At 44.4% G+C, this 122,413-nt stretch overlaps 1 protein-coding gene and 1 long non-coding RNA gene across 6 annotated transcripts; one reads left to right on the top strand and one right to left on the bottom strand.

Annotated features, from left to right (window-relative positions):
• Positions 1-2,682: 2,682 nt before the first annotated feature.
• On the bottom strand, positions 2,683-49,274 carry LOC106732446 (uncharacterized). 2 transcript variants are annotated; one of them, XR_012896529.1, is made up of 4 exons: positions 49,209-49,274; positions 24,682-24,744; positions 23,112-23,190; positions 2,683-6,935 (listed from the first exon to the last, which is right to left on the bottom strand). It is a non-coding gene; the product is annotated as an uncharacterized LOC106732446 (long non-coding RNA). The 2 variants fall into 2 exon arrangements; XR_012896528.1 differs by lacking the exon at positions 2,683-6,935 and adding an exon at positions 6,948-11,913.
• SLC9A8 (solute carrier family 9 member A8) lies at positions 49,165-112,004 on the top strand. Of its 4 annotated transcripts, XM_006129459.4 has the most exons (16): positions 49,165-49,345; positions 50,746-50,924; positions 55,255-55,335; positions 69,522-69,580; positions 77,286-77,369; positions 81,772-81,873; positions 83,352-83,386; positions 85,105-85,248; positions 90,243-90,381; positions 93,245-93,350; positions 95,390-95,506; positions 96,816-96,898; positions 100,276-100,387; positions 100,857-101,077; positions 102,933-103,079; positions 104,777-112,004. In XM_006129459.4, exons 1-16 carry the CDS (start codon positions 49,332-49,334, stop codon positions 104,882-104,884), a joined length of 1,731 nt encoding a protein of 576 aa, XP_006129521.1. In that variant the 5' UTR covers positions 49,165-49,331; the 3' UTR covers positions 104,885-112,004. The 4 variants fall into 4 exon arrangements, with proteins under 4 accessions (XP_006129521.1, XP_075757338.1, XP_075757337.1 ...); XM_075901223.1 differs by lacking the exons at positions 49,165-49,345; positions 50,746-50,924; positions 69,522-69,580 and having other exon boundaries at positions 55,284-55,335; XM_075901222.1 differs by lacking the exons at positions 49,165-49,345; positions 50,746-50,924; positions 55,255-55,335; positions 69,522-69,580 and adding an exon at positions 74,337-75,201.
• Positions 112,005-122,413: the final 10,409 nt, after the last annotated feature.

Genomic DNA, 122,413 nt, shown 5'->3' with positions numbered 1-122,413 from the left:
AAGAGCTGAATGAAGCAAAAATAATATTAGAAACTAAGGTAGAGCAGTAATATTTATTCTAGATTAATTATTACACGTAAATGGGAGGTAATTTTAATATACTGTTGTTTATGAATATTTTGAAGCAGTATACCTCGTGTTTATATTAAATATCATAGTGTTTATTTCAAGTATGTATTTCTATAGTGCTCATCTTCATAGCATCTGAACACTTCACATGATCATAGACCTGCCACTTTGATCTCAGAGACTCACCATTCAGGTTGACTCCTGAACTTGCATGGAGTCCCAATGGGATCAGTTGGATTGTAATGGGTACAGGGTTATACCAATCTGGTTCTTTTTACAAGATTGGGGTCTTGATGTAGAACAGGGTTAGGCAACCAGGAAGGGTGGGTGGGCTGCATGAATGACCCTCGTTCACCTGAGTGGGCTGTGGGGGGGTGTCACCTGCAGCCCTGAGGCCCCCCTGTCTGCCCCTCCTCTCCCAGGCTACGTCCAGACTACGGGGTTTTTCCGGAAAAACTCTGCCGCATCCAGGGAACTCATCTGCTCTTCCGCTTTTTTTTGCGGAAGAGCAGACACACTCTTTCGGAAGCCATGTATTCTTCCTCTATGCGGAAGAAGGGCTCTTCTGAAAGAGGAGGTTTTTCTGAAATTTGGCCCAGTGTAGACAGGCCAAATTTTGGAAAAGCCTCTTCCGACAAAATTATTGGAAAATTATTGGAAAAAGGTACGCAAATTGCACTCCGCAATTTGCATACCTTTTTCCAATAAAACACTGTAGTCTATACATAGCCCCACATGCCTCTCGTACACTGGAGTCCCACAATTACCTGCTCTTCCCCTCCCTCCCAGAACTTCAGAGCATGTGAGTCAGATAAAGGAGTCCGGGGTCAAGGAGGCTGAGGCTGCATGCGGTGAAGGGAGAAAGGCAGGGTCTGGGCAGAAGGGGTTGCATTAGGGCAGGGCAGGGCTGGGGCGGCTTGCCTCCACCAGCCCTACCTTCACCCACCACCCATGTGGGCTTCTTCCATTTTCTCATTCCACAATGCTTCATTTACATAGAAGATAGGTGTTTAACTGCGATAGTCCCTCCTGTGAGTACACATAATTCCTTACATATTGTTACTACATACATATCACAATTACATCAATAACCAATTTTTCATTAGCTTTCAGAAGAAAATTCACTCTTACACTCTTATAACATTGCATATAATCAGTTGATTTGGTTGCTCATCACTTGAGTTTCAACTCTGCTAATTTGATAGACCAGTGAAGCTTTGAAAAGGATTTTTCTCATGGCTACCCCTCAAAGTAAACTTTATTCAAGAGGAGCAGAAAGCAACATGAAATGTGGTAAAGAAGGAAATTCCATGCACTTTTTCCCTATAGTTGTGTTTGCTGAAATGTAAATTGTTCTGTGTCTTGCCATCTCCTCTTCTTGCTGTCTTGATTGTTCTGTCTATTGCTTATGTATTAACAAGGACCTTAATTGTCTCTGTCTGAATATTGGACTAGTCAGAATATCAAATACACATTCCTTTGAAACATCTGTTTAACAGCTTCCCTGACACAGTTTAGTCAACATTTCACCACATATTCATAATTCTTAATACACATAATGTACACACAGCACACAAGAACATAAATGATCAGTGAGTTATTAATTTCCAATTGATACTTCATGGACATATTTTTAAAAAAAGATTAGTACAATAGTGTGTAGGGTATGAATACAAGGGTGCTTAATGGCATGTTGCCATATAAAAGCATCTACACTAATCAGTAAGAACTATTCCAGAATAAATTCCTATGTAGACAAGCACTCCATGGCACTCAGGGAACATCCAGATTTTTTGGGAGGAGGAGGGAAGACACTATGGCTATGTCTAGACTGCAGAGTTTTTCCGGGATACCAACTCTGCCATGTCTAAGGAATGCATCCACTTTTCAGAACAGTTTCTGAAAAAGCAGGCATGTTCTTTTGGCATCCCTGTATTCCTAATTTTATGAGGAATAAGGGCGCTTCTGAAAAAGGAGGGTTTTTTTCCGACATTTGGCCCCGTGTAGACAGGTCAAATGTCGGAAAAGCCTCTTCTGAAAAAACAAGCGGAAAAAGGGACACACATTGCATTTCAAAATTTGCATATCTTTTTCCAACCCACCTCCCCCACAGTGTAGTCATAGCCTGAATGAGAAAAAAGATCCCTTCTACACTACAGATATGACTGGGCTAAAGGTATATCTACACTAGCCCCCTAGTTCGAACAAGGAGGCTAATGTAGGCATTTGAAGTTGCAAATCAAGCCCGGGATTTAAATATCCCACGCTTGATTTGCATCTTCCCAGCCGGGCGCCATTTTTAAAATTTACAAGTCCGGACTAACTGCCCGTGTCTACATGCGGCAGGGACCCAGTATTTCGAATTAAAGCCCCTAAATCAAACTACCTGTTAAACCTCCTTGCAGGAGGAATAACAGGTAGTTCGATTTAGGGCTTTAATTTGAAATACCGAGTCCCTGCTGCGTGTAGACGTGGGCAGTTAGTCCGGACTTGTAAATTTCAAAAATGGCGCCTGGATGGGAAGATGCAAATCAAGCGTGGGATATTTAAATCCCGGGCTTGATTTGCAACTTCGAATGCCTACATTAGCTTCCCTAGTTTAAACTAGGGGGCTAGTGTAGACATACCCTAAGGGACTAGGTTACAACACAGACACAAGTTGAAGTGTGGATTTGATATAAACCATAAATCTGTTCTGGTTGCACATGGATTCCTAAATTAGTTTATGAGTGTGTACTCTGCAATTCAGAGTTAACTGAGAAAAATGGGGATATAGAGAGAAGCATTCTCAGTTCAGAAAGTGAATGGAAAGACAGGTCACATCTTTGGTTTGTATGGACACTTTTTTCTCCCAAGCTGTGTAAACAGGCCAGCAGCACATCTGAAAAAGGAACAGATTAGGCTACCCAAAACAAACATAGAATAAATAGGCAATTGATATTAGTCCTCTGGAAAAATGCACTGGCTGTATCCAGGGGGTAATGTCTATTAGGCGGTTTACTAAATTATCCTTTTATTCTAATAGAACCAATGAAGATTCTCTGCTGGCAGCATGGTAAGAGATCCATTGTATAGAAAGTGTTGGTGCTTTTATTAATTCACTATTAATGCGCAAAGAACGTGTATTCCGGCCACAGTGCAGCCGCACAGGAGCTAATCCAAAAACGTAGATTGTGGTCACAGTAGGTTACATGTCACTGTTGACTTAGGCAGATGCTATAATAAAGCTAATAATTATTTATGACAGGCGCTCCTGAGAATCCCACTTAGGGATCACAGTCCCGTTATGTTAGATGCTGTACAGACAAATATCAGAGAAAACAGTCCCTAACCCAAAATGCTAACAATCTAGGTGTCAGTCAGGATGTGACAGGTGGATGAAAAAGACAAATAGGCGAGGTAGTGTGGGAGGGTAAGGTAAAAATAGTTACATAGAAAAATTGAAGTTTCTAATAAAAATGCAGTGGAAAATTGAACTGATTTTCCTAGTGTAGACAAGATCTCAGAGGAGCCTGCAAGTCAAGTTTGGGGCACATGTGTAAATCACTGTAAGGAAGATGGCATTACTACTGCGCATGCTGTGCTTGTTGTGAAGGTAAACAAGAGCCTTCAGTCTCCAGGGCTATCAATCAAACAATACATTCATATAAATACATCATCCTATATGCCTACACCCTACCCTGTTTAGAAGTCTGAAACAGAAGGTCGTTAGACAAGTCACTCCAGCTGAGCTTAGGAAAAAACTATATAAACTTCCCATCTACTCAGCACTTTCAAAGCAGAATTTGTCTAATTCCCAGAGCAGAACAGATTGAGCCCCAGCCAATCAGGTGAAGCGTGTGCCAGAACTTGAGCACAAAACTGGGACATCTTTCCAGTTACTGTATTTCCTTACTTTCTTACCTGGGAAAAGTCAAAAGAGATACATTGTTGCAACCAATTTTCTAGCCTGCCTATATGTTTAATTAGAAGAGAAACAGCAAGCAGGAGCAAAAACAACAGCTGTAGTGGGCGCCATCTGACACTGATGTTGTCACCAAAGTCCAGCTGCTTACTACAGATTTCACACTGGACATTCTTTCCCTCCTGCTGATTGGCCTTCTGCTTTTGAATTACTAGCTATGCTGGTAAAAACACAGTCTCTCTCTATATTTTAGAGTGCCTCTGTCTGCTGTCTGTCTGCAAGTCTGTTTGTTCAAGAACTCCTCCTAAATGGTAAAAACTAGGACCACCAAATTTGGTAGGCAGCTTCCTCGTCTCCCAGCTTAAAGCAAGGGCAGGGCTTGGTTGTGCCAGGACAACCGGAAGTCTGGGAAAAGAACATTTTTCCATAACATGCAAAGGGAGGAGCTTCTGTTTGGAGGAATGCAATATGAGAGTGTCCACTGGGGGCAGTGAGCTCACAGGGGAGCACTATCCTGCAGAGTGTCCACTGGGGGCAGCCATACCACCAAGGGCATGGCCACTGGGGCTTGGGCTTGGGCTCTGCCATCTTGCCTGCCTGCAGACCGGGTAAGTAGGGCCCCCCTCCCTGGGAGACAGCCCCTGATGCCCCCAGGAGGGGCCAGGGAGAGGAAGAAAGCCCCTGCTGACTCCTCTGCCCCAGGAGGGGCTGGGGGGAGGGAGAAAGCCCCCAACCTAGGCTGGGGGGAGGAAGAGAGACCCCCCCACCCTATGAGAAATCAGGGGGAGGAAGAGAGTCCTCGCTGGCCTCTTGGGATGCACAGTCCTGGGTCTTCCCTGGGGAGAAGCCAGAAGTCATCACATCACCGCCCCCTGCCCTGACTCCTGCACCTTCCCATGCCTCCAGCCTCCTGCCATGAGCCCCCCATATCCCTAAGGCTCTGCCCTAACTCCTGCACCACCCCACAACACCAGCCCCCTGCCCTAAAAGACCCGGCCAATGCCACATAACTCTTCTAGTGTAGATATGTTTATACCTGTATAAAAATGCCTTATACAGGTATCGTTTTTCTCATTTAGGTTCTGCCTAGCCTACAAGCTTCTGCTGGCATAGCATAAGGTGCAAAGAGGTGTGACTGACATATAGCTGTATATGCAGAAACTCCTAGTGTAGATATAGCTAAAACAGCATAGCTGTGCTTTTATGCCTGGTATAACTTGTTTTGCTCATGGGGGTAGTTTAATTACATGCTTGCACAGGTTTAGGTAGCAATCCTTTGTCAGCATAGTATCCTGGTATTCCTTTCCTAGTCATTTGTTTGTAATGCAGATATGACCTTCCTAAACCAGAATAAAGTACAAGCACTTTTACACCATATGACAGCATGGGGATGGAATCCAGCACTTTAACTATATGGCTGTGTCTAGACTGGCAAGTTTTTCCGCAAAAGCAGCTGCTTTTGTGGAAAAACTTGCCAGCTGTCTACACTGGCCGCTTGAATTTCCGCAAGAATACTGACGATCTCATGTAAGAAATCAATGCTTCCTGCGGAAATACTATGCTGCTCCCATTCGGGCAAAAGTCCTTTTGCACAAAAGCTTTTGCGCAAAAGGGCCAGTGTAGACAGCTCAGATTTGTTTTCCGCAAAAAAGCCCCGATTGCGAAAATTGTGATCGGGGCTTTTTGCACAAAAGTGCGCCTAGATTGGCCACGGATGCTTTTGCGCAAAAGTGCTTTTGTGGAAAAGTGTCTGTGCCAATCTAGACGCTCTTTTCCACAAATGCTTTTAACAGAAAACTTTTAAAAGCATTTGCGGAAAATCATGCCAGTCTAGACGTAGCCTATCAGTATTGTAAGAGTAGCAAAATGTTTAAGGGTAGATAAGCTTCTATTCAGCACCAGTCTCAGGTGGAGTTCCTAGGGATGACAGGAATACAAATAAAAAATAACTAAAAATAATTATGGTTAGTCTGGAGACATCCTCACTAAGAATAATTTATGAGTCTCAAACTAATCTGTAAATTGCCAATAATAATCCTTACCTTTGGAAAACCTGGTTGGAAAGTATCATACCAATTCAAACTATTTATTTATTGTAATTACATCTCTTTTCCCCTCTCAGTAGTTCTGACTCAGCGCTTCTAAGATTCCCCTCAATGATACAGGCCTATCTACAGTGCTGCTGTTCCTCCACTTTCCTCCGTCTTTCTCTGCTCTTACATTGCACAAGCTAGGAGAAGCAGTGGTGCAAGGCTATTCAGAGAGTGCCTATGAAGGGCAGCCACCAGCAGCATACTCAATACTCTAAGGAGAGGGGGTAGCACTCTGTGGAGAGGGGGGAAAGCATATTACATTGTACAGTGCTCTTAATCTGTTCCTTTGGTTTTGTTGTTTGATGGATGGAAAAGGGAGGCAGAAAGCAGAAGTGCTCTGGTTGTCAGAGAAGTGAGAAGGCAAGGTGAAGGACAAGTACAGGGAGAGGTAACAGAACAGGGAATGTGGAGGAATGGAGAAGGAGGGAGGAAGAGAGAGGAGGGAGTTTCATATAGATAAAGCAGCGAGGACAAGAATATTAATGTCCAGTGAGCCAGACATCCTCCCGACAACCCAGTTTTCCTCTCCTATGCTCTGCTGCTCTCACTCAATTCCACTTGCACTGTGATTTCCCCTTCTTCAGCTCTGCATGATTTGGGCCATCAGTAGGACATTTCCTGCCATCTAGCAGAGCTGGGAGAACTGTCAGCTAGAACTGGAGGTAAATGCTAGAGGAAACGGAGAAAGGCTATGACTTCGGGGTTGAAAGAGAAGGGCCATGTGTTTCTTTGCTCTTCCTCGGATACCTCTAGAAAGCTGCTGGTCTTGTCTCACATATTGCATCTGGGTCTGTTCCAGGCCAATCTAGCAATCTTATGTCTGCCAGGTAGATGCAGATTCTGTTGGTGACCCAGGATAGCTGCAGTGCCTGCCAAAACAGACACTGTCTGTCCTTATCAAAATAAATAGCATCCCTGCTGAATAGGCTTGTTTATTTGTGTTCACCTAGCCCAGAGTAGATATGTACCAGCTAGTTTGGTAGTAATAGCCCTGAACATATAGTTAATGTATTCTATTGCGTCAGTAAACACACAGGTTTAATTAAAAAAAGTCAAAAGTGGTGAATGCAGAGTACAAATCCAGAACACACTGACATTTTGGAGCATGATGAAGCAGCCTGCAGCACAGAACTATAAGAAGTGAAGTGGACACAGTATTCCCACATGCTGCCTTGTGTAAATGCATAAGACAGTGCAATCATTTAGAATAAAGGAAACAATGCAATGAAAATGATAACATATTTGTCTTTTGACTCCTTCAGTCAATATCACAACCTGCATACAAATATATTAACTTGTTAAAGTCCAAATTTAAGCATGTATAATTATAGTTGAAGACTGCATGTAAAGGGTAAGAAAAACTAATGAAGGACAAAAATAAAGTTTGTAGACAACATCAGCAAGAGTTAGAGTTCTGATTTTCAGAAATGCACATTCAGTTATTCATGAAAAAGTGTGAGTGTTATCAGACATGCAATGTCTGCAAGTTGTTTACTCTCAACACAGGCAAATGACAGTTTACATTTCTCACTAGCTCATTGCCAGCACAGTAACCATAACTATATGCACACAATTTCACCCATTGCCAATGTAAATTAGTCTTGCAACAATGCAAGAACATTTTTGTATGGATAATTTTTACAATTTGGAGCTAAAAGTTTGAAAGCCAAATTGTGATACCATAATTCTAACTTGACCTGATAACTTGACCTTGACTGTAATGAAAACTACAAACTGCCTTTGCTTCACTAAAATTTCACTTCAAATAAGTTACCTCAAATTAGCAACATCACATTAAGAACACACACCTTTTTTCCTAATAAAGACTAGGCCACTGAGGAGAATCTGACGGAATGTGAAGTTCTATGAAAGTCAATTGGGACTATTTGCAAAGTGAGGTGCTGCCAGACATGAGTAAGGTAGCACAGTGTGGCCATAAAGGAGAAGAACATAGCTGTAATTCCCAGTGCACTCTAAAAAATTCACAGTACTTTTTGGAAGTACTCATTAGATGACAGTCCAGTCTCTCACCAGCTGGAAATTTATCAAAGTTTGCCCATCACAGTTTCTACTGACCCCTAGCATGGTGTGGGGACCCAGTTTAGAGCGTGGATATTTGTTCTGGCAGCTTCTACAAAATATAGAATGTTGTCAGGACATCAGGAGTGTGTCTAGACTACATGGCTCGGTCGACGGAGCCATGTAGATGAGTGTACTCGGCAAAGGGAATGAACGGTTCTGGGGTCAGCTGATCCCCATCTAGACTACCATGCTGTGCCAACAATCAGCTGATTGGCACAGCACGGCAGCCATTTTGATGTAAATGAAGCGGCAATTATTTAAATCGCCACTTCATTTCCCTTTGCCGAGTACACTCATCTACATGGCTCCGTTGACGGAGCCATGTAGTCTAGACACACCCTAAAAGTCCAGCTAGCATTGTACTACTTTTATCACTATCTTTGTAGAGCAGTTGGCACTTTCAGTTCAAGTGTCAAAGATGAGAGTGAGCCAATCCTCTGTGCGTAGAGCACCTCCCCTATAAGAGTGGGGATGGTCAGCATTTCTTGGCATCAACACCTTTTAATTCAGTACAGGAGGAATCTCTCAAGTATGGTACACTCTGGTCTGGCAATATCCATGGTCTGGTGAGATTTTAGTTAGCCGGACATCCACTTAGCATGGGTGTGTCCCATAATCCCATAAAGTTTGTTTAACCCTGGCTCTCAGTGTTCTATGCTGTTATTTAGCTCTAATTTACCTGAAAATGTCTTCTATGAGCCCAGGAAGCAGTGGAAGTGTTGGTAATGCTGCTAGACAATAGTGGCCTCCCATGGGCCAGCAAACTCTGGTTTGGCACTGGTCAGGTCCTGAGGGTGCCGGACTAGAGAGGTTTAACCTGTACTAATTAGTTTGCACTTCCATTTACCCTGCAGCCCTTGCTATGATCACTATCAAATATTTTATTTAAGAGATATGGTAGATAATAGTAGCTGTGCCACGCAGGGTGTGACTGAGATTTAGAGCTGATATGGTCTTGGCCATTTCTTTATTTTGCAATCCCAGTCAAAACACATAATGATACTTTTCCATTTTTCAAGTACTCAGTTTTGTAACTTTTAGGTCTGATCATGCTCCCTTTAAAGTCAGTGAGACTGTTGTAACTGGCTTCAGCGGGAGCAAGATTAGACCCTAAGGATATGTGTGTGTTAGCAATGTACACGTTTTATACTAACACACCGACATATGCACACAATGCACAACATAAATACACAACATATGGCTTTTCATGCAGGAGTATTGAAAAATAATTATTGATGTAGCCACAAATCTAACTTTACAAGTTTTATAAAAGACACAACAGGGTGTGTGCTTAATTTCAAAATAAGAGCACACTGTAGGCTGCACTGAGACTAGAGGCTGGGTATAAACTAGCATTTGGGTGTATTGCAAAATGTTTTGAAAGAGTCAGGCTTTCACCTTAAAAGTAATTAGCTGTGGAATTTATAGGTCAAAATATGAAGAGTTTGTCTCTGTCCTTTACAAAAGGTTGAGGTACTTTCTCTGAGTATGTCCGCACGGCAAAAAACAAAAACAAACATATGGCAGCAAGTATACAGACTCGGGCTCACACCATGGCACTAAAAAAGCTGTGCAGACATTCAGGCATGGGTTGAAGCTTGGGCTTTGAAATCCAACTACCTCCTCAGGTCCAGAGCCTGAGGCTAGGTCTAGATTGCAGGTTTCTTTCGGAAGAAGCTTTTCCGGAAGAGATCTTTCTAAAAAACTTCTTCTGAGAGCGTTCACACTGCCAAAGCGCATCGAAAAAGTGATCTGCTTTTTCAAAAGTTAGCATCCACACGCTTAAAGGAATCCCCCTGGACAGCCGTTTCTCTGCTTCTGCTGTGTGCTTGCCTACCTCTTTGGAGGTACCTCTTGCAGTGCCTGCTTTGGTTGCCCAGCTTTTTTGGATGCCACAGCTTTTGTCGTTGTGCCATGGAGCCAGAGCTGCCCCTGGACATGCGATGGCCCCACATGGCCATGCTGCAGTTTCTGCAACAGTTTGTGCAGGCTGCCTTCCTGGCCCTGCATGAGCTCAACTCCGAGCTCATTCTTGAGACTCTCTCTGTGTGCAGGATCAAGACCTGTGCAACCGCACACCACAGTGGAGAGGTGTTTCTGGAGGCAGGACACCGGTTCTGACTCGTGGGACTAGCTGGTTATGGAGCAGTGGGATGACAAGCAATGGTCCAAAACTTCTGCATGTGGAAGGCCACCTTTTTGGAGCTGTGTGCCTGGCTCGCCCCTGCCCTCCGATGACGTGACACCCACCTGCGGCCTGTCACCCCCCTGGAGAAGCTCCCCACCCCAGACAGTTACCAGTTGGTGGGCAACCAGTTCGGCATGGGGGAGTCCACTGTTGTGGCCCTCCTCATGGGTTTTGGTCTCCCTTCTGCAGGTTGTGAGGGCCATCAACTCCATCCTGCTGTGCAGGGTTAGCCGCCTGGGAGACGTGGACCCAATCGTGGCTGGATTTGCTGCCCTGGGGTTACTGAACTGCAGTGGAGACATAGTTGGGACCCACATCCCGATCTGTGCACCAAATTGAGCGGCCCAGTATATCAACCACAAGGGCTATTCTTCTATGGTGCTGCAGGCCCTGATCAATCACCGTGGACATTTTACTGATATTTTTGTAGGGTGGCCAGGCAGGGCACATGATTCCTGCGTCTTTCGTAACTTGAGCCTCTACGGCAAGCTGGAGGTGGGCACATTCTCCCCCACTGTGACTTTGCGGTTGGGGACATGCAGATGCCACTGTGCATCGTGGGGGACACGGCCAATCCCTGATGCTCTGCCTAATGAAGCTGTACACTGGCCACCTGGCCCCCAGCAGGGACCAACTTAATTCCCACCTCAGCTGGGTGAGGATTCAGGTGGAGTGTGCCTTCGGCTACCTCAAGGCACGTTTCAGGTGCCTCCTGACCCACCTCGATGGTTGTCTCAGCATGTTGTGTCCTCCACAATATTGTGGAGAAGAAGGGGAGGCCTTCCTCCTGGGGTAAAAGGCAGAAGCCAGCCACAGGAAGAGACCCTTTGAGCAGCCGCAGACAGCTGCCATCCGCCATGCCAATCAGTCTGGGTTGTGCATCCGGGAGGCCCTGAGGAAGAATTTCTCTCAAAGACCCCAGTAACTTTCCCCAGGGCCTCCCCACAAGTGGCTTGCTCCAATATTCCTTTCCCACCACAACCCCTCCCTTCTTTCCTTCCCTGACCTCAGAATAAACACACCTGTTTGGATTTCAACACAACTTCTTATTTGTCTTTCAAAAAAAAAAAACTGGGGAGGGAGAGAGGGGCTCATAACTTGGAGGGAGGCTTAGGGCTGGCAGTGGCATGGGGGGCAGCTGGATGTGCCACGTTGGGTGTGAGGACCTCGTCGAACTTGGGGTTGGGTGGGTCCTGGGACCACAGGGGGGTAGGCAGGAGGGGAGGATGGAGAGGGGTCAGGGATGGCAGGTGGGGGCAGGAGGAGCGGGCATGGGCATCACTTGGGGAGGGGGCATGGGCATTGCTTGGGGGGCAGGAGGGTGGTAGGCAGGAGCAGCGACAGCAGCCTGGTGTGCCATTATTTCCCACATGATGGCACACATGTTATCACCCTGCCACATGAGATAGTCCCACATGCGGGTTGGCCAGTCTGCGTCCTCCTGGACCTTCTGCTGTATGTCATGTAGGATGCCCACATGCTGCCTGGTCAGCTCATCCTGGAGCAATTTCGGGTCTCCGGGGGTCAGGCGGCTGGCTTGGGTGGTGTGGCTCACCCCTCAGTTCCAGCTGGTCCGGCTGGGGAGAACACAAAGAGGGAGAGGTGGTCAGTCATCCATGCAGAACCTGTCCCTGAGATCTCATAAAAATGCCTCAGAGGAGCAAAATCTCTTGTCTGTGGAATGCACTGGATCAACCAGATGGGAGATATTTTCAATCATTTGCCTGGGGAAAACACTCCAGGCTCTCCTAGATAGCAGATAAAGGCAATCCAGTGATTATCATTTATTTGGATTTTCAGAAAGCATTTAATAAAGTCCCTTACGAGAAGCTGTTAAATAACAAAGTAGGTCATGGCATGAGAAGTAATCCGGCGAGAGCTGGAGAGTGGCATTGCCACTGATACTGGCGAGTGATCCGAGGGTGGGTGAATGATGGGCCTGAAAGGACTTACCTTTTTAGATGTCAGATAAAGCTTGAATTTGGCAACTGGCCCCGCCCTGGAAAGGGGGCACTATGTACAATGCGAAGGGGCTACTGGGGAGGCCAGAGTTGGGGAATTGAGCAGCTTGGATTATTTATATGCTCAGAGGGAGAACCTTTTGAGTCTGCTCCCTAGGTTATTGGCCCTAACATTCAGCTAAACATGTAATCATTGTTTTATGCAGCTATGGTCCATTCCCGGACAGCGTTAAGTAGTCACCATGGTTTTGGTGTGCAGTGTGGCAAAGAGTCCAGAGCTGAGACACCTTCCCTGGGGGATGGGAAGATCTATCCGCCTGCGTGAGGGATAGCTTGGACGCCGGTCAGCCCCAAACCTCAGTGAGACTCGGGGGAGAGGGACACCCCTCCTGAGGTCAGACAATATCTTATCCCTCGAGCTGCTGTACAGGACCTTTCCACTGCCATAGAAATCCTGGAGCAGCGCGGACTCGTTGAACCTGTAGTTTCCTGTGCCAATGCCCCAGTATGGCCCATATGTAAACCTAGTGGCTCCAGGAAGTTAACCATTGACTACTGGGAACTAAACTGTATCACTTTCCTCCTTGCTGATTTGGTAGCCTGCCTCCCTGAAATGATTGCCTGAATCTAGCCAGGAGACGGATGGCTCTTGGTGCTGGATGTTTCTAACGGCTTTTGGTCTATTTCTTTGGCCCCAGGAAGCCGATGGAACACTGCTTTTACTTGGCAGGGATCACAGTTTCAGTGGTGTGTTTTGCCTCAAGGCTACAGTAATGCCCTTACCCTATTCCACTGGGAACTTAAATGAGTTCTGGATGCACTGGGTCCTGTCAGTCAGCAATGCATTCAGTATGTGGATAATATCCTCATCGGGGGAGGGAGAGGGAGGAGGTAGCTGCTGCTACTGGGAAAGCTGTTCAATGTCTTGCACATGCAGGACTGAAATTAAATGGGAGGAAAGCTAGGCTAGTTCCGACTTCTGTAACTTTCCTGGGAGTAACCACTAAGCCAGGAAGGAGACCCATTGATTCTAATTGGCCTGGAGTAATTGCTCAATTATCTCACTCCACTGATGCTAAGGCTCTAGTTTCTTTTATTGGGATAACTAGTTTTGCAGAGAATTCATTCCCCGATGCAGCATTCTTGTACGACCCTTGCAAGCTTTGCTCTGGGCTCCCAAGTGGGAATGGACATCAGAGCTGGGGTGACTGGGCAGCCAGAGGGCACAGCTCATGTCCAGTGAGCCCAGTCACAGGGTGTCTCCCTACCGTGGTTTCTCCCACATTACTCCGCTTTGTCCACAGTGGGACATTGAACCTGCATCATTCCTGACCATGGTGTCCTTCACAGGGCACCATCCTCCAGCAATGTTCACTACAGTTATCTCTCATTCCCCTTCCAGGGGTATATCAGCAGTCATGTGGTTCACCCGCCCCGGTGGCCAGCTGTGGCCTCCAAGCCCTGCCCCTTCATCTCTGGGGCAAGCCACAGTTTGTTTGGGCCACACCTTAGTGGCAAGACCCTCCGGTGGCAGCCTTGTCCTGCCCTTCTCTACTCCCCTTCACTGCCTTCTGTTCCCTGTGCCTCTTTGCACCCTCCTGACCCTAGTGGCAAGGCCAGTGGCCTGGCAGGTATCAGGCAGGAGCCTCCCTCTTCTAGCACCCCTGAGCCTGCCCAGTACTGCCCTCGCAAAGGTGCTTTGTCCTTCACCTTCCCTGGTCAGGGCCTAACTGCCTGTCTTTGCTGGGCAGCTCCTTATATGCAGGACTACCCCAGCAAGCACCCTAACTAATTCTTTACAAGCTTCTCCTGACTGACTAGGGCTCTGCGTAGGCTCCTTCCAGCCTGCCTTAGCCCCTTCTGGCCAGTGTGAGGCAGTTGCCCCACCACAGGGAGAAGCCAGTGGCCAAGCAATTGAAGGTGTACTTGGCCTTTAGCGCCACCTGGCACACAACCTTGGGAGAACGCACACTAACCAACGTATCCTCACCATCTAGTGTGTCGCTACAGTCTGGGTTTGGGGGTGGGTGCCAATGGAAATGATCCCAAGAACCAGTATGGCAAGTCCAGGTTGGAAATAACAATGCTTGGTTTTTAGTAGGGTCAGAAGGATACTGTCCGCACATGGGGTTAATACGGGCAGAACTTGGGAATACCTGGGAGGGATGCCACAAGAACCACTGTTCCTACAGTGCACAGAGATGGTATTCCCTCACCACTGGGTGGAACAGGGAAATATAATTTGTTGGGATGGATCAGCAATGCTCAATGGTCAGGCTCTGGAGGGTAGAAAACACACGAAGAGGTGGGGATCTGGTTTGGGTAATTTTTCCCTGTAATTTGGACATTCCACCTACCGGATTTGTATAGCAGCTGTGCACCAACTTAATTTGACCAGACACTTGATGGTGCCAACTAATTGGACTAAAACAATACCTGACCTGATCCTCCCTGGATAAATTGGGACACTTTGAAACACCTGTTAAAGCAGCTCCAAGTTGACCAACATCAAGCTCAAGTCCTGGAACCTCAGGCCATCCAAGGGACTAATGCATTCCAATTAGCAACTGAACTGCCTGCAAACTGTGCTTGGACTGATATAGCCTGTGCCTTTGGATAGGCCTAATGAACACTCATTCGCTTCTCAGTCAAATTGTTTATACTGTTGGAACTTTGCTCCTACTAATCGTATTATTCATTTTATTGATGGCAGGTTTAAGGCTATGCACTGCCCTGGCTGCTCCTTGGAAATCATAGCTGTAGGCTAGTAACCAACCCCGTGTGTGACCTGCCTTTCCCATCTCCCCATAGCATGACTGGTGGAACAAGGTACTAGGCAGTTAGAGCCAGGGTCTCTAGCCTGGCTATCCCACCGGCCAGTGTGCAGGAAGGAGGGGTGCCTGGGCCCTTCTTTGAAAGAGAGTGGGGGAGTGTTGGGGGGTGTAAAATTAATAGGGGTCTGGAATGGCCTTGTTGCATTAGTGGTTCAGGGTTCAACCACAGCATTACGCTTAAACATGCTTTTTCCCTTCGTTTTGCAGCCTAGGAAAATAGATAAGCATGCAGCTGCTCTAGTTTGTTGTGTCTTTTGCTGATCCTCATTGGAGCTGTATAAATCTTTTCAGGGTTAAAATCCTTGTAATCTCTATAACCTTTTAGTTTGTTGCATAGGACTGTGCTGATTTAATTAGAAATTCTGTAAATAGTAATTAGGACTGGGTATAAATGTATTCATTATTTGCTTATTGATATTCATTTTATGGAAGTTAACATTACTACATAAGGCTTTCGGAACAGTAGAGATAGACATATGAATTAACATACTAAAATGGATAAAAGGGTGTGATTAACACCAGCTTGTTGCCACTCGGACAGTGTATGAATGTCTGAGGTAAACGTGAGTAGGCAATAAAGCTGTCCCTTTTATCCCATCTGCTCCTGGGTCGCCTGATTCTTCTCTGATTTTGGTCACCAAATGAAATGAATAGATAGCAGGTTTAAAATAAACCAAATGAAGTATTTCTTACAACAGTCAACTTCTTCAAATGGAAAGAATTATTAAAATGCAACTTCCTCTTATTTTGAACACCATGCTACTTTTACTGAATTGGGATGGTTAACCTGGACCCTGTGAGTTTTAGTTTCATTTCTAGTTACTTTCATTTTGTGGTTCTCAAGTTCTTAGTGCAACAGGAGGACAGTTGCTGAACTGGAAAAACACAGCAAGGAAATGTATGTTCTGTGGGCATAGTCGTTAACCAAACTTGCGAATAATGCTTGCCTGAGAATTTCTCCCCCGCTATTTATTTTTACTTTTTTATGATCTATTGACATGATAAAGTTGAGCAAGAAATTATTTTTATGAAACTAAATAGTAGCTGATTATAAATGTCCACAGAAAAAGTTCACTTCTGGCTTCCTGAAATACAAAGCCAGTTGAGGCTCGTGCTGAACAGTTCTAGGGTCTCTCTTAGCCAAATAAACTATGGAATGTCAATGGGAAAAATAAATACATTCATGATGCCAATTTGCATCCAAGTGTCTTACAGAAGGAGAGAGGGGAGTAGCTAACAGAGGGGAATAGCTAACAGTGCTGTAGCCTGGTTCACACTGGAGCTTTACAGCACTATCGCTGCGTTTGAGATGTGTGTGTGTTTTTTACATCCCTGTGCCAGAAACTTACAGCACTATAAAGTGCAGTGTAGACTTAGCCTGAATAAAAATAATTCTAGATATAAAATAACCGGTGTGCAATTCACATTTGGGATCAAGTGTAATTATAGTGTTGGCTTAGAGGTTGGAATGGAAGTTGTGGGAATATACTTTCATTTTTATGTCGTAACCCCCTCCCCCCCCGGCTAAAATTACAAAGGGTATGTCTACACTACCCCGCTAGTGCGAACTAGCGGGGTAATGTATGCATACCGAACGTGCAAATGAAGCCCGGGATTTGAATTTCCCGGGCTTTATTTGCATAAGCCGGCCGGCGCCATTTTTAAATGCCGGCTTGTTCGAACCCCATGCCGCGCGGCTACACACGGCACGGGCTAGATAGTTCGGACTAGCAAGCTATTCCGAACTATCTGTACACCTCGTTCCAAAGGGAGTTCAGTTCTGCCTTTTAATGTATGTATGTTGTGGGTACAAATGATAGATTTTAGATCTGCAATAGTTCTCAACCATGACTTCCCCTCGTGGGTACACAAAAAGGCTGTCTCAAGGGTACATCAGCTCATGTAGATATTCCCCGTGTTTTACAAGCTACATAAAAAGCAGTAGCAAAGTCAGTAGAAACTAAAATTTCATACAATGACCTGTTTATACTATATGTTAAGGTCTGGCCAAACTTACCCTCTGAGCTGCATGTGTTAGTCTTTAGAAGCTCAAGAGCTGGATGCGCCTGCCAGGACTTGGGACTCCACAGAATGTACCAAACGGGGCTCATGGCTCTAGCCATGTAGGGTGGAGGAGTTTAGGATTGGGGCTCCAGCCCTGTGCAAGCAGCAGCCAGGAGCCCTGGGCCCTTGGGAATCTCTGGACCTTGTGGCAGTTGCCCCCTTTGCCTCTCCCTCCCATTGGCAGGCCTGCACACTTTATTGTGCTCACACAACTGATTGTGATGCAAAAGTCTGAATTCATGAACTGTGGATCCCACAGGCCATACATTGCCCACTCAGCTTCCACTGACACCAAGGGCAATTCCACAATGGAGCAAGAGCTGCCAGGACCCTACACTTGCTTGTTATGTTATCAGCCTCTTTTCCAGACATTTGCTTCCACTCACACCCACATATCTGGGCTTTTGTCAAGTGCTGTCATGGTACCTGCATGTTTACTTCAAAATCTGCCCCTTGCTATCGAGCTGTACTGCTAAACTTTGAACTCAGTCCTTAGGCATTACTCACTTCTACTACTGTAATACTCTCCTCGGTCTCTTCTGCTGCTTCGAGTCACATTCTAAGGGCAGGGATGCAATGCAGACTGACACGCTCATTACTACTAGAGCGCTCTAGGAACTAGATAGGCCTTCACAGGACTGGGAGGACACCTGCAAGCACTAATGCAGGCAGACAGGCATGCATGAAAGAAAGCATGGAGTTGGGTGTGGGAAGAAGGAGCAGTCATGAGAAAGTACTGGGTGGAGTTAGGCAGTGGAAAAGCATGTAAGAAGATACTTAGCACTTGTGTAGTGCTTCCCACCATCAAAGGAGTTTACAGACATAAACAACTGAATCCTCTCTTCACCCTGCAATATAGCTAATATTATTCCATTGTACAGAGAAGCAATGGAACAGGAGGCACAGAGGGTCTGTCTACACTTGCAGCCTCATTCGAACTAAGGCTGCAAATGTAGGCATTCAGAATTGCAAATCAAGCCCGGGATTTAAATATCCTGCGCTTGATTTGCATGTTCCCGGCTGGTTGCCATTTTTTTTTTTTGAAACTTACAAGCCCGAACTAACTGCCCGCATCTACACGCGGCAGGGAAACAGGCGTTCGAAATAAAGCCTTATTCCGAACTACCCGTTATTCCTCCTGCAATGAGGTTTAACAGATAGTTCGGAATAAGGCTTTATTTCGAACACCCATTTCCCTGCCACGTGTAGACGCAGGCAGTTAGTTCAGGCTTGTAAGTTTCAAAACAAAACAAAAAAAATGGCCCCATTTTATGTAGAAAACCAAATTTAAAATGAAATTTGATAAACTAACATAAGAAAGATGTTAGTTTAAAACACTTAATCTGTATCATAATTTAAATTAAACCACTCTCCCTAGCTGCAGCTGGTTCAGAAAATAAACTTACTATACGGAGCCTCCCATGCCTCCCGTCCCCCCACCTTTTGCCAGCAGACAGATCTGTGAATAAGTTAAATCTTGATACGCCACTTCTGAAAGGTTGCTGACCCCTGCACTAAAAGGTAAGATCTGCATCTTTATTTATTAATGAAGCTGCTGTAAGTTGGACTATTATTGACTTTAAAAAGTATCACCGGCACTCGGACCCGTACATAGAGGTGAATAAGTCAAATCTCAGCACTCCACCTCTGAAAGGTTGCAGATCCGTGTTTCAGACTGAGCATTGAGTCCCATTAGATAGATAGAAAGATTAACCTAAATAATCTATACAGAAGCCTCTGGAACCCCATAAGATTGGGTCACTAACAATGTTCCCTCTAAGTCAGTTAGCTCCATTTATGGAGCCCTAAGCCCCTGACTGGATGGGGCTGATAAATCACCTGTGAAGCTGTGCTGCCACACGTTTTAGAGGAAACATTGGTCCCTAATCCATGAACTGTTGGAACTAATTAACAAAACTTTCCTTAAACATTACATGAATACATTGTCTCATACTATAGAATTAGCATGTATAATCCCAATTCCATCATGAGATATCTTTGAGCTATAACGTATCTTACCTCAAAAAGCATTTTATCAAAATATCTGATTTAAATAAAAAGATCCGATTTTTTTAAATAAAAAAAAACATTGATTTTTATCCACTGTGGGCACAAGCCAAGGTTCATTGCTGTGTAGATATATCCGTTGACTTTAGTGGAATTTAAACACATGCTTAGAGATTAAGAATACTGATTATTGGAGCCCTGCAAATCTACAGATATCCACAGGTATCCACATCTGTGGATATGGATATGGATATGGATAGTCACAACTCATTTTTCCATGTTTTGTATCTAGAAACTTGCAAATCTGCAGATATTCACTTTATATCTGTGATTATTTGCATCCACAGATGTAGACATCTTTGGCTCATTTTTGCAGTTACTGATTATCCCCCAGGGTGGACATCTGCAAATCTGGGATCTGGTCTACTCTAAAATATAGATGAAAGATCCACACCCCTGAGTGACAGGTTTAAACTGACCCAAACCCCAGTGTAATCAGTACCAGGACAATGGAAGAATTCTGTCAACCTAGTTACTGCATATTGCTTATTTCCCTCTTTTGCTTGGTATTGTTCATATTAGTGGAGGCAGAGAAGGGCAGGTTCTTGTTGTTCTATAAATATCCAATCCCAAAGTTTTTGCAGGAGAAAGCATGATTGAGAGTGAAAAAGGTGATGTTGAGCTACAGAGGCCTTTGTCCTGCTCTGAACACAGCTGTTATGGTTGCTTCTATTCCACATGATTTATTCCTCCTCTGGAGAACAACGGTTCAAAGCCCAGAGTTATTGTCTCTAATGTTTTACTTGGCTGCACTCAGGTTTTAGTGATGTATTGTGTAATATTTTTTGCGTGAAAGTGTCACTACAAAGTAAGATAATTGCTTTTAATGTGGATGATGAGAATGTTTTCCAAACGCTATTTGCATACATTTTCTAGAACATAAAATGTGTAACTCCATCCAAGGCTGCGTGCTCAGGCAGACTGAGTTTGTTTGAAAAGATTAGTCGCCTTCACAGTATCCATCTGAAAAATTAAAAATTAGAAATTTCCTAGCATGAAACATCACTAAAGACAGACCCATTTAGTTTAGATGTAGGGTTACATATAACAAATACAATAATAATACTTACTCAGACTACAAAGCCATAAACAATATATATGATATTGTAACAAACCATGAGCTACTAGGGCTTCATAGCGCTCACTCTGCTATGCAGTAAGGACATTCCGAATTTAGAGCAATGGGAATAGAACCCAAGTTCTCTTATTTCAAAAGCACAGGCTTCATCCACTTGAGTCAGAGAAACTTTATTAGCTAGTATATCAATATAGGGCCTGTGACACACAGATGAACAGTTCTGATTCCTTCCAGCAGAGAGAGAGACAGAGAGGAGCCTCTCCCAGAGCCTTACTGGCTCACACTCCAGTTCATTGCAATATTTATAGATCCCATCTTTCTTGATGTTTATTGTTGAATATACTCCCCATGTTTATTATTTTGCAGATTTTATTACAAAGATTTTGGTCCTGTGCTTATCTGATCCATGCAAATAACTCCTTTTCCTTTAATAGAACTTTTATATGTGGCTCAAGGCCAGCGTAACTCTTCAGTTGTCTTGGATATTTACGTAGCACCAGCCACTATTTTCTGACAATACAACTTTCCACTGAAACACTAAGAACTCCCGGCTAAACTGATAAGTTTTACAAAACAGAAAACCTAACACTTAGAAGCATCAGGTATTGACCGAGATAGGCATCTGAATCATATGAACATATTGTATGGTCTAAATGGTAATGATAATGATCTTACATTTATATAACTTTCTGTGCAAGGAACATAAGACACTTTAGACCTGATCTGCTACTGAAAAGCAGTTAGCTCATCTGGAACTTGCCAGATGCACAGCACTTCCTGTGAGAGGTTAAGCACCCTTAATTCCAAATGAAGCCAATCTGGGTTGTGGATATTCAGCCCATCTATTCACCTATTCATCCTATGCATTATGTTGCTCTTGTCACCACTGTATTTGACACCTTGTACTCAGAAGAACACACAGCAATGGGAGAGGATATATGTAATATCATTGCCAACAGAAGTTCATTGGGAATTTTAGGGAGGCAGAGTGTGATCATCTATGTTGGCATTTGATACCATAACTAGGGCTGTCAAGCGATTAAAAAAAATAATCACAATTAATCATGCTGTTAAACAATAATAAGACTCCAGCTGACCTGGGCTCCATGTTGTGCTGCCCCTTGAAATGCTGCTGCAGTATTTCAAAGGAGCAGTGCAATGGGAGCCTGGGATCAGGTGTGCGGTGCTGCCCCTTTGAAACGCCACTGCGACATTTTAAAGGGGCAGAGCAATGTGGAGCCTGGGGTAAGCTGGAGTCTACAGTTGACCCAGGCTTCGTGCAGCACTTTCGCCATGGTGTTTCAAAAGGCAACATCGTGGGAACCCGTGATTAACTGGAGTCCCCAACTGACCCCAAGCTCAATGCAGCACTTCCCCTTTGAAACCTCACCACTGCATTTCAAAGGGGCAGTGCCGTGGGAGCCCAGGATCAGCTGGAATCCCCAGCTGATCCCAGGCTCTGCTCTCGTTGCCCCTTTGAAACACAGCAATGGTGTTTCAAAGGGGCAGTGCTGCACGGAGCCTGGGATGAGCTGGAGTCCCCAGCTGACCCCGGCTCCATGCAGCACTGCCCCTTTGAAATGTCGCCTGAGATGTGAGGGTGCAGAAGCAAGAGAGGGTGTCAGAGCAAGCTGGGAGTGTGGGATCTTGGGAGTGTGAGGGGATTGAGCGAGAGGGATTGGCGTGCTCGGATCTGAGCATAAGAGGGGGCACTTACCTGGCTTCATACCCCTTTTCAACATGAAAAGTTTCTGGACAGAGCGCTGCCATTCCTCCAGTGTGGTGGGGAGGGAGAAGGAGCTCAATCACCCCCCGCCCCACACACACACACAGTGGGGCACCCATGCACCAATTCTGGCTTCCTGCTTGGAAGTGGGGGGAGAGGGAGAAAGTTTTGACCCCGCCAGAGCAGCTCACAGAGAGTGAGTGACTCTATGTGCTGCTGTTCCTTCAGCAGAGTGGGGAGAGGTGGGGGGAGAGAGAGCAGCAGTGCACTGAGCGCACCTGTTGAGCCTGAGTGCACCCCCAAGGGGTGATAGCAGCCCCTGCCAGGGCAGAGGCAGCAGCTCAAAAACACCAAGGTCTGGGAGTGGCTCCTTGGCGCCTTTTGCCATGGAGTTGGCTGGTGCCCCCGGCAGCAGCGGTGGCGACCACTTTAACAAAGGAGGAGGTAGTGTGGCCAGACCAGGTCTCTCACAACAGGAGCAGTCCCATGAGGGGAGGGAGAGGGCTGCGTGGCACATGGTGGTGGTGCAGTGGAGAGTGGGGGCTCGCCGGGTGATGCGCTGGAATGCGGGGAACTTAGGAAGCCACCCCAGCTGCCTGAAGGCAAAGCGCTGAGGCAGGGAGCCGCCTTCGTGCTCTGCAGTGGTTGGGAGGAGAGGTGAGGAAGAGTGTATCTACTGCGCTGTGCTAGGGGGTGAGTCTCTGCAAGCTCTGCCAGCTGGGGGAAAGGAAATAAATGGTGATTCAGCAAGCCATTTGCAGCTTGCTGCTTCTCCAACAGGGCTTTTTGGGAAATTTTGCTATTTGATGGGGACACCAGGACAGAGCATTTAAATTCAGGGCTGTCCTGGATTTTCTGGGATGTATGGTTGGCATAGCCATACATGACAGGTTAGTGTGTGGCCTGCATAGTGAAGCTATATGGACGCGTCTATTAACAGAAGCCCAGTTCATCCCCCGGAAGGCTGTTGATATTGTGGTCTCCATGGAACTGGCCACATGGGAGGTGTAACCCCTAGGATGCATAAAGTGTCCCAAGAACTTACCCATCAAATAGTGGGGAGCCAGGCATGTTACTGCAGTGGTAAGCCAGATCATCATGCATCAGAATGCTGGTGTAAGGACCTATTGTGTCAACAGTGTGGAAAAAAAGGACACATTGAGCATGCCTGCAAACAAAAGAGAAAAGGCCTGTGGTGGTATGAACCAAAAAGGAAAATCTGCATCCCATCGAGCAGACTCATGATGATCAAGGTGACACCTATCTGAAAAAGAAGGTGCCCTGCTATGGTTTGTCTTGGCAGGGGGCTCCCATGAGTAACCCCACTGTTAGATGGCAAACCTGTACACATGTAAGTAGACACCGGTGCAGCAGTTTTGTTGGTCTTTTTATACTGTGTATAAGGAAAAGCTATAGCATCTTCCACTTACGGCAACAAAGATTGTTCTGAAGACATATATGGGAGAAGCGATACCTCTGTTGGGCACTATTGATATTAAGATGGAGCTCAATGGACAGACTGTTGAATTGCCACTGTTTGTGGTGAAAGGCCATTACCTAGCCTGAATGGGTAGATCGTGGTTTAGGAAGATCCAGCTAAACTGGGCAAAAGTGCACCAGATGACTAAAGAAGAAACAGGTCTGAATGATATATTAAAGAAACATGTTGCTGTTTTTGGAAAGGATCTGGGAAGTATGAGGGGAATCACCGTGAAACTGAACATTAAACCTGGCAGCCAACCAAAATATCTGAAGGCCAAAACTGTGCCATATACCATCAGGCCAAAAGTTGAAGTGGACCTGGAGCACCTAGTCAAAAATGGAGTCCTAATACCAGTTGCCTGTAGCCCATGGGCAACTTCAATTGTTCCAATATTGAAGAAAGATGGTTCCATTCAGATTTGCAAAGATTTTAAGGTCACTGTTAACCCAGTGTTGTATGCAGACCAATACACTCTTCCCCGCATGAATGACCTCTTTGTGGGCCTGGCTGGGGGACAAAAGTTCAGCAAGATTGATCTGAGTCAAGCATATTTACAGATGCACATTGATGATAAGTCCCAAGAGCTGTTGACTATTGATAAAGGCCTTTATCATTACTGTCACTTACCCTTGGGAATAACTTCTGCCCCAGCTTTGTCCCAGAGGGATATGGACCAGATCTTTTGTGGCTTGCCAGGAGTCCAGTGCTATCTTGATGACGTCCCAGTCACGGATAGAAATGAGAATCACCTTAAGAACTTAGAGGCTATCCTACAAAGACTGGAAGAGTATGGCCTACGAGTCCACAAAGACAAGTGTTCATTCTTTCAGCCCTCTATTGAATATTTGGGAGACATCGTTGATGCTACCAGCCTTCGTAAGCCCCTTCAAAAGTTAAGGCTATTGTGGAGGCTCTACCCATCAAAATGTTAGTCAACTTCACTCATTTCTAGGACTACTGAACTATTACTGAAAGTTTATTTCACAGTTAGCCACACTGTTAAAACCACTTCATGAGCTCCTTGGCCAGAACAAGACCTGGAAGTGGACTGAAGCCTGTGATGTTGCATTTAACAAGGCTGAATGTGATTTGCTAAATTCGGAGGTCCTGACACATTTTGATCCATCCTTACCTTTACAGTTGGCCTGTGATGCCTCCCCATATGGAGTGGGAGCAGTCTTATCACACGTTATACCTTCGGGAGAAGAGAAACCAATTGCTTTTGTTTCATGCACCTTAAGCAAGGCAGAAATGAACTATGAGCAAATCAAGCATGAAGCACTGGGAATCATTTTCGGGCTTCGGAAATTTCACCAGTACCTGTTTGGACAGTAGTTTACACTTCTCATTGACCATCAACCTCTGTTGGCAATTTTTGGTCCACACATAGGCATTCCATCATTGGCTGCTAGTCGTAAGCAACAACAGGCATTGTGGCTTTCGGGACACACATATGAGATCAGATATCAGAAATCCACTATGCATGGAAATGCAGATGGTCTTTCTAGGCTGCCTTTGCCAGTCAAATATCAAGATAGTGTCCAGAAGGAAATCGTCTACTTTGAACAGGTAGAGAACCCATCACTGCTCTGCAAGTTAAGAGAGCATTTCATGTTGACCCAGTACTATCCCAAGTTATGGACCTAGTGTTGCATGGAACATCTCTACGGGACTCTCAGGTCTCACCCAACCTTGTTCCCTACAAGTCCAGGAGGACGGGGTTATTGATCCATTCTGGGTGCTTGTTGTGGAGAATGCGTGTCATTATTCCAGAGATACTGAGACAACACATGTTAGAACAGCTACATTCAGGTCACTGTGGAATGGTGCGCATGAAAGAAATTGCACGAAGCTATTTTTGGTGGCCTGGCTTGGACGATGCCATTGAAAAGAAGGCAAGAGCTTGTATTTCATGCCAGGGTGTGAGGAATGCCCCTCACTTGGCACCTCTACACCCATGGGACTGGTCTGAAAAACTGTGGCAACTTATTCACATTGATTTTGCTGGCCCATTTGAAGGTAGCATGTTCTTGGTGGTGGTAGATGCCCATTCCAAATCGCCAGAACTCTCTATAAATGCCGCCCACTACTGCTGAGAGTACTATCCAAAAACTACAGGGAATTTTTTGTCATTTTGGTCTTCTAGAACAACTTATGAGTGACAACTGTCTGCAATTTGTTTTTCAGGAGTTTGGAAATTTTATGAAAGCAAATGGAACTCATCATATCACTTCAGCACCATATCACCCATCCACCAATGAACTGGCTGAAAGGTTCATTGAAACAATGAAACAAGCTTGGACAATGAAACAAGCTTGGAAATTGGCTAGAGGACACTCACTCATGCAAAAGCATCTGGACACCTTCTTACTATCCTATGGAAATACACCTCATGCTACAACCAAAATGTTCCCAGCTTTTCTAATGATGGGACATCAGCTGCGCACTTGCTTTGATCTGCTGAAACCTTCTGAACCACGACAAATTATACAACATCAACAGCAAGGTCAAGTCATCAGGCGTGCATCCAGAGCAAAAGACCAAACCTTTAGTCGTGGAGAGCCGGTTTTGGTTTGGAACTATGCTTCTGGAGCTAAATGGGTCCCTGCCACTGTCATCGCTCAAACAGAACCTGTTTCCTATACTGTCCAGACTGCAGAGGATCTCATCTGGTGGCAGCATGTAGGTCAGTTATTGCTAGGTTATGCCTGCCCCCAAGAAACATCTCCAGTTGAGTTGCCTTACCTTGCCACTGCTGGTGAGCTACTGCACCTGTTCAAGAATTACCTGTTCCTGACTCTCCTCCTCCCTCATTGCCTACAGTGAACATAAACCCCTTCCTTGAGCAGGCTGATTCGACAGCCTCACCTGTTCACACTTCAAGTTCCCAGCCCACTTTCAGGCCCGCATCCATAACAACTTTGGGTGCAAGAACACCAGACGTCCGCTATAATCCACCTAGAAAAAGGAGGGCTCCTCAATGGCTGGATCTTTAATTAAGGTTAAACCACAATTATGGGGTAAAATAATCCCCAGGGTTAGCTGGGAACTTGAGGCACTCTACCCTCATTCCCTCGTTTAGTGTTTGTTTTATTAAAGGGATGTTCTTATTAAGTGGGGGAGGAATATTTTGTGTATTGGGTTGTTGTAGATATAGATCTTGTTGTTGTTGATATTATAGTAACTGAATTAGGTTACTAGGGGTCAGCCCAGCCAGTTTGGATTGGTTCTAGTTAGTTCTGTGTTATGGAATAAATGGACACTTGCAATTGCTCAAGCTCTCTGGCTACATCTACACTGGCATGATTTTCCGGAAATGCTTTTAACGGAAAAGTTTTCCGTTAAAAGCATTTTCGGAAAAGCGCATCTAGATTGGCAGGATGCTTTTCTGGAAAAGCACTTTTTGCGGACAAGCGTCCGTGGCCAATCTAGACGCGCTTTTCCGCAAAAAAGCCCCGATCGTCATTTTCGCGATCGGGGCTTTTTTGCGGAAAACACTACTGTGCTGTCTACACTGGCTCTTTTCCGGAACAGTTTTCTGGAAAAAGACTTTTGCCCGAACGGGAGCAGCATAGTTTTTCCGGAAAAGCACTGATGATTTTACATTAGATCGTCAGTGCTTTTCCGGAAATTCAAGTGGCCAGTGTAGACAGCTGGCAAGTTTTTCTGGAAAAACGGCTGATTTTCTGGAATAACTTGCCAGTGTAGACACAGCCTCTGTGTTTCCAGTGATTTCTTTCTAAATTGTGAAACTCCAGACAATATAACATTAGTAAGGACATCTGGAAAAGAAAAAAACAAATTCAAATTAAATACACTATATGCACCCATTGTTAAAAGTTATGGTGACTAACCATGGGTACAAACTACCAAGGGAAGTGGTAGATTCTCCATCTCTTGATGGCTTCAGATCAAGACCATATGCCTTTTTGGAAGAGACACTTTAACCAATCACAAATTATACTTTAGTCACATTCCAAGTATTGGGCTCAATAACAAGATAACTAGATGAGAGTTAATGTGACATATAGGAGGTTACATTAAATGATATAGTTACTATACATTCAGGTATTCCCAGATATCTATTTTTTGTCCTCCTCGCTCGGTCTGAGCAGGTCCATAAAAGGCTATTAGCCAGGGGATAGAAATGGTGTACCTGGCCTTTGTTTGTCAGAGGCTGGAGATGGATGGCACGAGACAAATAGCTTGATCATTGTCTTTGGTCCACCCCCTCTGGGGCACCTGGTGCTGGCCACTGTCAGCAGACAGGCTACTGGGCTAGATGGACCTTTGGTCTGACCCAGTACGGTCATTCTTATGTTCTTATTGTTGAGATAAGAGGAAATGTCTGGGATTTTTCTGTTCCAGACATTACAGCTCAGAATCACCTCTGCTTCCTGACTGGACCCTTCCATGCACCCCAGAGCTGCTGAACTCTACGGGTACGTTTAGACTACATGCCTCTGCCGACAGAGGCATGTAAAATAGGCTACCCGACATAGACAATGAAGTGGGGATTTAAATATTCCCGGCTTCATTACAATAAAAATGGCCACCGTGCTGCGCCGGCTCAGCTGATAGTCGGCACAGCGCGCGAGTCAAGACATGGATTGGTTGACAAGGGAAGCTTTTGTTGACCACTCCTGTAAACCTCATTTCACGAGGCATAAGGGAGCGGTCGACAAAGGCTTCCCTTGTCGACTGATCCGTGTCTTGACTCACGCGCTGTGCTGACGACCAGCTGAGCCGGCGCAGCGCGGCAGCCATTGTTATTTTAATGAAGCCGGGGATATTTAAATCCCCCCTTCATTGACTATGTCGGATAGCCTATTTTACATGCCTCTGTCGGCAGAGGCATGTAGTCTGGACATACCCCACCTGTGCTGACCCCACCTGGCCTTCCAGATAAGAGGAGTCATCAAGCACCTCTTGATTGTCTGCCCTGCCATAGGACCTCAGAATCTGGCCTGGAGGAGGGGTAATGGGTCCAGGATAACAGGGCCAGGACCTGGCTTCCTGCCCTGGGGAAGAGGAGAAGCCCACAGGGAACACTGACTGACTGGCTGATACTGCATCCTGGGACTGCACCAGCCAACCTACCACTGTGACAGGGTGTGTGATACTGCCCCCCACCTCAAGTGTGAGGCCACAGGTATGCCATCTAGCATCCCCTAAATGTTTCCTGCCAGTATATATATCCCTCCAACACCCCCCAAATGCCTCCTAGTAGTATGAATACCCCTCCAGCACCCCATATGCCCCCTCTTAGTACAGGCACCCCTCCAGCACTCCTAAATGCCCCCCATCCACATACATCCCACCACACACAAATACCTCCTCCAACATCCCTAAATACTCCCTTACAATACTCAAACATCCCTCCAGTACCCTCCAAATACCCTATGAGTATGCACACCTCTCCAGTACCTCCCAAATGCCCCCTCCATGACTCCCCATACTCTCTTCTAGTACACACATCTCTCCATTATCCCCTACTGTACCTCCTCCCAGTACATGCACACTCCAACTGCTTCTACCGTACCTCCCCTCCAACTTCCCCTCCCTCTACCAGTATCCTCTACTGAAATATGATAGCCCTAATACACTGATCCCTTCTGGTCTTAACATCGATGAATGGTCACCAGCCTCCTAAGGTCATGGTGAACCATTGGTTCTGTAACAATTCACAAGGAAGAGCACTGGTCTGCAGTTCTGAGGTGCATGGATTTTTGTGTTCTTACGTATCACTAGTTTGTTCTTTATAACGGCTGAATGTTGCTAAAAGCTAGAGTTCACTAAATATAGTGCCTTATTACAATGCAAACTAGATTTTGCTTTTCAATGTGCAATTACAGGAATAAACTCAGAATGTTACTTTTATAGTACATAATCTGTGCTTAAACTATCAGGTTTGCAAGGACATTTTAAGCTAACCAAACACATTTCATTCTATGTTTGTTGACACTGCAGATTTCTTAGATTTGCAGTAACTTAAAGTCAGTAGTGATCCCTTGAAAGAGAGGGGAATGAAACTTCTAACACCAGACCAAACCCTGACACTCTGGCTAAGATTTTACTCAGTCCTTCCTTTGGCAAACTCCCATTGAAGTAATTGGAAAGCTTCCCAAATAAAGACCAAAGGTCTGATTTTGCAATCACTTACATTAGCTTCACATAGGCAGAATTCCTCTGACTCCTAGCTAGTTACAGCAGAGATGAGGGGATGAGGTCAGAGTTAGATACTAAGGCAGGACCTCAGAATCTGGCACAGAGAAGAATACTGGTTGTTGGAACATCCCAATGGAGGGCTCATTTTTCACACTACAGAAGTGAAAACAAAGGAGGCTAGTTGACATCACTTCTCCGTCAAAAGAGAGGAATCCAAGGAGGATCCATCTGGCCAAGGAAGGAAATAGTCTTATTAACTGGATGACCTGAAACCTTCCTCTTTTTTTTTTTTTTAAAGTCCCTGTGAATGTCACACCCCAGCACAACATCTCTGCTTTGGAATGTTCAGCTGTGTACTTTCTAATCCATTTTAATTCCTCATATTTGTTTCCTTAAATCAGCTCTGACCAATAATCAGGGATGCTGTAGTCCAGCTATAGGCAGTTAGGCAGCTGCCTAGGGTGAAATATTCTGCATAGCATGGCTGGGGCAGCCAGGCCAAAACTAAGTGCTGCTGCAATCCCATACGCCAGGTCAGAATGCCACCCACTCCGATTTTGCCTAGCTGCCCCCTGTCATGACAGAGGGGCAGCAGGGCCAACTGTGAAGGTACAGCTACACTGTGGGTTTTTTATTGGAAGAGGTATGCAAATAGCACTCATTTGCATACCTCCTTCCATTTTTTCCCCCAGAAGATGCTTTTCCACCATTTGGCCCCATGTAGATGGGTCCAAATGTTGGAAAAAAATCCCTCTTTTGAAAGCCCCTGTAAACCTCATTTTACGAGGAAGAAGGGGGCTTTCAAAAAAGGTTTTTTTCTAACCTTTGGCCCCATGTAAACAGGGCCAAATGGTGGAAAAGCCTCTTCCAGGAAAAAAAATGGAAGAAGATATGCAAATGTGAGCACTATTTGCATACCTCTTTCAAAACCCCCCACACAGTGTAGCCATGCCCAAAGTGGGTGATGCTACAATCTGCAACTTATCTCCCCATTTCCATACTCCTGACACTTCTACTATAACTGTTAATCATCAGAAGGCTTACTGCATCCCTCCTGCCCAAGCCCCTGGTAAATCCAACCTCTGCAAATCTCTGTTCTAGAGAGTGGAGGGGGTAGCACTCTGAAGTTTTGCCTGGGACAGAAGATCGTCTTGAGTGTCTTCTGCCTATCATGTAGTCATGGCTGATTGCTGTTGGGGTGTGTAAGGGTTAAATAAGAGGTCCTGGTAGTTGCGACCATGGTAATAGGGCACGGCCCAGGCAGACCCTGCGGAATTGATTTACAGACTTGTTTTGATTCCTCCTTCCCTACTTGCTCAGGATAGATGACCATGCAGCTGTACCCAAGACGTAATCTTTTAATTAATGGCCTATGTGTTAATAATGCTATCTTCCTTACTCCCTTATCTGCTCTGAAGTATACATTCAGGGTCACATATCCTGTACCCCTGGTAAGCTGCTGATTCAAGGAGTTTTGTGATTTGAAAACTGCCTACATCAACCAAAAAGCTGTAAACAGTACACAGGGGCTGGTTACGATTACGCATTATAACCATGTTCACATTACTAAATTAGGACTTAAAGGGTGATGTAATTGGTAAGTGTATTTACATACTAAGATAAAAAGATGTACTTGGGGTTCATTTGTGGTTTACTCACATCCCAGGTAAGAGTGATCCAAGACTAATGAGTATCAGCAATAAAAGTGCCCTTCTACCCCATTTGTCTCTGGGTAGCCTGTTCTTTTCTAACAATTGCTAGTGCTAAGCCTCTCTCATACTGGATTTCTTCCTGTGTATCCCTTAAATTTGCCCATCTCCCCTATCTCAGCTTGAAAGAGCAAGGACCCCATTCCAGTCCTTTATTTAGGACAAGAAAAGCCATGCGGTGTTGGAAAGTGATGTATCTAGATGTAAAAAATGGCCTGTGTGCAGTGTACTAGAAGTGATTTGTGCGCTGTGTGTTAATGAGAGCTGTGCTTCATCAGCAAAGCCATTGCTGTATCAGGAGGAATAACAGAGATAGCCTAAGGAGCAGGACATTCTACTGGTGAAAGCTGCAGAAATGTGTCCTTAAAAAAATCCTCTAATAAAAAATGGGCTGAGAGCATGAAGTTTGGTAGTTAGAGCAAGAGGCAACACACTGAGGTTCTTATTCCTAACTCTGCCACTGATTTGCTGAGTCACCTTGAGTAAGTGACTTGACCTCATTTTATTCATTAGTAACAATGCTCCAGAGGTAACGTGGTCTAGCGGATGGCTCATTGGCCTGAGATGTAGAAAACTTGGTTCTGTACACTGGCCGTAGACTAGTATATGGCACAATGGAGCTCTCATTGAATGGGGCTCCTAGGTTATACTGAAGTATGTAAATACATTCTCATTAATTGTTGGTATTTACAATGGAGACAGAAGCAATAAGCCTCAGTGGGTCAATGAGACCTGCCCTCCAAGTGAAGATGGGAAAAGGCTGGTGGAGATGTGGTTTATGCAGCATTCCATCAGCCACCTGCCAATAAACCCTTCCCTCTACTGTCCCCCTTTTAATAAACATACCTCAACTGTGACCAGTATTAAAGGGAATTTATGCCCCAGGGGCCACTGTTCTTGGCCATTCTGCTGAGCCTGCCAACCCAGGAGTGATATGATAGCACCCCTGAACAATGTCCCCTACCTGTTCCCTTTGGATTCCTATTGAGCTGGGTATGTATCAGTTTTATTTTTTCTTATTTTATGACTGATAAATATTGACTCTGCTGGTACATCTTGCCCAACACTGCCCACAGCCCATAAGGTGTGAATTATTTACATCTACAGCTGTCCTGTGTAAACTCAACATTTATCACTTTAAAATACACACATTAAATGAAAAGCAAGAAAGCAAGCAACTGGACTCCAAAGTACCTAACAACTTCAAACTAACTAATAAAAAGGTGCCGAAGAAGTGCTATCTGATCTGTTCAGGGAACATTTTAAAATAATTTTCAGTATTTTATCAGTCAGTCTGAGAGAATCTTCCCCATCTTCCTGAAAGCAATAAAGCAGGTACATTCCATGGCTGTCTCTTCCCCTCCCTTCTTTCAGTGGCATGCACAGTCTTCCTCTCTATAAAATGCATCCTGAATTCAATAGTGAAGATCATACATCATCAATTCACTCAACATATATTGAGTTCGCTCCTTCTCAAGCCCTCTCTCAAGTGTGTGTGTGGAGGCGGGGGGAGAGAATAAAATAGGAAGCTACAGTCAGATGATCTACTGACAAATAGGCTATTTCACAACAGCTCACTGGCATCTATCGTGTCTGGCATGGGTCTGACAGCATTTGAGGAGCTGCTGTGAGTCTGATCCTGAGGGATGCTGAAAACATATCGGGGCACTGAGCACCTCTGAGAAGAAAGCATTATATCAATACAAGGATGGATGCTAGAGCACTTTTGGTATAATTCCTCTATAAACTCACAGGTGTGCAAGCAAGGGATGTGGACCATCTGAGGCCCATTTAGGTTCTGATGTTACATGTTATCTTTAGAACACACAACAGATTTTGCCTGCCAAGTGGGCCAGCATCCCATTTTGCACTTGCAGCTCCAACAACCAGTCACTGTCCTGCATGTGCAAAAGTGGGCACCCTTAATCAGATGCTGACTTGAGGTCAGCTGAAAATGTAATCTGTGTACTATCTTCACTCAAAGTACATGTTGAACCTCCCTAGTCCAGCACTCTCTAGTCTGGCAACATTTATTTTATTTATTTAAATATTTTTACCCCACCTTTCTATTTAAAATATTCAAGGCGGCTTACAAGTACAAACAAAAAAAAAATACAAATATATATAAAAATTTAAAATATGAGACCTCAGAGGGACATAACCAGCTAAAAATCATGTAGAGTGGGGGAACACACACATACGGACTCAAACATTAATAAAAGCATGAGTAAAAAGGGTGGCATTAGCCTGACGCTGAAACAACGTGAATATCCCGAGGAAGAGAATTCCACATCCTGGGAGCAAAAGCTGAGAATGCCCTGTTCCTTGTAGATGTTAATCTTATCTCCACAAGTGGGGGAACACGAAGCAAAGCCTCCCCAGCTGACGTCAATCCCCGGGCAGGTTCATATGGGAGAAGACGGTCCTTCAGATACCCTGGACCCAACTCATTTAAGGCTTTATAGGTCATAACTAAAACCTTAAATTGAGCCCGGAAACATACTGGAAGCCAGTGCAGTTGCCGAAGCACTGGCATAATGTGCTCCGTATAACTAATGTTAGTTAAAACTCGAGCAGCCGCATTCTGGACCAGTTGAAGTTTCTGAAGGCTCCTTAGAGGCAGCCCTACATAAAGTCGGGATGTAACAAGAGCATGCATGGATCACTGTGGCCAAGTCATGTTTGTTCAGTAAGGGTCGCAGCTGGCGGATCAAATGAAGTTGCACAAAGGCACTCCTGACCACCGAAGAAATCTAATTTTCAAATGTTAAAAAAGGGTCCAGGAGGAGAGTAACCCCGTCCAGGAGGAGAGTAACCCCATCCAGAACAGGTGCCATGCCACATTCACGAACAGATGCCTCCTGATCCACAGGACCTCAGTCTTATCTGGGTTCAACTTCAGCTTATTTGACTTTGTCCAAACCATCACTGCCTCCAGACACGGATTTAGATCAGTCACCGCCACACCTGGTTCTAATGTCACAGGGAAATAGAGTTGGGTGTCATCTGCATATTGATGGCACCGTCCTCCAAAACTCCTTATGACCTCTCCCAGCAGCTTCATGTAGATATTAAACAGCACAGAGGACAAGATGGAACCTTGTGGGACCCCATAGCATAATCGCCACGGGGTCGAATAGCAGTCCCCTAGCTCCACCTTCTGAAAGCGTCCTGACAGGTAGGACCAGAACCATTGCAGAACAGTGCCTCCAATACCCAATTCCGCCAGGTGTCCCAGAAGGATATCATGGTCAATGGTATCAAAAGCCGCTGAGAGGTCTAGGAGAATCAACAGGGATGCACTCCCCTTGTCTATCTTCTGGCGTAAATCGTCTACCAGGGCGACCAAGGCTATTTCAGTTCCAAAACCAGGCCTAAAGCCAGACTGAAATGGATCTAAGTAGTCTGTTTCTTCCAAGAAAGCTTGGAGTTGCAGCGTCACTGCCCGCTTGAGTACCTTGCCCAAGAAGGGAATATTAGCAATTGGGCGATAGTTATTTAAGTCATGTGGGTCCAGGGAGGTCTTCTTGAGTAACGGTTTTATCACTGCCTCTTTCAAGGCATCAGGAACCATACCAGATCTAAAAGACGCATTAATAATCCCCTGGACACAGCCAGTTATCCCTTCCTGGCTAGATTTAATAAGCCATGAAGGGCAGGGGTCAAGTGAGCACGTGGTTGGTCGCACTCCTCCAAGTACCTTGTCCACATTCTCAGTCTGCAATAGCTGAAACTGATCCAGAGAAAAAAGACTGAGTGGTGCATTCAACACAGTCTGTACCCCACTTGCACAGCAACCAGAGTCTAAATCCAACCGGATGAGGGCGATCTTATTTGCAAAATGCTTTGCAAACAGATTGCAGTGGGGGGCCAAAGGCTCCTCCATTTCATCATGAGTGCCAGACTGCAACAGGCCCCGCACTATTTTAAACAATTCCACTGGATGGCATTGTGCAGACACGATACGGGTGGAGAAGCAGCTTTTCTTCGCTGTCAGCACCACCACAGAGTAAGTTCGCAGTTCAGCTCTAACCCGCAGTCGATCAGACTCAGCTCTAGTTCTCCTCCAGCGGCGTTCTAGCTGTCACACAGACTGTTTTGCTGCCTTCAGCTCCCCAGAAAACCAGGGAGCAAACTTGGCTTGACTGGTCTGAAGAGGGCACTTAGGAGCAATCATATCAACTGCTCCGGCTACCTCGGTGTTCCATGTATCAACTAGGGTATCTACAGGACCATTTGCCATAATGGCTGAACAATCCCTCAGGGACCTCAGAAAACCCTCCGGATCCATCAGCCTCCAAGGGCAGATCATCTTAATTTGTCCTCTGTGGAGGGGAAGGTCAGCAGATAGTCTAAACTTGACCAAGTAGTGATCAGTCCATGACAAAGGGAGTGTAGCCACATCCCTTATCCCAAGAACTCTATCACCCTTAGTCCAAAAACCAAATCGAGTGTATGACCTGCAACATGTGTTGGGTCAGTTATTTCTTGGGATAATCCTAGGGTGGTCATGGTATCCATAAAATCTTGGGCCGGACCAGACAGAACAGCCTCGGTGTGGATATTAAAGTCCCCCAAGACCAAAAGCCTCGGCACCCCACCTCCCCGACCATTAAGCTGTGGCTGATGCTGTACTGAGAACCCAGCCGGGCACAATTGGGAAAGGTCGACGCCTCCCTCCACTCTCAGCCAGGTCTCAGTGATACAAGCCAGGTCATCTCCTTCATTCAGAATTAAATCGTGGATGACAGCTGTCTTCTGGGATACTGACCTGGCATTCAGCAACAGCACCCTTAGGGCCGATCACCAGGTATTAATGTTCCCAAAATTTTTAAGGCTGGGAATAGGACCGGAACAGCACATAACTGTCTAAACATCATTTCCCTTGGCTGGATCATACTTCTAGATCTTCCCTTACCTGTCACAACCACCACGATGCCATCTGAGCCCTCCTCCTTAGGCACCCAATCTGTGCCAAACCACATATTGGCGGTTGGGGTGGGGGGAGCAGAACAAACACACACCTTCAATTTGGGTAGCTAAAGGGAACTTCCTCTCACCAAGAACCCTCGCCTACCCTCCTTGCTCTCACCAGGGACTGAATAGGCCACCACACAACCAAGTGTGCCGCTCACACTAGCACACACAAAATGCACACTCAATTATAATCTACCATCACAGCACACACCCTTGCCCTTGGTCTCCCACAAAAGGGCAGCGCCCCTTTGGGGCAGTCCGCCGGCAGTGGCCCACTACCAGGGCCCAGCCTCCTAGCTTTAAGGCTGCCCCGGTAATGGCTGCAGGCAACACCTGCAGCTCAAAGGTCTGAGTCCTGATGGGCAGGCCTCTCACTCAGGAGCTAGGTGGTAACAGCTGTGCAGCAACAGCTCTGCCTTCTGAGGTCTAGCATCCGTGGTCCAGCACTGGTTAGGTCCTCAGGGTGCTGGACTAGAGAGGTTTAATCTGTAATTCATTTGACTTATTTTTTCCCTTTGCAGAGCCCAGATAACATGGTTAAAAAAATCTGATCATAGAATCATAGAATAATAGGACTGGAAGGGACCTCAAGAGGTCATCGAGTCCAGCCCCCCGCCCTCAAGGCAGGACCAAGCTCCACCTACACCATCCCTGACAGATGTCTATCTAACCTGTTCTTAAATATCTCCAGAGAGGGAGATTCCACCACCTCCCTTGGCAATTTATTCCAATATTTGACCACCCTGACAGTTAGGAATTTTTCCTAATGTCCAATCTAAACCTCCCCTGCTGCACTTTAAGCCCATTACTCCTTGTCCTGTCCTCAGAAACCAAAAGGAACAAATTTTCTCCTTCCTCCTTGTGACACCCTTTTAGATATTTGAAAACCGCTATCATGTCCCCCCTTAATCTTCTTTTTTCCAAACTAAACAAGCCCAGTTCATGAAGCCTGGCTTCATAGGTCATGTTCTCTAAACCTTTAATCATTCTTGTCGCTCTTCTCTGTACCCTTTCCAATTTCTCCACATCTTTCTTGAAATGTGGCGCCCAGAACTAGACACAGTACTCCAGCTGAGGCCTAACTAGTGCAGAGTAGAGCGGCAGAATGACTTCCCGAGTTTTGCTTACAACACACCTGTTGATACAACCTAGAATCATATTTGCTTTTTTTGCAACAGCATCACACTGTTGACTCATATTCAACTTGTGGTCCACTATGACCCCTAGATCCCTTTCTGCCATGCTCCTTCCTAGACAGTCGCTTCTCATCTTGTATGTATGGAACTGATTGTTCCTTCCTAAGTGGAGCACTTTGCATTTCTCTTTATTAAACCTCATCCTGTTTACCTCTGACCATTTCTCTAACTTGCTAAGGTCATTTTGAATTATGTCCCTATCCTCCAAAGAAGTCGCAACCCCACCCAGTTTGGTATCATCTGCAAACTTAATAAGCGTACTCTCTATCCCAATATCTACATCATTGATGAAGATATTGAACAGTACGGGTCCCAAAACAGACCCTTGAGGAACTCCACTTGTTATCCCTTTCCAGCAGGATTTAGAACCGTTAACAACAACTCTCTGACTACGGTTATCCAGCCAATTATGCACCCACCTTATCGTGGCCCTATCTAAGTTATATTTGCCTAGTTTATCAATAAGAATATCATGCGAGACCGTATCAAATGCCTTACTAAAGTCTAGGTATATGACATCCACCGCTTCTCCCTTATCCACAAGGCTCGTTATCTTATCAAAGAAAGCTATCAGATTAGTTTGGCATGACTTGTTCTTCACAAACCCATGCTGGCTATTCCCTATCACTTTATTACCTTCCAAGTGTTTGCATATGATTTCCTTAATTACCTGCTCCATTATCTTCCCTGGGACAGACGTTAAACTGACCGGTCTATAGTTTCCTGGGTTGTTCTTATTCCCCTTTTTATAGATGGGCACAATATTTGCCCTTTTCCAGTCTTCTGGAATCTCCCCTGTCTGCCATGATTTTTCAAAGATCATAGCTAAAGGCTCAGATACCTCCTCTATCAGCTCCTTGAGTATCCTGGGATGCATTTCATCAGGACCTGGTGACTTGCTGACATCTAACTTTCCTAAGTGATTTTTAACTTGTTCTTTGTGTATCCTATCTTCTAAACTTACCCTCTCTCTGCTTGTATTCACTACGTTAGGCACACCTCCAGACTTCTCGGTGAAGACCGAAACAAAGAAGTCATTGAGCATCTCCGCCATTTCCAAGTTTCCTGTTACTGCTTCTCCCTCCTCACTAAGCAGTGGGCCTACATGATATAGAAAGGGTCAACTTCAGCTATTAACTTCACTGATGTATATATCGCAGGTTTTTCTATGTCCTCCAATTACCACAAACTTTAATGCATTTATCTACACAACACCTCATGAGGTAGAATTATCTCCATTTTACAGTGGAGAACTGAGCCACTGAAAGGCCAAGTGACATGGCCCAGACCACACAGGAAGTTTGTAACACAGCAGAAACTTTACTTTCAGCTTACTAAGCCCAGTGCTACTACCTTAACCACTGGACTATCCTCTCTTTCTTCCAGAGTAAATCTACAGAAACTCTGCAGACTGCAGCTAGTTATCTCCACATTTACACTGGTACAACTGAGGGAAAAAATTATTCTATATCTTCAGATTACTTATTTCTCCCAAGCTTCAAGTGCACAGTTATGTATGGTAAGTTACTCATGTATGGCTGCTCTTAATATGCCACATAGTTATATATTTAGGCTACTCACATTATTCAAGAACTAAAATTAAATACAACAATACCAACAGCCACATCATTTTGGATGAGTTTTAAACAATTATGAAATTTCTGAGGTCTTTTAAAGGAAACATTTCAACACACACATTTGTCTGCAGATGCTCATTAGACACACATCAAAAAGCCATAAAAGAAAAGTCTGCAGAAATTCCTCCTGCAAAAAATGATCAGTTTGTGTTTTGCCAGTTCTCTCAGAGCATGAAGAGCCCATCTGTGCAATTATGCCAGGCTAGCATTTGGTTCAGTTACTGTCAGTGTCACTAGCAGTTTGTTTTTGTCCTTCAGTGATGTCTCCAGATCAAAATAGAAAGCAATGTGTACATTCCACTTATGAATCAAGGACAGGAAATAAAGACTGACTTTCTGCCATGGAGCATTTTGCAGTTAGGAACCCTCTGTGGTTTGGTTCCTGGCTATCTGAGCAATGACCAATGAGGTCATCTGAGTTAACTCTGCTAGCAATGTATACCTTTAAAGGCTGAGACTTGACTTCAACTGAGCTATAATAATTTACACCAGTTCAAGTTCTGGCCTGGAAACTATAAACCAATGGGGGGCAACCTGCATGCAATTTGTCAGACTATTTACCTTGTATCTGCAGGTACGGCCACCCACAGCTCCCACAGGCCATAGTTTGCCATTCCTGGCCAATCGAACCTGCAGGAAGCTTTCATTGCCCACCTCTGCTATAAACTCTGTATTTCCCTATCTCCAGTGTCCCTCTATTTCCCATACACAAACACCCTATATGCCTCCCCTGGTGCCTTATTCCTCTTCCAGGTCCCTCTCCTCTGCCCATATTCCTTGACCTGATTTCCTATGATCCTGGGTTTCCTGCCCACATTGCAAACCTCCTTCCATTCCACATCAGCACATGCTTCTGCTTCCTTCAGAGCCTACCTATACTAAAGCTGGGTGCATGCCTACATGACACCTTTCTACGTGTCTCTGATTTTCTATTCTCTGTTCAGGTCCCCCCACTCCTCTGTTCTCCACCCTTTTATTCCTTTTCCCATTTCCCATCCTTTTATTTCCATTCCCGAATTCTTGTCCCACCATGTTTCCTGTGGTCTTCTGCCCCCATAGGCAGTGAGATAAGGACCTGGAGGAGCCCCAAGGCAGCCCCAGCAGAGCCAACCCAACCTGCTCTGGGGAAATGTCACAGAGTCTCTTGATTCAGACACTTTTGCTATGCCCCATGCAGGTTCCAGGGCAGCTGAGGCAGCCAAGTAATAAATATTGTTGCCTCAGCTACCCTGGAACCTGCATGAGGCATATCAAAAACATCTTTGAATCAAGAAACACTTTTCCAAGCCCTTTTAAATCAACCGTGTCCCTGGGCAATTGCCCTCTTTACCTCCCCACCATCAGCAGGCATGGCTGGTTGGGAGAGGAGAGCCCTTCACCTAGAGCTCGCTGATGCCAGTGAAGAGAAGGCTGGGAAGTGTCCTCCTCTGGCCCCTGATCTGAGGCAGCCTGCCTGCACCCCAAACTCCTCATCCCTAGCCCCATTCCAAAGCCCACATCCCAATCCTCTGCCCTAGCCCTGAGCCCCTCATTCCCAGCCCCACCCCACAGTCCTCACCCTGCACTTAGCTTATACAGAAGGGGGAGATTTGAACCCATTCTGGGCATCACCAAAAATTATACAAACCTGCTACTCCCACCCACTTCTACCTCAGCTGAGTTAAACAGCTATTGCTAAACTGACTTCCTGCTATGTTAGTGGTAGGAAATCTGTGGCCCACAGGCCACATGCAGTCCACTGGGACTCCACATGTGGCCCACAAACGCCCCTGCCTGGCCCTCTCCTCCACGAGCCTCTTGCACACTGGGGCACCAGAGTTCCGCACTTCCTACACCTCCCCACTTCTTCCCAGCACTTTTGGAGGAGCCACAAGTCATCTGATTTGCGCCCCATTCCCGCTCTTCTCCCTCCCTCCCAGAACTAGATTCACAAAAGTGCTGGGAGGGAGGAGAAGGAGGAACAGATAAGTGTGGAGCTACAGTCCCCAGTGCACAGGAGGTGGGTGAGGAGAGGGACAGATGGGGGGCCACAGGGTCACTGGTGAAACCCCAGTGGGCTGCAGGTTGCGGTGGCCCATTGACATGAAGGAGGGCCACTCATGTGACCCACCCACTATTTGTGGTTACCTGTCCCTGTTCTAGTACTGATCTTGCACTTTAGACACATTTAAATCCCTTTTTATTAAAGGCTCATTTCCTCAGCAAAGCTAAAAAACAATGTGGATCTTCTGGGTCAGTGCTTACAACCAGGGATATGTATAACCCTAGGAGCATGCAGAAATCTTCCAGGAGGAACATCAACTCATCTAGACACTTACGTGGTTTGACAATAGGCTACCTAAAAAGCACTACCAAAAACTAAAATTTCATACTGACAATGACTTGATTATATTGCTCTATATACTATATACTGAAATACAAGTACAATATTTACATTCTAATTGATGTATTTTATAACTGTATGGTACAAATGAGAAAGTAAGCATTTTTTCAGTATGAGTGAGTGGTGGCACTTTCGTATTTTTATGCCTGCTATCGTAAGCAAGTCATTTTTAATGAGGTGAAACTTGCCAGACAAATGAGCCTCCTGAAAGGGATACAGTACTCTGGAAAGTTTGAGAGCCACTGGACTTGTTCACACCAGTCAAGAAATATGATAACCCTAAAAAAACCCACTAGAAAATAATAAACTATAGCTAAATTTTCAGACTACCATGGCATGGTCCTAGAGCCTGTGGCAGGCACAACTCAGGTGACAGGGAGGGGAAAGCAGCAAAAGTGGCTATAACATATCTTTGTTTCACACCAGTCCTAGGGCCACTGGATGACTGAAGGATGCTTTTCACTGGGTCAGCTGCCTATGGCTCCCAAGAACCATTCCAGCAGCCAAGGATCACCAGAGCACACCCTAGCTATGTCCAGCAGCACTAGCCATGTCCCCTTTTCTCAGGGTGTGCTTACAGCACAAGGTTTTGGGGTGGGTAACATATGAATCCTAATGATGATTCTAAGGCTTTGCCTTACTACACAGCTTATATGTTGCTAAAAATTGGGCAAAGCAGCCACTATTATTTCCACCCCCACTGAGCGGCATTAGCTTTGTACTTCTCACACCAGCACTTGTTGTCAGCAAACCATTTTTTGGGGGTGGGGGAGGGGGAGTATCATTTTAACTCCTCTGAACAACAAAAGTAATGTTCAGTTGCCAGGGTAGATATATGCTATTCCAAGGGTGGGCAATAATTTTTGCCCAGGGGCCACTTCAAAAAATGTTTGAAGTAGTCTTGGGCAACCCGGAAGGGGTAGGGCCTAAACAGGAAGGGGTGGAGCTACCCCCACCCCCAGACCATGGATGGTCTGGGGTGGGGTAGCCCCTTTGCCCCCCTTCTCACTAGGCACCCATGTCCTGGAAGAAGCTTGGCACGCTCCCCTACCCCTAGACCAATCAGGGTCTGGGGGCTGAAGAGCATGGGAAGCCTCCTCCCACTCTGTGAGGAGCACGTGGCACTTCTAAATGCCACGGGCTACTCGCAGATCTGGGGAGGGCGAAGGAAGCTTCACGCAACTCCCCCGCCCCCAGACTCTGATTGGCCTGGGGGCGGGGGAACGCGTGAGGCCTCCTCATCTCTCCTCCCTGTCCCTGTGAGCAGCATGCAGCGCTCCACATGCTCCGTCAGGGTGGGAGGAGGCTTCGCGCACTCCCCCACCTCCAGGCCCTAATTGGCCTGGGGGCAGGGGAGCAGCAGGGCCTCCGCGGGCCGGATCCACCTGTTTGGAGGGCCAGATCCACCCGCTTGGCGGGCCACATCTGGCCTGCTGAGGCCCTTTTGCCCACACCTGATGTAGACCTTATAAATCAAGATTTTAGTATTCATCATAAGCTTCTCGTTCTTTCATGCTCATTTTTGTGAGATACCAAAGTTGGTGGCTGCCTTCCCAATAGGTATGTCCAACTCCTCATCCAATGACAAATTCTTGTTGTTAGTAGCTCCCAGGTAACAAAATGAGTCCATAGTTTGGAGACTGATATCACTGAGTGTAATGGAAGGCTGGCATTCTGTGCTTTGCCATTTAGTTATTGTCCTTTTCACACTAACAGTAAGTGAAAAAGTTTGATATGCATCTTGGAAGCTATTTAGGAGTTCTTGTAGGTGAATTTCATTATCAGAGACAAGAGCAGCAGCAGCAACAGTAGAGGAATTCTCTCAGGTCAACTCTTCACACCTTAGTCTTTATTTTCAGTCTGGCATGCTTGAACAGCTTGCTGTGAGATCTCATATGAAGGTAAGTATGATCTTCTATATTTTAAAATGCTAGCTCAAAAATTACCAAGAAGAATATTCCATGCAGCGTAGGTGTCGAGAAACATCCTTGTGTTACTCCACTTTTTATCTAAAAACTTTTAGAGAAGTTTATTTTAAATTGCACTGTGCTTTGCATATTGACATGGAAAGATTGCCACTCACATGTCCTGAGGAACTTGTCCCTTTCCAACACTGAAAGAGGAAACTATATATAGAAAAAGAGTTGGTTTTCTGTATTTCTGCTGGAATGTAGTCTTTTCCAGTTGTTTTCCCAATAACAAGCCTTATCCAGCTCTTCAATGCTTGGTTCTTGAACAAGCACAATCAGTATATCAAACTTCAAGGTATCTTTAAGTGTGTTATCAGCAATGTCATTAGTAGGATAGTATAGCTCTAAATAATTTTCTGCTCAACCCGCCATCTGCTGTGATTTGTCTGTCAAGATGTCACCATCTTTAGATCTGATAGGAGCTACTTTGGATATTGTTGGTCCAAGAGCTCTTTTAATGCCATCATACATGGTTCACAGATTTCTAGCATCTGCTGCAGATTGTATACTGTGGCATAGGTTTATCTAGGACTTATTAGCACATTTCCTTGAAACTTTCTGCAATTACCCTTTTGCTTTTCACAGGTTTTTTAAGGATAAAGGCATAGGCTTCTGTGACAGAGAGATTGTACCCTGCACTGAAGAAGGGGGAGGGGGTTAAGACTCTGTGGGCAGAGGAAGTGCTGGAACAGTATAAGAGACAGCGGAGAAAACCAGTCAGGGGGGACTGCCAGAGGGGAAGGAGCTCAGGTCGGAGCTCCTGAGCTGCCCGTGCAGCAGCAGCAGCCGCTGCCGCCGCCCCAGAACCAGCGACCCTGGCAGAAGCTGCCACAGCCACCCCAGGAGCAGCGACCCCCAGCAGCAGCCGCTTCAGCCGCAGCCCCAGAGACAGCCCCGACCAGAGAGTCATCCACCATCCACGAGGGTCAGATCCACTGAGCAACACCGTGAGAGCTAAGCGGTTCACTGGGGACAGTAGGAAGTGGCCCAGGGTGGAGGATTGTCCTCTGGGAGCTCAGCGCACTTCAGATAGCATCCCCGATGAACAGGTAGTGAAATCCTCCACTGCCAACAAAGCCCTGGGCTGGGACCTGGTGGAACAGGAGAGCCTGGGTCCCCCTACCACCTCACCCCCCGGTACCCTGCTCCCTAACAGCCTGAGGAGATTTACCTGTGGATTATACTTCTAGGATAGAGTAACTCCAAGGGTATGTCTACACTGCCACCCTAGTTTGAACTAGGATGGCTAATGTAGGCATTCGAACTTGCAAATGAAGCCCGGTATTTAAATATCCCGGGCTTCATTTGCTTGTTCCCAGGCGCTACAATTTTTAAATGCCCCATAGTTGGAACTACTTGCCCACTGTTATACGCGGCACGGACTAGGTAGTTTGTATTAAAGCTCCTAATTCGAACTACCATTAAACTTCCTTGCAGGAGGAATAATGGTTGTTCGAATTAGGAGCTTTAATTCGAACTACCTAGTCCGTGCTGCGTGTAGCCGCGGGCAGGTAGTTCGAACTATGGGGCATTTAAAAATGGCAGCGCCCGGGAACATGCAAATGAAGCCCGGGATATTTAAATCCCGGGCTTCATTTGTAAGTTCGAATGCCTACATTAGCCATCCTAGTTCAAACTAGGGTGGCAGTGTAGACATACCCCAAGACAGAGGAGTGTGTTTGGGGACTAAGCCTGCAGGACTGCATTTGCCCTGCGGAGAAGGGACATTGCCCCCAACCTTGGGGCATTTTGACTGTCAAGGGATCCAGCCCCTTGACAGCATCTCAATACGTTTTGCATAAGCTTCTTTCTTTGCTTGAAAGAATGGTTGCAACTCCTGCTCATAACATTCAAACCAGTCTTGTTTTCTGGGTTTTTTTGGACCAAATGTATTAAGCCAGATTTCAGAAATCCTTTTCTGCTGAGATTTCCACATTTTCACTGAATCACCTTCAGCATTTTTAGGTAAGCACTGGCAAGGGACTTGTTAAATTTTGCACACAATTTAGGCTCACATTTTCAGAATATTTATTTGAATATGACCTTTGTTCTTAGCGTTATATATCAATGTAGGGCATATTATTACTCTGATTATAATTAGTGAGTGGTTTGTATCACTATCTGTGCTATGACAGGAATGAGTGTTAGTACATTGAAGATTGCATCTTCAAGTCAGCACCATGTCAAATTGGTGTCTGTGGCCAGATCTTGGATGCCACCAGTATATTTTGTGCTGAGGTTTGTCACAAAAATAGGTTATTATAGTCCAAAGTTTATATACAGCACACAATTCTAGAAGCTGCTGACTATTTTCATTCATTTTTCCTATTACATGGTGTCTTATACAAGAAAGCCAGGCTTCATGGTTAGAACCAACTTTGGCATTAAAATAATTGAGCAGAAACAGCTTACCTTGTCTTGGGATCAAGTTACAATCAGGTTCATTGTTTAAAGTTGGTGCAAAAATATTACTTATACTAACTGATCCACACAAAGTATGGAGTTGCAGTATAGTAATCTTCTCTCAGACTTAGCAATTGTTTGTATCATTCTCAGAAGGGTGTTCTTCCTTCTGAATCCTACCTCATGTTTTCCTTTCCAAAAGAATGTAATTTTTTCCCCTGATGTAACCTACATCAGCCAGTCTAGTCACCTGTAACCCTGCAATTAACAACATTTAAGTAGTGTTCAGTTCCTGTTTGATTAGAGCTATCTTTCTAATACAATCTGTCTTTTCCAGGTCATATGTCATACATGAGGAGAGAGTCTTGATGTTCCAACTTCCAAGTCTAAAAATATGGATTGCTTTTTTACTTTGTCTGGTACTGAATTTGCAGTTTGCATTTGGATTTTATCCTAGTCTCATGTACCCGAAAAGGCAAAGCAGACTGTGGCAGGTCAGAATCCTACAAGCTACTCAGCTTTAGGTGAGTGATATCTGACCAATGCAGTACAATGACTTCTCCCAATGATGAAAATTACCCCTAGCACTGAGTTCTACACCAGCTGAGCTGGCTTATAATTGGTAAATTGCAGCTTCCCATGTTTTCCTGTAGGAGCAAGCAACAAAATGTGCCCTCTCCATTTGTGACAAAGACGTAGTACTCTCTGCATATGCCTATATATGATGGGGCTGCAGAGCCCGCTGGCGCAGGCCCCACCATGGGCCCCGAGCCCCACACTGCAGCTGATCCGGCAGCGGCTCTGTGGGGGGAGGCGGCGGTGGCGCGCCAAACATGCGCTGCCTGCTCCAGGGCTGCTCCACAGAATCCTCCCGAGGCGAGTGATGACATCACGGCCCATGCCGCGGGCCGGCCGGGCATGACGTCAGAAGACGGCACGGCATTTAAAGGAGGGCCTGGGAAGCCCCGGGGGGAGAAGGAGGTAAGCGAGGAGATAAGAGAGGAGGAAGAAGGGAAAGAAGAAGCAGAGGAACAGGGAGCAGAAGAGGGGAAGGCCATAAGAGAGGAACAGGGAGTAAAAGGAGCCAGGGAGGGAGAAGCCCAGGTCGATGCGGGGCGACCGCGGGGCGGACGCTGAGACCGGATGGCACGGAGGAGAGGAAGTGACCCAGGACTGAGCGGTGGAGCCAGGAAGCTGCTTGAGGGTTGGTGAGTTACGGCACACCCCACCAAACAGGCAGGGAAGCGTGTCCCTGTCCTTAGGGTCCTGGGTTGGGACCTGGAGCGAGGGTGGGCCCAGGTCCCTCTCTCCTCCGTTCGTGATAGAGACTAACCAAGTGGGACCGGGGCTAGCGCCCGGGGATCCAGCACTTAAGGAGTACTGGGGACTCAAGACAGTAGGCATTGGGTGGATGCCCAAAAAGGGGCCGGACGCACCCCTGATGATGACCCTGGGGTGCTGAGGGGAAGCGTGACCTGTGACACTATGCAAGAAAAATGTGGAAAGCATGATTTGCCTGGGGCCACACCGCCCCTCAACTGTGCAAGTAAACTCCAGGGAAAAGTCAAGGCTGCTCCATCTAGGGCCAGGGGAGTTGCATGAGTTGCCAGAAGAGAGTTTATTAAACCTCACTGTTGTCTGCCTTCGGGGCTCTATTAGAGATTTTCTGTCTGGATTTGTTCCCTTAGACTTATGCACTCCCGTGCTAACCCACAAGACACTGGGGACAGAAGCAGGTAGTATCATTTACTGTCATCTGATAGGAATCAGAGCTTAACATGCAAAGTTTGATCTGACCTGAATAATAATCATAATTATACTGGGGTTCCAACTACAAAAAGATCTAAAAAATGCACCCAAAATGCACATATGCCTGCATGAACAAACCCAGCCATTTTCTTGAGGCACACATATTGGAAAGTGATATGTCCTTAGATTCCCAACAGGAGTTAAGAGCCTTACAATGGAATATCATGGAAGTGGAACAGTACTTAATATGGACCCCTGTCACCATAGTATCTCACTTCCTTACAATCTTTAATGTATTTATCCTCACAACACCAAAGTGCTATCATCCCTATTTTATAGATGTGTAACTGTGGCACAAGTTAAATGACACTGGTCACACAGGAAGTGTGAGGCAAGGCAGAGGACTGAAACTGAATTTCCCATGTCCCAGGCTTATGTTCTAACCATTCAGTTGTCATTTCCCTTTCTTTGGGCACAATTTGGTGACATTTGGATGAATTAATGAAATTTTCATCCATGTTTTGATATTGATTTTGAGAAAGTTTTCTGATTGAGCTTGGCAGTAGTTTGATACAATTATATTGATAGACCACTGCGCTTTGGTTTAGCATCAGGATGGCCGAACCATTCTGACCTAGCAGGGAGATATTTTGCAGTGATGAAGTACCCCACTTGAGCATTTAAACATCAGCGGTACTTCCCGATGCAATCACGGCAGCAAAACACCATGTTTTGACATCGAAAATGACATGGCGCCATGCTTCCAGTCACAAGAGTGTCCGTGTCACTGAATGGAAGTCCCGCATGAGGAGGCCTGGCAAGGCAGAGATGTTTTTTACGCAGCAGCATTACATGTAGATGCGGTGTGAGAGCACAGCGCTGGCAGGGCTACACACAACCACGCCATCAGCTGACGCAGCCTTGCTTGCCAGCACTTTCAATTGTAGGGAGAAAGTCTGAGGCGATGCTGTTTTCTTACAGCCCCAGCTCTTCCAGGCATGTGATTACACCCCAAGCTCGACTGTCATTGAAGAGTTGTGTCCTCCCCCTCTCCCCCCATCCTCACACTCCTCTTGGCGGCGGTGGAGCACGCTCTGTAAACCGTGCCGTGTACTAACGCCTTGGATGGCAATAACAGGAACCCCCACGGCTGTTATGAAATCTCGGGATACCGACGGGAGGGGAACTGATGACGACAAGATGACACAGCACGATGCCATGGCAACCGCATGAGGAAACGGCTCGATGCTGTGGCAACCGCACCAGGGCACAACGCACTGGCATGACGCCGCGTCAGCCTCCCCTCCCCCCGCGGGGCGATAGCGCTCACTGTTACGGGAAGTACAGTTCCCACGCGTCATATGAAACCACCCCGGGTCACGTGAGCTGTTCTCGTACCTTTTCTGTGTCCGTTACACCCAAGCCTCCCCTCTTACGCATGCTCCCGCTTCCCGCCCTTTCTCTCACCATAGAGTTGTCGCGAGCACGGCCGCTGCCGCCGCTAGAACCCGGAAGTCGGAGGTGCGCTGCCCCCAGCCCCGCCCCGAGCCTGAGGAGGACTCAGGTGGGAGGGGCGGGGCGAGCGGCACGATGGCGGAAGTGGAGTGAGTTGACTCTTTCTAGGGACGCGGGGAGGGAGGGGACCACTCCCCACCAGGGCGCCCCTCAGTCGGGACGAGAGGCCGAGCCCTTCATTTCTGGCCCCCTCGCTGTGGGGGAGAGGCAGTGTTGATAACCACCCCACCCTTCCCAGCTCCAGTGCCCGGCCTTATCCGGCGAGTGTACGGCTGAGACCTGCCCCCTCCAGACCAGCGGGCCCTGACGTCGCTGTGGGGGCCCTGGCACCCGCTGCAGATATCGCCAGACTCCCCCTCCCCCGCGAAATGGGCCAGTCCACTGCTGTCACCTTAGCGCAGTCCCTGTGAGCCCATTCCCCCCCCCCTTGAAACAGCGTGGTCTGGTCCCCCTAGATCAGTGTTTCTTCAACGTTTTAAGACCAAGGAACACCAAACAATCTTTGTTTTTTAATGAGGAACACCGAGGATTTTTTGCTGAACCAAAAAAAATAAGGGTGGCCATTTTGAACCCTGTTGTTCTCTGCAGCACGCCTCCGACTGCCTTGCGGCACACGGGTGTTCCCCAGAACACAGTGTAAGAACCACTGCCCTAGAGCCAACCCTCACTTTTGTACAGGCGTAATGAGCCCTTCCCAGCACAAATTTAATCAAGAGGCAACTCTTGGAGGCTCCTTTGAGCAGGTTGGGGCCGGCCCCTTCCCATTCCTTGAGGTGTGAGTGAGCCAGCCTGCTCTGCCAGGTGTGTTTTGTTTTACAGTTGAGGTTTGGCATGATCACAGCCCAATATTTGGCTAGGACATGCACAGTCAAATGATTGCCAGGCAGTGCTGGTGCAGAGGGGTTTATCTTTAAAGGTATCATTAGGGAAATAGTAAGATACTATTGAGGGCATGTAAGGAGCATCCCAGTTTTAACATGGTAACAAGGCAAAGAATGTTCATCAAATATCCTGATGCAGTATTTGATGTATATGGGGAGGTTCCATCATAATATTGCCACTTTGCCTAGTATAGTAGTATGCAAATGCAACATCTTGGCACTTCCATGGAGATGTCTTATTTATATTACAGTAGATTTGTTCCACTGGACAAACTAAATAGAATGAGTCCTTGTCTACACTGCATAGCTTCCATTCATCTGTGTACAAAATCCTAGCTCCAGTGCAGATTATGCTTTGCAGGCAGTGGGGGGGAGGGAGGGAGGGAGTCAGCAATACATTATTCAATGAGTCTGAAATCCTAGTACTTGTATATGGGCCCATGATTAGGAACTACTTCTATAAGACAACTTTTTGTAATACTTTCTAATTCTGTTGCCAAGGTTACTTGCTGATGATGAGTTTTGTTTTTAATGTTTCAGTAGTTTTGTGCTTCCCCACAATGTCCAGCTTTTGCTAAGTCTAATAGTTTTCTCTATTGCCATGACAGGTTTTCAAATGTCACCCATGAAGTCTTCAATGTCACCCTCCACACCACACTGTCTGTTACTACTAAGCTGGTGGTTCCTACACCTGCCAAACCTATCCTTCCAGTACAAACTGGAGTCGAAGCTCAGCAAGAGGAGCAATCTAGTGGCATGAGTATATTCTTTAGTCTCCTTGTATTAGGTGAATATTGAACTGAAAAATCTCTTATTGTTCACCATTGTGTTTGAGTTACATCTGAAACATTTGTAAGATGCTTGAGTCCTGGGGATACAGAGCTTTTTTTAGTGTGGTGCTGCATTTCTCCTGCAAACCTCTAACCATAAAAGCTTATCAAATAGGTCCAGTTTTTTAGAAAAATTGGGTGTGCTATTACATTTTCAGAAAGATAAGCTTCTCGAACTGGGTATTTGTGGAATACACTTGAAAAGGAACAAGAAACCTTCACAGACCTCACCACATTCTGCTCCAAGTGCAAGGCATGTTTCTTTGACCTTGTCTTCTCTAACATAAACACTTAGCAATGTGTGTATATGTTTGTCTGTGTGCTACTAAAACAAATATTGTATTGTGCACAGTTTTTGCATTTGTGAGAGGATAAGGGATGAGAGTACACATGGCAGTTATTAGTCACATCTCTTAAAGCACTTTTGGAAGGTGTTGAGCTATGGTGAAAAGTACTGTGGAAGTACCTGTATTGAACTTTCATATGCAGTTACCACAAATATACATTAATCAGGTAACTGTAGTGCAAATTGGTACAATTATCCATAGGCATTGTACACTTCCTCAACTTGAGCACTAATTTTGCACATGGAGTTGCAAATCCAACTTTTCTGAATGTGTCATCAGTAAGGCTGTCTGTTTAAAACTTTTTGATAAATAGTGTTAATCGGTGTTTGTCTAGTGTAAACTATATGGCAGTCAAAGCTGTAACAACACCATTTTGGTAGAGTGTTTAAGGGTTTTGTCCTACTTCTTGCTTTAGTAAATACAAGCAAAGAGGGAGACCTGTAAACAAATCACAGTAAGAGATCCTTTCTGAAAAAGTATGTAATGTTGGTTCTTCAGTATATTTAGTTGCCTACTGTTGCAATGTTGATATGTGGCTTGTGTCATAAACTGAGTAGGAAAGCATGTGTGTTTGTGTCATAACAGTAAATATTATTGTTCCACTTGGAAAAAATCCTAAATGTGTCGTCATCTTGAAAGTAATTTGTAATAAATGCAGCACAAAGAAAACCCAGTTCTTTTGATATATGCACAGTTCTCTCTGATATTCTCGCTGTGACCACTACCAAATTGATGAGAGTAGGTATTACACTTTGTTTTGATTTTTAATAGATGAGAAAAAGCCTTGAAGTTTCAAAGAAAAATGTTGAATGTTGTGTGTGTTAAATGGAATTTAACAGGCTTATTCATGGTAAAGTTTCTGCACGTTTTCCTATGGCCAACAGTAGGGCCACAACTCTTGGCTTAATTTCTGGCCCTAGATTTCTGCAGCCTGCGTTACCTATTAAGACCAAATCCCAGTTTAACTTCAGTACTTTGTTTGGCCAATAGGGCCTATCTTTATAATACTACTTTAAATTGTATGCAGCAGTTCAGTTGATAAACATAGTCCTCTCCTCTAATCTGTGGTATGTGCCCTTAATCTGTTTTGCCTTTCTTGTGTGACACTCAAACCCTTCACAAAAAGTTACAGATTTTCTTGTCAGTCTCTTGACTGCTTCATGTCATGGCTCCTAAGACTGTGCAGCCAGAAACTTGTCAATTACCGGCTAGACATTGTTGCCAAAGAACAGGAACCAAATAGCTATGGACTTAGTTACCAATATATCAATTATTATAATATCTGTACTGGAAAAGGTCCATTCTCTGAACCTACAGTTACACCACAGGATTTATTTGTCAAAAGAATAAAAGTAATAAGATGCTGGTATTTGGCTCTGCTAAATGGACATTGTATGATTTAATAAGGCAGTGGTAAGAGCTTTACATTTCCAGAGCATTATATAAACATTAATTGTCCATATTTTATCATGAGGTAGATATTATACCCATTTTATAGTTATGAAAACTGAGATATAGACCGTAAGTGATTTGCCCAGAGCCAACACTTGCCATCAACTAGCTAATTTTACTGTATACTTCAGGAACTTCTGCTTCTACTTCAGGAACTTCAGGGACTATCACCTGTAAATTTACTAAATGCAAAGCATGCTGCATGTGCAGTGCCTAGCAATATGAGTGTAACAGTGTGCAGAATACTGAACGCAGTGATTTGACTTCCATTTCTGAACATTATAAGTAAACTTCCGATAATCCTGGCACCTTTAGGACCCAGTGGGTGCCGGATTATCAGATAGGCTGGACTATCGGAAGGGGGGGACTGAGGGGTGGTGCTATGGGACCAACCCAGCACCCCAGCTGCTCTGCCCCGGGCGTCCCCAAGTCAGCCGCTGCTGAAACTGACCAGCAGCTGACTTGGGGAAGCCCGGGGCAGAGCAGCTACAATTGTCCGGCTGCCTGGAGCACTTCCGGGTTCGACGGTAGTTCCGGACTAGCAGGAGTGCCAGACCACTGGATGCTGGACAACTGGAGTTTTACGGTATAGGGAAAGTCCTTTTCTGTGATACAAAGGACAATAAATGACAAGTACAGCTCATGCTGTTTATACTTGAAAATCATTATTTTCAGTGAGGCTATACTCCAAAAGAATACTACATAAAATAAATTATCTGATTGAAAGTTATACTCAGCTCTTAGTCAGAAACACATAAGCATAGCAGATTGGCCACTTGAATAAAAACTGTTCCATAGTAGCAAAGATGAGTTGCTAAAGCTGAACATTAGTAAGAGTAGCTCAGAGAAGCTTTTTTTGGTTCTGGTGTCAGAAACTGATTTTGTTGCAGGAGCCTTGTGGAGGCTGGAAATTGAATTGGCATAAGACCTTCCCTTCTCCCTCCTCTCCCTTCCTCCTCCTCGTCCCCAAGTGATTATTTGACACAATAAGGTAGGGGAATGAAGACAGACTTAGTGATTACTTTTCTGCTTTATCACAATTAGCTTGATCAAGTACAGGCAGTCCCCGGGGTTATGTACAAGATAGGGACTGTAGGTTTGTTCTTAAGTTGAATCTGTATGTAAGTCGGAACTGGAGTCAGCTGCTGCTGAAACTGATCAGTTTCAACCGCGGCTGAATCTGGACACCAGTTCTGACTTACATACAGATTCAACTTAAGAAACCCAGGCGTCCCCAAGTCAGCTGCTGCTGAAACTGATCAGCGGCTGATTCCAGGAAGCCTGGGGCAGAGCAACCCAGCAGCACCCCAGCTGCTCTGCCTCAGGCGTCCTGATTCAGCCGCTGCTGAAACTGACCTGCTGGGTTGGTCCGGAGCAGCGCTGAGGGACCAACCCAGCAGCCCCCAGCTGCTCTACCCCAGGGGTAGGCAAGAAAAGCCTGGTCTGCTGGGGGGGGGCACTAGCTGCACCCACCCCACCCCACCCCGAGCAGACCAGGGAGACGGGGGTGGAGACGCCCAAGTCCTCCACGGCTTTGCTCCGTCTCCCTGGTCTGCTGACCTGGGAGACACGGAGCAAAGCCGCAGAGCATGCGGGCAGCGGGAGAGTCCAGGCGCGCCGCGCCCGGGCATGCTTGAGCTGTCCCCCTGCGGGCGTGCTCCGCGGCTTTGCTACCCGTCTCCCTCGTCTGCAGGGAGACGGGGAGCAAAGCCTTGGAGCACGCCCGCAGCGGGACAGCCCGGGCGCACTTGAGCTGTCCCCCTGCAGGCGTGCTCCGTGGCTTTGCTCCCGTCTCCCTCGTCTGCAGGGAGACGTGGAGCAAAGCCTTGGAGCACGCCTGCAGCGGGACAGCCCAGGCGCGTCTGCGCTGTCCCGACGCCGGCTTCCCCTGAGGCTTTGCAAAGCCGCGGGGGGGCTGGGGCTGCAGGGCAAAGCCGCGGGGGAAGCCGGCGGCGGGACAGCCCAGGCACGCCTGGGCTGCCCTGCAGCCCCAGCCCCTCCGCGGCTTTGCTCCGCGTCTTCCTGGTCTGCAGACCAGGGAGACGCAGAGCAGCTTTTCTTGCCTCGGAGTACACGGGTGGCGGGACCGTGAGGTCCCGCAGTCCGTGTCCTCCGGGGCGAGAAAAGCCGTGTTCGTAACTGCGGATCCGACGTAAGTCGGATCAGCGTAAGTCGGGGACTGCCTGTATCAAAGTCTAAAGGCATACTGTTGGGATTAACAGCTCCATAATTTGATCCAACCCCTGTTAATTTGTGTTGGTTTTATGTGTATGTTCCTTTTCTCCCCTGACCAATTCATGTTTTAATTATTTAACCCCTTTCTAGCAATCATTGAAATATTTGAACAGTCTAATCTGATTACATTCAGATGTATTTTAATTTACTAAGAAAGTTTACAATTTGTATTTGTGAAACGTTGTTTAGAAGAATGTCTTTTTTCTGTTTTACCATTTACATATTTTAATACTATTTTATTTCTTCCCCACAGCTATCTGCATCATATTGGTGCACTTACTGATAAAATACAGACTGCATTTCTTGCCAGAGAGTGTAGCTGTTGTTTCTTTAGGTGAGTATTTCTATGACTGCACTCTTAACATTTTTGGAGAAAGCTTGATTATGTTTTTATGGTATAATATTTTTAGGTCAAAATATGAGTTAAAAACACTGGTGTCCTCTTTGACTGGTATGACAGTGCCTGAAGCTAGGGATGTCAGTGTGTAGTTGACTATACGATCAATGGATAAACCTAGGCTCATCGGTTTATCTTGTTGACTATACACATTCCTGCCCTCCTTGCTGCTGGAGCAGGTGCTGAGGGGAAACTGGCTTAAAAGCTGGTTCCCCCGAGCACTTGCTCTGTGCTGTCACATTCCCCCACCCGCTCTATCAGAGGCAGCAGTGGGGGAGGGGCAGAGGAGGCTGCTGCGAAGCAGCCTCTGTCCACAGTGGGCCCAAGCTCCCCGTGGACAGAGGCTGCTCTGCCTTCCATGGGGCAGTCTCTGTTTGTGGCGATCCTGGGCATGCCGTGGACAGGCTGGTCCCTGGCAGCTGCCTCAGTCCACAGGGGGTCTGACCTCTCCACACACAGGCTGCTCCATCTCCCATGGACCAGCCTCTGTCTGTGGCCAGCTCAGGCCACCACAGAGAGTGACTGCTTCGTAGCAGTCTGTCCCAGCCCCTCCCACCTCCCTGCAGCAGCCTCTGTCTGTGAGGAGTTTGTACTGCCAGTGGGAAGGGACTGCTGCCACCCCATATTGCTGCCTCTGGTTTTTAAACTGGATTCCCTCGTGGACTGTCTCCCACCTGGCACTCTGCGCTGCTGCCTCTGATACAGAAGGAGTGAGGCTGGAGTACACTGGCTGCTGACACTGCCCCTGGGGACTACTGAATAGTTGTGTAACTGATAAGAATTCATGTGGTTACATAACTATTAAATTACCTGACAGCTACCTGAAATACTATCTTCATTTCTGGGCTGTTACTAGAAAGATGTAGGTGCACTGGATATAATTCAGAGAAGAGCAACAGGATTTCTAGGGCTGAAGGGACTAATTTATGAAAGAGTTAAAGACCTAAGTTGTTGTGACCCTGCAAAGTGATACATGTGGGAAGACCTTTATTGCTGTATGGAATCTCAATGAAATCATTTTGAGTCTGAGAGCACATTTACGTGGACCACTCTGAAGGACTGGGGCACTGTGCTTGATATATGTTTAGTGGGGAACAATGAGAACACTCTATCTATTTGAAAGGTAAAATCGCTAAATTGGGCAAAGAAATATCTTTCATGATAAAGAGCAGGGGTGGACAATAATTTTTGATGGCATTAAACTAATAAAAGGAAATTGATATGCTAAATATCACATGAATCTTTCGGACAGTGATATTCATTACTTCTACTTCCTGTAAGATGAAGTAGAAACCCCATCTTTGGAATAATTTGAAAATTAAACAGGGCCAAGCATAATATGTTAGTGCAGGGAACAATCTTACAACACTTGGGGGGTGAACAGTATGACTAGAGCCCTGCAAGTTCACAGGTAACTGCTTTATATCCTCTGGTATCCACTTAAATGATTAACCAATAAGCCTGGGCTTATTGGTTATTCCAAAGCACTGCGTGGACTCCCCTCTCTGTTGCTTCCACCGTATCAGAGGCATCCCCATGCTGGTGCTAACATTATAGGATCTTAGGGTCAGATTTTTAAATGTGCTGAGCACTGTTTTTAGAGTTTAAATGGAATTGTTGGATGCTGAACACTTCTGAAAATGTAGCCCTGGGATTCTGTAGCTTAACACTTGTGTTTGGTGATGGTTCCATTTTCCTTTTTTTATTCCTGACTTACCAATCAGTTGATTGGAAACATGAAGATTGCTAGTCTGCCTTTCAGAAGTTAAAATCAGAAGAGGGGAAGAAATCTCAAGGCTCAGTGACTAAGTCAAGATTTAAAAAGATAAACTGCCCAATAGGGTCAAATAGCAGTGTGTTACTAATATGCCATATTTCCTTAGAGTGCTTTATCTTACTGTGCAAATGTTGAGGTCCTCATTTAGAAGGGTCCTTAAGGACATGCTTAAGTCTGCCCCTGGATAGGAGAATATTTTGCCAGCTTCCTCTCACCCGTGCAATGGGACCTGGTATCACAAATCTTTTCTCACTTTATGAGGTCAGTTTATTTTAATTGCAGAAGAACTTTGGTACATATCACGTCACCTACTCTGAGAATGTAAGTTTTATTGGTAGCCTTAAAACCTGTGTGGACTGCTAGATGCTTAACTGTCCCTATTGTACTCCCACTAGGGATCTTTCTTTCTGTGACTTGAGGTAAGAGCATGATATCCTTAATTCAAGTAAAACTTTTAACCACTTTTTAGTAAATTTGAAATTTTTATGACCTAATTCTGCTCTCACAGGATAGGTGTATACTGCAGAGAAGATCAAAGCTGCTGCTGTCAGTCTTCCAGGGTTTTAATTAGTGGGTCTAGTGAAGACCTACTAATTTGAACTGAGAGGCGCACTCTGGTCGATGCCAGTAGTCCTGCTTCCATGAAGAGTTAGGGAAGTTGAAGGGAGAGTGTTCTGTCTTCCACTTCCTGCAGTGAGTGTGAATAGCATCAAAAGTCGAGTGAAGGTACTTCGACTTTAGCTATGCAATTAACGTAAATGAAATTGCGTATCTCAATTCGACCTTATGCCGTAGACATACCCACAGTGGTTGTACACTGTATAACTGCTGATTTCTGTGCAATTATGATTCTCCAATCTATAATTGAGAAGAGAATCCGGACCCAAGTAGACAGATTTTTCTAGAGGTCTCTGTCACTGAAATACAGGTTTTTTTACTAGCAGAAGTAACTTCAGGCAACAGCGTTTTGGCTGTCACTATAACTGCTTACCATAATCTTTGTGCAGTGGTGATATTTTTGCTTCAGTCACTAGTGGCACTCACACTGTCAGTCTAAAAATACACCATAAAGGGAAAGACGCTTAGCTATAATACTAAACTAGGAGTGTAGTAGTGTCATACATAATGAGCAAGTAATTCTCTTTCTTCTGGACTTCTGCCTCTTCTAGTTTTCTGGTAGATTTTCTTCACACATAGATTAACGGAAGTACTTAGGAGTTGTGCCAACTTCACATCAGGACTGAATTTGGCCTTTATTTAGAGTCATATCTTTTGAGTTTACTGTCTGTACCACATTTTTGCTCTTGTCAATTCTAGAGGAGATACAGCTTCTGCTTTATCAACAAAATTTACATCTAATAGTCATTATAAAGAATCTTTATTACTGGTGATGATACATGCGCCTGAAAGAGCACAGCTACATCTTCAAATATCCAGTTCTGCCTTTGGTGCTGAAGTTAGATATAAGCAAATGTGCTGTGGCAGTCACTGAGGGAGAATTCATAGCACAGTAGAACAGTTGTTTTTATAATAGCTTTTCTGCCCATGTTCAACTTCTTAATTGTTAGTTCCTTTTGCTCTAAGCAATTTCCAGCCACACTTTTTCTTATAGAGGGCAGGAGATGAGTGTGTTCTCTGGATCAGATTCTGATCTCCCTTACACACAAGTAGAAGTAATTTGCCAAGTAATTCCATTGAAGTTAATGAAGTTACTCTGATACAACAACAATGGAAGATCAGAATTGGGCCCTTGGTTTATCATTGAATGGTTATTCATTTCTTGAGACAATAAAGATTATTTACAACAAGGATCTGGATGTAAAGTTACCAAAGGAATGACTTTTGGCCTTTCTGGCTATTAACTTTCTGGTTTGCGCTTTGAAGAGTAACATAATATTAAATCTGCTCTGATAAAATTGAAGTCATTAAACTAACTAGTAAGGAAGAACAGTTTTAGCATTTGCTACAAAACCAGGTGTGTTATCGCTATGATCGAAATGAACATGAAGGTTTTTTTCATTCCTCAGCCCTCCAAGCTAATATGCTATGAATTCTGTATGGACATCTGTCCTTTCTTTTTTTTTATGGTAATCATAGTGGTGTCTTGCATGTTACATAGCTTGAACTAACTTGTATTCATTAAAGTCATAAGCTTTGTATAGTTTGTGCTTCCTCCTCCATTTGGGAAGGCTAGTCCTCTGCCCTGCCCCTTTTGCCCAAGACCCTGCCCCAACCCCATCCCTTCTGCCTCCCATTATTACTCTCACCAGCTGGCACACTGATGCTATCCTGAACCCTGGCCATCCTCTTAGTAGGGATGTGAATGGTTAGCCATTAAGCATCACCCTTACCAGCTGATGCTTACCGGTTACAGTTAACCATTGGCCCAACCAGACTGGAGCAGTCCCCCGCCCGTTGCGGGCATTGGGCTGTTCCAATCTGTTCAGGCCCTCAACATGGCATGTTGGGCTCAGCTAGGCTAGAGCAGCCCCTGCTTGGGAGGGGCTAGGCTTACCACATCATGCTCCGTTTAAGCACTTGACCAGTTAAGCAAAATGTTTAACTGGTTAACTGATTAAATGGGATTTTACATCCATACCAGTAAGTGCAGTTTGGAAAAGCCTTGAGACTGGGCTCCCCAGAGAAGCTCTGAGCCCAGCCTGGATTTCGGGGAAGCTTAGCCATCAGCAGCCTCCATTACCCCCCCACTCTTCTTCCTCCCTTTACTTCTCCTGTTCTACACTCCTACTCTGCTGCTACTATATGAATTTATTGTTCAGTAGGCTTAGGGCATCAGAGGAAACTCCGATCTACCTCAGGGAGAAACTGCGACATTAAATGTTGTTACCTTTTCCTTTCTTCCTTCTCATTGCCTTCTGTTAATTTTTGTGTGGGTAAGCAGGCTGTAAGTGATGTGCAAGCCCTGTGCTGTTTCTTTACTTGGAACAAGTTTCACCACCAACCAAGATACACAGCACACATTTTGAGGACCTTCTGTAATAGATAAGACAACATGATGGTTCTGTCCTATTGAGTGACCTGTGTCATATTTTAGGGCAGTTGCACCCTGTGTTCCCCCTCTGTGGTCTAACCAGAGCACCCACTTGCGACATCTCAGCCATCACTTCTCTTTGGCAGAGACCTGCTCTCTCTCCCTCCTGACTGCAGTTTTTCCAGGCTACATAGTTCCCTGCATACACTGTGTTATTTGCAGCAAGCCAGAGTGCCTCGATGGACTAGGGTCTGCACTTTGATTTCTCCTCAGAGGCTATTAATAGTTTTAATTGCCCACAATTACAAGTTACCACACAGCTCTTTATAAGCAAGCACATCTATTCTTAAAGTGAAGGCAATAAAAACCAATAAAAATTTCTGTTCACATGCTAAAAGCTTACTAGAAGTCACCCATCAGTCTTATGTGGCCTCAGCAAGCCAAAGTCCTTCCCACCATTCCTAGAAAAGATTGGGGCCTTCCTTGGACAAAATGTCTGGTATGTTTGCTGGATCAGAAAGCAGGCCCTGAATCAGTTTTATACTCAAGACGTTTATCCAAAATCTTTTCTCTGCATGTTGGTGTCTGGAGAATTGAGTTTGAGCTAGGATATGTGAGCCTCTATAACCAATGATAGATCTCTGGAGATGTTCCAGCCCGAGTGTATTTGCCTAATCATAGATGCCAACTGAGTGCTCCAGAAAAATCAGTGGAGGCAGAGCACCAAGCTCCCTCCTCTGCCCACCTCCTCCTGTGCTTTTCACTCCACAGCAGCCCCACTCATTCCTCCTCTACCCTCTGAGCTTCCAGAATGCTATGAACAGCTGATTTGTGGCATTCAGGCTTCAGGAGGGAGGGGCAGGAGCAGAGTGTGGGGTTCGCTTGGGCTTGGAGGTGGAGCAGAAGCAGGAAGAGACCAGGGTTTGAGGAAAGGGTGGATTGGGGGCAGGGCATGAAGCCTAAACACCCTACATTGTTCTTAAATCTTGGAGGAAGTGTAGTCATGCTCCCCCATGGAATTACAGGCAGTCCCCGGGTTACGTACAAGATAGGGACTGTAGGTTTGTTCTTAAGTTGAATCTGTATGTAAGTCGGAACTGGCGTCAGCCGCTGCTGAAACTGATCAGTTTCAACCGCGGCTGAATCTGGACACCAGTTCTGACTTACATACAGATTCAACTTAAGAACCCCAAGCGTCCCCAAGTCAGCTGCTGCTGAAACTGATCAGTGGCTGATTCCATGAAGCCTGGGGCAGAGCAACTCTGCCTCAGGCTTCCTGTAGTCAGCCGCTGGTCAGTTTCAGCAGCGGCTGACTTGGGGACGCCTGAGGCAGAGCAGCTGGGGTGCTGCTGGGTTGCTCCAGTAGCGTGGCTCCTCGGCGCTACTGGAGCAACCCAGCAGCACCCCAGCTGCTCTGCCCCAGGCGTCCTGATTCAGCCGCTGCTGAAACTGACCAGCAGCGGCTGAATCGGGATGCCTGGGGCAGAGCAGCTGGGGTGCTGCTGGGTTGGTCCGGAGCAGCGCTGCAGGACCAACCTGGCAGCCCCCAGCTGTTCTACTCCAGGGGTAGGCAAGAAAAGCCTGGTCTGCTGGGGGGAGGGGGGGAGTGGGGCATTAGCTGCTTCCCTTCCCTCCCCCCCCCCCCCCCCCCCCTGCAGCAGACCAGGGAGACGGGGGTGGCGGGACCGCCCAAGTCCTCCACAGCTTTGCTCCGTCTCCCTGGTCTGCTGACCTGGGAGACGCGGAGCAAAGCCGCAGAGCACGCGGGCAGCGGGACAGTCCAGGCGCACCGTGGCTGTCCCACTGCTGGCGTGCTCCAAGGCTTTGCTCCCCGTCTCCCTGCAGACTAGGGAGACGGGGAGCAGGTTTTCTCGCCCCGGAAGACGGGGGCACCGGACCACGGTGCATCTGGGTGTCCCGCCGCTCCCGTCCTCCGGGGTGAGAAAAGCCCCGTTTGTAACTGCGGATCCGACATAAGTCGGATCCGCGTAATACGGGGACTGCCTGTATACACAATGATTCATAAATTTAATATAGTAAGATCTCCTAATGACGTTGCAGGAAATTGCCATATCTGTCACAATGTCCCTTGAAGTAATGACATCTGGAAATCCTTATGTCGGTTGTAATTCAAGTTCATTTGATCATATCTGTTATCTGAAATATATATTAAAAATGCAAACTACAGTGTTAGATTTAGAGAAGAGTTACAAACATCTGCTTGCCGCGGGAAAGAGGTTTTTTTTTTTCTGGACAAGGAGTATGTGGGTAGATTTAGATTTATTTAGATTGTAGCTCTCCAAGTAGGGACTGTTACTCTGTTTTTGTGTAGTGCATGGTGCATTGGGGGCATCACTGCCTTCATTTTTGTCATTACTATAGTAAACATTATTATTAATCATTTTTGCATAAACTGGTAAATTTTCATAACAGTTTTGCAAAACTGACTTGATCACATACTTCACAAAATATTGAGAGTGCATTCTAAGGATATTAAGTATTGAGTAAATGACTAATATGTATTCGATACAATTTGTATTGAATACACAATTAGTAGATAAAGGGCTGCTGTGGCTCTGCATTTTAAATATAGTAGGAGCCAGGTGTGCAGAAGACAGACTCTTTTAACTGCCCCCCCCCCCCAGCACCCGCTCCTGCTCCCCCCCCCCCCCCCCCGCTGCCTCTCCTATAGAAGCAGCGAACAGTGGGAAATGTGAATAGTCAACTCAACTCGACTACCCAATAAGCCTAGGCTTATCAGGCAGTCAACTATTCAACTACTCTTTTACATCTCTAGTGCATTCTCCATTCACTGTACACTTGTATGTCTGTTTTTAATTACATTGTCTTAACTACTTGAGGGATTCCTAAAAGCAGTTCGTAATAATAGTCTTTGCGACATTATAGAAGACTAAAGATTATATTTATTATGTTGATAACAATCCATTTTTAATGCAATTGCATCTAAAACAAATAAAAGGAAGTATTTCTTCATACAACACACAGCCAATCTGTGGAACTCCTTGCCAGAGGGTGTTGTGAAGGCCAAGATTATAACAGAGTTCAAAAGAGAGCTATTCAGGGGGAATAGGTGTCTGTTAGCCAGGATGTATAGGGATGATGTTCCTAGCCTCTGTTGCCAGAAGCTGGATATGAGGGACAGGGCATGGGTCCCTTGGCATGGGTCGCTGTTCTGTTCATTCCCTCTGGGGCAACTGGCATTGGCCACTGTTGGAAGACAGTCTACTGGGTTAAAATGATCTTTGGTCTGACCCAGTGTGGCCATTCTGTTCTAAGGCTAGAGAGATTATAACTAACCTTTGGAAAATAAGTCACCAAAGAAATCTCTGCAAGCATTAACAAAAATTGATTAGAAAATGTACTGATTGATTGCTAATGTGTCTACAGCTTTGAAAGGTAGTTGAAGTGTTTGATTAGAATGTAACAGATTGATCAGAGAATGCAATCGCTACACAGGGCGGTCGGGAGTAAGAAATAAACCGGGAATGAAGCCAGTAATTTAAAATAGATGCAGGAGATATATTGACTGCAGAGGTTTCAAGTAATAAGCTAAGTGGCTGCCATTTTCCACAGTGAAACAAAGCTAAAGTAGAAAGTTCTCTGAACATATTTCAGGCACTGGTACAACAGGCTGATTTTTTTTTTCTTATGCATAATATTTTTAAGAGGGAACAGAAGGCACGGTGAAAGGCCTTTCCGTGTTCATGCAATATTGTGTGGTGCCTCCTGTGATTTAGCTCATCCACCTTCCCAAAAAATAAAATTCTTCCCAATGCAGCAAACCTATGAATGCATCCTGACCACAGAACTAAATATTTGTGGTTGTAGAAACCCTAAGATTAGTAGACGTCCTCACTTCCTTTGAGTTTCTGAATATCTGATGGCTGCTGAGTAACTCCACCCTTCTTGACATTAATGAAAGTGCCCAGCAAGCATCTTGAAGGTTTGAACACATGCCAGGCTGTCTGTGCCCATTCTGCAGTGCTCCTTTGCTCTGTTACTCATGTGTATGCTACTATGATGTGGTAGGGAGCAGATAAGAATTGATCAAACTGTTAACCACATCTTAGTCAATGACAGATCAGTGTGTAAACCCAGGCTATAGCTAAACGCTTTTGTTTGGAGCAATTTGGAAGTGCCATGATGTCGTATTTTCCATGTTTGATGATAAATATTATATAACATCTTTCATACCTATCTATCACACATTTCCCAGTATTAATAATGTTATTACAAAAGTATATGTTGTAATATCTAAAATAGTTATATAGTTGCAGAGGGAGAAGGAATCCCTCCCAAAGCCATATTTGTACATTTATTTCCTTTTCTTTTCTAGTTTCCACTGCTTCTCCCTCTTGAATGTTCCATTTGTTGCCATGTTCCTCTCATCTCTTCATGCCTTTGATTGCTTGTTCCACTCCTATAATTCCCTCCTAATAATTGATCATAATGTCATTTCCTTCTTTTCACTGAAGTCCCTCCCCCCTCAAAACACAGAAAATAACATTGAAAAATTCTCTTCTTGACGTTTCAGCCTCTGATTTTTGCCTCTTATCTGTGGGCTATACTGTCTTTCTCACTTGGTTTTTAAATTCTCTAGGGTATAGTCCAGGGGTTGGCAAGAGGTGCCTGGTAGCCCGGATCCAGTCCATCAAACCACTGGATCTAGCCTGCGGCCACTTCACTTGCACTCCTTATTACAGAGCAGCTCCTGCTGTTTTAAACAGCTGGCTGCTAATTGCTCTGCAAGTTGAGGAGAGAAGGGAAATTTGTGCTCTGTCCTCGCCCCCGGCAAAATCCCTCTGCTCCCATTGGCCAGTTTCTGGCCAATAGGAGCTGAGAAATTTTGCTGGAGGCAGGGGCAGAACAAGCCTCCCTTCTCCCTCCCTGTGCTACAGCAAAGCCATGTGGAGCAGCCCACCCAGCAGACAGGCATGGAGCCTATCTCAGGTTCCTGCAGAGCTGCTGGCTGGGAGCTGCCTAGGTAAGTGTCTCTGTCACTGCCTCTGGCACCCCACCTCTTCTCTTCCCCCCTCCCTCAACTACTTGCCCCAGGCCACCACCCAAACCCTCTGTATCCCCTCTCCCCACCTCCTTCAGGTCACAACTCCTTCCCAGACCCTGTACCCCCTCTGGCTTCCCTCCCCCAGAACAGAATCCTCTCCTGCACCCATTCCCCATCCTGGACACTGCACCCCAAGTCCCTGACCCAAATCATAAACCGCTCCTTCACTCAGACTCCTTCTCAGACTCCATACCCCTTCCTGTTTCCCAGTCCTCTATCCCAAGCTCCCTTCTGCACCTCACCTGCCGTCCCAGAGCCCATGTTCCTTTCACAGAAGTGCGGCCCTTGCCCACTTACCAAATCCCCATTAAAAATTATTGCCCTCCCCGGTATAGTCTGTCATAAATACTGTTTCTAACAAAATCAAACCCATTGTTAGTGCTCAGCAAATTATAATCAGTGTCCAAATCATTAGCTTCCAACTAAGGATGTAAGCGACTAGTCGATTTTATAGGCTTATCAGGTAGTCGAGTTGACTAGGTGCTTCCCCCCCACTCCCTTGCTGCCTCTGTATCAGAGACAGCAAGGGGAGGGAAGCAGGAGCTGACACTGGGGGAAGCTGGCTTAATAGCTGTTTCTCCCCAGCACCATCTCCACGGGGAGAGGTGGCAGGGGAGGCAGAGGCGCAGCAGGAAACAGTGCAAGAGAGAACTCAAGCAGTCCCTGCTCGTTCTGGTCTGACTGGTGTGCTTCTGCCTTTGAAATGCCTACATTTCAAAGGCCGAGGTGGCACAGCAGGAACCCTGGGTAATCCAGGACTCAAGAAGTCTCTGTTTGCCCCGGGGTCCTCACTGTGTCTTCTCCTTTTAAATGTAGTATGAGCCACAGGCGGCTCATACTATGTGTAAAAGGCAGAGGCGCAGCTGGGTTAGTCCTGCCCCACCCGTTATTGACTAATCAACTAGTCAATGGAAATTCCATCGACTACTCGATTAGCAGATTAATCGAAATTTAACATCCCTGCTTTCAACATAGCTCCTCTCCCAGAGTGGAAGGGCTGCATGTTGGTAATAGGACCTATGCTGTATCGCTTACTGAGAGACCATCCTTCATCAAAGAAAAGCAGGTCTTTGATGTTCCTGTGTGAACATATTGTTCTTTGTCTCTTCATAAACTATGTCTTTGAGCAGTTATTTGTATCAGTGGACAAGACGCTTGAAATATTTATTTTTGTATGAAAGAAGTCTTAGTCCTCATGGAACATCATGTGTATGACACATTCATCAGGAGTGGTGCATGTGATGGTGTCTGTGAAAATCTTTTAAGAACTATCATGTGATAGAGTAAAAATTGCATCAGTTTTCTGGAAAACATACTTTAAAACTTAGCTACTTAGTCACCTTGCACTTTTCATGCAGTGTATTTTTCCTTCCCCAAGTGCTGTCATTTGATTATTACACCCACACTTTGTAAGCAAACACAGAAATACAAAGTGGAGTCTGACTAACAAGAATAAGTCTCATCCATTTCTGTAGTTCGATGGTTTCTAGCTTTTTTTAAGCACAAAATTGCTTTTTGAATTTAAGTGCAATCTAGGATCTACCTCAAACCCAAATACTCTTGTCCTGTCTTTTCTCCAAGGCCCCAAAATGCACAAACTAGTCAAAAACTTTAAAATAACACACTTTGAAAGAAGCAAAAGAAGTAACACCATCACCACTACCAGAATGTGTAGGGTTGAGAGGTGAGTGTGAAAGACAGTGTGTGTTTGACGGTGAGACAAATACATACAAAACAGGTTTATCTGCACTGGCAGGATACTGTGCTGTAACTTTCTCACGTAAGGATGTGAAAAAACACTTCTGGAGGTGGTTTACCTACAGCACTCAGGCTACGTCTAGACTGCAAGCCTCTTTTGAAAAAGAGTGTCCAGACTACAACCAGTACTTTCAAAAAACCAAACTGCTTTTTCGAAAGAGAACACCCAGGCAGTCTGGATGCACTCTTTCGAAAAAGCAGTTTGCATTACATAGCGCCTTTTTTCGAAAGAGCACTTTCAAAAAAAGGCATTCTTCCTTGTAAAACGAGATTTTCTGCTGTCAAAAAAACTGCCGCGTTCTTTCAATTTACTTTCAAAAGAACACAGCACCAGTCTAGATGCAGGGGAAGCTTTTTAGAAAAAAGGCCACTTTTTTCGAAAAAACCCTGTAGTCTAGACACACCTTCAGAGAGCTCTCTCCCAATGCTCTTGCTGTGATCATGGCTGCGGTTTAAACTTTCACACACTGGTTTTGTCCACACATTGGAGTGACAGAGATTCGCATTGTCCTTTAAGTACCTTTGGGTATGTCTACACTACCACCCTAGTTCGAACTAGGGTGGTAATGTAGGCATACCGCACTTGCAAATGAAGCCCGGGATTTGAATTTCCCGGGCTTCATTTGCATAAGCCAGCCGGCGCCATTTTTAAATGCTGGCTTGTTCGAACCCCGTGCCGCGCGGCTACACGCGGCACGGGCTAGATAGTTCGAACTAGCAAGCCATTCCGAACTATCTGTACGCCTCGTGGAACGGGGCGAACAAGCCGGCATTTAAAAATGGCGCCGGCCGGCTTATGCAAATGAAGCCCGGGAAATTCAAATCCCGGGCTTCATTTGCAAGTGCGGTATGCCTACATTACCCCGCTAGTTCGAACTAGCGGGGTAGTGTAGACATACCCATATATACTTGATCATAAGCCTGTTCATTCATACACCAACTTCCACCCCCCCCCCCCCAGTTAAAAAAAATTGTAAAAAATCGCAATGGCCCATTCATAAGCCAACTCTATATCCGTGGTTTGCAAGCTTCCAGTCCCAGCTCATCAGCGTAAGCTGTTGACACATTGGGACATTTTGTTTACCCGGAGCATCTACAGGCAGATCCCAGTGTTTGTGATTCACCATTTCTGGCCAACAGGAGTGGTGGGAAATGGCAGCCAGCATGTCCCTTGGCCTTCACCACTTCCCACAGCTCCCATTGGCTGGGAACAGCGAGCAGCAGACAATGGGAGCTGGAGGGGCTCCGTGGCTGCAGACACTCCAGATACGTAAAACGTCCCAGCGCACCAGCAGTTTGCCCTGCTGGGCTGGGAACTGAAGTTTACCAATCTTCCCCCCCACTGCCAAATTCAAAAAAATGGTAAAACACAATGACCTAGTCATAAGATGACCCCCCTCTTTATTGCATTGTTTTTTACCCCCCAAAAATCAGCTTATGATCGAGTATATATGGTATGCTGAGCACATTCATACATAGGAGCAGCTGCCAGCAAATTACCTTCATCCTGAGCCCTGTTTAGTCCCCTCTTTCTGTGGAGATGTGGTACGGGACTGGAAAAAGGGGTACACCCTTACATCAGTGCCCCTTCCTCTACCTCCCCCACCCCGCACAGCAAGCAGGCGACTCCTGGGGGCAGCTTCAAGGCAGAGGGCAGGGGAAGTGCAGCAGAGAGGGGAGGGACAGCTGAACTGCCAGCACTTGATAGCCACCTACCAAACTAGTCAGGAGCACGTGATCCAGATCTACTCAGTAGTGACCACTAACTATTCAGGTTGGGGCAGGCTGCGAATTATGCCCCTGATTTACACTAATAGTTGTCCACGTAGTCTAACAGTCTTGTTGCTTATAGCTTCTTGCTCACAGGGAGAAACTCACCTCTGTGCATATTGTCTGTTCATTCTCAATTTCCACTCATGCCCTGTTCTGATTGTTTAATAGCCTTAAGTGCTGTGCAGACCTAGTGCTGACATAAGGTTGGATTTCACTCACTGGTCTTTATTTGAATAATTGACTCAGTAAGAAGAGAAGTAGAGCTACTCATTTGCATACAGGTGAAGACTTTTTGAATAACTAAACCTGCTGTTCACACATAATTATGAAATAAATGAAAAATAAACAAAAAAATTGCCTAGTTACAAGAGTATTCCCCAAAATCTATTTTGTTATAGGTTGTGAACAAAGCCCTCTCAAAACCTATGTACATCATTTAAATATCCTATCTGGTAATCTTTAGTGGAGTATGAGCATGTTTTATTTTGAAATATATGACAAACTTTAGTAAGACAGAAATAGTCCTGTAATATGCTGTTCTAGGAATGAGAAAATGTGTTGCTTTATTTTGTCCTTGTCTTTTGCTTTTAATAACGTTTTTTAGTATGCAGAAAATAGGTTAGTAGATTTGCAATTAACTATTTAAGATCCTCTTGACAGAGTGTTAGTTATAGTAATCTGAAGAGTTATTTGTCTCAGTAAGACCATTCTCTCTCTCTCTTTCTTTCACCCTCCAGGTATCCTCATGGGAGCATTTATAAAAATTATAGAGTCTCAAAAACTGGCCAACTGGAAGGTAGATTTGAAACATTTCATTTTTAATTATATATTCTCTGGGATTTTTAAAATGTTGATTATTGTTGTTTGCAATATTAATTCTTATAGGTTTCGTTTTGAAGTTTGGGGCTTGGGTGTTTTTTGTTTGTGTGTTTATTGATTTGTCCCATGGTTATTTTCAAATAACCTCAACCAGATACTTGTGTTTCCTTGTTAAGGGTCTGGTTCTGCTGGATATTAGATGCCTTCTCCAGTATGCCTCTGGAGACGGTATTAGGTTATTAGGTGCCTCTTCTATTCCCATTGAATTAAATGGCAGTAGTGGATGTTCAGTATCTTGCAGAATTGGGACAATTTAAGTAAGGAACAAAGTTCAATTCTTATTTCTAAAGAACTCCCCTCCAGGTCGAGTCAATATGCTTGGTACTGTCACTGTAGTCAGTCAGTTTGGGGCTCTTCTTATAAAATACTGTTTTTATATGAATGCAGTTTTTCTATCTGACTGTCAAGCCAGCCTTGGTAGAAAAGAGCAGATGCCCTTATATGAAAAAGTTGAAAAAAAAGCTGCATTTAATATCAAAGTTTATATTTTTTTTTAAACGGACTTCGTTTTGAACATTTAGCATTTGACTGTGATTAGCACCAATGAGTCATAAATCAAACCCTTCCTTAAAACGCTCACATTTTGCACTGCATGTTTCTTGAGAACCTCTATAATTGTTTGCTGCTAAATGCTATAGAAGCATGAAGGATCTGCTGACAAAGTGTTCTGGGGTTGGCAGATCCCTGTCTAGACTGCCGTCTTGTGCCGACAAACAGCTGATCGGCACAGCGCTGCAGCCATTTTGATTTAAATGAAGTGACGATTATTTAAATCGCCACTTCATTTCCCTTTGTCCAGTAAACTAATCTACATGGCTCAGTTGACGGAGCCATGTAGTCTATACACACCCCATGAGATGAATCCTACAGTTAGAGGAGGATTTTATTCTCTGCAGGCTAGTCTGCAAATAGGAAGCATTTTGCTCTTGATTATTTGATGTTTTACTGCTGATTTTTTTTTTTAAGATAATTTAATCTTCAAGCATTTGTTCTTCTCAACAGTCTCTGTGCTGTTGAAGAGAATGAATGTGTTGGGAAAGGAGAACATCAAACTGGAGTAGCGGGAAATGAACCCACCTGCCTTCCAGGAGACGTCATCATATCCTCTTGCACTGAGGATGCTCCTCCAGGGAGAGAACTTTAGTTATTAAGAGGAGATGAGTAATAGTAATGGGGTCATTAGCAATATAGATTGTTGGGCTTGTGATGTCTGAGAGAATTGCATGGTGAATCGCCTACTGGGTACAAAGGCTGCAAAACTCTGAAGACATCTAGACAGACATATGTGCAGTGTGGGGAAGAGCTGGTGATCACGGTACATGCATGTATGACATTAAAAAGTTAGGGAAAAAGACCTAGAAGCCAAATTTAGGCTGCTAAATAAGAGATTAAAATCCAGGCGCTCCCTGATAGCATTTTCTGAAGTACTTCTGGTTCCACGTGGAACACCTATTGGACAGACTGAACTTCAGAGTTTGTGTGAGGATGAAATGATGGTGTAGGGAGGTGGGACTTAGCTTTATTAGGAACTAGGGAAACTTTAGTGAAAAGAGGAGCCTGTGTAGAAAGGATGGTCTCCACCTAATCCAAAACAGAGCCAGATTTCAGGCATGTAAAATTAAAAAGGTTGTAGCAGAATTTTAAACTGAGGACTTAGGAAAGCTGACAGGTCACATGGCTCAGACAGAGATATCCCTTAGGGGAAAATCTATTAACAGGGATTCTCTATATAAGTGGTGGGCACCTGTGGCTCATTAGGTCCCATGTCTGCCCCTCTAACCATACACCTCTCACACACTGGGACCCCACACTTCCTATTCTGCCCCCTGCCTCCCAGCCCTCTTGGAGTACCATGAATCCGCTAATTTGTGCTACATCCCTGCATCTTCCCCTTCCTCCCAGAGCTGGATTGCTCTTCAGCAATCATGGGGAAAATGTGAATATCCTCCCCTGGATTAGTAACTGCCTAAAATACTACTGCCTTTTGTAGTAGCTCCCACAAAAGGTAGGAATAATTGGTCAGTTTTCAGAATGGAGAGAGTAAAATAGTGGTATTACCCAGGAATCTGAACTGGGAACTGCGCTGTCTAACATATTCAGAAAGATTTGGAAAAAAAGGGTTAACTGACCTGTCAAAGTTGAAAGATGATACAAAATTATTCAAGATAGTTAAATCCAAAACAGACTATGAAGAGTTACAAAGGGATCTCACAAAACTGGTTGACTGGGCAATAAAATGGCAGATGAAATTCGCATTGATAAATGATGGAATCTAAATAAGCTGTTACCACTCAAGAAAGAGATCCTGGAGTCATTGTGCATAGGTCACTGAAAACATCTGCTCAGTGGAGTCAAAAAGCTAACAGAATATTAGGAAAGGGCTAAATCAGGGGTCGGCAACCTCCGGCATGTGTGCCACAAATGGCATTTGAGCAAATTTCCTGTGTGTCACAGGGCAGGAGCTCAGCCCTGTGCCTCCCTCTGTGCATCCAGGAGCTTGTGCTGCAGCTCCAGCCTCAGCTATGCAGCTGCAGGCTGGAGCACTTGCTCCGGCTTCCTGCTAGGGATGGCGGCGGCGGCGGGGGGGGGAGAGGGCGGGCGAGAGGCACATGCATCCTTGGAGCTGCCCTTGCCCAGCCTCGGCATGCAGCTCCCGTGAGCTAAGGGGTTAACCCTTCCCCTTCCTGGTTATTTGCTTTTTGCTTCGGGAGGGGGCAGAACTGGGTGGCTGGTCACATGTGGTGTGCTGGGGCACTGCTGCTCTCTGCAGACTGTGTGCAGGGGCAGGAGCCCCTTCCCAGTGCCCTGCTGTGTCTGGGCAGGCTAGAGCCAGCCTTGGGCTGGCTCTGCCTGCCCCTGTCCCGGAGCTGCAGGCAAAGGGCTGGCCCGGGCAGGAAAGAGACTCTGCCCCTCCTCCCCCCCACACACTTCTCCTTGCCCCAGCTGCCTTGCTGGTAAGTGCACTGGGGGCAGAAGGATGGGTGAAGGTGAGTGCGGGGGCAGATTGGTTGGGTCAGGGGTCACCCTGAGGGCATGGGATGATTGCAGGGGTTCAGGGGATCATGGGGCTGAGGGGAGTGAGGCTGGAGCAGAGGGAAGATCTGAGGGGGATACAGTTTTACTTTGCAGAAGTTGCACTTTCCTTTACTCCCCACTTCTTTGCCTCCCTCTCCAACTAGCTATTTGGCTGCATTCTCACCCTCACCTTTTCTGCGTTACTTCCCTAAACCCCTCCTGCTCCCACACTCCCTCTCGTACCCCCACCCCATAACCTCTCCTCCCACTTAATCCCCTTCCAGACCCTGCCCTCTTCACACCGTCCTACATCCCACCCACATCCCCTATCCCACTCGCTGGCAGCCCTGTCCCACACATTGAACTGCTCATTTTTTTTCTCTCCCCAGAGCCTAAGGGAGTCCACAAAATCCATTAACTCTGGAACCTGAGAAAAGTAAATCTGGCCTATCAAAAAACCTGAACTTCAGTCCTCCCTGTCCCTTCCCCTCATCCTATGGGGGCTGTAGTGCCAGAAGAGTGAGGTATCTCAGTTGGGGACCACATCAGCGAGGGTTGGGGGGTTTTGGAGGAGTTTTTTTGCTTCTCACTTGTGTGGTCCCCAACTGATTTTTCTGAGAATCAGTGATCCCTAACCCAAAAAAGGTTCCCCACCCCTGCCATAAATAAAGAAAAAATTGATTATTTTGTGTTGGACATAATATTTTACTTTATTTAAAATGAAGTTTGATAAACTAATATGAGGAAGTTAAACGCTTAATCTGTTTCATAATTTAAATTAAACCGTTCTCCCTAGCTATTACATCCCTAGAGTAATTATGTAATGGTGCATTTCCATTAGCAGCTGGTAGTCAGCAGAAAGGTTTGCATTGATCCAGATGGTCCATGGAGCACACGGTGGAGAGAGCCCCTTCTTCCCTCCCAGGAGAACTGCACGGCTCAGGACAGAAGGGTTAAATCTTGGCACGCCACTTCAGAAAGGTTGCTGACCCCTAGATTAGATAATAAGATAGATCAATATACTGACATTGTATTTGCTATGGTATGCCCACACCTTGAATACTATATACAGTTCTGTTGTCCCACCTCAAAAAAGATGTATTAGAAAGGGGGGAAAGTCAACAAAAATTATTAGGGGTTTGAAACCGTTTCCATAAGAAGAGATTAAAATACAGAGGCTATTCATCTTACAAAAGAGTTGATTAAGGGGAGATATGATAAAAATCTATAAAACAATGAATGGTGTGGAGAAAAGTGAATAAGGAAATGTTGCCTATTCACATAATAGAAGAACCAAGGGCCAACCATGTTTAAAACTAATGAAAGGAAGTACTTTTGCACACAATGCACAGTCAATTTGTTGAACTTATTGCTGGGGATATTGTGAAGGCCACAAATAAAACTGGATACAAAAAAGAATTAGCTAAATTCAGGGAGGATAGGTCCACTAATGGCTCTAACCAACATAGTCAGGTATGTAAACTCATGCTTTGGGCATCTCTAAGCTTCTGACTGTCAGTGGCTGGAACTGGACTCAGGGATGAATCACTCAATGATTGCCTTGTTCTGGTCATTCTCTCAGAAGAATCTGGCTTTCGCCATAGTTGGAAGACCCATCTATGTGCTAGATGGACCACTGGTCAGGTCCAGTGTTCTTATGCTTTTAATTTGTTTAAAAGGGTGTAACAAGCCATTAAAATTAGCAGTATTTCTAGTGTGGAACAGCGACATGTTGAGTTCTTCAACAGCAATGAATCTGGCAACTTTTATTATTTATTGAGCTTTGACTGTATTCAGTGTAGACATAAGGAGACACATTCTTGCTCGGAGACTTTTATACCCTGTATTTCTTGCAGCCAAGTCTGAGTTAGAGATTAGTGAAGCTTATGCTTACTTTCGTATGGTTCGTGGTGGTTAAAACAGTCACCATAATCACTTGCTTGGCTCGTGCTTAAATTCTTTCTCCTCTTTTCCTGTGTGAAGGAACAGAAGTTTGACATCATGTAGATTCAAGCACAACGCTTTTATTACTCACAGCTAGCAGTGTGTCACTTTGCTTATTAGGCTCATTGAGACTGACAAACAGCTGCTTACAATTGATTATATTAGGTGCTGATGGGTGCAGAGAAGTGAAGGGGTGGGAGTTCTCAAGCCCCTGGATAGGTTCTATTAGCGAGACATAATGAGCATAATAAGCCAATAGTCTAAAAGATTATATGAGTGTTCCGCCCATGGCTCAGATTTACATGATTGTTAATACACAGTTGTTATCCCTCGGGTTTTCTCTTGAAGAAGGTAGGTTAAATCCCGATTCCAAGTCTTTAGGAATGACATGTGGCACCTCTCAATAGGTTTGCCTGTAGGTACATTCCTATATGGTCTCGAGACAAAGAGAACAATAAGCAGTACACAGCATTGGCAACAGTATACAATTATCAAGTTCTCCACCCCGACTGAAAGTGGCATCTATGAGGGTGGACATCATCACTCATGCTGATATGTCAGACCTCTCCCTGAACCTAGGTTGGTATTTGGGGAGGATTCACCATAATCTCTTCCTGAACTGGGAAGCGGACTTCAATGAGTCATGGGTTTACAACTCAAGATAAATCCCAATTATTGTTCTGCACCTGGACTTGTTACCAATTAGTTTCAGACCCTGTACATGTCAAGGTCTGTAAGCAGGGGCCTGCCTTTGCTTACAGCTTAGCTTCGTTAGCCATGTTTCGTTCATTGTTAGCTAGGCCTCATGTTAAAGATTCTATACAAAGGTTGTGGTCAGAATCATGCATAGTATTATTGAGATCTTGGCCCTTTGCCGTGTTCTCACTTTTACCAAGATTTAAAAAATTGTAATAATAAAGAATGTGTTTAGTGGATAGCATAGTGTACAGTTATTGAATCAGAATGAAAACCAAGTATTAGACATATTACTAAACTGAATTTTATATAAAGGAAAAATCTGATAAATGGTATTTCCATGAAATAAACTGCAGTGTAAGAGATGAGTTTCATATGCTGATGAATCCACATAGATCCTCAGTGTTAAGAAGGTCAGTTCATTACATGTACAGATTTGAATGAGGTTTTGAATAGACAAGTGTTTCTGTTTTGCAGGGTGATGCTATGGACACAGTTGAAGTCTTTCCTTGCATGGATTCAGTGTAGGAGTAACAATATTAGAATTTAATGTTCAACCTGTGTTAAAGAATCCTTGTTACTGTTTATAAAGGTATCAGGTTTCTTAGTTGATTCCCCTGAAATCTTGAGGGAACCAGGAGATGTAAAGAAAACCACACTTGTCCAAAGATTGTGCACAAATGATTCAGCTTCTTTGATCAGTGTGCTAGCAAAAAAGAGCCATTTTTGATAGTGGTTTTGTGCAAGGCAGTGTGGCTCAAGAGCTTAAAGTAGAGGACAAGAAGTCAGGAGACTTAAGAATCTGTTTCTCATTTACATTAACAATATGTCTACATAACAAGCGAAGGATCTGATTCTCTTGCTCATGTACACATACTTGTGTTAACTCTCACCAAGCTAGTGTGAGTATAAATAGCTGTGGAGCTGCAGTAATACTGTCAGTGGCAGTAGAGGCATTGATGAGCTGTGCCGAGTACATTCCTGTGATGGGTAACTACTTGATATGGCTCAGCCATACCTGTGCTGCCGCTATTAATGCTACTGTGGATACACTGCTATTTATAGCCATGGTCATTGCAATGATAGTATATGTACAGAAGCAGAGGCATCATACCCTTAACTTGCAGTGTAGAAATAGCCTAAGGCTCATTTACATCACTGTAATGGTATAAAGGAGCATAACCCTGGACATAAATTACATTTACAAATGAGACTCAAACCCGTTAATTTTTTTCATTGGCGTTCTGTGAGCCTGGTTTAAAACCTGTTGAAATAAATATTTTCATTGCCTGCAGTGGACTTAGGATCATGCCCTACGTGATCTTGACCTCTTTCTTCATTGTTTTCTCTGTTGAGAATAGGATAGTAAAGTTTACCCACCATTTGTAAAGCAATGTGAGGTCTTCACTTTAGAAATGCAAAGTATTACTGAATGCATGTCTGCCCGCAAGGAACTGTACTGAGACTGTGAACTGATTTCACATGCTCACATGATCAGCTATCTAATAGCAACAGTATTTGACGATTACTGTCCTGGATTAGATTCAGGTCAGTGACGTAAAGGTGAAAGGTGTGTCTAGTTAGCATTTTCCACCAATTGCCTTTTAGGCTTTGAAAGCCTGCAATAAAAATTATAATGCTTCTATAATACAGAAACATTTTGCCTTTTTTCAAGCAGTCTGTTTTCCATAGTACATTTGAGAACAATGTTTCATGGTAAATAACACGTCCTGTCTCAATCATCAAGTAAAAAAGTAATTTAAAAGGCAATCCTAAAGTTGTTTACCATCTTGTAATCCCCTTTTATTTAGTGGCAGGAAATGAGACAGGTTAAATATTATTTGTATTTCCAAGTATATATGCTTCTTAAAAATGCTTCGATTTAGGTAGACACTTGAAGGGACTAGATTTATTTTTTTATATATAGTATTTGGTCTTTGAAAGTCCTTTGCATTTTTGTTTTGCAGGAGGAAGAAATGTTTCGTCCAAATATGTTTTTTCTTCTCTTGCTTCCACCTATTATATTTGAATCTGGATATTCATTACACAAGGTAAAATACCTGCCAGATAGTCATTTTACAACTTAATCTCTTCTTTGGATCAAATTCTGCCTCAGTTACTGTGATGCAGTTTGGCTACGTCTACACTTCAGCATTAATTCGAGTTAACTTAATTCGAAATAGTTAATTCGAATTAAGCTAATTTGAATTAACGCATCTACACACAAAACCTATTTTGAAATAGCATGTCCACACTGAGTGGACCCTGAACCGAAGTTAAGGCTGGCCGGAACCATGCCGGGAGGGCATCAGATTAGGCCTTTAGTGTGTGGGGCTGCTGCCTGAGGCTAACTGAGCTCCTTGCTTAAAGGGACCCTACCCCCACCCCTGACAGACAGTTCTTAGGGTTCCCTGCTTGCTTCTCTACCTCGATGAGGGACAGCAAAGCAGTCCTGTCTTGGAGTGCCCTGAGTGCCTGCACTTGGGAAACCATAGCACTTGGCCACATGGAGCCAGAGCTGCCCCTGAGCACGCCTGCCCCTGAGCGTCTCGTGGGGTCGTTGCCATCAGCCCAGCTGCACTTGCTGAAGGCTGCCATCCGGGGGGTCCATTGCGGGGCTGTCAGGATTCAGGAGGCCCTGAGGGAGAGCGTCCACCCCTCAGAGCCCTCAAAGCCACACTGGTCCTCCCCACCGGGGACTTGTGCCCCATTCCTCCCTCATGCCCTTCCACTTACCCCCCTCCCTAACCCTCCTTCCTGATGTCAAACAAAAAACACATATGTTCAAAAATAGAAACTGGGTTTATTGAACAAAACTGGTGGGGGGGGGGGAGATGAACCTCTGGGGAGACTGGGAAAAGGAGGAGGGAGGGGGGAAGAGAGAGCGTGGGAGAGGGGAGGGTGAAACCTGGGAGGAGGGAGCTGGAAGGGGAAAGCAAGGGGAAGAAGGGGGAGAGGAAGCTTAGGGCTCAAGGTTGGGGGTCTTGCCGGACCAACTTGATTTTCATGGAAACCTGCTCCTGGGTTCGCATGTGACCTTTGGTGGCCAGGCTGGCAGCTATCCTGCCATAGATGGCCGCATAATACAGTAAACACTGTATTAAAATATATTATTTGTTATAAAAAAGTGGGGTTTTTTTGGTTACACAATATTGGGAGGTACTTTTAGCTGCTCAGCTTTTTAATAACGGCTTAAATCTGAGTGAACTTTTAATTCCATGATTAATAGCAGCCAGGGCTTCTGTATCACTGTGTGGAGATTCTTAACCATACTGAGCTAAATGAGAATTAGATCCTGCATAAAGAAGACCAGAAAACAGATTAGTGTAATCTATTTTAATTATTAGGAGTAAAGTAAGCTATTTGCAATTAAGTAAAATTTCACTGCAGTCGTACTCATAAAGTACAAATATTGAAATATATTAGTTTTTAAAAGTACAGTGCGTAAAAGATTTCCACATTATTGTAGGAGAATATGCATTTTATTTGAAGGATGCAGAATAAGCAAAAAGATTCTAGTTAAGGGTGAAATACTGTTCTTAAAGGTCAAGATGGAGGAAAATAAGCTAAGGCCTCCCAACTGTTCTTTGGTACATGTGTATGCGCACTGTCAAAGCATGTCTTGTGGATATCTTTCCCCTGCCTGCCTAGTATAGTTACGGGAATGTCGTTATATAGAGCCCAATCCAACCAAATGCATAGATAACCTAACAATTGGAAGACAAATGTATAGAAATCTGCTTTTACCTCATCTTTTTTTGGATGTTTTTAGTTTGGCAGCTCTTCTTCAAGTGATGTCCCCGTGGGTGCTCCACTGTTGGTGTTGGACTTGTCGTGACGCCGTAGATCGGAGACTAACAATATCTGGTCAGGTCACACGTGCACTTCAGGGGCTCATGCTGTTAGTGCCTTTTTAGTTGGCGTATGTGGCCTGACTCCTCTCAGTTCCTTCATACAGCCCTCAGTCGCAGACGGAGCTTGACCCCTCTCCTCTGCTTTGTGTTCCTGTGATCGACAAGAGAGCTTATTTTAGTTGCTTAGGCAGTAGTAATTCCTGTTGTTTATAGTTGTTCTTACGCTTAGTTGTTTAAAAAAAAAAAAAAGAGAGAGAGAGAGAGGAAAAAAAGGTCTCATTTCATCATATAAATAATTTTGCCCTCAACCCGCTGACGTATTTCGCATCTAATGGGACCTAACAACAACCCTTCACAGAAACAAAAAGAAGATGTGAAATTAAGTATAAATTTCCTAAAGCCATATGGCAAAGAGAGGCCCCACACAAACAAGGTAACTCCGAGACCAAAAAACAAAACAAAACTGCTTCAAAAAAATGCCTGGTTCACCCAGCTTTAAGAAACGTGACAAGTGTTATGACCCAATGTCCACTTTGGGTGACCATGGGTCTTGCATTAAGTGGTTGGGTGAGGTGCACGTCCCTCAGAAATGCATACACTGTTGCAGCGTCACAGCCAGGACACAAAAGGATAGGGAGCTCAGATTGAGAGTGCTCCTTTTCAATAAGGCTCTGGAGCCTCAGGCACCCGGTGAAGGGAGTACTCGGCAAGAGGCCCCTAGAAAGTAAAGGAAACCGGCAGGCTCCCCTTCACCTAAACTGCACATGAAAAAGAAGATCTCTCCAGCTTGTTCCCTACCTCCCAGAGCTAGCAAAGGAGATAAGCTTGGCACATCTGGTACCAGCCATCCCTGTGCCGCATCGGTCATGGAACCGAAATCGTAAACCTTGCAAACTCCAGCACCAATGGCAATGGCACTGAGGCCACTAGAGGCCCATGAACCAGATAAAACTCTGTCACTGATGGCACCACAGGAGCTGAGCAGGACCCTGGCGTTGTTGAAAGCAACGGTGAAACCCCCCAGACCCTTACCTCAATTGCCAAGCCAATGGCACCAATGCCTCCTCCATCAGCACTGAAGGAGCCTGCTGATTCCTAGCACTGCTCAACACACAGGCGCCGTGCCGAAGAAATGGTGCCAACCGCAGCGCCATGTGCTAGGTGACTGCGGGATGAATCCCATACACAACCATCATCCGCCATGTTCTATATCAATTGTCAGGGTGGTGTCTGCTCTCCTTCCCTACGTGTGGAGGCTGTATGCCTGTGGAACTGGTGTATCAACAACAACACCTATCTAATTGCATCATATCTCCCAGGGATCAACAATACAACTGTGGATGCTCTCAGCCGCCATTTCGGAACAGACCATAAGTGGGAGATGAATGAAAGCATCATACAAACCATATTCCATGGGGTTCCCAATGGTAGATCTTTTCACAACTTACTGGAATACCAGGTGCCCCCAGTACTGCTCTCATTCCTAGGGTCATCAGGAAGATCGAGTTGAACAACACCAAAGTCATCTTCTTAGCACCAGTGTGGGCCAGATAGGGAAACCAAGTCTATCTTTATTGAATGTCTCGTCAGCCTCCTTACCCCTTTCCGATTTGTCCATGCCTCCTTTCTCAGAATGCAGGTGCTCTTCTCCATCCCTGACTGGAAACACTACACCTCACTGCATTTTTCTGCCTAAATTCTGCTCAGAATTTCACATTAATGAGCCCATTGTTCTACCTACGTTCTACCTGAAGTTCCATGCTTCCCATGAGGAGGTGATGTTCCACACCTTGGATGTCCAGAGAGCATTATCATTTTATATTGACCGTACAAAGCCTTTCTGCAAGTCACAGACTGTTTTTATCACTTAGGGAATGTTCCCAGGGAACCACTACTATCATCACAGCGTATTTCCAAACTAGTAACATCGTGCATCTTCCAATGCTACTTCCTCCGAGGCAGAACACTTTCTTTGCTCCCCCGAGCATACACTACATGGCCAGTGGCCACCTCGATAGCCTTTTTGAAGAGAGTCTCTCTCGAGGACATATGCACAGCAGCTATGTGGTTATCCACCCAAACCTTCATGCGACTTCAAGTAGACTCAAGCTCTACAGTATCTCGAGCAGTTGTTTCATCTGCGCATAACACCTAATCTGAAACCCACCTTCCACTTTGTGGGTACCACTGTATGGTCACCAACAGTGGAGCACCCAAAGTAACATCTCTCTTGAAGAAAAGGAAATTACTCACCTTATGCAGTAATGCCAGTTCTTCAGGGTGTGTGTACCTGTGGGTGCTCCACTATCTACCCTTCCTCCCCTCTTCTTCGGATCTATTCCACACAATAAGGTTTGCATGAAGAAACTGAGGGAAGTTGGGCCGTGCGCACAAACTCCAAAGGCGTGAATGGCACATGCCCATGCCGCACATGTGCAGCCTGACCAGATACTACTTGAAAGTGTCTCCGATCTGCAGTGCCAGGACAAGCCTAGCAAGATCAGTGGAGCACCTCCAGGGACACACATCTCGAAGAACCATCATTACTGCACACTACCTTTTTCACTACCTCACCGTGTCTTGCTTTTGTGTTTTTCAGGGTAACTTCTTTCAGAACATAGGTTCCATCACTCTCTTTTCTGTATTCGGCACAGCAATTTCAGCTTTCATTGTAGGTGGAGGAATTTATTTTCTGGGTCAGGTAAGAGAAATGTCTGAAACTCCTGCATACAATAGAATGGTCCTTCAAAAGGCCATTCTTTCAAAGAATGGTCAATAGTCAATTGAAAAGATTATATAAAATAGGAACTGAGATTAGCTTTGTATTTCCATGCATCCCACATATTACATTAGAAAAAGCAGGGAAGGTCTATCAGATTATGTAATTTCCTAGTTAGCTCATGAAATTAGGCAACTGAGGTGTGCAAAAAGGTGGATCCAGGTAAAAAATGCATTAAACAAGAGAATCAGACTTACTTGCTTTTTTGAGAAATGTAGCACAGGCTAAACTAAAGAAGTGATTGTAGGTTTGGAATAAGGTCTGGAATGTTAAAGACTAGTCGACTATCCGATAAGCAAATGTTTATTAGATTGACTAGTCAACTGACTATTCCCCTCTCCTTCCCTTCCCCTCCCCCCCTCCCGCCTCTATCAGATAAAGGCAGCAAAGGGGGGCGGGGGAGAGAAGGTATTTCAAAGGGCAGCACCACACAACTGAGGCCGGCTCAGCTGTGCCTGCACTGCCCCTTTGAAACACCAAGGCAGCGTTTCAAAGCAGTAGCGCTGCCTGGAGCCTGGGGTCAGCTGGGAGTCCCCAGGTGATCCTGGGCTCTGCACAGCATTTCCATGGAACCCAGGATCAGCTGGGAAGTCTCCAGCTGACCCTGGGTTCTGGGGAAGTGCCACATGGAACCTGAGGTCATCTGGGGAGTCCCCAGCTGATCCTGGGTTCCGCTGAAATGCCGCACGGAGCCCAAGATCAACTTAGGAGTCCCCAGCTGTCCCCAGGCTACCCATGGCATTTCAAATCGGCAGTGCAACATGGAGCCTGGGTCAGCGGGGGACTCTGAGTCCCCTGCTGACCCCAACTCTATGTGTGCGCTTCTGCTTTGAAATGCACAAGAGTCCCCGCTGGCCCCGGGCTGCACACAGTGTTCCTCATTCCTCCTTTGGAATGTACAAGAGCCCCAGCGGGGAAGAAATGTGGAAGTGCCTATCCACTAGTCAAGTAGTCGATGGAAATTCCAACAACTACTCAACTAGTAAATTAACTGCAATTTAACATCCTTAGTCTGGAAGTTAGGCACATGTATGAGTTCTGGTCTCAGCTCTGACACTGACTCACTGTGTAGCTTAGGCAAATTCATTTAATCTTTCTCCTATCTCTTATGTCCTCATTTTATATAGTAGGGCTAACAATAGTTCCCTACCTCACTGGTGTCCTGTGAGTACTAGTCATAATTTACAGTCTGTTAAGCTCTTCTTGGGTATTAATTATTAAATTATGACAATTTTCATCATAATTTTGTTGTATGATGCACACCTGCACATCAGGATTAAAGTGCAGTTTGAAGTAAAAACTTCTTATGAACCTATACTAAATGTTTGTCTAGTAAAAATTATAAAATTAAATCTTGGCACAGCTGATTGTAACTTTTCTTTCTTGGCCTATCCTTTTAGGCTGAGGTAATTTATAAACTGAACATGACAGACAGGTGAGTTCTTGGTAAAATTGCCAATTTCTTGCAAGAGGCATTCTCCATAATTCTGCAATAGATGTGACAAACAGTACTTGCCCAGGTGTTTTGATTGTGTTCTGGAATGCTTAGTTTTAATGTCATTTGTAAAATTATTAATTAGAATTAATATTTTTAATTCTTGTAATGCCTTTTTCATAATGAAGTATATTAAGACTACTAATCCATAGCAGTCTCTGATCAAAATGACTGGAGCAGTGGCAACACAATAATGAACAGCTTGGCACAAAAATATTTTCACTTTTTTTTTTTTCTTGCAAATTATTTTCTTCCAGACTTCAAAATGAATTGTGATCAACATTTGATTACCTTACCTGACATAATTAAAACATATTATGCATGTATGGCCTCCTTACCCAGAACTTCTCCTTAAACAAGGAGTGAACTTGTGAGAATCAATGCCACAGACTTTTCAGAGCACTTGACTAGCAAAGGCACGACTTAGTTTTCTAGAAACCCCCGTAACTACACAAGAATTAAGATTTCTGCTTTTGGTTGCATTATAAATCCAGTGTTACTGGGTGGACAACTTAGATTTACTTTTTTGGTTTTTTGTTTGTTTGTCTTTTACTGTGAACACAGAGGTTTGTATTAAAGTCCATAAATCTGTTGGCTTAGTCAGAATCAAGAAATGTGACAAGAAAAAGTATGCATGAACAGCAGATGTCTTCCTTACCTGACTCTAACATCTGTCTTTGCAGAGCTGAGAGCTCCTGATTTTGTGGTCTCAACCTTTTAGTTTTAAGATCTAAAGAAGCTTTAGCATCTGTTTTTAAATGTCTGTTTGGGCTACATAGTTGAAGTACTATATGCTGCAACTGATAGCATGGCTAAACAACCTCCTTGTTTTGGTCTGATTCAGTATTTTCTATTAGTCGCCTAGTCTTCGAATATGTATTTCAGAGACAGTTTGTAGATCACGGTTTTCATATAAAACCCAAAATACTGATGATGTAAGGAAACCTCCAGTATTTAAAAAAAAAAAAAAGAGAGAGAGAGAGAGTCCGAAAGTGTATGTGAAGTCTGAAATATAAAATATTCTAACTGTGAAAGAAGACTAGGAGTAGGCATCACCTCTGTGATAAAGCCTCTTTCAATTTCAGTAACTTTAACGGCATGAGAGTAGATATAATTATTTTTTAAGTAACTGTCTAGGGTGGGTTTTATATTTTTAATGGAATTCTATACAGTCTTTTCACTCTATATCATCATACATAGCTGATTTAGTGGTTTGGATTGAGATCTATTTAACACCTGTTTCCAGAAAGGTATACAATTTCCCTTTGTAGCTTTTAGTGGAACATATTGACTTATTTTGGAAGGTTTGGGGAGGCATATTGCTCCTACTTCTTTGTGACTTGGACATCCATAAGTCAGCCTGAGTTATCACAGTTCAGAGTACACAAGATTCTCATGAGTGTATGGTCTGTTAGCAGGTTTGGCTGTATTTAACAGCTGATCCTTTTTTTCCAAAAATACAAAAATTCTCTTACTTTCTATTTTAAATATTGCTAGTCACGTGCTTTAATGGGAAGATACAACTACAAAATATACCTAGTAGTTTTCCTAGAAAAGCCACTGGTATGTTCCATGCTTTTTCATTGGTCAGTATTGTCAAATATATTTGATGTTTATACTGGCATGTTTTCTTTTTTGAATTTTATGTATTCTCATAGTTTTGCCTTTGGCTCCTTAATATCTGCTGTGGACCCAGTGGCTACAATTGCCATCTTCAATGCCCTTAACGTGGATCCTGTGCTTAACATGTTGGTTTTTGGAGAAAGTATTCTCAATGATGCAGTCTCTATTGTCCTAACAAAGTAAGTGCATATGAATTTGTGCTATACTGTAGCACCCTCCTGTTCATGACCATAAAGCGCTAATGAATTTTGTTAGACTTACAGCTCCCCTGATTCTTAATAAAAGCTGCATAGGTAGAAAATAAATATTTTCAATCTCATATCATTGTGTTGCTTGTCTGAACCCACAAGTTATAACTAGGAACATCAGACTCATCATTCTGCTTCTATTCTAATGTTATAATAGTGATCACATTAGCTTGACTATCTCTTATCCCTAACATGCAGTTCTACTCTGAAAAATTACCTTATAAAATGTCTTTATTGAGTTCCTTTCAGTTGCATCTCATTGGTTCGAGATCAGATTTCCTCTGTTTACATATTACGAGGGGGCTGCACCCTCTGCTCTCTATGCTTGCCCAAAAAACCCTCTGTCAGCCACAACCAAATCGTGGTCTCTCCTCCTACCCATGCTGCAGCGGAATAGGAAAGGGCCACCACCACCTCCGTTTGCAGCCAAATGGGGGATGGACTGCGGGGCCTGCCCCAAGATCGGGGCTAGGGACAGGACGCTGTGGCCAGATGGGGGCTGGGTCTTGTTGGCCAGGCTCCATTTTAAATAAAGTAAAATATTATGTCCAGTACAAAAATATTTCAAAATTGTCTTAATGGCAGGGGCAGGGAACCTTTTTTGAGTGAGGGACCACTAACCCCCAGAAAAATCAGTTGGGGACCACACAAGTGAGAAGGGGAAAAAAGCCCCTCCCAAAACTCTCAAACTCACTGATACTACCCACAAGTGAAACATCTCACTTTCCTGCTGCTCCATTTCCATGGTGGGGGGAGGACTAAGGTTCAAGGTCTCAGGCCAGATTAACTCTTCTGGGGTTCCAGGGTTAGTGTATTTTGTCAGCCCCCTAAGCTCTGGGGTGGGACCGAAAATGAAGGGTTCAGTGTGTGGGATGGAACTGCCAGTGAGTGGAATAGGGATGGGGGTGCAGGATCTGGGCAGGAGGTGGGGTGCTTGAGGGGCTGAGGGTGCAAGGTCTGGGTGGGAGGTGGGGTGGAGGAACAGGCTGGGGGCAGGGTGTCTGGCTGTGGGAGGGAGCAGGAACAAGCTGGGGACAGGGTGTCTGGGAAGGGGGAAGGAGCGAACTGGGGGTAGGGTGTCTGGCCTGGGGGGAGGGAACAGCAGTGGGCTGTGGGGGCGGGAGGGACAGGGTCTTGGCAGGAGAATGAGTGATGGAGTTGGGTTGTGGGATCTCAGTGGTGGGTGAGTGAGGGGGATAATGGTGTGGGGCAGGAGTAGGGTGGAGGTAGGTGTCTGGCCAGGGGGAGGGGGCAGGAGCAGGCTGGGGATGCGGGATCTGAGTGGAGGGTGAGTGAGGTGACTGGGAGTGCAGGGGCTGGGCATGAGAGGGTGGAGGGCACTTGTCTTTGGGTCTCATGCTGCTCCCAGGTTTGGCCTCCCGCTGCTCCCATTAGCTGGAATCTGGCCAATGGGAGCACAGGGAAAGCCTTCAGCTGGTGTGCTGCTGTTTCCCCAGCCCGGGAGGGGAAGCACTTCTTCCCTGTGCAGCAAGGCTTGGGGCTTTCTCTCCACCCATCCCAACTCCATAGCGGGAAAACAGCATTGGAGCTACAGTCATGTTGGGGAGGGCAAGGCTGCAGCGCCAGGCAAAGGGGGCCCAGGCTGCTCAGGTCAGTGCTGCCGGGCGCCTCCTTATCTGCCTTGCAGAAGCACTGTTTGCTGCTAGGCTTGCCAGATGGTTGAACAAAAAATACCAAACACCTCCCGCTGCCCCCTCCCCTCCCCCCCCCCGGCCAAAAAAAAGCACCAGGAAAAAATTCTGTCACGGGGGAGCGGGAGGGGGGCGGAAGGGGAGGAGACCAAAGTTGTTAAGCAAAAGTTGCACCGCTCCCTCCATTTTGGGACCACATACTAACCACCAATGTACCCACACCTCCTCCTGAGCAAGGCCCCCCAGTCTACCCATCCCAATGCACTCACCCCTGCCTCAGACCCAGGCCTCCTAATGCCCCCCATCCCAATGCACTCACAATTGCCTCAGAGCCAGGCCCACCTAACATCTCCCCATCCCAGTGCACTCCACCCTCCCTCTGAGGCAGGCATCCCCAGCATTGGGAGCCCCCTGCTCCAATCAAATCTCCCCCTCTCCCACCCGCAGAACCAGGCACGGAGGAACAATCTGACTTTTAAAGTGGCTGCTCCTGGTACCCGGCCCGGCTGCCTCGGCTCGCATTGTAGAGAGAGGGAGGCATCATGTGGCCAGCTCCCGGTCTCTGCTGGTCACATGGGCCAGAGCAGCATGTGCACTGCTCCCACCCCAGCCTGGCACCCCCCTAGTGTGGTGCCCAGCAACTGTCCCCTACTGCCCCCCCTTCACTGGTCTTTGCTGCACTCCTCACTTCCCGCCTCTGCCAGATGCAGCAGGGGAAAATTGTCCCCACTGGGTTTCCGTCCCAGGGAAACAAGAAATACTGGACATTGCATGTGTCCGGTATTTCCTGTTTGCTTTTTTTAACCAGACGGAGCCTGCGAATACCAGACTGTCAGGGTGAAAACCGGACACATGGCAACCCTATTTGCTGCTGCAGTCCCACATGTGCCTGGGCAGGAGGGAGTCAGTCTGGGTTTGGGACATGGGATGGGCTTGAGTCTCACTGGGGCGGCTCAGTGCTGAGCTCAGGATGCGGCCACTTGGGGCATGGCGGAGGATGGGGCAGCCGGGGATCTGGTGCTTCTCTTGAGCCTGGTGGACCAGCAGCCCGTGAGCGCCCAGAACAACCATGGCTCAAGCAAGTGGCTCTGGAGCAAGTCATGGCACCCTGGGACATGGGAGCCTGCCTGTGTTCCCAGTGCAAGTAGGCCGGGTTCCAGGCCTCGCACTACCTGAGCAGGCAGGACCCTTAGGAGATAGAATCTGCCTAGGTTGGGCTACCAAGTGGCTTAGCTGGTCCCTCAACTGTGTCCAGGGAAGGGGCCCCATGCAAGGGTGCAGCCTGTGGATGAGATGACGTATGACATCATTCTGATGTCCCTCAGGAAAATTTTGGTGTTATATAGGGAGAGGGGATATTTTTCCCCTCCTCCAAGTCCTGTGCTCTGAAAACCAAGGTGTGTTCTTTTTGGCTTATGTAGAAAGATTTTTCTAGCCAAATACAGGCAGTCCCCGGGTTACGTACAAGATAGGGACTGTAGGTTTGTTCTTAAGTTGAATCTGTATGTAAGTCGGAACTGGCGTCCAGATTCAGCCGCTGCTGAAACTGACCGCCAGTTCTGACTTACATACAGATTCAACTTAAGAACCCCAAGCGTCCCCAAGTCAGCTGCTGCTGAAACTGATCAGCGCTGATTCCAGGAAGCCTGGGGCAGAGCAACTCTGCCTCGGGCTTCCTGTAGTCAGCGCTGGTCAGTTTCAGCAGCGGCTGACTTGGGGACGCCTGGGGCAGAGCAGCTGGGGTGCTGCTGGGTTGCTCCAGTAGCACCGCTCCTTGGCGCTACTGGAGCAACCCAGCAGCACCCCAGCTGCTCTGCCCCAGGTGTCCTGATTCAGCCACTGCTGAAACTGACCAGCAGCAGCTGAATCAGGACCTGGGGCAGAGCAGCTGGGGTGCTGCCGGGTTGGTCCAGTAGTGCCCAGAGCGGGCGCTGCAGGACCAATCCGCAGCGCCCCAGCTGCTCTGCTCCAGAGTCCAAAACAAAAGCCTGGTCTGCTGGGGGGGGGGGAGCACACTAGCCGCGCCTCTCCCCCCCCCCCCCAGCAGACCAGGGACAAGGGGAGCAGAGCCGCAGCGGCAGCGGGGCTTTGCTCTGGCAAAGCCTCAGAGGCGCGGGACCCCCCCGCGGCTGCGGCTTCAGTCCCGGTGCCTGTGGTCTGCTGGGGACGGTCCCCAGCAGACCAGGGGCACCGGAGCAGCTTACGAACGGGGCTTTCTCGCCCCGGAGCTCGCAGGTAGCAATCCGCTACCTCGACCTCCGGGGCGAGAAAGCTCCGTTCGTAAGTGCGGATCCGACGTAAGTCGTGGACTGCCTGTAAATCTGTAATTGCTCCTCATTGACTCCCTGATCATTGCCTTATGAAATCCTGACTGCAAATCGGTGGGGTTGCACTGGTGGCCGTGCAAATGGAAATAAGAATACTATTGACAGTACATGAGCCAGAAGAGAATCCATTTTGCTCTTTTTTTTTTTTTTTATGTGTTTTGGTTCTGCAGGACTGACTGGAGTAAAAAATTCCCCAATTTTTACTGTTTTCACTGGAGTCAGTAGATGTCACTAAGAATACATAGGGCCAGCAGATCTCCTGAGTAAAAAAGTGCTGTATTTACATAGCCATTTTCAGGGAAGAACGTTACTTTAAGCACTACCTATCATAGATACTTTCAGTAAGATCATAAGGTCTAAGTATTTTCTTTATGCTCTAACAAAATTGGGTTCTTTTTTTTTCATATTGCCTCATGCTATAGCAGCTTCATATTTCATGGGTTCCAAAGAGCATTCTCCCTTGCATCACTTCTTTTGCTCTTCTCCAGTGACCCTGTAGAGTCTCTCGTCCACATGGGGATGGGGCTTTTAGTTTGTTTATGCTGCCTCAAAAGGATCATGTGATCAGTCTTATTTTTTTTCCTTCTCCAATCTTGAGTTTTTTACAATTAAAAATGTATTTTATTTTCCCTATTGTAAGTATGGAACCTGTTTCACTGTACTAGGCATTATTGTAGCCTATTTATGGCATTGTGAGATGATTTCACAAGAGCAATGTTAGATTTCCAGGTTTTTAGTAGATTAGCTTTCCCTTTGGGATTATACCAATACTTGATTTAATATCTTCTGACATTGCATTTGTTCTATATCAGTAAAAGCTTTTAGGAACAGTAGCGACAGAGAAATGTAGGCTGCTTGATTTTTTTTTTCTAAAGACATTTGGCTTTCTCTGATAAAGGCTTATAAATGCTTCTAATTTTTTTTTCTTTCTTAAAATGATTCCCAGCACAGCAGAAGGTTTGACAAGAGAAAGTATGTCGGATGTAAGTGGATGGCAAACCTTTTTACAGGCATTGGGTTACTTTCTTAAGATGTTCTTTGGCTCTGCGGCACTAGGCACTCTTACCGGCCTTATTTCTGCATTAATATCCTTTTTTGGGGGTAATGTAATGCACATGCATAAATTGGTGAACTTTACTGTTCTAACAGTGATTTTCATCTAGTCATTCTTTAATGTTTCTTAGGGCAATGATTTTTATGAGAGTTCTTTTTGTGGGCATATTATCTCTTGCTCGTTTTGTTTTAATATTAATGCTAATAGGCCTATTTTTTAAAAAATGACAAAAGTTTTATATGCATAGATAAATATAATTAAGGTCTAAATTACTGTATACAATTTTAGACTCTATGCAAATAGAGTTGCTAAATTCACAGTATTAATTGTGTTTTCAATGTCTTTTTCAATGAAAAATGCATTTTCTTTTCCCTGTTAAAAGTATGGAACTTGTTTTTCTGAACTGGGCAATTTTAGTTATTTTAGTAACATATGTCCCAATTTTCACGTGTAAAAATGGTAAATTAATTTTAAAAAAATAAGAGATAAAATCCTCAAGAAATTTTAGGGTCAGACCATATCAAATCTTCCATCCTTACATGTCATATTCAGCTGATTGAATATGGACACAGCTCAGTTTGGGTTTGGATGTTGAATTTTATCTGTGGCCTTTGCACCAGCTTAAATTGGTTGCTAAACAACCTAAGAGCTTCTCCCTTAGGATAAGAAAGGATGTTTGTTTAAACCAGACACCTTTGTTGCTTTTGGAAGCTAGCTTCGGTGTTTAAAATAGAAACCTGTATCTCGGTTTTTGTGCTAGCATTATGCTATAGTTATTCCTTTAACCTGGCCATATTGTCAAGCACTTTGTTTTGTAAACGCGAGGACTAGAGTATTTGCTTAAACATGGGTACATTTGCTGTTGTTGTTCATTAGAATTATTCCATGCACTTTTGATTCATTCAAAACCTGTCAGCAAAAGAGAGAAACCGCCATTTTCCTGATGCGGCTATTTTTCATTCAATATCTACTTGAAAGAGACTAAACAGAAAAGCAGTTTAATTGCCCTAATAGTTTATTGCCATTTGAGCTTCAAAATATTAGCCAGAACAAAATAGTTCTATGAAGCAAAAGAAATTTATAATAGTTGCCAGCAAATAGATATGATTTGAAACTTGCCTATTCGTTAACCTAGAGCAGTGGTCCCCAACCTTTTGGAGCTGCCGGGGGCGGGGCTGCGCATGCGCTGTGTGCCTGGGGCCGGTGCCCCCCATGTGCTGCGCGCCCGGGGGCGGGGCTGCTGCTCCCCATGCACCGCGCGCCCAGGCGCGGAGACGCCCATTCGTCACACGCCCAGGGCTGGCGCTGCCCATGTGCTGCACGCCCGGGGGCAGGGCCACCCATGCATCCGGGGCTGGCTCCGCACGTGCGCTGCACGTCCGGGACCAGCACTGCGCATGCACCATGTGCCCAGGGCGGGGCTGGTCCCGAGCACTTGGTGGGTGCATGTAAATGCCCCAGCAGGTGCCATGGCGCCTGCGGGCACGGCGTTGGGGACCACTGACCTAGAGGAATATGAGCTTCCATGTCACAGTTGTCTTAATTTTAACAAGTGTGGATGTGGAATATTTTGAAAGCAGGACAAAAGCGTGATTCTTTGTGCATGAACATTTTGATATAGATGTTATCACTGATCAGTCCTTTCCATTTGGAACTCAAAAGTCTAGCTGCATATACAACTGATGGCATATAGAACTTGTTTGCCCTACTAAATATATAAGGTGAAATCTTGCTTCCCTCCTCTACAGCCAAGTTGCATTTCCACTGCTTGAACTGGAGAGGAGAAAGACTTGGGACCCTATACAAGGTTCCGTGCTTATAGCAGGTAGTAGAGGTCTGCTACAGTGAATCTGAACTGGTAGATTATACTGATTCACAGGTGATATATGTTGAGCCACTGATTTATCTCCTCCTGAATTGGGAATGCTGTTGCCTTGAGTGCTGCTGCAGCCTTGAGATTGTAACATTAGTTACGGAACAGCTGTGCTGCGCATTCTTCCCAAGAGAAGCTCAGCTCATAGACTGGCCAGCTGGGATGTGGGGGTGTGGTCCAGGTTTGGTTCTAATTTAATTAAACTCTTTGCATTTTCACAGTAAAGAATCATTTTGATTTAATTCATTCCAAAGTTTTTTCCAGTCTTTGATTTTAAGTGGAAAATTACTGTATTCCGGTTGCTTCAAAAGAAATCTTAGGCCTAGGTGAAATCCTGGCTTCGTGGAAGTCAGTGGAAGTTATGTCATTAATTTGAATGGAGCCAGGATTTTATCCCTAGTAAATATTTCTAGCACAAATACAGAAGCAATATGAGGTTAGCTCATATTTTCATAAATGTCTAAGCAAGGACAAAAGAGAATTTTATTTCTTTTAAAAGTAGAAATGAGAGAAAACGTGGGCCATTTCAGTTCTGGATCATGGCTTCTATCCCATCCCATATTGATAGAAAGCCATTATTGTTCGAAGACTATTCTGTGACTTTTGCAATAAATTTGGTGGTCTCAGTTCAGTTCTGAGGAAACAGGAATCCACATTATGATTGGAAATGTCTGGTAGTCTGCATGGAGGAGTCAGCAAGTGAATGTGCATAGAAAAGTGGTTCTTCCAGATCCAGATTTAAACATACTGGCATGCTTTTAAACATATTTTATGTACTTCTGTCAATAAGAGTGGCCTTCAGTATCTAGGACTGTTATTCTGTCAGCTTTCACCAACTTTCATTTCACTTAAAGCCCTCTGTCTAAGAAATGATTAATCTATGCACCAGATGTTTTACAGTCTTAATATTAGCTATTCACTAAATAAATATATGAAATATGGTGTGTGGTGAACTTGTTTGGTATAGATTTGAATTTTTCAATGGATTACTTTTCTTTTTCCTTAATGGTTTGAGATATACGTACTAAAGCACATTGATTTAAGGAAAACACCCTCTTTGGAATTTGGAATGATGATTATATTTGCTTATCTTCCTTATGGACTTGCAGAAGGTATTTCACTCTCAGGTATGAAGCAAAATGAATAATGTGCAAAATTAGTTATCGAATTTTTAAAAGTTAGCAATCTGAAAGTACCAGATTTTCAGCTTCTCTTACTCTGTTCTCTTCCTGCAATGTGTGTGAGACACTCATTGATACTAATATTAATAGTGTGGTTTCAAATGACGTGTTATGCATATTTGTATGCACAATTACTCTGTGCATTTAGTCATCATATTTAGGCATACAAATGAGAATATAAGCTGAAACCTGACCTGGTGGTTTAATATGTTAAAGTACAGGTTGAAATTCTCTAGTCTAGCACTCTTTGGTGTGGCAACATTCATAGTTCAGCATGATTTTAGTTAGCTGGATGTCCACTTATCATGGGTGTGGCCAAGTTTCCCATGGTCCCATAAAGTTTGTTTGCAGCTCCCAGTCCTGCCTCTCGATGTTTCTATGCTGTAATTTAGCTCTAATTTACCTCTAAATGTCTTCTAAGAGTACAATAAGGAGCAGAAGTATTGGTAATGCTGCTAGACAATATTGACCTTCCATGGTTCTGTAAATTCTCTGGTTCAGCACCAGTTACATCTTGAGGGTTCTGGACTAGAGAGGTTATACCTGTATTTGGATGTTACTGTGAAATTTTGCCTTGTGAACAAGCTATATTAAAATACTGGTGGATGACTGGGGAGAGATCACATGAGGATTCCCTGTTCTGTTCCCTCCCTCTGGGGCATTTGGCATCGGCCACTGTTGGCAGACAGGATACTGGGCTAGATGGACCTTTCGTCTGACCCAGTCTGGCCGTTCTGATATACATGTTCTGATATACATAAACATTTCAAAATATGGAACCTTTTTATTCTTGGTATGCATTGCATAGTAATGTAAAAATTATAGAAAATACTATAAATTAGTCATTGTATATGACACAGAATGTCTACAAGTATGACTTAATTGCTAGCATTATAAAGTACATTACCTTTTTTTAATTACATAACACATATGACAAACTCCTTAATTTGTTCAAACTACTTCAAAAATGATTTATCAGAAGAGTTGAAACTGCCAATAATCTTGGTCATGCTCTATACCTACAAAGGTCATCTCTGCATTCCAGACAAAGAGTACTTTTCAGCATGCCCCAGATATGTGTTCTTGTTCTACCATTCCAGTTCATCAGGGCCACTCTTGTTTAGGCATGTAACTGTAGTCAAATCCTGTTAGCTAATCAAACTTCCTTTGTTTTTGACTAAACAGGGCATTGTGTTATAACCCTCTGTGAAGTTTATTATTATTCCCAAATGTCATTTTGTCCTTTTCATAATCTTCACTGCAATTGATTTCCTCTTGTGGGACATGCTGTGCCTTGTGCTTACTCATTCCACAAATTCCTTACAGGCAACAGCATAGTAACTTCACAAGTGGGTAATGTAATATGTTTCCACAGAACTGCAAAAATCACAGTAAGGTAAACCTTTCCAAACATGAAGCAGGGATGAAGGGCTACAGCACGCTACCTCACTTTCTAAGCTCAGGGAGTGGAATATCAACTGATAACTCACCCTGCCACTTGAATTTGGTGTTAGAGCCTCTGGATCTTTATAATTGTAACCCCAATATCTCCCCCCTTAGCATTCTGCCACTGCTACCATCCATGCTAACCTGAAATGACTGGCTTAGAGTCCCCTTCTGCATTGTACTGGGAGTGAATAGGCTCACTTGCACAGCAAGTTTGCCCTGCCTCCATCATGGATTTTGTGTGTTGTGCCATCTCTCCCTACCAATGGAAAATCCCCCTTATCTCAGATTGATAGTGAGATACAGAGTGTATTTTGTTTTTGATGTTTCCATCTCTGTGTGTGTGATATTGTTGGGCTTAGTAGGAGGGTAGATTGAAAACTCTGATCCCCTTAACTACTTCTTCAGCTTTCCAACCTATAAAATGGGATAATGTAACCTCATGACAATGCTGAGAGGATTAAATAGGCAATGTTTGTAAAGTTCCATGTCAGTGCTAAGTATTATTCTTTGGTTTGATAGTTGCACTGTATCCACAGGTATCATGGCAATCCTGTTCTCTGGCATTGTGATGTCTCACTATACACACCATAATCTTTCACCGGTTACACAGCTCCTAATGCAACAGACACTGAGAACCGTTGCTTTCATGTGTGGTAGGTGCTACCTTTAGCTTGAACCATCCATTAGACTAATATTTGTTGTGTATGAAAGGAAGATGCTATTAGGTCAGGAGGGAAAGCTGACTGATATTCTAACCAGTCTTGTCAGTGCTACATGTCTCTACCAACACACTTACCACTATGAAGGCTGCAAGTAGTCTAAAGTCACCTTTACTGACATATTGGGTAAGCTATACAGTAAATCTTCTTCCTCCCACGTTCTCCAGTCCAAGATCTAGCTAAGATTTGCCACAGAATTGAGAACCAAATAGATCATCTTGCCACCTTTTCCCCTCTGGCCTAGTTTGTTGAAGGAGATTGAACATGTCCCTATTTTAAAATGGATTTGGATATAAAGAAGCTATTTAAAAAAGTAATAGTGTTTCAAACATTGGCAAAGATTGATAGATATCTCCATTAAAACCGACCAGAGCAATGCGAGGAGAGGATTCTGCGTCACAAATATACCCCTATGTTTAGGGGCACCTGCATGTTAGTATTCCATACCTTGTTCAAGAGGAATAGCACTTAAAGCCCATTTTGCTAGGACTAGATCAGCTGCAAATGCTGTAATTATATATATGCAGAGTATAATTATTTTAAAACACATTGAATGTTCTAAATAGCATCTTGACTTTGTGCTTCAGAAATAAAGTGACATGCTGAATATGCCTTAGTAATTGTTAATGGCACTGTTGGAGACCTTTTTTAAAATAATTTCCAGGTGCAGTTAGAACAGTATATTTGCTTGTACAACAATGCGGTATTTTAATTTATCGTGCAAAGCATTGAAAAGTGCAGTAAAATTTAAATATTTTGTAATAAAATGTTTAACTCAGAATGCTTGAAAGTTAGGAGAGAGATTCATTTTCTATATGGGGCCTAATAGGAAAAAAGTCCACTAGGTTCAATCGGAGTCTTTTCATTAATTTCAGTGGACTTTGAAACAGGTCCAGATTCTTCAAGCAGGCAACCATACCAGTGAAGACTTTCTTCAGTAATTTAAGGCAAAAGTCTGCTAGTTTTCATTACGCCAATTAATATTTACTCCTGAAATCAGACTACTCATGGAGTAAAATGCTGCTTAGTAAGAGTAAGAGTGGCAAAATCTGGCCCTTGCATTATGGTCGATATGTCTGTTTTGAATCTGGCCTGAGTCAGAAAGCGGAGAGTGTGCGCGCTTATATATATAATGTATGTAATAGCCTATTATAGGAATAGAAAATGTTTTAAAAGATACTAGCTGTTATTGACTGGCATAGTTTTATTTACATAACTAAGTTTGGTTTCTCTTTTTTTTCAGAAACCTGTGTTTTTGCATTCCTTGGTCTGTCGATTTTTAGTTTTCCTCATAAGTTTGAAATGTCCTTTGTCATTTGGTGCATAGTAAGTATTTACTTTCTTCTGAAAATTTTCATAACCTTTTACAATATTTGTAAAAAAAAAATTACTTTTCATGGCCTGTTGGGCTCGAGTTATGTTTTTACAAAACCTCCTATGTTTATTTTGTAAACCGGTATTGTACCATTTGACTGGAGAATTGCTAATATAGTTCCTATTTTTAAGAAAAGGAAAAAAAGTGACCCGGGTAACTACAGGCCTGTTAGTTTGACATCTGTAGTATGCAAGGTCTTGGAAAAAATTTTGAAGGAGAAAGTAGTTAGGGACATTGAGGTTAATGGCAATTGGGACAAATTACAACATGATTTTATAAAAGGTAGATCGTGCCAAACCAACCTGATCTCCTTCTTTGAGAAAGTAACAGATTTTTTTAGATAAAGGAAATGCAGTGGATCTAATCTACCTCGATTTCAGTAAGGCATTTGATACAGTACCACATGGAGAATTATTGGTTAAATTGGAAAAGATGGGGTTCAATATGAAAATTGAGAGGTAGATAAGGAACTGGTTAAAGGGGAGACTGGTTAAAGGGGAGCAAGTCATACTGAAAGGTGAACTGTCAGACTGGATAGAGGTTACTAGCGGAGTTCCTCAGAGATCAGTTCTGGGACCATTATTATTTAATCTTTTTATTACTGACCTCGGCACTAAAAGTGGGAGTGTGCTAATAAAGTTTGCAGATGACACAAAGTTGGGAGGTATTGCCAATTCAGAAAAGGATCAGGATATCATACAGGAAGATCTGGATGATCTTGTAAATTGGAGTAATAGTAATAGGATGAAATTTAATAGTGAGAAGTGTAAGGTTATGCATTTAGGGATTAATAACAAGAATTTTAGTTATAAGCTGTGGACACATCAGTTGGAAGTAACAGATGAGGAGAAGGACCTCAGAGTCCTGGTTGATCATAGGATGGACTATGAGCTGCATTGTGACATGGCTGTGAAAAAGGCTAATACGGTCTTGGGATGCATTAAGCGAGGTATTTCCAGTAGGGATAAGGAGGTGTTAGTGCCGTTATACAAGACATTGGTGAGACCTCATTTGGAATACTGTGTGCAGTTCTGGTCTCCCATGTTTAAAAAGGATGAATTCAAACTGGAACAGGTACAAAGAAGGGCCACTAGGATGATCCGAGGAATGGAAAACCTGTCTTATGAAAGGAGACTCAAGGAACTTGCCTTGTTTACCTTAACCAAAAGAAGGCTGAGGGGAGATATGATTGCTCTCTTTAAATATATTAGAGGAATAAATGCCAGGGAGGGAGAGGAATTATTTAAGCTTAATACCAATGCGGACACAAGAGCAAATGGATATAAGCTGGCTATTAGGAAGTTTACACTTGAAATTAGGTGAAGGTTTCTAACCATTAGAGGAGTGAAGTTCTGGAACAGCCTTCCAAGGGAAGTAGTGGGGGCAAAAGATCTATCTGGCTTCAAGATAAAGCTAGATGGGTTTATGAAGGGGATGGTTTGATGAGGTAACTTGATCTTGGCAATTAATTGACCTTTCACTATCAGTGGTAAATAGGCCAATGGTGGGAAGATAGGAGTTGCTATAGAGAACTTTATTCTGGATGTCTGGCTGGTGAATCTTGCCCACATGCTCAGGGTTCAGCTGATCGCCATGTTTGGGGTTGGGAAGGAATTTTTCTCCAGGGTAGATTGGCAGAGGCCCTGGAGGTTTTTCGTTTTCCTCTTTAGCATGGGGCACGGGGCACTAGCGGGAGGATTCTTTGCATCTTGGGATCTTTGAACCATCGTTTCAAGGACTTCAATATCTGAGATATAGGTGAGAGGATTATTCTAGCAGTGGGTGGGTGAGATTCTGTGGCCTGCATTGTGCAGGGGGTCAGACTAGATGATCAAAATGGTCCCTTCTGACCTTAAAGTTTGTGAGTCTATTAGTCTATTTTTTTCATAAAATACACTTAAGTTCTTTATATGTTGTACATGATTAATCCCAAATCCCCAGCAGTGAAATGAAATTAACTATTTCTTCTGAGTATCTACACAACTTTGGTAGAAATAGCTACAAGCATATTTTAAGGAACTCTATTGTACTGTCTCCTTTGCAGCATGGGTATATGAGATTATTTGAAAAGGCCTGAAGAATCCCTATTTGAGTCTGACTTTCAATCAGATGAATTAAAATAGCACCTTTTGGGAAGTCCCAGAGAATGTAAAGATTATGAGGGAAGCACTTCTCCACATAACATTTTTGGTTCCGGATTTTTTACAGATTTTAATTACAAAGAAAAAGAAAGGTGTGGTATAAATGATACTTTAAATTATGCCTCACATGAGGATAATGTGCCTGTTACCATTGCCATAATACCAGTTTATAAAGGCAAAAAAATGTTTCCCTTTCACAAATGGAAACGAACAAAATATTAATCCCTGGTGGGGCTGGCCTGGAGGGCAGCATCTTATGCTGCCATGTTTGAGTCTATACTTCAGAAGCACCCTTGTTCTGCCATGAGAGGTGTTAGTCTGAGCTGTGGGAGGTGAAAGACTGCTCTCCATGCATTATATTTAACTACCTCTCCTCCCAAGCAGAGTGGCATTTCATTCTCATTGGTGATGGCCTTCACAGCCCAAAGGCAATAATTATGGCTGGCAAAAGGGCACAGCCCTAGAAACTCCCATATGTTCTAGTTCCAGGATATTTATCTTGTCAAAGCAGCGTTCTTTCATAAGCAACCAATATCAGAAACTCCACCAGATTCTGCTGAATTTTTCTTTATATTTGTTGACATTGACTTCATGGAAGGAAATGATCCTCAGTTCTCAGCATGCTACTTGTATGTATTAGGTATGTTCTTTTACAGTGATACCTGAGGAAGTGCTGAGGGACTGAATTAAAACCAGCTGTTTGGCTTTCTGCACTTTTCTCTAAGGTACCGGCCTATGGGGAAGCAACAGAAATTTCAGCTTCCCTTTCAGCTGCTCTGCAAATAATTAAAGGAGCTGGACTGTTTTTGGGAAGCTATCAAAGGTGTTCAACCTGCACTCAAATGAACCCCTGGGTTTTGTTTCTTTTTTAATGTCCTCTCGGCTTTCAGTTCACTTGTCACTTGTAAAACAGTATCTGGTAATATTTTCAAGTATTTCCGTAGTCTTTGTGTAACAAGTTGTAGTTCCAGTGATTCACTGTTTACAAATGTAAGCTTTAAATTGACCTATGCTGAGCAATTAAAGTTTGATTACCAGTATAGCTAGTTATGAGGCATGTATGGTGAGAATACTATATTCCCCCTACTATTCACAAATCAGTAACAATTTATACTGCTCTGTAGGGGTTTGATATAATGCATTAAATGTCCTCTAATTCTAGTGATCTAACTTGTTGCTTTTAACAGGTGCTTGTTCTGTTTGGCAGAGCAGTGAATATTTTTCCACTTTCTTACCTGCTCAATTTCTTTCGTGATCATAAAATCACCCCCAAAATGATGTTCATCATGTGGTTTAGTGGTAAGTCTAAGCTTGGAGTTTACAGAGTAGTGTATCGTAGTAGGTGCTCTGCATGGTACTATGCCTCTGTCTATGGAGCAAACCCTAAGTGGGCATTTGTGGCTTCTTCAAATCCACATGCAGCAGCAATGTTATATTTTCCATACGCAGGTGAGTCTCAGAGTAAAGAGCCCATCCTGGGAAAGTGTACAAAGACTGCCTTTAAAATAACCTGATTTTAGTAACCTAATAGCTTGAGAGACTTGCATTCAAAGGCTATAGAGATCTGATTTATTTAGAAATTCAGATAGACAATCAAATGCAAGGGTGATGGGCGCAGCATAAGAACTAGATAATCTTAAAACATAAATAGGCTTAGAAGAAGAGGCTTCCAATAAGTTGGACACCATGTTGATTTATAAGGGTGTGGAGGGCAAATCTTGCTGTTGATGTAGTCACTTATTCTTAGTTTATAATCCTCTCTGATCAGGTTTACGTGGGGCAATTCCATATGCCCTGAGCCTCCATTTGGGCTTGGAGCCAATAGAAAAGCGGCAGCTCATTGGGACCACAACTATCATTATTGTGTTGTTCACAATTTTGTTGTTGGGTGGAGGAACCATGCCCCTTATCAGACTGATTGATATTGAGGATTCTAAAGCACGAAGAAGGAACAAGAAGGATATTAACCTCAGCAAGACTGAAAAAATGGTTTGTTCCTTTTATTCTGATTTTTTTTTAAATGAATGATCATTGATATTTTTCTTTAATTTTATAAGAAGATCAATTCATAGTAACTGTACATTGGTACTTTCCGTTGGAAAATGAGATGAAAGCAATGAAAGGTTTTTTTAAAATTCAGAGGTAAGACAGCACAGAGCAGCATGCAGTTCAGACAGAGGCGGTATCTACACTAAGCAATTTTTAGTGTCACAGCTGTGTCACTACAGCTTGTCACTACACTGCCATTCAGTGTAGCTGCTGTTTGTTGGCTCTTTTGCCAACAAAAAATTTCCAGTCTCAATGAGCTTTGTCAGAAGGAGAGTGCTCCTGCCAACAAAGTGCTATTCACTCTGGCACTTGTTGTCAGCAAAACTTTTGTCTTTCAGGGAGTGTGTGTCATTTTGACATCTGTGAAAGACAAAAGTTGTGTCATTCAGTTGCCAGCATAGACATAGCCAGAGACATCCCATGGAGAGGATTTATTTAGGAGATACTCTTTATCAGTGGTTTTCAACCTGTGGTCAAGCTAGTCCAAAACTGACTGCAAAAAGTTAGAAAGGATTCTCACAAAATTGGAGATTGGACAACAAAACGTATGCAGTATAGTTCTAGTTGTATAAGTTGCAGAATATATTCTGTTGGTGAGAGGGACAAGCTTTTGAGACACACAGAGTTCTTCATGTCACTATTACAGTGACCACAGTGCCATTATTAAATTTGAGAAAAAGCTATAGGTGGCTTGAAAGTTCATCTCTTTCCAACCAAAGCTGGTCCAATAAAACATTATCGCACCCAGCTTCTTTGAACAATTAGCAGATGAAATTCCATGTTAAGTGAAAAGCAATCCATATAAGAAACTGTGCACACCATATGATGGTGTCAACAGTTGTTACTACTCAAGATAGAGATCTTGGAGTCTTTGTGAAGGAGTCTCTGAAAACATCTGCTCAGTGTGTAGTTGCAGTCAGAAAAACTAAGAGGAATGTTAGAAACCATTAAGAAAGGGAGAGAGAAGACAGAAAATATCATAAAGCAACTATACAAATCAATGGTATGCTCACATCTTGAATAGTGTGTAGTTCAGATTACTCAGTCTCAAAAAAGATATATAAGAATTGGAAAAAATACAGGGAAGGGACAAAAATGTTTGGGGTATGGAACAACTTCCATATCGGTAGTCAAGATTTTTTTTTTTTTTTTTTAAACCAAGGAAAAACTTCTTTACACAGTACACACTTAGTGTGAGGAACTTGTTGCCAGGGGATGTGGTGAAGACCAAAAGTTTAATTGGGTTAAACATAATTAAATAAGATCATGGAATCCATCTGCCAAAATGCCAAGGGATGCAAGCCCATGCTCTGGGTGTCCCTAAAACTATGGCTGCCTGAAGTTGGGCCTGGACAACAGGGGATGGAATCACTCAGTGATTGCCCTGTTCTGGTCATTCCCACTGAAGCACCTAATACTAACCACTAGATAGTCTGTTGGTCTGATACAGTGTGACCATTCTAAGGAAAATACATTAAAGTATTAAAGCCTTGTCATTTACAAATATTGTAAAAACATTACTATACCAACTATTCAAAATGTAGAGATCTAAAGTAATGACTGTAGCCCAGTCTAATTACAAATAGATCAGCACAAAATAAGGTAACTTCGATGGAAACACAGACAAGATTTAGGATGGAGTAAGTCATATACAAATGGGTAATAGCTAGTACATTGTGAATCACGTGTCACTAAGAGGCAGATGAAAGTTGTTTAAAAGAACAAATTAAAAAACAAAGCAAAAGATTAAATGGTCAGATTTACAAAGTTATTACAATATGTCTGATCATTTCAGGGAAATACCATTGAATCTGAACATTTATCAGAACTCACAGAGGAAGAGTACGAAGCTCACTACATAAAGCGCCAGGATCTCAAAGGCTTTATGTGGCTTGATGCCAAGTATTTGAATCCATTCTTCACAAGGCGGCTCACACAGGAGGTGGGTTCTGTTTGTTTTGTTGAAAAAGAAATATTGTAGAAAATGTTAGGGTAGCATTTTGTGGAATTCCATTCAAAGGCATGCAAGGATCTGTGGTGCAGATTTGTAACTTTTGAGCTGGGCACAGTGAGTTTACCAGGCTTACTTGTTTATAGAGAGTTTCCATACTCTAGGACTGCCGTAAAATGCTAATTTGATTTAAGTTAATACTTTTCATGGCTTCCAAACTTTGTAATAAACTTACAGAAATGTGAGCTTTAATTAAATTCTTCATTAATTTTACAGACCAAGATACCTGTATCAATAATTTAATTACTAAACTTAGGCTCAGGAGATAGTGCTTAAAAATCAAAGCACCAGACTTAGCAAACCTAAAATATTAGTGCAAAACATTGCCCACACATATGGCCCAAGCCGTGGCAGGACTGGTTATATACAGAGCCCCATGTATACTGCAGCTGTGGAATTTGCTGTAAAATTCTCCCTTTGTCACACAGTTGTGCACTGGAATTGCAGTTTTAACTTAAATTTTATTCACCACCTTGTAAAGATAATTTAGAAACTGTGACTCAAGTAACCTGGTAACTCTGCTTCAGGCTCTTCAGAAGAGTCAACTGCTCTTCTCGCTGAAAGCCCTGTAGACTCTTGGATTCTGTAGCCACAGATTTGGCGTTTTCCCCAACATGCTGTGGAATTCAGCCTTTGTTGTTGTTGTTGCAGAATTCACCATTTTGCTGCACCTGGCATGGTTTGTTTGGTCTCTGCGTCCTGGGAAAACCTGTTTCCAAGCTACTCTTGCTCTGTACCTTTCCCTGCCAGAGAAAATAAGATTCCAGTGAAGATAGCATGGGGGTTGAGAAACCAGAGTTAGAGTCCACCTTTCACCACTGTGTGTGTTCCACTGCGAGCATAACTGTGTCTATGGTTAGACATGGAAATAATGGGAATGAATGCTATATAACAGTGGTGGGCAACCTGCAGCTACAGGCTGCATGCGGCCCATCAGGATTCTAGGCATACCCCACAAGACATTTTGTTGATCATTACCCATGCTCAGAATCCTACTAGTATTGCTAAAGTGACACACACATAAAGCAAGGGTACAAGGAAGTTCTTCTTCACACAGCGCATAGTCAATCTGTGGAACTCCTTGCCTGAGGAGGTTGTGAAGGCTAGGACTAACAGGGTTTAAAAGAGAGAGCCATTAATGGACCTTACCTCCATGAATCTATTAGCCGGTATGGGTAAGGAATGGTGTCCCCAGCCTCTGTTTGTCAGAGAGTGGAGATGGAAGGCATCTGTTGGATTCACTCCCTCTGGGGCACCTGGCATTGGCCACTGTTGGCAGACAGGATACTGGGCTGGATGGACCTTGGGTCTGACCCAGTATGGCCGTTCCTATGTTCATGGAGTGAAGGGTAAGCTGATTGTACACAATACTGACTGTGAGAGCTGTGTGCTCCCTCTGAACTGTAGCAGCACTTTGATTGGATGCAGTCAGCACACTGCAAATTCTAGGTATGCAAGCACAGTTGGCAAAACTACCCTATGCTGGGAGACTATCTTACTTACGGCAGTCTTGCAGTCTGCACTCTAGCCTAGGTTGCCCATCGCTAATATATAATGAATATATATAGTTGTCACTCACTTTCACAGTGCTGAATCTAAACTGCAATTTTGATTTCCTTTTGCCTTAGGACCTACATCATGGACGCCTACAGATGAAAAGCCTCACCAACAAATGGTATGAAGAGGTGCGACAAGGACCCTCAGGATCTGAAGATGATGAACAAGAGCTGCTATAGCACGCTAGAGGAGAAGAACTATAATGAGTTTATCATTAGAGGCCCCCAAAACTAGATTTAAGTAACAAAAGATTCTGACTATACAAAAGTCCAGGGTATTAAAAATGAAGACTTTCCATTTCAAGTCCAGTCATGTGCTGTTGTATTTAGGTTTCACAGAACCAGATACACTATATTTCCTAAGGCCAGTCACTGCTGGACAGCCTTTAGAGTAATACTAAAGCAGTAGGTGGGTTGAGGATAGAAGTCTACCTTTTAATTCTGGATATCATAGCATTTGTAAGTTTCACTCAGTCCTTCCAAAACTAAAAACACCTGCATTGAAATAACATTAAAGAAAAGAGTCTTCTATTCTGATGTAAGCTGTAAATGCATGTTACAGTACAGGTTCCATAATATGGCTCCACAAGACAGAATGAGTTGCACTTTATTGTATACTTTAATACTCATTCACATCTTAGGGAGTCCTGGTGATTGATACTGTGAATTTGTGCCAATAATAGTAGAATCTGTCTGAAAGAAAACTGTAATGTGCATATTATAGATCTAGAATGCATGGAGAGCTGCCAGACAAGAAGCAGGTATTGTACATGGACAGAAGCGCCAGAACCTTTTAAATATTCAGTGTGTCTGCCATTTAAAATTGTGTTTTAATGTTGGAATAGCTTAATCCACATTGTCAATTGCCTAACGTGTTCTTTCAAAAGAGAAAGCATAGAACTAGTTTTGAAATCTGTAGACTTTTTTTTTCTTATTTCCTCACAAACTTTCCCATCATTCAAAACTAAAAGCACCTGCATAAAATAACATTAAAGAAGAATGGTACTTAAAAATGGTTACATTTTTTAAATAAAATTATAATAAAAAGATCACTCCTAGTTGGCGCTATAGACTTTGAATCTTGGAAAGCAAACATTTTTGCTTTGCTAAATTCCTAAAAATGTCCCTAACACACCTGACAGTTCCTCGGAAATGTTGGGATGTCTTTAAATTCTGGAGGAACCAGTAATGGGCTCTTCCAAATAGTTTTGGGGTTTTTAAAAACACAGCAAGTCCCCCAAAAAAAGCCTTATTCAGTGGTGGAACGCTTTAATGTTATGGATTGCTGCAGCATCTGGATTTGGGAAGTGCCAGACACATAAGATGTCCTGCTACTTTAATTTCTTTATGGACATAGTAGGATGTAAAAATGATCTGCACTGTTTCTCGCTATGCCATGAACCATTTATTTAGAATTGCACACACACAAGTGTGTGTGTGTTTTCATGGTGCACACTTAGGCTATGTCTATGCTAGGAAACTATTTCAAAATTACTAAATTCCCGATTTACTAAAATAAAATTACTAAAATATCCGATTTAACAAATTCGAACTAGTGTGACCTCACTATGGGAAAGCATCAAAATTAGTCCAAGTCAGGCTTCATTAATGTGGATGTGCTACCTCTGGACTTAGAGCCCCAGAAAGCACTCTGGGGAGCTGTGGGAGGCCTCCAAGAGGCCAATTATTTCAAATTAGCGGCACTGGAGCATCCACACTACCGTTATTTTGAAATTACTCTTTTGGAATTAGCATTACTCCTGATGAAAAGCAGGAGTACAGAGTTCGAATTCCATAGCCCATTATTCTGAAATAACGGGCTTGATAGTGTAGACTACCGCTTATAAATTCAGCCTTAGGGGAGGAGTTATTTTGAAATAAGGTCCTAATGTAGACCAGGCTTACTGGCTTTCAGCTGCAGCAATAACATTTTTATTGCCTAGTTGGTCATTTGCACATTTTTAAACTTTAATTTAGTGTGTTTTCTTTCTGGACAAATAAAGGACTCTTCAGGTATATATTCAAAAAGCATAAATGCTCAAAATCCTAAATATGGATTGACTTATGAGTTTTTTAGTGTGTGTGTTTGGAAGCTAGTCCTGGTGTTTAAGAGAAAAAAGTTCAGCAGTTTCTGGCTAATTTCTCTGAGTATTCTGTACTTGTATTTATTTAATGACTCCATATGCCACTGACAGTGGCTAGAAAGTAAAGGGAAATAGGGAAGTGGATTAGAGTTTTGTTCCCTTTTCTGTTTATCTGCTTTACAACAAGTACAGTGGTAGCATTCAATGCTGGCAGCTTTACAACATATGTAAACTAGACATACTAAAATCTGGCATTGCTATCTGATTAATTTACTTTTGAAGCAAAGCTTTAGTAAACATGTAGGTCTCCTCAAACAATGTCCCATACAGAAGCGGAACTGAGTGTCTTCCTCTCTGGTGACAGCACAATGTGTGATTTGCATGCTGCTGTGGTTAAAGGTTGATTTTATATTCCACCCCTCTTCCCCACACACACTTTAATTTGATTCAATTCTGCATTTTCACTTGCAAGCTAATTAATCTCACTAGGGAAAAGTACTTTTTTTGGGGGGGGTAACAAATCAAGGAACTTCTCTCTGCTAAAGAGCCATGAAATGCACTTTATCTTTTACCCTTGTACATGAACAGAATTTGGCTTAGTACTTTATAGAACTGAAACATGCTATGCAATGTGAGCATGAAGGGAAATGAACTTTGTTTCCAGTATGGAGTACTGAAGATCAACATCTTGCTTGCTGTTTAGAAGGAGAACAGATCTGTAAAGAATCAAACCAGGCTGAAGGAGAGTCTAACATTAAATATTTGTTACTAGTCCAGATTGATGTGAAAATCCTAGAAGCAGTACCATAAAGTAAGGGTGTGTGTGTGAGTGAGAAAGTAAATGCCGCTTTCTAAAATTGCTATTTCCTCAGGTGCCCATTCAGAGTGTTCATTGCTATTTTTTTATGAATGTTCCACAAAGAATATTTTAAGCTGTCGGTGCTAGGAACTTGTTGAGATTTCTGACAAGATGAGGATCACTTTGCCAGATGCAGATGCTCTTTGTTCAGAGGAAAATAATAGAATTGTTTTTAAAAGGACAGATAAGGTGCAATGTATCTTTCCCCCTTCAAACAATGTACTGCATATTAGCAATTTCTGTTGTTTTGATGCATTATATAATTGAGGTTAATTGTCTGTTTTTGAGATATTTTTGTATCATTGAGGGTCTACATGGTGGGACAAGTCAATTTCAGCTATGCAATTTGCTATAGAGTTTAGTTCTACTTACTGTGGGGTCCACGCTGCACCAGAAAAAACTTTCTTGTTGACTCTCCTTACTCATCTTGTTCTGGTTAAGTACTGAAGTCGACCGAAGAGGTTTAGCAGGTTTTCACTGGACCCACTAAATTGCTCCCTCGTGGATCGATCACTTTAACTTTGATCCACCCCATAGTGGAGACAAATTCTGAGATGTCAATTATTTCAGCTTTCTGATAGTAAATTGGTGCTGCTGTTGTGATATACCCGTTCCTAAGAATTGTGTGATTACAACCCAATAGAACCAATCCTGGGCTATATCCGAATAGTGCACAGTGCATCTCCAGAAGGGACAGGAGAACTGCAAAGATGGTTTTAAGTCTCTCTGATACTTTTGTGCGATACACATAACTCAGTGCACTTTGAAGACTTCTTTAAGATACTCTGACTTCCAAGAGTCTTAAGGGACTGGTATGGCAGCCAGGGACTGCAAAGGTGCAGGGAAGTCTTCACTGTACTTCTTGTTCCCTAGCCATTTTGCGGTTTGGCTGCAGAAAGAACGGGTGGTTTATGATCTGTTTCCTCTTGCACTGCTGGAGTGTCTCCTTACATTGGGCTGATTGCCCGGTGGTTGTTAGGTTGGGCTTAGAGCCACTTTGTAATGGTGACAGGTTTCAGAGAGGTAGCCGTGTTAGTCTGTTTCAGCAAAAACGACGAGTTCAGTGGCACTTTAAAGACTTCAAAGTGCCACCAGACTCCTTGTTTTTGTAATGGTGATGAAACATAAAAATGGGCAAAGATCAGAGCCACTGTTCTCATTATTTCATTGAAAGAGGCAGCAATCTCTAAAATGAATGAAGGTTCTATGTTAATATATCAGTCTTCTGTGGAAGTTGGATTTCTTCATGAAAAATTTATTATTTCCTGCCCCCTGCTGGTAATTTATAAAAATACAGTTAATTTAAGTCTTTCTCCAAGTGATCCGCAGATCCACTCTGAGAAACCTGCTAACTGGCCATTCCAGTTTGTTTATTTACCAGCTCCGCAGCCACAGAGTCTTGTCTGCAAACGGTGAACCACAGCCAATGGGAGCTGCAAGGCTCCATAGCTGCAGAGCCAGTAAATAAACAAACCAGAGTGACCAATTAGCAGGTTTCTCAGAGTGGATCCGCGGACCATTTTGAGAAACACTAGATTAAGTTATAAAGCATTAATGAAACTCCTAATTTCAAGGGTATATTTACTTTTTTTAATTAAAAAACGGCGTGAAAATTGTAAAAAATGAAATCTTAGTTAATGCATTTATCAAAGACTTGAAAAGAGGAAAGGATGGTATTGTGAGTAAGCCACATCATTGGAAGTCAGGATTCATGGGTTCTAGTTTAGCTCTGCTACAGATTCACAGTGGGACTTTCAAGCAAGCCAGTATATGTGCATCAGCTTCATTAGCTTATTCTGGCTTTTCTTCTTTTGTGCCTTTAGGATTTTAATAGTTTCAGCCATGACCTACCACTGCCCAGCTCTTTGTACATTTGCAGGCCTATAGAACTGAGGTGCAACTTCTGGTAATATTTAAGAGCTTCAGAGTCATTGAAGCATGTGTAAACCGTTGTAAGTAATTCTGAATATCATGCTAATCTTGCTTCTTCGGTAACTAGGTTTTCCCTGCCTTTTCTTGTATTCAGGGAAAGAACCTCCCAACTCTGACACTTTATGGTGCTGAGTGATTTTGTAAATTAATTTATAAGTGTGTTGGCTGTTTTGTGGCACTAATTGCTCCACTGTGTGTAGCTCAAAAGATTAATGGATTTATCTTCACAACACTTCTGTGAGAAAGGCCTATATGTTATTACTCTCTCTTCACAGAGGGCAACTGGAATACAGAGATCAGTGACTTTCACAAGGTGCCACCTGGTGGCTGTGGCAGAGTTATGTATTGAACCCCAGTCCCAGTGTGATACAACTGCAACTCCAGCCTTCTGCTGGGATCTCGACTTTGTTTTTCATTTAAGAAAGGAATGGAAATAATGTTTAAATGGAGATTGTCAAGGTGCAGTGAGAAAGCAAGCATCCTCCTCCCTTTTGAGAGCACTATCAAGGCCTGCCTCAATCTAGTGTTTGCTCACTTTCTCTAAGCACCCACGTATAAGCTTGTCTAGTCAGTTCTCATGCCACTTGCTGACCTTTCTCCTGACTTTTAGTGTTCAATCCCATTTAGTGTGAGTCCTCCTATCATAAATATGAGCAACAGGTCTTAGAATAATTTAAGGATTATAAACATGTTTGCTAAAAGGGTGGTATGTGAGGGCAGGTTTTTGAACTTTATACTAGCAAGCTCACAGTTCTCAGCTAACAGCTCTTCCTCTTCACATTTGGGCGAGTCTCTCTGAACAGCCTGCATAGATAGAGGATACTGCAGCACCAGCAGAAAAGTTTGAACCAAAAGCTAGGGATGTGCTGCTCTGCCATGTACCACCAGAAATTATGTTCTAGCAACACAAAGACAATGAGGCTGCCTCTGCGGTTAGAAGCCCCCTTTCTACCATATTGTAGGCCAGCTGCTAATGGGCTGCTTTGGTTTGTTTACTTAACAGCTCTCTAGCCATAGAGCCTCACGGCTTCCATTGGCCGCGGCTCATTGTTTGCAGTCAAGGGGAGCCATGAGAAGCAATGGCCCAGGCCACACCGCTTCCGGAGGCTCCTCTTCGCTGCAAATGGTGAATCATGGCCAATGGAAGCTGCGAGCCTCTGTGACTGCAGAGCTGTTATGTAAACAAACCTGAGCGGCCCATTAGTAGCTTTCTTAAAGTAGGCCTGCAGCCCACTGTGAAAACTGCTGTAGACACAAAACTTACAACTTGTAATAAAAACTCCAAGCTATTGACAGTAAGTGACACCTCCTACCCACCTCTCCCATGCAAAATCCCAAGTCAACCTATGGCTAGTTTTTCTTGTCAGTTATAGTGGCATCATTGAATTGAAATTGACCACTATAGAAAAAAGCAGTTTCTAGAGCAAAACAGCTGTCCACTAATGGCACCCTACCATCAGCCCCTAGACATTTTGATCCAGGGAGCATTAGCAAGAGACCACCAGAAGGCATCAACTTTTATAATCTCTCTCTCTCTCTCTCTCTCTCTCTCTCTCAGCAATTCCACAGTTTCTGTCACTATCGTAGCTCAGTGTAGAGTAGACGGGACTTGTCACCATGGTAGGTCAGTGAAATAGACAGGATCAGTTGGGCTTGGAAAAGCAATAGCAACATTTTGAATTATAATTGGAAGGGACTAGGGTGAATGCGCAATATTAAGTAATATCAAGGCAAAAGCTTGTAATTTAATGTAAAATTTCTGGATAGATTTGGTGTGTCAGTTTCCTTGGAGATGAATGGATTGTCATAGTTCTAACTTGAACGAATAACAGTTTCTTTTGTATCACTTGAACGAATAACAGTTTCTTTTGTATCACTGTCATGCATTTTCTTTTAAAAGGCATGCTTAACTATTTGGCTTGGTTGTATTTCTGTATCAAATATTTCCCATTGCTCAGGGCTTCCTCTTGAACTGCTAAAGGAAAAGGCTAGCATAAATTGCACTGTTTTAGCCATAGGGTTTCTTTAAAGGTGAGCAAAGTACACTGCTAGTCAGCTTTCTTGGAAGTGAAACTGCCCTTGTTGCTTTGGAAGAAGTTAAACTCTCAGTGATGGGCTTTCAGAGAATAAAATTTTTCACAGACAGATCACTGATGGACAGTGTTGGGTAGTTGGGACAACTGAGGAAACCTGGTCTCTGTAATGCTAGATTGAGCTGAATGAAGTTTACAGTTGGGTTGGAATGCCAAACTGCTTGTTTTATCTACACTCACTAATTAGTGTATGAAAAATGTGCAGTTGTGTTCACCAAGAGATGCTCAAAACTAAAGCATGGGCCTAAATTCTCTTTACCCATTTTGTAATGTATTACCAGTACATCCAAGGTGGCATTACATTTGTGCTGTGTATTATTTGAAATTATTTCTAGAGCCCTCCTGTACATATTCTAGGCATTCCATTGTGATATGTTTCCACACATTTGTGATATTAGGCCACAAATGTATCGACCCTGTTTTATAAAGCTTTCCAGGTGCTACAGGAACAGATAATACTTCTTTTACTATACACTGAAAAACAAACAGAATCCGGGCTGTTGAGAGAAATTTCTCCAGCACTTTTAAACACAGCTTTAAGTAAGTGGTGTTGCAGCCAAACAAAAAAAATGTATATTGATAGTCATTTTCTCTAAATCCTGAATTTCAATTATTAATGTCACAGAGAATACATTCCCTATCTAAGACACAATTTAAAATCCAGCTGTGTTGGTTGTATTCTCAGCAAATTATTCAGGCCTTTTATTCAAATGACATGTATGAAAACACATTTCCATTTCTGTTCAGGTTGATAGTGGAAAAAATACAGGAACAGTGAGGGAGGCCAATAGGCACTTGTTAATGCTGTATAGATTTGTTTGTACCAAAGTGATTTTAAATTACATTATTTGCATGCATAATCATGGAAAATGTATGTGCAAATTAAACCCACAATTCTGAGAATATGGGCATAGATATCTTTTGAAAATTGCCTTATGATTGTAACTCTGATCTCTGTTTCAGTCTTTATCAGATGCCTCCCTTTGAAAAATGGTTCTTACCGCAATGAAATTTTTTTTAGTAAATGTGTGTTGTTTATAATGGGTGTAAAGAATCAAAACAAACATATTTGCCTGAGCTCTGTACATGACGAGTTGTAAACTGAATAGGACATTTTATTTATTTTGAAATAAAAGTTATAACCAGAAAACTGCAGTAATCTTTCTTATTCCAATACAAGGTGTGGAATGTGTGTAATTCTGCTTCATAATATTGATGATTTATTTCTCTTTCTATGGTGTTCACTCTTTTAGCATCTAAGCAACAATATAACTGAAGTAGTATGGTGTAGCTGCAGGTCGTGTCATGCTGATCAAAATCAGAGAGAGACCAAATAATCCTGCTCTCTGCCAGTCTGGATTGTTCTGTCAGTATTTTCTGTGTTCATTGCAGGCTCCTACTACATGCTCAACCTACCTCCCATGTGCAGACTTGAAATATGTGGTGCATTGGATTTGGGCTGCTGTGGCATATGTCCCTGCTAGCTCAGACCTGAGCACAAAAGTTGGCACTGGTTGGAGATGAGAGGCGTGGTGTCCCATATATATCTTCTATTATATATTCTACATTTCTTTGTTTCTTGTTTCAGACAATTGTAAAATGTCTTGAAATGTAGACTTGCGGTATTCATTAAGTCCTGGAATGGTACATAAAGTTTAGATTAAGTGGTGTTGGGAGAAGATATAGAAGAACTGGGGTAGTTCAAATTCTTTTGGACTCCTCATCTCACAGTGGTTTGATACTTAATGTGAAACGAGCTGGTGAGGTCCAGACAATTCTTAGTGGGCTGATACAGACCTTTCCTGCAGAAGGCCATGACTGAATTAGAACTGTGATTACCCCTGGGGGTTCTAGATGGTAGAGTATGGTTTTTGTCAAGGCGCAGACTCTAGAGAAAATTATTTAAATAAGTAAATACAAAGATTTTGGGGTCCATTCAAAAGCATCTGGCAGTCCAGATTTGGCCCATGGTCTGCCTGTTGACTGCCCCTGCTCTAGAGCCTAGAGGCCACTGCGTATGGGAACTTGAATTTACTACTCTGTTCCAAAGCTGATTAGGTGGTTCTTCTCGTGCTTGCTCATGTCCATTCCATGTAGGTGTCCGCGTGCTGTGTGCACGCATTGTCAGAAGTTTTCCCCTTAGCATCACCCATTGGGCCAGCAGGGGAGCCCCGTGGAGTGGCACCACTGTATTGACTAATATATACTCCTACCTGTCCTCCACCCCCTCAGCTCCTTCTTTTTACTTATGAATGTCCTCACAGTGGGTCAGTTGTTAGAATGGGCTTTGCTTTTGCTCTGCAAATGCCTCTTAGCATTCTCACCTGTTGTTGTAGAGTTAGTTAGTATTTTTCTAGTTGATCGCTCTTATCTTCTGTAAATAGTTGCTAAGTGCTAAGTTAAGCAGTAGTTCTTTCCACGGGGGGCTTGCCTCATGTGGTGATGGGGCATGCCCGGGCCCCAAGACTTCAAGTCCTCTGTGAGGTGCCAGAAGCTCATGCCCTGCTCATGCCACAAAGCCTGCCTCAGGTACCTCGGAGAAGCCTACCTGTCCGAGTCTTGTAAAATCTGCAGGAGATTCAGATGGTGTACCGAGAGGTAAAGAGTCCCATCTGAAGGAGGTGACTCTTCGTCCAACACCAGCGTCAGACCCAGCACTGGGACGCTGGCCCTCCAAATTTTCTGCAGATGGGGATTTCCCCATCTGGATTTGTTTGCGACCCACCAGAACAGAAAGTGCCTCAGGTTCTGCTCCTTCACGGCGCTTGGCCGCAGGTCACTGTTGGACGCCTTCCTCACCCCCTGGCCTGAGGATCTGCTTTATGCGTTCCCCCTGTTCCCAATACTACACAGGGTGATTCTGAGGGCCAGGTATTCAGGGCCTCCCTCATTCCTATAGCACTGTGTGGCAGAGACATACTGGTTCATGTCCATCCTGAGCCTCTCCCACGAGAGGCCAATTCCCCTTCCCCCTGTACCCAGATGTGATAACCCAGGACTTGAGCAGGCTTCATCACCTGAACCTGCAGTACCTGCACCTAATGGTCTGGAAGCTCCATGGCTGACAGTGTTGGGGATGCAATGCTTGGAGAGGGTGCCAGAAGCCCTCCTAGGGAGCAGGAAGCCTTGGCTAGCCAAATGGAACCATTTCTCTATCTGGGCTATGCAGAGGGGGATTTCTCCTATTGATGCCCAGGTCCTGCTGGTGCTGGACTATCTCCTGGACATCAATGTTTAGGAACTGCCCTCCCTGTCCATTCGGGTCCATCTGGCGGGCTCCCAGGGCAAAACTCTTTTTGCAGACCCCATGGTCCATCATTTTCTAAAGCGGCTGGATAGGCTTTACCCATATGTGTGGCAACCCATTCCTCTTTGGGACCTTAACTTGGTACTGTCCAGACTCACAGGGCCCTCCTTTGGGCCACTGGCAACATGCTGGCTGCTACACTTGTCCTGGAAGGTGTCGATCTTGGTGACTATCACATTGGCCAGACATGTATCAGAGCTAAGGGCTTTCACCTCATCCCCCCCCCTTACACTTTTTTTTTTCCAAGTATAAGGTCAGGCTACGCCTGCACCCCGCCTTCCTGCCGAAGGCGGTGTCTCCGTTTCATGTCTCCCAGGACACTTTTCTCCCAGACTGTTACCCGAAGCCCCATGCTGCTGGCAAAGAACAGGCCTTTACACACTCTAGATACGGCCTTTTATTTAGATGGGACAATGCCCTTTCATACGTCCCGATAGTTGTTTGTGGCAATCATGGAGAGGCTCAAGGGCCAACCAGTCTCCACTCAGAGGATCTCTTCATGGATAACTTCCTACATTAGGGAGTGCTATAGTCTGGCTGGGGTACCAGCCCCTCCTTTGACAGCCCACGCCACAGCCTTTGTGGCTCAGCTCCCTATCTTGGATATCTGTAGGGCTGCCACATGGTCTTCAGTCCATACCTTCGCCAACCACTACACACTGGCTCACCAGGCTACCGAGGATGCAGCTCTTGGTAAGACTGTCCACCACTCTGTGGAAGGTTAGAACTCCCACCCCGCTTCCTGGGTTTCTGCTTTGGAGTCACCTACATGGAATGGACATGAGCAATCACTTAAAGAAAGAATGGTTACTTACTTCGTAACTGTTGTTCTTCGAGATGCGTTGCTCATGTTCCTTCCAAATCGCACCCACTTCCCCTTCTTCAGAGTATTTAGTAAGAAGGAACTGAGAGTGTGGAGAGCCAGCAGGAGTATATATTATCCAGTATAGTGGCGTCACTCCAGGGAGCTTCCCTGCTGGCCCAATTGGTACTGTTAAGGGAAAAACCTCTGATGGTGCATGCACACAGCGCACGCACACCTACATGGAGTGGACATGAGTAACACATCTTGAAGAACAACAGTTATGAAGGTAAGTAACCATTTTATTTGCTGTTCCAGAACTGGCATTTGGCCCTCTTAGCCAGCCACTAAGGCCTTATTAACTCACAGGTTATATCAGTTAAACTAAAAATCGGTTTAGTTTAAACAACCAAAAACAAAAAACCCCAACAACCCTAAGACACATGATGCAGCCTTGTGTGGGCACAAACTGATTCAAGAGTGCCTTATGTTAATTTGCCTTAAATTTATCAGGAACTGGCTTACATATCATAGGTACACTGACTGACTTAAACTTGGACAAAGGCCCAAGTCATTTCTGAAAGCAACTTGAGCATCTAGGAGAAAAGTCATCCGCAGCTTTTCCTATAACAAGGAGGGGGCTTTCCCTAATTTCTGTACTTGTTTATGGTCATTCCTTTGTAGTGAGCCTGTTCAAAGTGGAAAGTGACGTGACCTTTTAAGCCAGCCAAGATTTAATGCAATTATTTATTATTTATTTATTGTGCAGTGGCCCCTAGGAGCCTCAGTCATGGCTCAGGACTCCTTTGCATCAGGTGCTGTGTGAACAGAAGAAAAAGACAGCGCTAGCCACAAGTAACAATCTATTTTGCACCTAAACTTTACTATGCTGCTGCTTTAAGGCAATAGCTTGGCTTAGCACCCATTGCCAAGCATGCTGAATTAGTGTATGCAAGGCCTGTTGACCTGCTGTTTCCCTAAAACGCTAATAAAAACAGTGTGGAGGAAAGCAGGACTTTTCCAGAATCCATTTCACCTTTCAAAAAAGCTCTTTGAAATGCAGTTCATATGCCCAGGCAGGATCATAGTCTCATTAATCTTATTCAGAGATGTTGACCTAAAATTCGGCTGTCTAGATGTTCTGCCTCCTTGTTCTACCAAGACTGCACTAGTGACAGGCTGTTGTCTAGAGTAAACAAGGGTTTAGAAGGCAAACCGCCACTAGAGGACAGTAGTCATTCAGATATATATTCCATTTGTGATATATATTCCATTTTTAAGTATTTTAAGTAGGGATGTATGCAGCTAGTTGACTATCCAATAAGCATAAGCTTATTGGATAGTCAAGTACCATCTTTTAGCAAATATACCCGCACCCAATTATACCCCGCACCTGAATATACCCCGCGGTTTTTGCTTTTTGAGTTAAAAAAAAATAATCTTGTATGCCCCGCGCACAAGTATAACCTGCAGGATATACAAGGCTATGCCGGGAGTATATTTATGGTGTGTGGGAGAGGGCAGGGGGAAATTAGCCAGCCACTCTCTGCCCAGTTCCTGTGCAGCCGCTAGCCTCCAGGCGGGGGAGCGCTCACCGCCCGGTTCCTGCGCAGCTGAATGAGCGCTCCCCCTACCCCTTCCTACGGCTACGGAGGAACCGGGCAGTGAGTGCTCCCCTGCCTGGAGGCTGCACAGGAACCGGGAGGGGGAGCGCTCACTGCCCACTTCCTGCACAGCCAGATGAGTGCTCCTGCTGCCCCTTCCTATGGCTGCGGAGGAACTGGGCAGTGAGCTGGTGTGTTTAAAAAAAAAAATTTGTATACGCCGCAGGGGAGGTGCGGGGTTTGCAAAAATGAATATAACCCACGGGTTATATTTGCTAAAATACGGTAGTGACTCAGCTAGTTGCTTCCTCCCCCCCCCCCTTGCCTTTATCAGAGAGAGACAGCAAGGGGGGGAGCAGGCTTAAAAGCTGGTTCTCCCCAGCACCATCTCTGCAGGGCTCAGGGCAGGCAGCGGCACAATGGGGACTGAAGCACTGCTGCACTTCTGCTTTTAAATGTACCAGTCCCATAGGACTCTTGTACATTTGAAAAGCAGAAGAGCCACAGAGATCACAGGCAAGCAGGGGATTCAAGCAGTCCAGGGCTCTTGTACATTTCAAAGGCTGAAGTGGCCACAGTGGGAACATGGGAGAGTGGGGGACTACTTGAGTCCCCCGCTGCCTCATGCTCCCTGTCGCACTTCTGCTTTTTAAATGTAGCAGGAGTCTTGTAGTGCTGCAGGAGGCTCTTACCATTTCAAAGTCTGAGGCATGGCTCCCCCTTATCGACTAATCAAGTGGTTGCTGGAAATTCCATCTACTACTCAATTAATTGATTAATCAAAATTTAACATCCCTCATTTTAAGTAAACAAATTTAAAAAACAACAAATAGTCTTGCAGCACCTTAAAGATTAACAAAACATGTAGACGGTACCATGAGATTTCATGGGCACAACCCACTTCTTCAGATGAATGGAGTTAAGAGCTCCAGGGGACAACTAAATAGCAGAGGAAGAGAGGGAATGGGGAGGGAAAGAGAAGGAAAAAATATATAGTCAGTTAGAGTCTCCATGGTAAATGAGGCTGCTAGAGTACTTAGAACCCACTCTAAGTACTCGGTGCTTGACTTTTTTATGTCATTAGAGTGTGGAATTTAGCTGGCCATCCAATTAAGGTCTTTGTTTAAACCTCTATTGCAGGTGTCAAACTTGTAAATGAAATCAAGTTCTGCATCTTCTCTCTCCAGCTGGTTTATGAAATTGCTTGTAATATTATCATCCCTTTTAGATTCATTAGTGAGTGTCCAGGCGAATTAAAATGTTCCCCAACAGGTTTCTGTGTGTTTCCATTTTGAATATCTGATTTGTGTCCATTAATCCTTTGTCGTAGAGTTTGACCAGTACACATGGCAGAAGGGCATTGCTGGCACTTGATGGCATAGATCACACTGGTGGATGTGAAGTTATATGAGCCTCTGGTGTGGTAGCTTATGTGGTTAAGTCCTGTGATGACATCACTTTTATAGATGTGTGATAGAGTTGGCACCAACGTTGATTGCAGGGGTGGGTTCCTGGGTGAGTATGACTGAGGTGTGCTACGTGGTCACTGGAAAGAATTTGTTTGTGGTTAGGGGGTTGCCTGTCCCCCAAGACCTATGAGTGTGAGTAGTCATTTTCCAGGATAGATTGTAGATTAGACCAGAATGCCTGGGTAACTGATGTATAAATGAGGTAACCTTCCAAATTACCTACAGGAGAAAGGCACCAACATGGTTAGGAGAGAAAATACAAAATATGGAAAAGGGACTGAACTGCCCACTGAAGATGCATTAGGCAGCATGGGAGTCAGCATAATATTATAGAAGCTGTGTCCCAGGTTGCAGACCTTAAGAGATGCCAGGATGGGGATCCACCCTGGTGGTGATGGTGAGGATGATCAGGATAACAACCAGCACTTCAGGTTTTTCCACCAATGGGGAGGGAGTATATGGATGCTCTGATGTTAGATGTTTTGGATGGTCTTTGTTTACTTTGCTGGGTTAGGGTGTTTATGCTTTTGTTATCTGTGCTAACAAACATATCTCAAGGGCGGACACCCTTTGCCTAAACATAATTGTCTCCTGTGCCTGCTGGGGTCCTTACAATAACTCCAGCATCCAGGTCTGGTCCCAAGGCAGAGCCCTGGAAAACTAGAGTGCAGGTAACATTTCTTCTAATCAACCTGTAAAAAGCAATCAGTGGAGAGACAAGGTAGGTGGGTGAGGTAATAACTTATTGGACAACTTCTATAGGTGAGACACAAGCTTTTAAATTCGTTCTTCAGGTCTGGGAAAGACACTCCACGTCACAGCCAGATACCTGGTGAAACAGATGGTTGTAAATGGTGGATTTGTGGCTTATTACAACAATCTGTTCTGCCTTGTATTTAGCTGAGACACTGAGCACCTGAGTACCTTTCCCAGACCTCTGAGGAACAGGCCTGTGGAAGCTTGTTTCTGGCCAACAGAAATTAGTCTAATAAAAGATATTGCCCATTTTGTCTCCATATTATGCACAATCTTTATACCCGGCAACACGTAGGCTGTGTCTAGACTGGCAAGTTTTTCCGCAAAATCATGTGATTTTGCGGAAAAACTTGCCAGCTGTCTACACTGGCCGCTTGAATTTCCAGAAAAGCACTGACGATCTCATGTAAGATCGTCAGTGATTTTCCGGAAATACTATGCTGCTCCCGTTTGGGCAAAAGTCTTTTTCTGAAAGACTTTTGCCCAAAAGGGCCAGTGTAAACAGCACAGTAGTGTTTTCCGCAAAAAAGCCCCGATCGCGAAAATGGCAATCGGGGCTTTTTTGCGGAAAACCGCATCTAGATTGCTTTTCTAGGATGCTTTTCTGCAAAAAGTGCTTTTGAGGAAAAGCATCCTGCCAATCTAGACGTGCTTTTCCGAAAATGCTTTTAACGGAAAACTTTTCCATTAAAAGCATTTTTGGAAAATCATGCCAGTGTAGACGTAGCCATTGTGTGTGAACAAATCATTATTAGCCACCACGGACAGGCTGGAGCAGTCTTTACACCATGGTTGGTGGCTGCTCCACCTGGAACATCCCTCTTCCTGCCGCAAGCAAGGAGCTGCTCCAGCCCCCACCAGTTAACCATTAACATCCCTTCTGTGGGAGGTCACATGAAGTAGGGTCTATCAGAAATTGTTGAATTTCCCCAGAAGGGGAGGCAGTGGGAAGGAACCTGGTAGGAAAGAGATTCAGGGCGGAAAGCTCTGGGACACTGCTCAGTTAAGGGCAAAGAAAAACTCTGTAGGGCCCAGGAGTAGGAGCAAAAAGCAGAGGACTCCCAGAAAGGCAGCCTGGGAGTTAGTATTCTGTAACAGAAGGGATGGCAAACTGGGTACAGAGGATGGGGCTTGGGTTTGCAGCAGGATCTAGCAAAACTGGCCAAGCAAAGAACCAAGTGGTTCAGTGGAGATGAGGGAGCATCCAGCAATAGCTTTACGTATATCCCTGTTCCTTTGGCATTGTTTTCCACACTGTTTCAACAGATGAAAGGTCATATAATTGAAGGCACATAAAATTGTCATCACCTATACCCTATACAATGGTTGTCTTTAGACTTTTTTCATGGTTCCAATGCTGTCAGGCTGACCTGGTGCATGGAAAGGGAACAGATGTTTAGAGCCCTGTGTATCTGTGGATATTCACTTCATACCCATGAGTATCCACATCCATATCCGTAGATGCAGATACCATAGCTCATTTTTGAGGATTTACAGATGCGGATACTAATTTTGTATCTAGAACCCTGCAAATTTGTGGATATCTGCAGATGCAGATATCTGTGGATCATTTGTGCGGATGTGAATACCAATTTTGTATCCACGCAGGGCTCTACAGATTTTAGAGCAAGGGAATGACCAAGAACCATATGCGGATCTGTAGTGGCTCCGCCCCAGGCGGCACATTTAGGGTATGTCTACACTACCATATTTTGTAGAGAAAATTAATAGCAACATGCAGAAGTCATCCAAAAAAAATTGGCTAAACCATGTTTACACTTGCTCCCTCTGTCAACAGATTATCTCCACATTGACAGTGGGAGCAATGCACTGTGGGTAAGTATCCCATGGCGCCTGCTGATGCCATGCATCACTAAGTGTTGTGGGGCATGGAACAGAGCAGAGGGTATCTTGTGACTGTGCAAAACATCCCACCAGGCACTACTTTGTTCCAAGGCTTGCAGTGTCTTTTTGCACCTTTTTTCCAACTATCATTCTCTGCTGTGCACTCCGACATCTGCGTTGAGAAAAGGATGGATTTTGCACTTCTCTCGCATGCTCTGTTAACTGTGATGAGGACCTCATGCATGGCAGCAGGGAGAGCATCTTAAAATTACTGACAGGAAGAAGACTCGGAGGAGCCAGACAGTAGGCATGATGTGGACAGTAGCGACCTGTCACTGCATTTGCAGTCAGAGAGCAGGTGTACATGGTAGAGCGGTACTTTTTGGACTGGGGAAACCAGCACTGATTGGTGGGATCACATCAGAGTGTAGCTGTGGGGTGAAGACCAGTGGCTACAGAACTTTAGGGCATATAAAGGTACTTTCCTGGAGCTGTGTGCTGAGCTGGTCTCTGAGCTGCAGAACAAGGACTCCCAAATGAGAGCTGCCGTCTTGGTTGAGAAGCATGTGGCAATTGCTGTGTGGAAGCTGGCGACTTCTGATTGCTACTGGTCAGTTGCAGATCAGTTTGGAGTGGGGAACTCTACCATCGGTGCTGAACTGCTGCAAGTGCAGGGCAATACATCACATTCTGCTGCACTGGGAAATGTACATGATATTGCGGCTGGTTTTGCCAGTCCACCTTGCCACCGAGTACATCAACAGGAAGGGATACTTCTCAATGGCACTGCAGGCACTTGTGGATCACCATGGTTATTTCACAGACATCAGCACAGAGTGGTCTGGAAAAGTGAGGCCATGAGGCACATGGCTTCCAAAAAATGGACCTATACAGAAAGCAGCAGACTGGCACTTTCTTTCCAGACCATAAGATTATAACAAGGGATGTGGAAGTGCCC

Source organism: Pelodiscus sinensis, chromosome 18 (genome assembly GCF_049634645.1).
Source record: "Pelodiscus sinensis isolate JC-2024 chromosome 18, ASM4963464v1, whole genome shotgun sequence".
Taxonomy (NCBI): domain Eukaryota; kingdom Metazoa; phylum Chordata; order Testudines; family Trionychidae; genus Pelodiscus; species Pelodiscus sinensis.
Note: the sequence above shows the minus strand (reverse complement) of the source record. Positions and strands in the feature narration are given on the sequence as shown.

Coding starts and splice junctions, on each gene's coding strand:
- SLC9A8 (XM_006129459.4), top strand. Junction 55,336..69,521: donor TGTAGCTGTTGTTTCTTTAG/GTGAGTATTTCT, acceptor TTCACCCTCCAG/GTATCCTCATGGGAGCATTT. Junction 103,080..104,776: donor CAAGGCGGCTCACACAGGAG/GTGGGTTCTGTT, acceptor CTTTTGCCTTAG/GACCTACATCATGGACGCCT.